This window comes from Anabrus simplex, chromosome 1, assembly GCF_040414725.1.
Source record: "Anabrus simplex isolate iqAnaSimp1 chromosome 1, ASM4041472v1, whole genome shotgun sequence".
Lineage (NCBI taxonomy): Eukaryota > Metazoa > Arthropoda > Insecta > Orthoptera > Tettigoniidae > Anabrus > Anabrus simplex.
In genome coordinates, this window is record NC_090265.1 from 14,995,764 (window position 1) to 15,139,942 (window position 144,179).

The following is a 144,179-nucleotide window of genomic DNA, read 5'->3' on the forward strand; positions in this document are numbered from 1 at the left end:
AAGGTAGTACTAGTTATAATGGATAAAACCAATTACCGTAAGTATCTAAAACGAAGGAATATTTAACAGCACATTTTCAATAATCAAAAATGAAACTACACAAAAAATTCAGAGACAATTATAACAGACCTTAAGGAATACATCCATTATTTTTAGAGATCAAGAAAAATCCTAACTTATAAGCATGAACCCAGATTTATCAAAGATTCATAAAGCTTATATTCCTATCCGGCCTGCACTGTAAGAGTTAAATCTGTGCCACAGAAGAGGAACAACAAGACACTTTTACTATATGTATATACCCAACCTTTAAAAGTGTGCATATGTACACTGAATGGCCAAAAGTCAAGGGAAGGGGTGTCCCATTAAAAAATGTGCCGTGTATGACTCCTGAACATTGCGGCTAGCTGCAGCGTACCTGAACAGTGTCACGGACACCAGTGTCATGACGACAGCAACATGTCGCAAGTTAACTGACTTTGAACGCGGGATGATCATCGGCCCACGGGTCATAGCATTGCAGAGATTATACGTTGATTCAGGTTTCCAAGGTAAGCAGTGAAAGTTAGAAAATTCCTTCTGTTCCGTATTGAACTGGGATTACAGTAAAGTGAAAATGGTTAAGTCCACCTTTTCCATACAATACAAGGTCAGCAGTGTCGACGGTGGGTCTTCAATAACGCAGAGGGAATGTTACCACCCGCGTAAACCGCCACAAGGGAAGACCACAGGTGTTTAACGAACGGACATCACATCACCTCTGCAGAACCACACTGGGTGCTCGACGGGCTACTGTGAGTCAGATCACAGCCCAGTTGAATGTTGGGAGTCCAGAATCCATTTCTACCAGGGCTATAAAGAGGCAACTGCACCGCATAGGCTTCATCAGCCGACGACTAACTCGTGTCCCTTTGCTCACACCTTGACACAGCTCAACAACGTGCATGGACCCGCGAACATCGGCAACGGACCGTGGAGCAGTGGTGGCGTGTGAGAGCGCGGTGTAAGCCCCATGAAGCTATGGACCCTGCGTGTCAACAAGGTAGTGTCCAAGAGGGAGTTGGCCAAGTTCTGATCAGCGTTCACATTGTTGCAATTTGGCCCCATTGTCCGGCTGAAGGGAATGTTGAAAGGTGCATGCTGTGTAGACATTCAGACCATCTGCATCCCTTTCTGGCCCTAGAGTAGCCTGATGGACATACAGTAGAACCTCGATAAATCGGAATTGGTTAATTCAAAATCTTGCCTATTTTGAAGCTCTCATTCTCAGAAACATGAAGTACGGTTTTGCATGTTATTTAAGTGGTTTAATTCGAAATACGGATAATTCGTAATTCGAAGAACAATGTCTAACCCATTAGTGAAATTCAGACTTTTAATTCAAAAATGCCTTTACATTTTAAGAAACTAGTCTTTTACAGAGTAATTTAAATTAAAAATGTATCCGCGTCATCCGGAACGTGCTGGGGTAGCTTTCCGTACTTGCACTCACTTCGGTGTACACAGCGTGCTTCATATTCGCTAAGTTCGAATAAAATTGTAATTTTTTTGTATTCAGCATTGTAAGGAACGCCACAATATCACGTACTTATAACAGGCAGAATCCGCGAACACTAGCAATGCCGACAATTGGTGAAAATGCGTGGCTACTATTATCAATTCATATGCACCGAACAATATCGTCAATGCCGATGAAAACGCATTTTTTAACGCCCGGCCCAAACAGAGTTATGGTTTTAAGGGAGAAAAGTGCCAGCCGGGATATCGTACAAGGATAGAGTCACTGAACTGTGTTCTAATGCAGACGGAAGCGAGATACTTCCTCCCCTCGTCATAGGAAAGTTCGATAAGCCACAATGTTTTAAGTGCGTCGATACTTTCCGTGCAAGTACAAGGCATTAAAAAAATGCAGACAGTACAGTAATCCAAAAGATAAAGCAGGGAAGCCAGCATAATTTATCCTCATCCTTGAATCGTGTGTTTTTCTGTTGTTGCGGGAGGTTATGTTTGCTAGTGATTTATCCAAGTGCATTATGCAAGTAATGTAAATGCTCCTTGTTGGATACATTTTGCAAATAATTTTATTTCATGGCGTTTGAAAGGTTTAAACTCTGAATCAGACTTAATTACATGCACTAATGGGTCATAGAATATTTTGTGATGCGGCAGGGTTTGGCATTTTTGAATTACGAGAGAAGTGCCATGGCGGAAAATCGTACAAAGGGTCACTGTACTGTGTTGTAATGCAGCTGGAAGCACAGGAAAGTTTGATAAGCCACAATGTTTTATGGGCATCGGGTACCGATACTTTCCATGCAAGTACAGGGCATCCAAAATTACTAGAGTATAGTAATCCAATGACTAAAGGACTTGCACAGGGGAGCCAGCATAGATTTCTCATCATCTTTGAACCATGTTTTTTTCTTTTGTTGCATGAGTTTATGTTTGTCAGTGAGTTATCCAAGTGGATTATTTGATATACTGTAAATGCGTCTTGTTGGATACATTTGGGAATATACTTTTTACATGGCATTTGAAAGCTTTAAATTGTGAATCAAGGTTAACTGCTTGCAGCAACAGGTAGTAGAATATTTCGTGACGCGGCAAGGTTTGGCATTTCTGAATTACTAATTGGCGGTTAATTCAAAATCACGTAATCTTAAGTCCGATTTTTGTCTCTCAATGACTTTGAATTAACGAGGTTTTACTGTACCATGTCACCATTCTCTGGTGGCATGCAGGAGGTTAGAGGAGCACTCCAGTGTAGTGATGGGCAACGCTCTCGCTCGAGACTCTCGAGACCGATCCTCCTGTAGCGCAAGCTGTGCGACGTACCAATAACTACGACTGTAAACTTGATAGTATATCATTGACAGTCATTGCGTGAAATAACGTTCTCATATGAAAACGTGTGAGCCAATACATTTTGTCAAAAGCCTGGAAAAGTACTACATGTTTAACTATGAACCCTTTAATACCATTAACGAAAGTGAAAACAGAATGTCAGTATCTTAAACTGTTCACGGCATATTTGGGGTGGACATCTTAGCTAAATAACCCTGCATAATTTGTGAATAACTGTAGATAGGATGTACACGTACTTGGATATTAGATGCGTGCATTATTCGAACTTGAGACGGGGGAGATGTTTTGCTACATATGCAACCCCTATTACACATGAGTGGAACGTGTAATCTAAAATGCCCGACTTTGATCCAATTCTTTCAACTGGGGAGATGGGCAACGCTCTCCAGACCGATTCTCGTGTGCTGCGAGCTGTGCGACGTCCCAATAACTACGAGTGTAAAGGGCTCACGCTCAGACATTTACACAGATCTGTCTGTACAGACCGTGTTTGTGCAGACAAGTCGTTGCGTGTAAATGAATCGCCGACCGTAATTTTGGTCTGTACTGCGGTCTGTGCAAAGTCTGGCGGAGTTTGAATTAACACAGACCACGCGCAGACAAGTCTGAGCGTGTAAAGCTTACGCAGACAACGCTGCAGACAGATAGCACAGTCCTTCGTCTGGGAGCGTGTATGTAGTGTTGTGCTGTAGCGTAGTGTTTGCTCTCAATACAGGAACAGCTATGAGTGAGTTTACTCGAGATTCGCGTAATTGTACCCGTACATTTATGATTGAATTCATAAAACTCTATAAATCATTGCCAAGTGTTTGGAAGATCAAGAGCAAAGAATACAGTGTCCGGAGTGAAAAAAAAAAACCCGGCATATGATGTATTAGTTTCTAAACTAACATTTCCTTATCACAACTTGTCCATCTGTCACGACATAAAACATTAAAATTAAGCCTACTAACTATTTACACCCAATCTTGAAATTGTATTTTAATTAATTAATTGATTCATTCATTCAGTCCTAGATGTTAACAGTGTTATATGATCTAGGACAACATGCATGCCTATCTTAACACTTCGTGAGTTCAATTAGTCCTTCATGTCACAATTCTGTACCTGATCCAGTTATACTACAATTACAACACACATTGTGAATGACTGCATGAATAGATAAATGAATGAATGAATGATTGCACGATTGAATTGTATTCATGCATATTTGCAATACCCAATAAATACCGTTACTGTTCTCTCCCTGTCACGGATAACTACCAGATGAAAAGAGAGCCCTTATTATTGATGGATGGATGAATAAATGAATGCACTCAACTTACAGCTACGGAACTCCAGCAGCTGAGGAAGGAACACGCAATCTATTTTACCTAAGCAAAATAATGCCTTTGAATTCTCACCTTTAAATATTCCTATCTTAGAACTTCATATATAGCACGGCTTGTTTCCGGAATGATGTGGCTTAACGATGAAGAAGACACTTTAACGTCCGAATAGCTTTTTCCCGTTGCCAGAAACCTCAATGTTACTACAAGTCTTTCTAAAGTGCTTATCGATTCTCTCATTACACCGTCTTCTCTCCTTATATACGGTGTGACATACTGCAACAGCACTAAGAATGTCTCTTCGTCCATTCTCAAGTAGTTAAACCAGTCATCTTTTTCCAATTTTAACTCCTTCAAAAGATCAACGTGCGAAAGCGAAACGTTTTGTAGAAGCCACTCTTTTGTCCACATTCTACATTGTGATTTCTTCCTCTTTTTAACTTCCGAAATAACAACACTAGACAGAAGTACCACTTTGTAAGTTAATTGACTTAATCTGGCCATGGTCAGGAAATACTACCTGCGCTCGTCTCGATTAGAAATACAGGACTGTGCGAAAGCTGTACAAATGGTCGGCACGTGTAAACGCAGCGTGGACAGTGCAGACAAGTCTGAACGTGTAAAGGGCCCTTAAGCTTGATAGTTATCAGCAGTTCTCATATGGAAACGTGTGTGACGATAAATTTTGTCAAAAGCCTAGATAAACACTGCATGTTGAACTGTGCCATTAACGAGAGTGAAGACTGGTCATGAGTTATTTCAGGCGGACTTCTTAGCTGAATAACCCGTACAATTTGTTAAGAACTTTGGATGCCTCACAATCGTTGTCGGCAGGGCAGCTTCTTGTGATTCAGACCGGGCCGGAGGTGTTGTGTGACGATTCCTCTTCATTGTCCGGCTCCATGGCTAAAAAGTTGGCGTGCTGGCCTTTGGTCACAGGGGTCCCAGGTTCGATTCCCGGCAGGGTCGGGAATTTTAACCATCATTAGTTAATTTGTCTGACACGGGGACTGGGTGTATGTGTCGTCTTTATCTTCATTTCATTCTCATCATGACGCGCAGGTCGCCTCAGGGAGTCAAATCGAACGACCCGCACCTGGCGAGGCGAACATGTCCTCGGACATTCCCGGAACTAAAAGCCATACGCCATTTCATTTCCTCTTCATTGATATGCGTTTGTAAGTGCCGTTTCATTCCAGAAGTATTTTACTCCTTTTGAACAAGCATTACAGCAGTGACATCTCTTCAAAATAACCGGCATGCACGACTTACGTTACGTTTCGTACATCGTCTTCACGGTGTTGCGTACGACTAGACACAATTTCACAATGCACCGTCATATATCGAAGTACCCAATTATGACGCGAACACTATAACATTGTAAGGAATTATTTCCTTCGTCACCAAAATATCTGTAAACACAGGCAGTGGTCATATGTTATTGAATGTGGGGTCTGATAACGATGTAGACCTACCTATCGATAGAACTGGAGCAAACTGAAGCATTTTAGATTACACACTCCACTCGTGCGTAATGGTGGTTACATATGCAGCAAGGCGCATCCTGCCTCGTCTCAAGTTCGAATAATGCACGCCTCTAGTATCCAGGTCCGTGTACCTACAGCAGCCGTCAGTTTCTGTACTTAAACCACTCATTCATGTACCTACCAGTGAATACAGTGCCAGAATGCGTGTCCTTTATAATGACGTTATACTGCCTCAAAATAGACCTCGGTAGAAATGAACGCCCTAGTCGCTTGTTGACACGTATTTAAGAAATGGAGAAGGCCCGTGGATGGCTACTCGCATACTCGGCACAAACAACATTCAGCTCCGACCATCTGTAGGCCTACGACACGCTGCTCGCCGCACAATGCGGGAACAACGCTCGCGAGAAATAGTGGCTGCGCTAGTCTCGAGACCTCGTCTCAGACTGCCTATCACTACTCCAGTGAAGTTACCCCTCCAGAACCCCCGATCTTAATCCAATAGAGCATTTAAGGAAAGCCGTTGATGCTGGTGTACACTACATGAACCCCACATTAACTACACTAGAGCTGGGAACGGAGCAGTTGCTCCTATGATTGCAATCGGTAGTGCGAGTGCAGCGCTCTCTCCGGTAGTCAACTGTTGCTTGGAAACCAATCGGTGGTTTCGGACGGCGAGCGGAGGACGGAGCAACAGTACTGAATGTGTGCTCGCTTGCACCTCCAGTAGTGGAGTGCAACGGATGTGCTAGCGACGTAGTAAATACTGCTTTATAAGTATGAAGGAGGCGAATATATGAAACATATACATTAGCATTTATCGTTAACGTTTAATAACATATATATATATTTCCGATAAAAGTCCATGCAAATAGAATATACCTTTTTCATTATATTACCTTTGAAGTGTAATGTATATGATAGACTACGTCCCAGCGGTGTTGGGGCCAACGCGCCCGCTTGTCGTCCGGCGGCCACGGGTTCGATTCCCAGCCGGGCCGGGTTTTTTAAATTGTAATGAATACTATCCCAGTCCTGGGGACTGGGTGTTTGTGACGTCCTTAATCTTCCTTTCCTCACACACAACATTCCACACTACCGCCATTCCAATTACACGCAGGTTCATAAAATATGGTGCCTGTAGGGGCAAAAGATCCACATGGGTCGACGCCTCGAACAATAGCATTTTGAAGAAAATAAGCAGTGTTGAAAAACGCGAGAAGCGGGACTCGATCCAGTGAACCAGCGCTTTCGTAGCTTGAACGCTAACCACTCGATCACCGCAGTTTCGTGTTCGTGAACCCAAAGCACCGGTACATATTCGACGCGAAGTTATCTTGCGATTTTCTCGAGAACGCCTTAGTAGTACGCCGTACTACTTGCACATTATGTTGTCCTAATGGACTACTAAATGTGTACAAAGTTGGAAGGTAGTCCGTGATTCGAACGTCATGGCCTCCCCTTGTAAGTGTATTGTACCTGTATTCAGTCTGTGCGTATTAAATTTGCGTCTATATTTCCTCTGCTTGTTGTGTTGTGTAGGTAATGCGAAGTATATTAGAAAATAATCGTGGTATTGGTTTGATATTTAATCCCGTTTTTAGATGGTATTCGTGTTTTAGAATATTTAAAGGCATTTAATAAATTTGTACAGAAATTTGTACCACAAATGCCACGAAGGCCGTCTGATGCATGGCATTTCTTTGAAATTACCGATGATAAACATCAGCAAATTGCTGTATTAAGCGAAACAGTTATGTTGTGAGAAAAGGGCATTGAATATACGGGTGAAATACCTTTACGTTGTCATGCCGCTACAGTACATTCACTCGGTAGTTTACTCGGTACAACCGGAAGATGACGTCACAACTGCACCGCTCCGTCCCAGCCACTAGCCAGCGCCCTACCGTCTGAACTACTCAGCCCGGTACAACATATAAACAATTCCAATCACTTCATTCTCGTCAGTAATAAATGAACTTTCTTTCTTTCTTAATCTGCTTACCCTGCAGGGTTGGTTTTTCCCTCTGACTCATCGAGGGATCCCACCTCTACCGCCTCAAGGGCAGTGTCCTGGAGCTTCAGACTCTGGGTCGGGGGATACAACTGGGGAGGATGACCAGTACCTCGCTAGGCGGCCTCACCTGCTATGCTGAACAGGGGCCTTAAGGGGGGATGGGAAGATCGGAAGGGAAGGAAGCGGTCGTGGCCTTAACTTAGGTATCATCCCGGCATTTGCCTGGAGGCGAACTGGGAAACCACGGAAAACCACGTCCAGGATGGCTGAGGTGGGAATCGAACCCACCTCTACTCAGTTGACCTCCCGAGGCTGAGCGGACCCCGTTCCAGCCATCGTACCACTTTTCACATTTCGTGGCAGACCCGGGAATCGAACCCGGGCCTCCGGGGGTGGCAGCTAATCCCACTAACCACTACACCACAGAGGCGGACGCAAACTGAATTTCAACAGATCAAAATCTGTTATTCACAGCGTAACAAAATAATAACGCAATCTTGAAACGACTGCAGCATTTGAATGACAAAACGTAGAAAGACACATGCATCTGTGGAATTGATACTGTAGCCTAAATTGTAATTCCACCCAAGATCACCATTACTACATTGCCTACATTAAAGTATTTGAATTTTCCGCCAGTGAATTCAATCGGTGGACTATCGGAGGTCTCCAGAGGTAGAGCGAAAACAATTGCTCCGCTCCGCTCCTACCGTTCTCAGCTCTAGGCAGTCTGTCTTCGTCTTAGCTATATCATGTTCCACAGTTTCATCTGAGATTGCATCGGTTCGTCATTGGACGTAGAGCTGGGAACGGATCAGTTGCTCCTATGATTGCAATCGGTAGTGCGAGTGCAGCGCTCCCTCCGGTGTTCTTTGGTAGTAAACTGTTGCTTGGAAACCAATCGCTGGTTCGGTCGGCGAGCGGAGGACGGAGGAACAGTATTGAATGCGTGCTCCCTTGCCGTTCCATCCGTGGTGCGCAACGGATGTGGTAGCGACATGGTAAATACTGCTTTATACGTATGACGAAGGCGAATATATGAAATATATACATTCTCATTTATCGTTCGTGTTTCATTTGTCGATTACTTTTGTATCAATTTGCTTTACGTCATGCCGTCTTATGGCGACGATGTGATAGGAACTATTAAGGAGGGCAATTTCTAGACGTGAAAATGGAAAACGACGTCTTCAGGGCTGCCGACAGTGGGGTCCGAACCCACTTTCAACCGGGAGATAGTGGGTTCGAATCCCACTGTCGGCAGCCCTGAAGTTGGTTTTCCGTGCTTTCCCATTTTCACACCAGGCATATGCTGGGGATGTACCTTAGTTAAGGCCACTGGCGCTTCCTTCCCACTCCCAGACCTTCCCTATCCCATCGTCGCCACGAGACCTATCTGTGTCGTTGCGACGTAAAACAAAACAAAAAAGTATCCCCGACCGAAAGTCTCACGCTCCAGGACACTGTCCTTGAGGCGGTATAGGTGGGATCCTCTCTGCAAACGAGGGAACACCCAACCCTGGAGGGTAAATTGATAGAAAGATTATTATTGTATTCCCATAACCACTTCTGTGGTTTTCTGCGAAGTTAAGGTGCCGGTATTTTGTCCCACAGGAGTTCTTTCATGTGCCGGTACACCTGCCGACATGCGACTCTCGTATGTCAGCATCTTCAAGTACCGCCGAGCAAAGTCGGAACTGAAACCGCAGACTTGAGCTCAGAAGGCCAGAGCTTTACCGTCTGAACTACTCAGCCCGGTACAGCATATAACCGATACCAATCAGTTCGTACTCTTCATTAAAAAATGAAATGACGTATGGCTTTTAGTGCCGGGAGTGTCCGAGGACACTCTTAGGCGACCTGCGCGCCGTGATGAGGATGACATGATTATGAAGACGACACATACACCCAGCTCCAGTACCAGCGAAATTAACCAATTAAAATTAAAATTCCCGATCCTGCCGGGAATCGAGCCTGGGACCCCTGCGACCAAAGGCCAGCACGGTAACCATTTAGTCATGAAGCCGGACGTTCTTTTCCGTAATAAATGAGCTACACTTATAACACAATGTAAGAGCATCGTATATAATACATGTTTACATGCACTGGAATATACTTATTGCTTAAACTGTTTTACTATTAATAATATTGTAAATGCATTTGCAATGGTATAATATGTGCCAATATTCGATCTACAGTATTCTAGCCACCTGCAACTATTGCGAACTGAATGTCAGCAGAACAAAATCTGTTGTTCATAGAGTAACAAATAATGCGGCGATCTTGAAACGACTACAACATTTGAATGACAAACGTGGGGGAACACATGCATCTGTGGAATTAGTAATGAAATTTAAATTGTAATTCCTCCTAAGATCACCGTTACAACATTGCCCACATTAAAGCATTTGAATTTTCCGCCCGTGAATTCAATCAGAGGACTACCGGAGGTCGAGCGAAAACAACTGCTCTGCTCCGCTCCGCTCCTACCGTTCCCAGCTCTAAACTACACAAGACCAACCGTGTATAGCAGTAAAAGATGCGTGGGTCTAGAGCCCTCCAGAACGATTCCAACACCTTGTAGAGTCGAAGCCTCGCCATACTGCTGCCGTTTTGAGGGCTCACGGAGGAGCAACTCGTTATTAACATCACATTCAGTGTCGTTCCACGACTTTTGGCCACTCATTGTATATCATGTATTAAATTTATTTCAATAAATTGGGAAATAGCAAGGTCTACTATGGTTGGTGCCATGTGGGTTCCCTTGGGGTGATATTGATCTGTGCCAGAAAACCAAATATATGCACGAACACACTTCTCAAATTAAAATTTACTACTCTCGTTCTTCTCTATGGCCAAAGAGCCGCTACACCAATTTGGGTAGGAACAGAAATAACTTCCTGCTTATTCGGGGTTCTCGCAAGGGTGATCCCTGCAGATACCCAAAACTGCAGTTATCTCGGGCGTGTAATTTTGGGCAGTCAGACTGCCTGCCTTTGCATCCCAGACTTGTACAAAAAAAAAAAAATTACTAGAAGGGATTTGATTTCCAAATTTTTTTTTGAGGAGAGTTATGAATCAAGTAGCAAATATTTAAGAATAGCTTAAATATTGTACTTAAGTGGTCCGCCTATTCAATACATACACAATTTATTACATCTAGAACAAGTTTATAAATATGTACACACTAGATGCACACTACATGTAGTACATGTTTAGAAACATGTACACCTACACTAGACGTAATAAATTATACAGTATATGTATTGAATAGGTGGACCTCTTGAAAATCATATTCAAGGTATCCTGAAATATTCGCCACTTGATTTTATAGTGAATACAGGGTTTTATCTAAAATGAAGCTGTTAAACTTGTTACATGTAAGAGAGTTATGGATGTCATGGTTTTTCCACTTTCCCTTTTTTTTGCTAGGGGCTTTACGTCGCACCTTCCCTTGTTTTACTCAAAGGGAGAGAGAATAGCTACCTTGAAAGGTCTCCTGTTACAGTGAGTATAAAAACGAAATTGACCGGTATGGTGCAAGGTCTTGTGCCACTTTACACTCAGGTGCACACGACAATGCTCCTCTTGCTATTGAATGCTCATTTGTTTAAATGTAGGACAGGTTTCCCTTCAAATCGTATACAGTAAAACATTCTTCCAGCACCTTGGAGGGTAACATTGGGCGAGTTTTTTTCTTCACTAAAGAAAGAGGAAATTTCTATTTTCTATTGGTGCATACATACCACTACGACCCTTAGACAACAGTGGTGGAAAGCCCGTTTACTGTCCACTACCTTTTCTTAGTATTAACATTAAAGGAAGGATTCAGATGGGAAACGTATCGCATGAGATTTGACCGATTATTCCTTTAAGGTTGACTCAAGGGGTGCAAAGAAACACATTATTATTATTATTTTTATTACTATACAAGTGGCACAGTACATCTCTATCATAGAGCATAAGCAGTGAGAAAGAACTCAGACCAAGGAAAAACAAACAAACACACACACACACACACACACACACACACACACACACACACACACACACACACAATGATACATACAACTATTATTATTTACATAAATGAACAAATAATTATCAGAATATTAATCTTAGTTTTTCTTTCTTTATTTAGTTCGGGCCAATCCCGACTGTACTGCAAAGCCAGGCCAACACATGACAGATGATGCAAGTCCCTAGCACTCCATCAATTTCAAAAAATAAGTTCAAAATTCTGACATATCACATGTAAAGCAGATAAGAACAGATTGTATAAAATGTTCCCTTGGTTTTTGCATCTGCCTTATGCCTAAACCTTTTTCAATCAACATGTTACATATATTTTACATCATTATGTACAATTTTTACATTCCTTTTTTCTGCCTTACGCTGTCTGCCCCTATGTTAGCCTGGTGTATTTCTCAGCTGTAACTTATGGTATCACTAACTAGAAGTTTTCTTAATACACTTCCCGTACGACTCGGAACATTGCCTAGCGATAAATTTACCGTTGTTAGGGTCCCAGGAACACAAAGCACTGACTACAATAGCCTCAATGTTTTCCTTGCGGTAATTGCTCTTCAGTGCACGTCAAAGGGGTTCGTATTTATTTATCTTCACGTCCCTGGCAGCGTTGAAGGCTCTCCTCCTGTTGTATCGAAGATGCTCAAGATCCTGCTCTTCTCGATAACAAGGTCTGACCGCAGATTGACGTTGGGGACAAGTGTGCTGGTACGCAGCAGCACAAGTAAGACTAGCGATGCTGCTGCATTATGGCCGAGTTTCTCGCGCAGTGACAGAGGATGTGGACCAGGGACTTAATGTATTGCCCAGACTCGGCAGTTGAGGTTTTTCCCCTCTCCTCCATGGTTTGCTGCCACTGAGGGGAAGAAGCTTCAGCCGGGCCTTGTGGACAAACCTCCAGTCGGGGAATGGTGTGTAAATCGCCACTTGTTATGAAGTGCGAGCTGATCTTACTCTATGGCTCTTCCTCCCCATGCCAGCCATTGCAGGTTGATGTCTCTTCTGGCGGTACACTATCTTCAAGGTTTCGAGAATGGTGAGTCGTATTAACGGTCTCAAGCACTTCTCAGCGACTATGATGTTTGGGGCACATTCTCAAACTTTTATAATACCTTCTCGAGGCTAGAAGCAATTCAAGCGATGGTTCAGGGGTCATTTGTAGTGGAAGGCATTGTTGATGACAACCAGGTTGCTCTCCTCCTCTAGCCTTGGAATGTCACATTCCTCCGCTGTACAGCTCCCATGTAATCTGAGTTGGCACTGGTTTGCAGGTTGACAGTCTTCTTGACTGCAGAGAGCAGGGTATTATCTAATGACTAACTCTCTCTTCATGAACTGTCTGGTTCTCATCATGAACAGGAGTGACAGATAAGAGAATGAGTGGATGGCATCCAGTCTCTGGCAGGGGGCAAGTTTGGCAGCCAGAATCTTCATCCTCTGCGGGCAGGGTGGCAAAGACAGATATAGAGTATTCCGTCATGAGGGTCACCTCAGGGTCCAGTTTCTTCCAGTGGCCATACGCGAGACTGTCACACCCTGGAGCAGTAATCTTCACCTTTCTAAATTTGGTAACCACTTCGAAGTGGGAGAAGAGTGCTGCTGAAACATTCGGGTGCTGCTTGTCCTTGTAAATGCCTAGATCACAGTCCAGTCTGGTCCACATGTGCTGAAAGTGGATGTCCACTGCAGGGAAGGGGATCTTGTAGCAGTCCCCAGGATGGATCGGACATCTTGTCGGTGGTTACACCTATAGAGGGACTGGATCCTTTGGGCATCATTGGGATCTACTGTGGTGGGGTGTTGGTTTCGTGGCTCCTCAGGTTGTTGTCCAGGGACACGTGGAGCCTTGTTTTCCTTGAGCCCAACATGCCTTTTACCGTCTGCAAGGATGTTCCCCAATACCTTCTCAAATTGCTCCAAGGTGTCTGATGTGACGTCTTGCTCCAGTAAAGCCTCCAGTGTTGGGAGGTGTTGGTGGATTTCCTCCTCCTCGTTTGATTGGAGGTATCCTGGCATGCCAGTTGGAGGCTTGGGGGGGGGGGGGGGGTCGGTCATCTTTGTCTCCGCCTTGTATCTCAGCAAGCTGACCTCCAGGAGTTTCAGCAGCTGCGTCAGCGATTGTGTACTTGGTGTTGATACATCCAAGTCTTGTAGGCAACAAGGGATCGGAGAGGGGGGGAGGGGGAGGAGAGAAACTGCTGTTGGTGGGGACGGAGATGTTTTATGGTTTCGGTGGGGGTGGTGTCCAGTGAGTGTACAGGACTAGGGAGGCAGATGATGCATCCGAGTTGGATTGGTTGGTGGGAGATTGGTCAGAGTTTGGATAGTTGTTATGAGTAATGATTATGGCTGTTGCTGCTGCTGGTGGTGGAGGTTGTGGTGGGGGGCAAAGAACTCCCATGGTGTGTAGCAGCTGCGACTGGCCTCTCTTAGTAGGTTGCCGAGTATAGCAGGTGGGCGACGTTTTTCCTGGAGTTCCCTTCTTTGCCTTAACCCGTGCACTGTAGTGTAGTTTATGAGTCCCTGGCAGTTAGAAAACCTCTAACCACATTCCTCACACTGGTGGTTGAGGCGTTGCATTTCCGTAGATGGTGTTTGTGTCACTGGTATGGTACACTAGTGGACTGAAGGGCGCTGTTTAGGTCCTGTTCACACTTGCTGCAGAAGTTCCTGGAGTACCAGACAGGGATGCCGTGCAGCACTTCCAGATGGCGTGAGAGAGTGCCTCATGTCCGTTCACAGGAGCATCCTGTACACGGCCCAGGACAATGTACCGTGCTTGGGATGGGGAAGTTCACGTATAGCGTGTTCCCATCTCTGGTTGGTTACTGCTTCGTAATGGTTTTCATGCATTATGGGACCAGAACAACGACTAATGATATGTTTAATACTACAAGTGTAATAGTAATATACACTAATCGCGGTTATGCTAATGAATGAAAATAATAACTGAAAATAGTCGAGTAGAAGAAATTGATGTACAATAGCAACAGAAATAAAGATGGGTATCTCCTGACTCATCAGATTGTGGCGAAAGGTGTAACGTCTAGAGGTTAAGCTAGCGTGTTCACAGAGCTTCCCACCCGAGAATGGTTTGTCCCCACAAACGAGTAGAGTGGTGGAACAGGGAGGGGTCATTAGTGGAATAGATCCCTCCCCATTGCTTATTGAACTACTGTTGGGAACCGAGGTGTAGCAGTAATTGGTTGAGTTACCCTTACAGGTTTACGGTTGAAGATATTGATGGCTGATTAGGTGGGTTCCGAGTCCTATTGTTTGTGAGCACGCCAGGTATAGTCTAATTTAACTTGGTGTAGTGTTGAGCTGAGTCAGGAGATCAACCTAGTTACCTACGTTCCAAGTTGCACGGGATTACAAAGTAGCGACAACTTAATGATTGTAAAGTCCGTACGTATACTTTAAGGTATTCCACCTTTACAATACCAAAAGTTTGTCTAATTATTTAAAATATGACGGGACATGTTTCGTCTTTTAGACATCAGCCGTAAAATATTCAAGAAAAAGCACAAAAAAGACAATGTGTTATTCTGTCCTTGTCTTTGTGCTTTTTTCTTGAATATTTTACGGCTGATGATGTCTAAAAGTTAGACAAAACATGTCCCGTCATATTTTAAATAATTAGACAATAAACTTTTGGTATTGTAAAGGTGGAATATTGACTTAACCTTAAACTTAATGATTATATACAGAAATTGTACAGTGTAACAATAGTACAAGGAATATAGTCTGATTACAGACCAACAACAATAATAATACATGTGGTAATGTTAGTGCCGGTTGGCAGTTATACTACTACTAATAATAATTAGATATACGAATAGAAATATCAAACTTGTAAAACCAGCTGCGATTGTTTCTCAGTAAAAAGCAGGAAGACAGGGTAGGGAGGAGGTGATGAGAGAAGGTAAATATAGTGTGTATTACAGAAGAGGTGTGAAGTCAGATTAAGTAGGAAAGGGAGACATAGGAGTCTGCATAAGTTGAATATTCTGGCACATGTCTGTTTATTACCGTATTTATGCGAATACGCATAGTTTAAAAAAAAATTGAGGTGCAGGTTTTCTTTCATCAATGTTGGCATTTATTTTTTCAAAATGAATCGTCTTAAAGTCACGGTGCAGGGGTTATTTGCATAAATACGGTATATGTATATTTCCACAACACTAAAATCAATGTATGTAGTAGGCCTATATGGATTTCTTGGTGACAGTTTAACCTCACAGCAATGTCAAACACATGCACTGAAAACACCCCTGTATCTTTGTATCACTCATGTATACTTTTGTGCGTTGTTATACATTCTTATGACAGTTTTTGTATGCTGTTAGAATACTTAGTATTATTTAGGGAGAATAATACTGGGCATTAGCAAGTGAATCAAGGCCTCGGATGGAGGTCCTTGATTCACAACCCGACCCAGGAAGCTGGAAACGAAGATGATGAATACTGGGCATTACTTAGGGCACAGAAAAAGGAATACACTACAAAATTAAGTGGAGGAGCTAGAAAGAGGAGAAGGGAGGTGAAGAGGGAGAAGAGAGAAATTAAAATAAATTAATAATAATAGATAGTGGGACACTAACACTAGCGTAGATGTCACTGTCGGGCGATACCAGTAGCCAGCACCGTCACCTAACTGAATAATTTGAACACTTCACTTGTGGCCTGACCCCAATATTGCACTAGAATACCACTTTACACTGACACTATCATAGTGGGGCCAGGCGCTTCACTTCACTGCTCGGTGTGGATATGGCAATCGCCAACCGCTAGGTACGCGTTTTAACACCCCGGCGAGTTGGACCTGGTTTTTGAAAACTCTTATTCCAATTTTTGCATTTATAGCACCTACTCCAACTTTAGCACTTATTCTGATTTTAGCGCTTGTATCATGTATACGTTTGGTATTACTTATTCCAATAGCTTATATACTAACACTCCAATTATGAGCCAGGTCACTGTGCCGGAGTGTTTCCTATCACTATATTTACAAAGGTGTGTATTAATAATAATAATAATAATAATAATAATAATTGTACAGTAAAATAGATTTAGGTGCATATGAATATAACATAGTAAAGAACAGACATAAATAAATAGGTTTTTATCATATATATACACAATATGTACAATCGCAGCCAGTTTGTAAATACCTAAGCGCACACACCCTCAGGTAAGAGGTAAGTGTCCTCAGTGACAATACAGTTAAAGAAATTTGGTGTCGCAACCGCCGTTTCGACAGAATCCTCTCTCTTGCAGCATTGAAACAGATGGCTTCCACCAGTGTCTCGGAATGACCGGTCCCGGGTTCTCATCTCAATCACTCTGCCCTGTCCATCCACTCATACACTGAGGAGTGGTTCGGGCCCCACTCAGACAGCTTTCCATGACCACTCAGCTAAGCTGAGCAGCGGATTGAACCCCGCTCATGCAGTCTCCCCAAAACTCAGCAAACGCACCAGCTAGACCGAGCTGTGGCTCCGACCCGCACGCACTCCACCGCCCGGCTCTGGCTCGTCCAGAGCACGGTTAGTCTATACTCACACACTCAGAGGAGTAGAAGAGTGCTTAAGTGTCAAACCTGAGGGTGAGACTCGATCGCGGCTCCACTCAGTCAAGCCAGGCAGACCGTAGGTGCGAGACCAGCACCTAAATAACTTGCACGCTACCACTTGCCCCTCGCCTGCAACCGGCTGGTCCCCTTTGGCACCGCGGGCTGCTCCAGCAGCTGCTGCCCTGCCTGGCATAACCTCAGCCACTGTTGTGCCTTGGCTGCTCGTGCAGCTGCTGCCCCTCCTAGGACTCCATGGGGATACTGCTGCTGGATTCCTTCTGGCTGTTCTTGATGCTATGGATGGAACTGGAGCACTGCTTATTGCTGGCCCCTGCCATGGCTCGAACAAGTGCCTTACCACCTGAAATGGATAGAAACCATTAAGAATGGATACAAGCCATTAATTTGACACAAGTATATTAAAGTTTTTTATTTAAATATTTCAATATTTACAAAGTATTGGCTATTACAAATAATACAGAAAAGGAAGAGTTCCTCAATGAACTGGAAACACATGTTGGAGAAAGGATCATGATAATGGGAGATCTGAATGCTCAAGTGGGAACTGACAGAATGGGATACGAGAGTGTTCTGGGCCCACATGGGTATGGTGATAGAAATGAAGATGGAGAGAAACTGGACTTTATCAGAAATAACCTGATAATAAAGAACACAAGGTTTATGAAGAAGAACAGACATAAGATCAGCCGATATAGTTGGGATGGACAGTATGGAACACTCATCGATTTTATAACAACAGACAGAATGGGGAAGATACGTCATGAATACGAAGATAATCCCCAGTGAAAGTATGGAAGGTTATCATAGATTATTAATTGTGCAATTAAAATAAGTAAAACTCCCTAAAACTGGACTGAAGAAGAAACCAAAGCTCAGGATTTTGGAATTGAATGAAGAGGATAAAAGAATGGCATTCCAAGATTGTATAAAAAGGAAGTTGCCTAACATGGAAATACGAAGTGGAGAAGAAAAGTGGGACAATTTAAGACACATTTGTGGAAGCAGCAATTTGAGGTATGCAGAAAAACAAAAGCAAAGATTAGGGGAAAGGAGACAATGGTGGACAGACAAAATAAAAAAAGAAATAAAAGAAAGGAACAAGCTGAAAAGGAAAAGCAAAAAAGTATCAGAGGGATGAGAGTAAGATAGGAAGGTTACATGTGGAATACAAAAGATTGAAACTACAAGTAAAGAGGGGTATCAAGGAAGAAAAAACGAGGAATGTTGGGGAGAGTTTACCAACAAAATTGAGCAAGATAGTCATGGAAACCAGAAACTATTACACGGAGAACAACATCGAAAAAGGAAAAATTAAAGGAAAAAAAGCAAGGCGTTAGAGAAGATGGATCCATAGTACATGACGAAAAGGGTCTTCAGAAGGTGATGGCAAAGTATTATGAAAAACTGTATAACGAGGATGACTTCTCGGAGGAAGGAGGTAAGAAAATGGAAATAATAGATGAAGAAAAAGAAGAGAACCTGATAACAAGGTTGGAACTTGAAACGGCAGTGAAAGAAATGACCAAAGCTAAATCAGGTCGGAAAGACGAATTCAATGCTGATATGATTAAGGCAGCAGGAAGCAGTGGACTACAGTGGCTATACCGAGCCCTCAATGCCATATGGAAGGATGAAAGGATACCTGAAGATTGGCAACAAGGAAGCCTTGTACCATTGATCATAAAAGGAAAGAGGAAGAAATGTGACAATTATAGAGGTATAATCCTATTATCATACGGGATAAAAATAATAGAGGAAGTCATAGACAAAAGACTGAGGGATATAATAGAAACAGATGAAGAACAATATGGCTTTAGAACGAACAGATCAACAGTAGACTTGATATTTACAGTGCAAACGATAATGGAAAAACATCTTGAAAGGAACGAGGAAATCATCTTCGTATTTTTGGATTTGGAAAAAGCTTACGATACAGTTAAGGAAAACATGTATGGGAATGCCTACTGAAAAGGAATGAACCAAAATCATTAATTAACAAGATGAAAATGTTGTATCATGAGAGTAAAAGCAGTGTACATGTGGGGAGTTGTGACTCAAACATTTTACAAAAAAAAAAAAGTCTCAAGCAAGGAAGTGCAGTCACCATTATTGTTTATTATACTGATGTATGAAAGTATACTTGTAAAACAGAGTATCAGTAGTGATGAAGTGAATGCTTTGGTTTTTGCAGATGTGGTGATTTGGGGAAAGGGAGAAAAGTACAAAGGAGACTGAACATTTGGAATGAAAATCAGGAGTTTGGAATGGTAATTAGTGAAAAGAAAACTGTAGTCATGCACTGTGGAAAAGAGAAAAAGAGAGGCCAAGTGAACATAGACGGAGAACGGTTAGAGAATGTAGAACAGTTTACATACCGTGTTTACCCGAATAATCCTCGCCATCGAATAATGCTCACACCCCCATTTTAGGAAGGCTCATTAAAAAAAAGAACTAAAATTCGTTCCATTGAAGGAGTAACGTAGGCATAAACAAGCATTTCGTATCACTCCGCGAGGTGCACATGGTCTTTATGCAAATATGAAGATATAAATTTACGGATATACAGTGAAACTCTGTTAAGAAGTTTTTCAAGGGACTGCAAAAAAAAAACTTAAGCAGGAAACTTCTTAAAAGGGGTAATGCCCAAAAACTTATTCTGTACTTTGAAATACATGTGAAACACACAGCCAACAGATTTCCTTGTTTGTGAACAATACCGAAATAGGCCGATATAAAAGAGCTGCTTACAGAAAGCCACAATATAAAAATTTGATTATCATGACAATATTTTTAGAGATAAAGTAAAATAATTGAACATACCATATTATAAATATATTTGATAAGAGAAGGGAACATATTAAGTTATATAAAAACGTTGCAAGGTTTGATTATTTTAGCAGGCAGAACCATGTCCTTCCACACTTCCCTTTCCTCCGAACTTACACACTCTGCTTCGCAACAAATTGTTTTGTAAGCGAAAACCAAAAACCCCATGGCACTACAGCCCTTGAAGGGCCTTGGCCTACCAAGCGACCGCTGCTCAGCCCGAAGTCCTGCAAATTACGAGGTGTTGTGTGGTCAGCACGACGAATCCTCTCGGCCGTTATTCTTGGCTTTCTAGACCGGGGCTGCTATCTGACTGTCAGATAGCTTCTCAATTCTAATCACGTAGGCTGAGTGGACCTCGAACCTGCCCCAGGTCCAGGTAAAAATCCCAGACCTGGCCGGGAATCGAACCCGGGGCCTCCGTGTAAGAGGCAGGCACGCTACCCCTACACCACGGGGCCGGCTCGATTTTTAAAGCATTCCAGTCATCCGCTCGACACGGTAAAAGGTACCCTTAATTTGCATGAGGCTTTCTCCTGCACAATAGTCCCACTGAAAGGTATGTTTAAACTTCGCTGCTGTTTAAACCATATTAGCAGAACTTGTTCTATTTCATCGTACTTTTCATATTTAACTTCCTTACAATTTGCTGAAGTATTCCCTGCAGAAGCAGAGATCTCTTCTTTCTTCGCTATAATACCGTTCAAAGTAGACGGCGGCATCCCCAGCTCCCTTGCCAAGGCAACATGAGAAAGTGTAGATGACGCCACTTTCCTCATAATCTCCACTTTGTCTTTTATTGTTAGTGCCATTCGCTTGATCTCATTCCTCTGAGTTGCGCTCATTTTCACTTAAAAAAAAAAAAAAAAAGCTTGTACGTTGATATTACAAGTACAACTAACTTCACCGACTCCTATTCATACTAATTACGACGCTACACTATGCTTGGCAATCCGTAGCTTAGGCTTACAAGAAGCAAAGACAAGATGTGTACTACAGTTTGTTAGCATGTGCTTTCTATCTTCCTCATACCCCTGACACCTGCTTCAAGGATAACAGCAGCAAATGGGAAATCTAGCAACTTACTCTTTTAGAGATTCTTAGAACCTAGGCCTAAATCGCTCCTGCATTCCTACTGGTTGTCACGGCAACGAGCGTAGTTTCTGGCTGTTTCACAAGTACCACATGGCCAAGCCAGTATTGAGTTTATTTTCCCACTTCAATCCTCTTCATGCTATAGGTAATGAAGAAAAGAAACACAGGTTCGAAGTTGCAGAAATTAGTGCATGGAAATGTATCTGGGGTATTACGTGGGAGAGATAAAGGCGCAGTAGCAACGCTAGCACATCTAAACGTAAACAGTTTCTTTCCCCGTGAGAATTTTATTTCATGTCTCCTCATCCTTGTGCTACGTTCTAATAATGCGATGTAATAATTACGAGTGACACGACAATAAAATGTTTAGCTCGTATAAAGGTAAAATTAAAAATAACTTTCAATTTTATGCCAACACGTGGTATTGCAATGCCTATGTGTGCCTCCCTCAACACCCAGTTGGCTATCAACATTCGTTCAACTTCGTAAACGATCGAGATCTTTCGGCCGGCTGTTTGGCGGCATGTGTATCAGCTGGCTGCTGGCAAATCGGCTGTTTCCTGCATAGAGTCGCGAAGTTGTTTTTATTCACCTCACTAATAAGACACTGAAAATCTTATCAGTTTAGTTCAAAAACGTAATTTCCTCTACGGCAAGGCCCATAAGTATTATTACAACAACGTAAGACTGAATGCCTGGAAGGAAATAAGCAAGGGAATGAAAAATCAGACAGGTTAGAATATTCAGTTTTGTGGTAGGTTAACAGTAATGTTGTGGACAAATGCACTTTACGGTTTTTAATTAATGTTTAGGCCACCTCGATTAATGACTGCACCCTGTCGCAGCCCGCACATTACTGCATTAAAGCTTTATCAAATCATCCATTGCGTACTTTATGTTTCTTACGTAGAATCCCGTTCGATTTTATTCCGCTAGATGGAACGGTGGAGTGGAAATTTTGACTGATGGGTTCGATTAGATTCCACAAGTCGAGAGTGAGCATCTGCTGTCTGTGTTGTCATAGCGTGACGTCATATGGCCATGGCAGGCCCGCACATGTTCCGTGACACCAGACACACACCGCGAGCGCGTGAACGGTCTAACACAGGGTGCAACTTGCGCGGAGACTGGAGGGTTCTAACCACGGGCTGCTTTAAGCGGACATTTTCTATCTCAAGGGGCTCTAAAATCTGAACTGTTTAAGCGGAAAATATATTTACAACAGAACACTTCAAACGGGAAAAATATACATATATCTTAATGCAACTGATCAAGGGACCAAGAATATCACACTTCTTAGGCGGGAAAACTTCTTATGCGGGAACTTCTTAACAGAGTTTCACTGCAGCTGCTTTGCCTGAGTTGATAAAAATACATTATCACTGCTATGAAATATATTTTAAATGAAAATGAGCAAGTAGGCCTACGATTTTTCATCCAGTTATATCTTTAATTCCAAAGAGATGACCTATATTTTTCGTGGGCTTAAAAGTCTGCTGAAAGTCTAAATTAATTTTTAACACCAAACCCCGAGATAGCGTTGAGGGAAATTTTCGAGATATTAAGGAAGGTGGCCAGTGGACAGGCCAGTTTCAATGCCGTAGGATATTCCCCGTTTTAATACAATATTGTACGCAGAACATTTTTATTGAAATTGAGGTCCGTCACTGGCTTATTCCTCTTAAGGTTTTTCCCTGGCGATCTGAACACTGCATTATTTTTATTTCCGCAGCTTGTTTTATCCTCTGTACTGTTTGCAGGCCGATCAAACACGTGAGTGCTGTCTTTTGAGGCGTGGCAACATTGCTTTCCTCACCTTCCCCGCCTATGAACTCCTGCTGCTGCATGCTTACAAAATACAAATATACTCTAAATACTATTTCCCTCGCCTGTCAATACAATACCTGTCTTTTTGCTCTTACTGGATCCATCGTACACACGCAAATAATTCCCTAAATTTGTTGATTATGATATTTACAAATAAAACTCCAAACATTCACTCGTGACTTGCACAAACAGGCACTTCTTACTGAAATGATTCTATTGGCTCTGCAGAAAAAACTTCAAACTACAAAGTGTACGAATGTTACTGCGCAACCCTCTTCAAACCGCCTTCCCGGCTGTGTTCTACTCTAGAAGCACTCTATGTCTAAAACACGTGGTCTCTTTTTACTGGACAGTAACATGACCGGTGGTGGATAACCCTTTTCGTGCAACGTAAACACTTGAAATAGACACACAGGCAAAATCTGATGTTAATTTTGCGATACTGTAAAACCTCATTAATTCGAAGTCTTTGTAATACAGAAATCGGACCTCCAATTACGTGATTTCAAATTAACAGCCATCTTGTAATACAGAAATGCTAAGCTTTGCCAATTTTCGCGGAATCTGCTTTTCCGCGTACTGTGTGCTACGTGATATTGTGACATCCCTTATAACGCTGAACGCAAAAGAGTTACGATTTCACTCTATTTTCAACTATGAAACACACTATAGACACACCGAAGCGAGTGAAAGTGCGGAAAGCTACCCCTGCACGTTCTGGAAGACGCGTTCTATTGGGACGCAGAGAAATTTTGAATTGAAATTACTCTGGAAAATACGGTACTATTAAAAAAAATGTAAAGTCAGTTTAGAATTAAAAGTCTGAATTATTTTCCGTTTAAATATGATACATAGGGACAGTTTTGTTCCATCTACGGTTGCAAAAAGCATAACTGTACACTCTGCATCGGAAAGTAGGTAAGCCAGGAGCATGTTGGCAATCTTGACGCAAATAAAACGCGCACCCCAATTTTGTGCCTCAAATTTTTTTAAAAGATATGCTGGGATTATTCGCGTAAATATGGTATTTGGGTAGCATTATTAATGGAAGTAATGAAATCAATAACAGACTAAGTAAAGGTGCAACATTTTACCATCAAGCCAGAAGCTTTTATGGGATGACAAAGTACCTAAGAGAACAAAATTAACATTATATAAGCAGTATTTCATACCATGCGGACTAGAACCACTCGTTACTAATAAGAGACAAGATAGTAAGATCCAAGCAGTAGAAATGAAACTTTTAAGAACATCGGATAAAATGACAAGAGGAAACAAATTCAAAAAATTAAAAATCAGAGAAGAGTTAAATATAGAACCATTAGTACAGAATATACAGAAAGCAAGACTGAGACGGTTCGGACATGTAAAAAGAATGGGAAAAGAACAGGTAGCAAGGTAATTGGAAAGGGAAGTTAAGGGAAAGAGACCAGTTGGAAGCCCGAGAGGAAGGTGGATGGATCAGATTTGGAAGGACATCAGAGAAGCTGGATAGGATGTGGTGGAAGTAGAGGAGCAGGAAAAGTGGAAATACAGAAGGGAGTGGAGAAGGCTTGTTAACCACACCCAGGCGACTGGAGTGGGACATTTCTGGCTGGCGGTGTTTGTAGAGACTAATGTCTTTCATGGTTTGGCTCAATATTTTATGAAGATTACAGTATTGAATGAAGAAACAATAATTGGGTTACATTCGCAGAACTCAGTCACTCATCCTGATAGTCAAAATGTGATAGTGTATATGTGAGGCTTTTGTGAGCGGTCAAATGTTCTACGACCCATTACAACCCTAACCCCCACCTTAAAGACCTAAAAGGGAGAGAGTAGGGAGTTGGTTTCTTGCCCGCTTGTTCATCCTGACCTTAAAAAACTAGTTACAGGTGCCTAGTTACAGGCTGATGATGGTCCACAGTGGACCGAAACTAGTACCTATTAATATCACTGTAATGTTTTTGTAAACCATCAAATGATTTTTTAGTATTGAGAAGGTGTAATATTAAAATTTTGTATTTACTTTAAGCATAGTCTTAACTCAATATGGAACCTAACAATGAAATGTACAATAAGCATAGTGTGCAAAACTTTACAACAGATGTGCTAGTTAGTACATTCAGAACACACTATCAAACCATTGTTCTGCTGTGCTCGCTCATCACCATCACTAGCACTGACACAGGCACTGTTGTGGTCACACATTCACACTAATCATTGCAATTGCCGTGTACTGCACCGCAGTTGCCAAGGTGTACTGGCGGCATCTTGTGACGTGCTCCACGTAGATGTCCCGTGATCACCTGATGGTGTCAGACACAGTTTCACCATAATCTTGGGAGTAGCTCCTTGCGATGCCTAGACAGTGAAGAGATTTTCTATTTGCACCGCCCCAAGTACCGAGTGAGTCCAATATAAAAACGTCCACCCTGACACTGTAGCCGGCGTCTCTCAGAAGTTTTGCTGTTGGCTCTTACTTAGTGATTTTAGCATCTTGAGCCTTGTGGAGCAATTAGTAGCCATCTTGAAATGCAATAGTAACATCTACGATGAGTAGGTACAGACTTCTTCACACTATTGACCACAAACAGGTCTGGATGTTGTGCCCATTTGTACTGGGCAATATTGCTGGATTCCTCGACCCCAATCAGCGCCTCACAACGGTCTTGCCGATTTTTCTGACATGCCCCAGTCTTGGCAGGTCAGGCCTTCACTAGTCTGTCCATAATCTTGTTTTGACATCATTGCATGGTTACAAGGTGGGGGCGGCAGTGGCTGAGCATGTAGGCCGTAGTTTCTTCCTGATGTCCACACTTAAGGCAACGGTAGTTGTTGGCCCCCTGGTGCAATCTTTTGCAACCATTAAAAGGGAGCAACCCTAGATGGGCTCCATGGATGAACTGCCAATCCGCAAACCTCGTGTACACCCCAGACCGGAGAAAGTGGTTGGAAAGCACAGCCCGGGACGAGGTTCACATAACCTTACCCTGGTTTGGTTTGCAGCTGAGCTTATGAAGGTAGTGCTCCAAGTAGTTCCCGAGTAGCTTGGCCATGTCATAGCGAGACTTCAGATTGGCAATGCCGAGATGGCTCCCGGGTTAGGTAGGTGCGATTCCAATCGTTGAAGTGGGTCAGCCCATCCCCAATGAAAGCCTAGGGTTCGAGCTTGGATCCGGTGAGTCGCAGATCTCGCGCAGGACCACAGTCTCCCTACATCCCCGAAGTGTCTGCCGGAAGGTGACCCGGAGACGTAAGTTGACATGTCCCTCGGAGGAGGGTCCCACTGGTTTCTCCACTTCACAGCAGTATGGAGGCCCTTGTGCGTTAGCGTAGTAATGGTCTGGTCAGGTGACATTAGCAGGCGGAAGCCATGGTTAATGGCTGCTAGGTTTGATACGTCTGCTAAGGATGGGAGTCCGCCACCTCGGATCACTGGGCAGTAAACTACCTCCAGACTGGCACGGTGAGGGAGACAGGGTGGCCTTTGCAGAGGTCTTGAACTTCCCGTCCAGTGTCTAGAAGAGGGTCTATCTGACCCGCGACGTCCTTGGAGTAAACTCTAGCTGAGGGTGTAAAAATGTACGGAGAGCGTCAAGCTTCTGCCAGGGAGCAGAAAAGATTTTCTGCGATGGCGTTGACCTCATCCTTAATCCTAGAATGGCGTCACTGGGCGTCTGACCAACTTTCAGCTTGTGGGGACCCCGATATTTTGGTATGGGTCACCTTCTTGGAGGACAGTAGAGATGTTGGTGGGGGCAGTCTTCTTTGGAAGGTGTAATGACGCACATTTCTGGGGCTTGAACCAAAGGCCTGGCCAGTTAGCCGTGCTACCCAATCACTCTAGCAAGGTGTTCACAGCCGCTGCTGACCTCGCGATGATATCGCCAGCAAATGCCAGTATGGATGCAGTGTTGCCTGCGATGGCGTAGCCATGGGTGCCGGTGATGGAAGTAGCGGAGCGCAGGACAACGCTGAAAAGGATGGGGAACAATGGGCAACCATGCCTCACTCCAGTATTGAATGGTATGGGGCGCATCTCCCCCCTTCGTGGATCATATCCTTGTGGGGCTTCTGTGTACAAGTCCTTAACGACGCTGACGAGGTAGGGACCTGCACTGATATTTTCCAGTTCCCTTAGGATGGTTGAGTAGGGCACGGATGAGAAAGCACTGGCTAAGTCAAGCCAACAGATAGGTACTTCTTTCCCCGATCTAGCGTCCACATGGATCTCTTGAAGGACGAAGTTATGATCGAGGAAGCCCTCATTCTCCATGAATCCCCTTCGAGCTTGGGAGATGTCATTGGCTGCTGCATTTCTTCCCAGCCTGGATGCGAGGATGGAGCAGTCCAATTTTTCCATTGTGTTAGAAAGGGCTGTGGGTCACCAGTTGGATAGGTAGTCCTGGTTCTCTTTCTTGCAGATTATGACAGTTCTACTAGCTTATTCCGGGATGACAGGATCCTTGAGAATCTTAGACGGATGTTGAAAATTGCTGCCAGAAGAATTCCACTTTAGTCTACCTGACGTCGGTGGTAGGAGACTGTCACTTCCAGGCGCAGTGCTCTGGATAATTTTGAAACAACTCCTTCTGGGCAGATGTCGTTTCTAAGTGGTGATGTCTTCAAACCTTGGCAAAATTGAAGTTGCTTCCGGAGTTTGATCTTACTGCATCCATTCCTGGACCTATGCAGTCCCACGAAGTGCGCCTTTAGCAATGGAGAAGGGGGATTCTTCATTGAGGATCTGCCTAATGGCGGTAAATACACTGGATCCTTGCAGCCTCATTGTGGTGGTTGGTTCCAATTAGGCCGTTCGGTCATTGATGGTCTCTGTTCGTTCCCAACTGTAGGTTTGGTTTTCATATTCTGAACAGCTTAGGTATGTCACCGCAGGTCCTTTTGAAATCCTCACATGGGCCGGTGCTTTGGAACACCGCTGGACAAGTTGCCTGAAACGGATTGAGCTTGGGGTGTCAGTGGTCCGATCGTCGTCATCTCTATTGAAATCAGTGTTCCGCTGGTTGGTAGCATCGTCTACTTCTGAGCAGTCTAAATATCACACCGAGGTCAATGAGGCTGCCATGGTCATCAGTGGTCGTTGGCGTAGTCTCGGTCAGTGGGTGTTGGGGTGTTGATGTAGTTGAGTCAAGTGGCGTCGCCGTAGTTGGCTGATAGGGCTCATTAAGTTAAAACGAAGTTTATTATATGCTCAACCTTTTCAGTACCTTACATTCATAAGAATGTCCGCCTCCGTAGTGTAACGGTTAGTGTTATTAGCTGCCGTCCTCGGAGGGCTGGTAAGTGGTTAAAATGGTACATGCAGCTCACCTCCATTGGAGGTGTGCCTGAAAAGAGCTGCACCACCTCGGAACAAGGACACGAGTTTGCATTTTGTCCGACCCGTCGGCTGAATGGTCGACGTATTGGCTTCCGGTTAAGAGGGTCCCGGGTTCGATTCCCGGCTGGGTCAGGGATCTTAACCTTCATTGGTTAATTCCAATGGCTCGGGGGCTGGGTGTTTGTGCTGTCGCCAACATCCCTGCAACTTGCACACCACACTAACACTATCCTCCACCACAATAACACACAGTTACCTACACATGGCAGATGCCGCCCACCCTCCTCGGAGGGTCTGCCTTACAAGGGCTGCACTCGGCTAGAAATAGCCACACAAAATTATTATTATAAGAATGCTTAAGATTTATACATTACTATCAATTGGGACATGTTTCACCCTTATTGTGGGCATCCTCAGCCAAATCCTTTTCCCCCAAATCACAGATTGTTGGGATCCCGATATTCTCATAATATATCTTAACACTTGATTGTAAGAATACTATGTGTTAACAAATACATTCTAGTCAAAACAAATTGTTATAATTAAGTGATGCTCCTGAAACAGTCATGAAATTGTTCATTGAATGTCTTGACACTTATTAAAATTTCTTTATAGTTAGGTATCGTTCTGTCTTTTTTAACAATTTTCTTAATAAGAAAAACTAAACACTTGTATACAATAAATAAATAAATAAATAAATAAATAAATAAATAAATAAATAAATAAATAAATAAATAAAACCACATAAGGGCACTTATCCAAGACCTTGGATGTGCCGCGCTGATCACCGAGAGCTGGCAGTTTGCTTCTGTAAATCTATTCGTCTGCGACTTCAAAATATTTATGGATCTTCATATGTTGTTCGATAGTGTTGTGACTTTGTACCTGACAGAGTGTAAAAACTGACCCATTTGACCGTTCTCCACTATTCATAAACATTGAGTGACTTTACTTATCATTGCGTGCACCGTACTATCTTTCATAATATTACGTACTGTTTTATTTTAAGTGACTCACAATTTCTACCCCCATCATCAATTTATATTTCATCTTATACCGATCCAGAGTTCACTTATTCTTTTTCATATGCATTGTTTTTCTTGTTTTTTATGTTTTGAACGGCTGACAATGACCTGGACTAGGGTCGAAACCGGTCCCATTTCTAATCACTATTAAATAAGAATGTAATCACTACATCCCTTTCTTTTATGTATTGAATAGGTTGAACCTCTTTTCAATTATTTAATTTTTAACGTTATTTAAGAACAGTCTTAAAAAGACAGAACAGTACCTAACAATTTTTTAAAAATAAGTGTCAAGGCATTCAATGAACGATTTCATGACTGTTTCAGGAGCATCACTTAATTATAATAATTTGTTTTGACTAGAATGTATTTGTTAACACACAGTATTCTTACAATCAAGTGTTAAGATATATTATGAGAATATCGGGATCCAGGCGATCTGTGATTTTGCGGAAAAGGATTTGGCTGAGGATGCCCACAATAAGGGTGAAACATGTCCCAATTGATAGTAATGTATAAATCTTAAGCATTATTATGAATATAATGTACTGCAAAGGTTGACCACATAATAAACTTAATTTCTTTTAACTTAATATATAAACACTTAATACAGACAAAACTTTAAATTTATTACATGTAACGTGATAGGGCTATCTCGGTGTTGAATGAAAAGTCTTGTCTGGGCAAGTAAGCTGGTCCAACATTGGTTCTGTGGCAGTCTCTGGCATGATGACACGGGTGGTGAACCACATCTGCACAGTCGGTGAGGGGTTCCTGCCTCTGTGTCGCTGGTATGGGCGGGTCTGTAGCTGATACTGGAAGTCAGAATTGCATGGAGAGTGGAAGTAACTCCCTCATCTGCTGGGGTGAGACAATGGGTAGGAGGATCTACGGGTGAAGGGATGCGGGATAAACCTATGAGGAGAGGTACCAAGCGTTGAGGATAACTCACCAGGCGGCGTTTCGCACCTTCATCAACATCGATCGGCGGGTCGGGGTGGTTGTGTACCCAGTGCTGTCTTTCTTGGCGTGTTTGTGCCTACTTTTATCAAAATGTAGGACACAGCACTCGAACACCACCACGTAGAGGCAGGATGTAACCCGGAGGTTACCCTCATATCCTTGGTGGTGAGGCGTTTGAAGACATTGTCTATGAGGACCGTCTGACTTTCTTCTTCACAGGTTTCACGAAGTCCTCCTCTCGGTTAAATGACCCCTGCGGTGTGGTACACACTGAACATGAACAGCTGTGCTGCTGGAACAGGCAAGACAAAAGGCGACATGAGTACGTCTGTCTCTCTGCTTCCCCGTACCAGCCACTCCCAAGCTCCCACTCAAGTCAGGACTTCTACCTCGTAACGTTCACACACCGCAGTCAACACAATGGAATTGTCCACACCAGGGACACACAGACCACTATGGGTTATGCCTGCTGCCAGACACTAGAGTATGGTGGTGTCACTCAAGCACAGCACCAGACACTCACTCAGGCACTCACACAATCACTTACTCAATCCCACACTCACTACCACTCAGAACGTCCCTCCTGCATTCGCAGTTCCACTCAATCCCACATCCTGATTCACAAACTTGCACTTCTCCTTACTCCCCTGACACATCCAGTATCGCTAGCAACCCCACTCTCGATCCGTTACTCTCTTCCACTCGCAACACCTATCCCACACTCGTGCTTGCAATCCCACATTTTCCACGCTCTTAATCCCACAACTGCTCCCGCTTCCCCACCCTTCTCCCACAGACTTGCAAACCACTCTTTCGCCCCCGCCCCCCCCCCCTTCATTCCCGTACTCATTACCACACCCAATCCCATACTTGCACCGCCCAAGTATGTGAGCCGTTTCAGGGTGAGACTATGCCACCAGGAGCATTGGTCGACTCGCCGGACCTTGATGAACGCGACTCTGGTCTCCAGCACTGTAGTGGCCGGGTCAACGCCTCGCTTCTGATGGTGTACAAGTCACGTTGGATCCCTTTCTATCGGACATTGGCGACCGAAACGATCCCTGATCCTTCCAGCTATTACAGATGTACCAAAAAAATTAAGCTGATAAAAACAGAGTAACTGTTTGATCAAAAATATTTCGGTTGCTTCAACCAAAGAGAATGAGCGTCATCTACTAAGCTTCTTTGACCCTAGATCAAAGACAGTTAAGAAGTTCAATTGCTAGCTGCAACGTTTAACTGCTGACAGATCTTATCACAATAAAGGATAGCTGACACCCTGTATTTATACATTGTATATACAGGCATTTACGGACTCTTAATTACTATTTACAATTTATACGTTTACAATATGTACAGAAGGTGGAGCCGTCAAGTTGGGCATATAGATTTGCTGATTCCACCGGAATGTGTCACAGTTGTACCATGAGCCTACCATTGCATAGTCTGATCACGATGCTATCGTTCTCAGGGTCCCATGATCCCAAGGCACCAACGATTGCCTCGACTGAGACCTCCCGGAATTGGTCGGAGTGCTTGACGGAGGGGCTAGTATTTCCTCTCCCTCACCAAGTCAGAGTGACGATACAGTTTCTTGTGACGTAGGATGAGCTCCAAACTCGCGTGCTGGTAGCCTGCCACCCTCATGATGTGGTCAATGATGCTGTTGTGCGCTGCTGCATGCTCGCCGAGTTGACCACGAAATGGCACAGCACGTGGGGCAGAGTCTCGACCTCCCGGTGGCACACTATACAATTCCAGATCAGATGTAAGGCTTTTCGAGCGTTTGCTCTATACGATTGATGTCTGGGGCATTTCTCCTCCACATCTTGGCCCCGTTTAGCGAAGTAGGTTGAGATGGGCACGATGGACGAACCACCAGTCAGAGAACCGGGTGCACTCTCTTGTTATGAAGTACGAGCTCATCCTGCCAGCCAGTGCTATGTACTCCATAACTTTCCCCTGGATCCTCTTCTATGCCATCTCTGAGTCCTTGGCAGAGAATGCCACTTTCTTCAGGATCATGAAGAGCTTTAGGCTTTTCTGTTTATTGATAACCTTATCTCTTGTTGTGACGGTGAGGTCACGAAGGCCCAGAAACTCCCCGATAGCTGGAGGCCAGGCAGACGGTCAAGTGTTGGAGTATAAGTTGGTGCAGGCGCGACACTCCCCTTTGATGTTGCCGGAGAGATAAGCTTCCATGTCCCCGGTCGATTCTCTTACCAGGCATCGGCTGACCGTTGTCAGCTCATCCAGGGCCATTTCTTGTACCCTAATATCCTTGGTGGTGAGGTGTTTGAAGGCATTGTCTATGAGGACCATCTGACTTTCTTCTGATAGAACAAGTACTCCACAGACATTGGCCGCTCTGCTCCCGCAGATACATTCATTGCTAGCATTTGCCGGTAGGTAGAGTGTCCCCTCAATCAGGGGTAAGATTCTCCATTGGCTTGCGGAGAACTGCCCGTATCCCATAGGGAATAGAGCAATGATAGGTAAAAGAATGACCGAAGGGCGTCCATCCTTTGCCACGGGGCTAATTTTGACATCAGACGTAATCCCCTTGATTTTTCACCTAGCGATGAGAGGTCCGGGATCACATTGTATCCCACCGGGCATCCAAGGAAGCAGGCGTCTTCATCCTCCAGGGCTTGGATCGGACTGTTAAGCTGACGTGGTCTTGAAGTGGTCCTCTATGGCTCGAGGAGAGATTGGACATCTCTCAGTGGGGCTGTCCATGATGAGTCGGACGGCCGCTCTTCTGTTCCACCGGTAGAGGCGCTGGATGACCTTCGCATCGTCAGGAATAATATGGATGTGGTTGATCCTGGTGGTCTGGGGTGACTTTTGCTTCCACAAGCTGAATATTCCACTGGAGTTCTTCAGGTGTTATTGAGATCAGCGTGATGTATTCTGCGTATGCCAGTAAATGGAGGTCCGAATGGTCCCCTTGCAATAGCCGCAAGATGGGGACGATGGCTATGTTGATCAGTAATCCATAATAGGACATCCCTGCTTGATCCCGGCGCCGATGGAAATGGGGTTGGTGGGTCCATCAGATGTCAGAACGCAGCTGATGTTATCCGCATACAGGTCCCGGACTTTATCACATAGCAGGATGCCGGCCCCCGCACACTCAAGTGCACGAAGGATTGCACTGTGAGGTACGGAGCCGAACATGTTGGTGAAGTCGAGCCATGCGACACAAGAGGTCTTCGTTGCTCTTCCATGTTTGGCACATGAGGGTCTCCTAGTTATAGTTGCGTTGTGGTAGAAATCCCTTCTGCATTGGGGAAAGAACTTCATGTTGGGTTCACCAACTTCTTCAGACACCATGTGTAGAGCCGACAAGGTGATGGGGCGCTTGTTCCTGATGTCTTCCTCATCCCCTTTTTTGTGGATGAGGACGGTTTTTGTTTCTTTCCAGGCAGAAGGGATTTTCCGGTGTCGCAGGCAGATGTTGAAGATGGACGTGATGATTTTTGCCTCGGGGATCCAGCTTCCTCCAGTGGACGTAGGTGATCCTGTCACACCCTGCTCTCAGCCTTCTGACGCTCGGTGGTTACCTCTAAGTGCGTGAAGGCCTCCATGGGGACGGGTGGTCTGTCCTAGACCACGTATATTGAGCTGTCACAGGGTGTGGCAGCTCACGTGGTCTTGAAATGGTCCTCTACGGTTTGGGGAGAGAGAGGACATCTCTCGCCTGGGCCGTCCATGATGAGTCGGACGGCTGCTCTTCTATTCCACCGGTAGAAGAGCTGGATGGCCTTCGCGTCATCGGGATTAATGTTCCTGGGTGTGGTAGATGGATTGGGGCGAGTACTTTCATTACTGTCGGTCCCCGGAGCTGGAACGTCGTGAGTTCCGAGCCCGATTGTCCTTCTGCCAACCCGGCAGATAGTTGATAGTTCTTTAAACCGGGCCCAGGACTTGTCGTTGACTTCCCCTTCCAACAGGTGGTGAAGAGCTGGCAGGTGTATGTGGAGCACTCCTTCCCCGTTTGGATGCAGGTACTCCCGTTGGTCCTCTGGTAGCACATCCTCAGTGGCTTCTGGCATGGCGTCTCCGACCGGAGGCTCTCCTGGTATAGAAGGAAGGGAAGAGTCGGAGGAGACATCGAGGTCATGGTGCCAGGAGGGAGTGTTTTGGTCCTCTGTGGTATTAGAGGGACCGGGTGAGGGTTCAGGGAGAGACTGGGGAGTGGCTGGTGATGGAGGGGGGGGGGGGAGGTAGAGAGTGAGACGACGATAGGCATTACTGTTTTGAGGGCGGGAGACGGGGATGGCTGGAGGGAGGCTACAGTGACGATGGTAGCTCTACTGCTGCTGGAAAAAGGGTTACTAGGTGAGGAGGAGGTTGTGGGAATGGAAGGGTTAGGGGAGGAGCGAGGGCTTGGTGTGCGTAGAGGCTGGGGGGAGGGGGTGCCTGCTGCTTGCCTTGGTGGTCTGGTAGCAGGTATCCGTCGTGGTGTTGGCAGCGAGAGTGGGGGTCTCTGCCCCTCCTGGTCGGCGCGGTGCTGTCGGAGGGCCTAGGTATAGTTAATGAGGCCTTTCCGTGTGGAGAAGTCAATGTTGCATTCAGAGCACTAATTTCTGAAGTGCTCCTCCGGCGACGACTCTGGGTCCCGAGGCAGGTTGCACCTGTGAGCTGTGGACGCTGGCCTATGTCCTCTTCACACTTGGTGCAGAAGTTCTGAGTATCGGATTCTGACCGAGTGGTGCCGCTCGATGGATCGTCGGGCGCTGGTCCACTCCAGGGCCTTGTAGACCGCCGGACATCCATCTTCAGGGCATCTTAGAGCAGCCGGGATGGGGAAATATACCATCAATGTGTCACCGTTACATGTGGGCTGTTGCCGCATTTTGTTATTTGTGAGGGGTTCACTGAAAGACTTAAGTTTTTGTTGTAATAAGTAATTAATAAATTAATTACTAGGTACGTTAGACTCCATTCACGGTTGTCCCATCCACATCAGTGTTGGTCCCCCTTATAGGTCCACTGGCAGGAGAACAGGATAGGTAGTCTGGTGGTGACGGTACCCTCACGGCTCTACCCACCCACTTATTTTGTCCCACTTACAGGCCTAATAAAATGAACGGAGTAAGGAGTGGAGGAGGTAGGTTGGTCCCGTCCCCCATTTTCTTTAGGGTTCCCCTTACTGGCCTATAGATGGAATAGTAGGATAGGTGGTGGTAGGTATTGGTAACCCTGACTAGAGCCGAATGTTCCTTTTGTGGCCGTATTTACGGCTTAAGAAAATGGAATTTTGAGCCCTCACACAAATACAGGGAAATACATCAATTGGGCGGCTTTGGCTCATGAAATGGGGACTTACACTAATTTTTCCACAATACAATACCGATATACAATGATTTTTACAGTAATAGTGTACAGAAGATATGTACAGCACATCGGAATATAGATTTACACGTTCAATAGTACACACTGTAAACCGCTGGCAGAAATTACAAGCAATAATAATAATAAAAATATTTATAGGACATCTATAGTTGACTGTGTGTTTATAACAGATAGAGACAAGATAAGCAATAGATATATAACAGGGTGATATTGAGATAGTCATGTTTAAAGTAGTAAATAGAATAGAATAATTATAAGAGTGTATCCCAAAAGTGATACTTATACTGCCAGTGGTATCTTATTTGCTATAGAGTAGAGTACTAAATATATACTTGATATAAATAGGAATAAATATATGGCACCAGCTGCGATTGGGGGGATACAAACAGTAATATCAGATGTAAGAGGGGGTTTGGCAGTACTGATAAAAATAGCAGTATTAATAATAATAGTTTGGCTTATTAGGGGCTGTAATATGGTTGATAGTACATAGTTGCAATAGTAATAATGCAGGGTGGGATGAACACTTTAGTTGCAACGGGGCAGGTGGGGCTTATAGACTGAAATTATAATATTCGTAGTAATAATAATAATAATAATAATAATAATATTAGTAATAGGAAAATACTAGCTACTGTTGTCCTTGTCAGTCGCTACCCGCGCCGGTACCGTCACCGAGCTATTTAATTTGCAATATGTTAGTCACCCCTGGCCCCAACAAATCACTCATAACTTATACAGTTATTAATGGGCCAGGTACGACACTTGAAACACTATCACTGCTCGGTGCAGGTTTTGGTATATATTGGCCGTTAGGCACGAGTTGCGTCACTCCAGCGATTTGGACCTGGTTACTCGACACACTTTGATATTTGTATACACAGCAACACTTTATATATTGGCCAAGTCCTTAGTGTTACATTCTTATTGCCGGAATGAGCTATCTAAAACTATATTTACACACGTGTAGCGATAATATTAATATCAGTAATAGTAGTATACGTACAAAAGTAGGATTGTATATGAATAATATCTGATATAATGTAATATAAGAATAGAAATAAATAAATAGTATTAAGGATAAATAGACTATTCGACTTACATATATACAATCGCAGCCGGTTCCTAAGCATGCGCGGACCACCTTCGCAGGCGCGGTGCTAGTGCTCTCACTCTCTCTTACTCACACACAGAAGGGGTAAGTGCTCTCTCTCTCTCTCTCTCTCTCTCTCTCTCTTGTGATAGTATATATATCACACCCCTGAATTATATGTAGAAGTTAGAGATATTATTGTCAGTATTCGATTTATTATTATTATTATTATTATTATTATTATTATTATTATTATCATCATTATTATTATGAGTATTTCATTTGTATATTTTGCCATTTATATTGGTAAGCTGGAAGATATCCACATATGTAGGTATGAGTAATTTGTTTTGCACGAGTGGGAAAACATTGCTTTAATAACTCTGGTAATTTGGTTGAGTCATGTGGATACCCCAGTGTTTGTTGTGATGCACTTGTGTCGGGATATTCAATGAGTCATGTATATATATCAGCCTGATGAGATGAGCTTGTTGTTGTACCAGGGAAATTCGATGATTCATGTAAAACTCCCGAGTGTTTATCTCTTGGGAGAAAGGAGAAGTTCAGGGCATGTCTTGACAAGAGGTTCACTCATGATTGGCTGGCAAGCACCAATCCAGACGTATCATCTGAGAGGAGGGTCATGTTGATGTCTATAAAGGTTGATCATACGGCGGCAACCAGGGACATTGTAAGGGTGATTGTAAAGGAACGAGAAGGAAGATAACTACAACCAGTGACACTGTATAAGAGAACTACAACTGACGCACTGTACGGGAAGGAAGTGGTGCTGATACACGATACTGGAGTGACACGGTTGCATTGGACTGGACCTCAAAAGTTCATGGAGTGTAGTCTTGTTATGTTCGTGGAAAGTGGCTGATTGTGGAGAGTGCTTGCGCATTAAGTATTGTAGCATTTGTGGCGGCCTAGCATATGTTGGTGAAAGCTATCTCAGACTTTCCATAATTTATGTTGAGGATCGACAGACGTGTGTATATATCTTTACAACAAGTGTTAAAATATGTGAACACAGTAGTACAAGGTACAGTATCTGTGAGATGTGATAACTGCCGATTATGAGAATCGGTAAGTCAAATTGATATAGACACAGTGAAGGGTATTTATTTTCATACATGTACATTGTTCATCGGACTATCTACAAATGGTAGCTTAGTTCTCGCTTGCGTTTACCCACGATTTCATTATTGTCGTCGTTAATATGGAGTCTTCCAGCAATATTTTATGTGTGTACTATATGTATAAAGTTGTATGTTGATGAGGTGCTCATGCACGGAATTTGTTCAGAATATAGTTAGCTATTTTAGAATCAGTGTTATTGATGAACCTAGGTGCAGTTCCTACCTAATTAGCCGTTTTCAGGAGGTTAGGTAAGGCCTGCAGCAGATGTACCAGTACGCAGCATTATGTACACGCTCTGGGATATAAAGTTTATCATGCTCTAGTTCTAAATTCGAGGGATCCAATCTGGTGAACTCTGGCGCCCATAGTACGGACATTTCGGTTAATTATGCTTATTAATTTTATTAAGTTTTTGAGTAATTCTATTTATATATTTTTATTCATGATTATATTTATTATTATCATCAAAAAGTTACACTCTCTCTCTCACACACACACACACACACAGTGGGGTGGGGTGGGGGTGGGGGCAAGTGCTCTCATTCTCTCTTACACACACACACTCAAACTCCCTCACACACAGCCGGTCTGCACCCGACTCAGCGAAGCCGAGTCGCGGTTCGAACACCAAACTCACACACCCACAGACACTCTATTCACACCCACATGCGGCCGCTATCCAGGGTTCGGCTGAGCCGGTCCCGAGTTCACAGCCCACTCACTCTGCCCTCGCCGACAACTCAGCTAAGCCGAGCAGCAGTCCGAGCCCCGCTCACGCGCTTCTGCAAACCACTGAGCTACGCCGAGCAGCGGTTCCAGCCCCGCTCACACTGCCGTCGCCGACCACTCAGCTACGCGGAGCAGCGGTTCGAGCCATGCTCACACCGCTTTCACCGACCACTCAGCTACGCTTAGCAGCGGTTCGAGCCATGCTCACACACACTACTCACCAGTCCGGCTAGTCCGGGCGGGTGAGCCTACACTCGCATCAGCTGGCCTCGTGTGGCTGCCGTTAAAGCGCTGTGGGGGAGCCGTCAGGGGTCGAACCCCAGGGTGAAACTCGTTTGCGGCTCCACTCAGTCCAGCTAGGCAGACCGTAGGTGGAAGGCCAGCACCTTGACAAACTTACAATCTAACACTTACCCCTGCCTGCTGCCGGCTGGTCCTCAGCGCTGGGACTCTAAGTCGGCCCCTCTGGAGCTGTGGGCTACTCCAGCAGCCTCCGCCCCGCCATGGCCGCCTCCGCTAAACCTTGGCTCCCTCTGCAACCATTGCCCCTCCTAGGGCTCGATGAGGACCCCGCTGCTGGGTTCCTGGTGGGCTGCTCCTGCTGCCACGGCCGGAACTTGAAGCGCTCCTTGCTGCTCCCTGCTGGTCCGCTCGGGGCTCAAACTCAGGACTCCTGGTCACCAGCTGTTACCATTGTAATGGAAAAGGAACCATTAAGCTGATAAGAACAGATTTTTTTATTGACAAAAGTTTAAAGAAAATTACAATAAATGGCAAAAATATAACACTACAATTCATGATATAAAAACTGGCATGAAAATGTCCAGAACTGTCTTTTTATAGCATGAACACAACACTACACTACACGAATCACTACACTGCTGTAGTCCTCATGATAGGGAAAGCAGTCTCTTTCTGCTCCACTGTCACAACCACGGCCTCATGTGACCTCACTACCCTGGTATTCACCTTGAGAGGCTGGGGGAAACCGTGGGAAAACCCCAGTCAGTATACTTGGTCACCTCCGTCGGACACAGGTGATATGCTCCACATAGATGTCACGCATGAAGCTAATTGTGTCCGACACATAATTTCTTGAATAGACTCAAATATCTCTTGCTACAGATGGAACGTAGCACTTCGTTACCTGGATCCCAAGATTCTAAAGACCCAACTAGGATGCCATCAACCTCTACCAATGCAAAACGAGCGCGAAGAGCCGTTGCCTAGGTCGAATACCTCTCTCTTTTAGCCTGTCTGGCTTCCTCGAATGCAGATTTTCTATTATCGAATGGAATTGATACATCTAGAATCAAGATTTTTTCCATCCTTAACAATAACCAGGTCTGGGCGTAGATTATCACTGAAGATGTTATACCTCGTAGTAGCTGCCCTTCTGACCCTCGCGACTACAGCATTATGTCTCTGCCGGTATAGTGTAGAGTACCTCATGCAATGGCTGGCTACATGAGGGAGGGTCTCATTCTCGTAACCGCATCTCCTACACCTCTTGTTGCCATCAGCTGTTGAACGGCGACTCCCAATGAGCGGTAGTTAAGTTTAGCCTAGCTCTGTGGATAAATCTCCAGTCTGCAAATCTGGTAAACAGACCCATTCTCAAGAAGTGGGAGCTTGAACTGTCAGCGGCTACACATTCAATTACTTTTCCTTGGTTGGGCAGGCTGATCAATCTATTAAGATGCTTTGACTGGAGGTTCATTCTGAGGGTCATAAGCACCTTATGACTTGTTTTTGTACAAGGTTTCTCCATTAATTGTTAAAGATGGGACGAAGTCTTCCAATTTCTAAGTATTCTGGTTTCTATTTGATGCCTTCAGAGCTCGAGTCCAGACAGATTGTAAAGGATTAGAATTCCGTCTGAACTCGCCCTCGTTGTGGCCGTTTAAGTAAGCCGAGATATCATGTTGATCAGCAGGTCTACCAATTCTATTTTGAACCAAGGTCTTAAGGTCATCCAAAGCAAGCTCAGCAGTGCATAGATCCGTAGATGTAAGGAGCTTGAACGCATTGTCGATCAGATGAAAGTGAGAGTCACTCTCTGTAACGGGCAAACCAACACATCCAGACTTCGTTGGGCCATATAAGTAGTCATTACTGGCCTCTTGAGACAGGTATAGAGTTTTCTTCACCTCGGCCCTAATGATGTTACCAAGTTTTGACCACTCGCCCTTTTGGTGTTGAGCGTTTCTCATGAGAAACCGGAGTGATGGATAGAAGAAGGCCTTCAAGGCATCGATCCTTTGCCAAGGAGCCAGTTTAGAGTGCAGGATCTTCTTAGCAGAAGATATTAGGTCAGCCAGTTCCCCGGTGTTGGATGAGATGTGAAATCCAACAGGTTTCCCCAGAAATTTTTCAAATTCTCAATCTTTTAAGGCCTTAAGTTCTTCATTTCCAATTTTAAAGATGGAGTTCCTTGTTCCTACTGGGGTCACACCAGAAAAATGTAGACTGAATGACTTCGAAGCCGTGAGATTAATGTTGATCTTAGATAAGTTGTCTACGACAATGATGTTATTTTGTAATTTTACCGGATCGTCTGATAAAAGAACAATGTCATCAGCATAGGCAAGAATCTGATCTGAATTCTCGCTCTGAATTGATATGGGGTCAATTACAAGGTCAATTACTCCGTCGATTTCCAAAAATAAGTTTAATATTCTGGTCGTGCGATGCACGACGTATCAGATATTAAGCTGATAACAACAGAGAGTGTATCTCGTTTCTTAGCTTATCAGCCCAATGATACTGTAGCCGGCTCGCCATTTATTGTTTTCTTTACATATACAATGTTTTTATGCCTTTACGTGATAAATGCCCTTTACAATATTTACAATATGTACAATACAATATATACAGGAGACCCTCGCGAGCGGCACCATCAGGGTTCAGTTCTGATCCGCCCTAAAGGCCGAGTTCAGGTGGGTCCTGATGGTGTCGCTCACGATGAGCTTTTTCATCAGCTTGCCGTATGAACGGCTACTAATTCGGCTGATGAACTTGTCGTTGCCTGTGTCCCACGAGCTTAGGGCGCCGACAACAGCTTCAATGTTTACTTCCCTATACCGATCGAGGAGGGCTCTTCAGTGGCTCGTACTTTGTCCTCTTCTGTTCACTGGCTTTGTCGAAGGCACGGCGGCGGTTCTCGAACGTAACAGCAACGTCAACGATGGGGCAGACGCCACTGTGGACTATCACCAGGTCCGGTCGAAGGTCAATGTTCGGCACGGGGCGCTGGTTCTTGAACGGCACAGAGTGTTTGTAGCCGCCTGCACGGGATATCCTCTCCACTATGGCGTTGTCTCGCTGCTGCATGGTGGCTGAGTGGACCATGCTGTGACACAAGACGAGGGGGAGAGAGTCTACCCACCGGCCGCAGACACGGCAGTTCTGCTCGAGCTGAGGGGCGTTGGGCCTCCAGGGCTTGGCTCCGTTCAGAGGGTGGAGGTTGAGACGGGCCTTGTGGATGAAGCGCCAGTTGTGAAGAAGTATGAGCTCACTCTACCCGCTGCCGCGACGCATTCCATTGCTTTGCCCCGGTTTGGTTTTCTCTGTAGTTCCTTTTCCCTCTCAGCTCGTCGAGCTTTCTTCAGGGTCTTCAGGAGAGTCAGCCTTTTGGTGGAGGCGACTGACTTCTCTCCTGAAGTTACCACGGGGCATCCATTTTCGAACTGCCATGTCGCAGCCATCCTGCTGGAGGCGCGTCGGGCTACGGTCCAAGGGTTTCGGTAGTGGTTAGTACCGCGCCTGTACTCGTCCTCGTTGCCAGATAGGTAGGCACCTCGGTCTACATCGGTGATGTCCCTATGCAGCCGCTTGCTGATGGCTGAGAGCTCTTCCTTCGCCATCCTCTTGACCATCCGATCCTTAGTCGTCAGAAGCTTGAAAGCTTCGCTCATCGGCGAGGTTTGGAATGCCACAAGTGCCGGCGTCACGGCTGCCGTCGATGTAATCATTTGTGGCATTTACTGGGAGCGAGAGCGTCTTCTTTAGGGTGGGTAGAAGGTGTTTGTCTACCCGCTCCCACTGGGTCTTAGTGAGCTGCCTGGTCCTTATGAGGAAGTGTAACGACGGATAGAAAGAGGATCGGAGGGCGTCCATTCGCTGCCACGGCGCTAGCTTGGCGGAAAGGATTTTCCTGCCGCGTTCGCAGATGTCATCCAGTGTGGCTTCGTCCGGTAGAATATTGTAGCCAACCGGGCGTCCAAGGAAGGTGACGTCCTCTTCATCCTCCAGGGCACGGATTGGGCCAGAGGTGAGTTGGAACTGGGTGTTACGTGTTCCAACTGGTCTGGCCCCGGAGAGGTGCATGGAGTGGCATTTCTTCCCATTGAGGTGAATGTTTAGTTTTGCCGCTTCCATCTCGGTGGTGTTGATCCTTTCCTGGAGGTCGTTGGGGGACGTCGCGATGAAGGTGATGTCATCTGCGTAGGCCAGCGCTCGTGGATCGTCGGCGTCTTGTTGGATGAGACGCACGATGGGGTCGATGGTGAGGTTAAAAAGCAGGCCGCTGGTTGGACAGCCCTGCTTTATGCCAGCCGCTACGGGGACGGAGTTGGTGGCTCCCCCTGCCGTGAGTACCACACTGGTGTTATGGTGGTACATGTCGCTGACCAGGTTGATGAGAGATTCGCCTGCACCCGCGGCTTCCAGTGCCCTGATGATGGCTAAGTGGGGCACGGAACCGAAGGCATTGGCGAAGTCTAGCCAGGCGACGCAGAATTACCTCCATTTTTCCTCGTTTTGGCCATGAGCACTTCCAGGATATAGTTGTGCTCATAGACCCCATCGTGCGGCATGAACCCCTTCCGGGCTGGAGACAGGACCTCATACTCCACTAGCCACATGGTGAGTCGCTTGGTGAGGCACCCTGTGTACAGTTTGTACAGGGTGTCCGAAAGCGTGATGGGCCGCCAGTTGGTGATGTCGGCCCTGTCGCCTCCTTTGTGTATGAGGACGGTCTTCGCCTGTCTTCAAACATCGGGGATCCTTCCATGGCGCAGACAAACATTGAGGATGGCAGTGATGAGGACGGCCTCGGGGTCCAGGATCTTCCAATGACCGTAGGTTAGTCGATCTGGGCCGGGGGCTGTGCTCTCAGCACGGTTGAGTTTTGTCGCCACCTCCAGGTGGGTGAAGGGGGTGATGGGGACTGGTCTGCTGTCGGCGACGTCCTCGTAGACTGCAGTGTCGCACGGAGAGGCAGTCCACAGTGTCCTGAAGTGCTCCTCCACTTCGGCGGGCGGGATGTTACAACGCTCTCCTTGGCCATCCAGGATGGCACGTACGGCCTGTCGTCTGTTGCGCCGGTAGAGGCGCTGAATGCCTCTTGCGTCACTGGGGTCCACGGGGTTTCGTTGCCCGTTGCCTTCTGCAGCAAGTCTGTCTTCTTTAAGGCCCACCAGGCGTCGTCCGTCGCTGCAGATTTGGGACAGTACGGTTTCGAACCTGTCCCATGTGGCTGGATTGAGCTCGGCAGCGAGGAGCTCTTGAATGGCCGGTAGGTGTTCATGTAATTCACCTTGGCCATTCGGCTGTAGATAGCCTGGCGGGTTGACCAGCGCCTCTTCTCCCTTGTTGGGGGGGCTACCAGGGACGTATTCTTCTCCTTCTTCCTAGTTGGGGGGTGTGACGTTGTTGGCGGCGTCTTCTGTGAGGGTGGATGGGGTGATATCCAGGTCATGGTGCCAGGACGGGGTATCGGGAGATGGTGGTGGGGTTGGTAGGTTTGTAGCGGATGTTGGAGTGTTGGGAAGAGAGGGGACTGTAATCAAAGATGTGGTGTTGGATGAGGTTGAGCTGTTGGAGGGGAATGAGTTTGGGGTGCTGGTGGTAGCAGGTGTAAGTGGGGAGGAGTGAGGTGGGGACCCGCTGTTGGTAGTTGCGGGCGAATCATCGAAGTTGAGGTTTACCCCTCCTCGCTCGTTCCCAGGTGGATGATGACGTCTCGGCTGTATGGCGGTGTTGTGGCGGCCCCCCTGGACTGCTTTGCGGCGCTGTAACTTGTTTGCATTCACATGATTTATTAGACCCCTCCTGGTCGTGAAGCGTTTGCCACACTCGTCACAGCGCTTGCAGTAGGCTGGTGAGGGGTCCAGGGAATGTCCAACTTGGACCGGGCATTTGTGGGTGGTAGGGCGCTGCTGAAGGTATTCTTCACACTTGCTGCAGAAATACCGCGGGTACTTCACTCGTATGCCATGTTTCATCTCCAGGTGCCGAACAATTGACCTCCTAGCACAAGTCCATTCGACCGCTGTGTATACCGCCCCGCACTCTACTTCTGGGCATTACAAAAAGTTCGGTATAGGGAAGTATACGATTAGGGTGTCCTCGTCACGTCTTTGTTGTTGCTTCATTTTTGGCTGGGTTTTGCGATGGTACAAGGAATGGTTGTGAGGCGAGTGAATTATTATGTTATGTGCATGGGCTGGCTCAGAAAAGGTATTGGAGCGCAGTCATATTTATATATTATCAACATGCACACAACGTGAAATGGATGATATTGAAAAAAAAAATTAATGATAAAATTTTAAATAATAAAAATGAAAGAAGTTAAGTAGAAAATAAAATAAAAAGGGCTTGTGCTGTGTGGCTAGATATTTATTCCTAGTTTTACAGGAAAATAACCTACTTCAAGAGCCCCCCGTCTACTAGTGTTGGACTTACAGGCTTACCCAGAGATGGAATGGGAAGTGGATGTTTTGGTAGGTTGGGGTTTAGGGGGCTATTTTCCTCACGCTGTATATGGGCGTGGTAGCTGAGCTAAGCTCTCCACATCACAGGTACACAGACAATTTTAAGTAGTACTAATAGTGAGATTGATAATAATAATATTTGTAATAATAATAATAATGGTGATGATGCAGAGTGATGTGAAGATGGGCCTGTGCTGTGTGGCGGTTTTAACCCTGTTTGAATCAGAGAGTGACTACTACCTTAGGTTCCCCCCGTCCCCTAATCTGGATGACTTATAGGCTTACCCAGAGTCGGAAGGAGGAGTGGAAGTTTTAGGTAGGTAGGTTGGCTGTAGGGGCTATGCTCTGCACGCTGTAAATGGGCGTGTTAACAAAGCTACGCTCTCCACATCACAGGTTTCGGCGAGGTGATGATGAGAGGGGGAGATTGTGTTGGGACACAGGCACGACAATTTTAAGTATATACAGGGGTTATGTACAACACATATGATAGACACAGCAAAAAACACCAATAAATATGTACAGTCAGTATACAGTAAGTATGTACAGGGCAACTGATACAAGAAGTATGTACAGGACAGCTTAGTAGACCATCACACATGAAGTAATTGTACACTGTGGGGACCACTGGCAGTTGTATAAGTAATATTAATATGAATGATAATAATAATAATTATAAGGATAATACAGATGTAGTGTTTGAAATTGCAGTGATAGTAATAGAGCAATAAGATTAACAAGTCATATACACAGGGTGATATGTGATTAAGAACAGTCCTTCAATAAATAAAGATATTAATATGAATAGTCATAGAGATACGGCAACAGTGGTAGGGATAGTGCCAGTGGTCACTTATCTGCTACTGGCATGGACCAGACTAGATAATAGCAATAAGAATATGTACATATCACCAGCTGCGATTGTGAGAGTGGGGGGAAAATGAACACTTAGTTTGAAGGGGCTGATAGTATGTAGTGTGTATAATAATAATAATAATAATAATAATAATAATAATAATCATAATGTTAACAGAAATAGTAATAATAATAATGATAGAACTGAAAATATGTTTTTACAGTCACTGTACAAACAGTCACTCCGGTGATTCGGATCTGGCTATTCGTCACACTTATTTGATTTTAGCACTTGATTTTTCCACTGATCTCACTTTTTTCACTTATCAGGTTTCACTTGTTTCACTTCAGATTTCACTTATACAGCCTAGATCCTCTTGTCACTCTCACTTTGCCGGAGTGATCTTTCTAAACCTATATTTACAAGTTGACCAGATAATAATAATAATAATAATAATAATAATAATAATAATAATAATAATAATAATAATAATAATAATAATATAGGTAGTGATGAATATTTAATTAATAATAATATATGTATATATATATATATATATATATATATATATATATGTGAATATAATCTGAATATAACAATATAATATAGTGGAATTTGATATAATATAATAAATTATTTACAATAAATAGCCTACTTTATACACTATATACAATCTCAGCCGGTCTCTAAGCATGCGCGGACCACCACCTACGCAGGCGCGGGATAAGTGCTCTCTCTCTCTCTCTCTCTCTGACACACACCTACATCCACACACACACACACACACACACACACACACTGCAGCCCGCCAAGGCAGCACTGAAAAATCGATACTTTGCTCTGGCGGGGCGGGGCCACACACACTAACACACACAACAGCGAGCCCCTGCTCGCCCCAGTCACGCAACCCGCCGAGCCGGGACTATAAAATCAATACTTTGGTCTGGCGGGGCCACACACACACAAAGAGGCAAGTGCTCGCAAACTCTCTCACACGCACCTACGCTCACTCAGCCGTTCTCCCCCCGACCCAGCGAAGCCGAGTCGCGGTTCGACCGCCGGACACACACACGGCTGTTTTCCCCCCGACTCAGCAAAGCCGAGTCGCGGTTCGAACCCCGCACACACACACACCCCCCCCAACCACGGGATTCACACACATTCACGGCATGCGGCCGCTCTCCACGGTGCGGCTAAGCCGGTACCGGTTTCGCAGCCCACTCACGCTGCCCTTGCAGACAACTCAGCTAAGCATTCCAAAAAGTTCGGTATAGGGAAGTATACGATTAGGGTGTCCTCGTCACGTCTTGGTTGTTGCTTCATATTTTGGCTGGGGTTTACGATGGTACAAGGAATGGTTGTGAGGCGAGTGAATTATAATGTTATGTGTATGGGCTGGCTCAGAAAAGGTATTGGAGCGCAGTCTTATTTATATAATATCAACATGCACATAACGTGAAATGGATGATAGTGAGAAAAAAAAAAAATTAAAGAAAATTTTAAATAATAAAAATGAAAGAAGTTAAGTAGAAAATAAAATAAAAAAGGCTTGTGCTGTGTGGCTAGATTGATTCCTAGTATTACAGGAAAATAGCCTCCTACTTCAAGAGCCCCCCGTCCACTAGTGTTGAACTTACTGGCTTACCCAAAGATGGAATGGGAAGTGGATATTTTTTGGTAGGTTGGGGTTTAGAGGGCTATTTTCCTCACGCTGTATATGGGCGTGGTAGCTGAGCTAAGCTCTCCACATCACAGGTGGTGGCGAGGTGTTCATGTGAGGGGGGGATTGTAATGTATTGGGACACAGGCACAATTGAAAGTATTTACAGGGGTCATGTACAGCACATATGACAGACACATTAAACAATTGTTAACAAAAAAACAGTTACACACTGTGGGACCACTGGCAGTAATATAAACAAATATATGTTGAATACTCTGGCACTTGTTCAAAAAATAAGTTGGATATTCTGGTACTTGTTCATTTTTACATGCTACACAATAATAATAATAATAATAAATTGTATTTTATCAATGTAAGAATTGAACTGTGTGTCCTTCTAAATTTGTTAGTCTGACTTCTAATTTAGGTACTATTATTTAGAAGGGAAGTTGATTTGAAGGAAAGACAAAGGAACCGGGTAATAAACAATTGGGATTAGAGTGTTACAGTGGTAACAATAATAGTTACAAAATTATGAATAGGGAGACAGCACTGGTAATAGGGATAGTGCCAGTGGTCAGCTATATACTATTGACATATACTTGACTAGCTACGTACACATACTGATAATACTAATAATAATAGGAATAAATACATCCCACCAGCTGCGATTGCGGAAATGGGGGGGAAATGAACACTTAATTTGCAAGGGGCTGGTAGAAATAGACACAAGCGATGTATGTGATAGTAATAATAATAATGAATTTATTGGTAATAATAATAGTAATAATGATAACACTGATAGTATAATATTGCTTCTATATTCATTAATAGTTGTAGCCCGCGGCCAGTACCGTCACCTTGCTACTCGTAAGAACACTGGGCTAGGCACCTGACTTCACTAATCACTGATATATATACACTAGGTCAGGCGCTACACACTTCACTTTCACTGCTCTGTGTGGGTCTGATGTTTGATGGCCGCTGGGTGCAAACTTAGTCACTCCGGCGATTCGGATCTGGCTATTTGTCGCACTTATTGATTTTTTTACACTGATTTCGCTTATAGATATTTACCCTGATTCACTTGTATGTGGGCCAGATCCTAGTGTCACTTTCACTTTGCTGGAGTGATCTTCCTAAACCTATATTTACAGACTGACTGGGTTCATAGAAATACTGATAGTAATAATAATATATTTATATTAATAGTGTGTATGTATAAACAATAAATATATATATATAAATAATCTGAATAATTAATAAAATGTAATCTGAGTAATAAAATGTATTATAATATAATATAATTATTTATAATAACTAGCCTACTTTATAAATTATATGCAGCTGGTCTCTAGCCATGCGCGGACCACCTTGGCAGGCGAGGGGCAAGCGCGCACACACCCACTCACTCTTATCGCCAACAACCGTTAGCCCCTGCTCGCACCAGCCACGCAACCCGCCTAGTCAGAGCGGAAAAATCAATACTTTTGCTCTGGCGGGGCAAGTCATGTAACCCGCCAAGCCTGACACACACACAGACCTGGGAAGTGCTATCACTCTTCCTTACACACACAAGGGTCAGGCACTCTCACTCACTCTTACACACAGACATACTCACACACAGAGAAGCCAAGTCGCGGTTTGAACCGCGGACACACACACACACACCGACACTCGATTCACGCACACATGCACATCATGCGGCTGCTTTCTACGGTTCGGCAAGCTGGTCCCGGGGTCGCAGCCCGCCACTCACACTGCCCTCGCTGACAACTCAGCTAAGCCAAGCAGCGGTTCGAGCCCCGCTCACGCCACTTTCGCCAACCACTCAGCTACGCCGACCAGTGGTTCCAGCCCCGCTCACACTGCCTTCGCCGACCACTCGGCTATGCCGACCAGCAGTTCGAGCCCGTACACACACACTACTCACCAGTCTGGCTAGTCCGGGCGTGAGCCTACACTCACACCTGCTGGCCTCGCGTGGCTGCCGTTAAAGCGCTGTGGGGGAGCCGTCAGGGGTCGAACCCCAGGGTGAAACCCGTTTGCGGCTCCACTCAGTCCAGCTAGGCAGACCGTAGGTGCAAGGCCAGCACCTTAACTAACTTGCACACTAGCACTTACCCCTGCCTGCTGCCCGCCTGGCTCCAGCAGCCTCCGCCTTGCCTTGGCCGCCTATGCAGCCGCTGCTCCGCCTTGGCTGCCCCTCCTAGGGCACGATGTGGACCCCCCTGCTGGGTTCCTCGATGGCTGCTCCTGCTGCCACGGCTGGAACTGGAGCGCTCCTTGCTGCTCGCCCAGGGACTAACTCGGGACTCCGGTCTCGAAATCTGCTCACCAGCTTTCACCACCTGAAATGGAGACAAATCATTAAGCTGATAAGAGCAGATAGCGTTACGACGCTTCACAGCGAGCTGAGATATTTAACGGCTGACTGATCTGGTCATCTTAATAAGGGATAGTCGGGCACCATTTATTTAAATTTTTTTTATGTACAGACATATATACACCTTATAACTAATTTTCATATTTACATTTTATACACTTGACAGCCATCCGGTGGGTCAGGCTCTCTGAGGAGCCGTTAAGTTGGACATGTAAATCTGTTGGCTCCACGGGATGGTGTCACTTACAATGAGCTTCTTCATGAGCCTACCATAGGATCGTGAGCACAGCTTGTTCACGATCATGTGTTCGGGGTCCCACGAGCCCAAGGCACAGACTACGATGGCCGCGATTGAGACCTCGCGAAATTGGTCAAGGAGTGCTCGACGGAGGGTCTCGTACTTCTGGGTTTTTCGCTCCCTCGCAGAATCGAATGCCTTCGGTCCATCATCGACCGTGACATCAATGATGGTAGCCATGCCGTTCCTCGCGATGACCAGATCCGGGCGGAGGTTGAGGTCCGGGTGAGTACGCTGGTTCTCGGTCAGAATCCGATGTTAATACGCAGCTGCCCTCTTGATCCGGTTGACGATGGCGTGTCGTCGTTGCATGGTCGCCGAGTTGACCATACAATGGCACAGCACGTGGGGCGGAGTCTCGACCTCTCGGTGGCACACACTGCAGTTGATATCGGGACCATTTCTCCTCCACATCTTGGCCCCGTTGAGTGGAAGGAGTTCAAGGCGGGCACGGTGGATGAACCGCCAATCAGAGAAACCTGTGTACTTTCCGGTGGTCATGAAGTGCGAGCTAGTCTTGCCAGCCATAGCAACGCACTCCATGACTTTTCCCCGATTCCTCTTCCTTACCAACTCGGTGTCCTTTCTCGAGCGTGCCACCTTCTTGAGGGTTTTTAGGAGCTCCAGGCTCCTCGCTTTGTTGATGACCTTGTCTCCAGAAGTTATAATGGGGTCACCGTCTACGAAGGCCCAAGTGACTCCCCGACGGCTAGAGGCTAGGCGGCCAAGGTCCAGGTGTTGGAGTAGAAATTGGTACCACCGCGATAGTCCCCCTCGTCGCCGGAGAGGTAAGCCCCTCTGTCCTCTTCGGTCGGGTCTCTGCCCAGGCGTCGGCCGACGGTCATCTCCAACTCATCCTGGGCCATTTCCTTCACCCTCACGTCCTTGGTGGTAAGGAGTTTGAAGGCATTGTCAATGAGGACCATCTGGCTCTCTTCTGACAGTACAGGGACTCCACACACACCGGCCGCTCTGCTGCCGTAGATGTACTCATTACTTGAGTTGGCCGGTAGGTATAGAGTGCTCTTGATGAGCGGCAGGATTGTCTTGTCGACAGTTCTCCACTGGGTGGCGGAGAACTGCCTGGTCCTCATTGCGAATGTTAGTGAGGGGTAGAAAAATGACCTCAGGGCGTCCATCCTCTGCCACGGGGACAGCTTTGATGACATCAGGCGCTGTCCCCTGGCTGATATCTCGTCCAGTGATGAGAGGTCCGGGATCACATTGTACCCTACCGGGCGTCCGAGGAAGCAGACATCTTCTTCATCCTCCAGGGCTGGGATCGGACCGTTGACAAGGTGAAACGCAGTGTCTCGTGATTCGACTGGTCTTCGTCCAGTCAGGTGGAGGGAGCGGCACTTCCCAGGGTTGAGTTTGATGGTGAGTCGTGCTGCTTCCGTTTCCACGAGCTGGATCTTCCTCTGGAGGTCCTCAGGTGTTCTTGAGATCAGGGTGATGTTGTCTGCATATGCCAGTACATGGGGCTCTTGAAGTTCCTTGCACCAGCCGCACGTTGGGGTCGATGGCAATGTTGAATAGCAGTCCACTGATAGCACATCCCTGCTTAATCCCGGCGCCGATGGAAATTGGGTTTGTGGGTCCATCGGACGTCAGGACGCTGCTTATATTGTCCTCATACAGGTCCCGGACTATCTCACATAGCTCGGCGCCGGCCCCTGCACATTCCAGTGCGCGGAGGATCACGCTGTGCGGTACGGAGCCGAACGCGTTGGCGAAATCCAACCAGGCGACACAGAGGTCGTTGCTGCTCTTACGAGTCTGGCACATGAGGGTCTCCAGGATGTAGTTGTGTTCCAAAACACCATCATGTGGCAGAAATCCCTTCTGCATTGGGGAGAGCACTTCTTCCTTGGATAGCCAATTTGTTAGGCGCTTTGTCAGACACCATGTATAGAGTGTCCGACAAGGTGATGGGGCGCCAGTTTCTGATGTCGTACTTGTCCTCTTTTTGTGGATAAGGACGATTTTGGTTTCCTTCCAGGCAGAAGGGATTTTTTTGTGTCACCGGCATGTGTTGAGGATGGGTGTGATGATCTTCGCCTCTGGATCCATCTTCCTCCAGTGGGCGTAGGTAATCCTGTCACGCCCTGGGGCCGTACTCTCGGCCTTCTGAAGCTTTGTGGTCACCTCCAGGTGTGTGAAGGCATCCGTGGGTCTGTCCTCAACCACGTATATTGAGCTGTCACAGGGTGCGGCAGCCCACGTGGTCTTGAAGTGGTCCTCTACGGCCTGGGGAGAGATGGGACATCTCTCAGCTGGGCCGTCCATGATGAGTCCGACGGCCGCTCTTCTATTTCGCCTGTAGAGGAGCTGGATGGCCTTCGCGTCGTCGGGATCGATGTTCCTGGTAGGTGGATTGGGGTGACCACTTTCCTCATTGTTGGTCCCCGGAGTTGGATCGTCACGAGTTCTGAGCCCGATTATCTTCCTGCCATCCTCGCAGATAGTAGCTAGCAGTTCTTCGAATCGGGCCCAGGACTCGTCGTTGACTTGTGATGGCGGAAGTGGAGCTCTCTGCCTCTACTGTTCGGCGCGGCGTTGGCGGAGCCGGTGGGCCTTTGTATGGTTGATTAGGCCTCTCTTTGTGGGGAAGTCAATACGGCTCTCAGGGCACTTATTCCTAAAGTGCTCCTTCGGGTACGATTCTGGGTCCAGAGGCAAGTTACATCGGTGAGCTGTGGGACGCTGGCCTATCTCCTCTTCGCACTTGGTGCAGAAGTTCTGGGTGTAACGGATTCTGACCGAGTGTTGCTGCTCGAGGGATCGTTGGGCGCTGGTCCACTCCAGGGCCTTGTAGACTGCCGGACATCCATATTCGAGGCATCTTAGAGCAGCCTGGATGGGGAAATACACCATCAGCGTGTCACAGTCACGTGTGGGTTGTTGCCGCATTTTGTATTGTGAGGGGTTTTTCCAAATGAATTTACAATTTTGGTTGCATTAAGCCGTTACTTTAATTGTGAAGTACGTTAGACTCCATTCTAATGACAGGGAACAGGAGTGGTAATCTGGTGGTGATGGTGTTTTCTTGGCTCTACCCACCCACTTATTGTGTCCCACTTACAGGCCGGGTGAGGATTCAGGGGGAGACGGGGGAATGACCGGTGATGGAGGGGGCGGTAGAGAGTGAGACGACGATAGGCATTACTGTTTCGGGGGCGGGAGGTGGGGATGGCTGGGGGGAGGCTACAGTGATGAGGGTATCGGTGCTACTGCTGGAAAAAGAGTTACTGGGTAAGGAGGAGGTTGTGGGGATGGAAGGGTTAGGGGAGGGGGATGGTGTGCGTAGTGGCTGGGAGGAGGGGGTGCCTGCTGGTTGCCTAGGTGGTCTGGTAGCGGGTCGTCGTGGTGGCGGCGGAGGTGGAGCCCTCTGCCCCTCCTGTTTGGCGTGACGGTGTCTTGGTCGGAGGGCCTGTGTGTGGTTGATTAGGCCTCTCTTTGTGGGGAAGTCAATACGACATTCGGGGCTCTTATTCCTGAAGTGCTCCTCCGGGGACGATTCTGGGTCCCGAGGCAAGTTACATCTGTGAGCTGTGGGACGCTGGCCTATCTCCTCTTTGCACTTGGTGCAGAAGTTCTGGGTGTACCGGATTCTGAGCGAGTGCTGCCGCTCGAGGGATCGTCGGGCGCTGGTCCACTCCAGGGCCTTGTAGACCGCCGGACATCCATCTTCTGGGCATCTCAAAGCAGCCGGGATGGGGAAATATACCATCAATGTGTCACAGTCACATGTGGGTTGTTGCCTCATTTTGGTAGTGTGAGGGGTTGGCCGAATGAATTTATGGTTTTAGATATAATAATTAGTTACTTTCTTAATCGTGAAGTACGTTTGACTCCATTCAGGGCTGTCCCACCCGCATATTTGTTGGTCCCCTTACAGGTCTATTGACAGGGAACAGGATTGGTTATCTGGTGGTGATGGTGTTTACTTGGCTCTACCCACCCACTTGTTATGTCCCACGTACAGGCCTAAGATATTGGAAGGAGTAAGGAGCGGAGGAGGTAGGTTGGTTCCATCCCCCCCTTTTCTTTTGGTCCCCTTACTGGCCTAGAGATGGAATAGGACTGGTGGTGGTAGGTTTAGGTAACCCTGACTGGAGCCTTAAGTTCCTCGTACGGCCGTAATTACGGCTTAAAGTGAAATGGAATTTAGGGCCCTCGCACAAATACACTAATATAAATGGGGCTCATTAAGTTTGGGGACTTACATAAATTTTCCAAGTTTTCCAACAATCCAATACAGAATACAAAGAGTTTTACAAGTAAAGTTTCCAAATGGTATGTACAATATGAATATACAAAGGATATATACAGGACAGATAAATAGGGCTTCACTCATGAAGCACTTGTACACTATTGGGACCACTGGCAGTGATTATAAACAATACTGGTAGTAATAATAGTTATAAATATAGTACAGTTATAGTGATTTGGATATGCAGTAATAGTAATAATGTAATATTAATAATAGGTCATATAAACAGGGTGATATGTGAGTAGTAACATTCCTTCAATAAAAAGTGGTATTAACGTTAATAGCCATACGACAATAGGGATAGTGCCAGTGGTCACTTATCTGCTACTGACATGGACTAGACTAGATAACAATAAGAATATGTATATATCACCAGCTGAGATTGTGGAAATGGGGGGAATTGAACACTTAATTGCAAGGGGCTGGTAGAAATAGTCATACGAGATGTATATTATAATAATAATAATGTTAATAGTGATAATATTTATGATAACACTGATAAGATAATATTGCTTTTATAGTCTCTGTTGGTTGTTACCCGCAGCCAGTACCGCCACCGAGCTCCTAGTTGTAACACTTAGCTAGCCACCTGACCTCACTGAATCACTGACATGTACACATGGTCAGGCACTGCACACTTCACTTTTGCTGCTCGGTGCGGGTCTGTTGAGTGATGGCCGCTGGGTACAATCAAAGTCACTCGGGCGATTTGGATCTGGCTATTCGTGGCACTTATTGATTTCTTCACTGTAGATTTTACACTTTTTTTACTTCACTTATTGATGAGCCAGATCCTAGTGTCACTCTCACTTTGCTGGAGTGATCTTCCTAAACCTATATTTACGCACTGACTGGATAATATTAATAAAGAACTAGTAGTAGCAATAGTAATAATGTATTAATATAGATAGTGGTGTATATATAATTAATATTTATATATGTATATGTGAAGGAGTATATTAAATATACTGCCGGGCTGAGTGGCTCAGACGGTTAAGGCGCTGGTCTTCTAACCCCAACTTGGCAGGTTCGATCCTGGCTCAGTCCGGTGGTATTTGAAGGTGCTCAAATACAACAGCCCCGTGTTGGTAGATTTACTGGCACGTAAAAGAACTACTGCGGGACTAAATTCCGGCACCTCGGCGTCTCCGAAGACCTTAAAAAGTAGTTAGTGGGACGTAAAACAAATAACATTATTATTATTATTAAAAGATATACTATGGTAAATTATGATATAAGAAATTATTTACAATAAATATCCTGCTTTATACATTATATACAGATCGCAACCGGTCTTTAGCTATGCACGGACCACCTTGGCAGGCGAGGGGCAAGCGCGCACCTACACGCACACACACACACTTGCTTACTTTTACTGCAAACAACCGTTAGCCCCTGCTCGCACCAGCCACGCAACCTGCCTAGTCAGAGCAGAAAAATCAATACTTTCGTTCTGGAGGGGCAAGTCACGCAACCCGCCGAACCACGCACACAAAGACACACGAGGGACAGGCGCTCTCACTCTCTCTTACACACAGACGTACACACACTCAGTCTCTCCCTCTCACACAGCTGATCTCCCCCCCCCCCCCCCCGACTCAGCGAAACCAAGTCGCGGTTTGACCCGCGGACACACACACACGCACAACATGCGGCTGCTGTCCACGGTTCGGCAAGCCGGTTTCGGGGTCACAGCCCACTCACACTGCTCTTGCCGACCACTCAGCTACGCCGAGCAGCGGTTCCAGCCCCGCTTACACTGCCTTCACCGACCACTCAGCTACGCCGAGCAGCGGTTCCAGCCCCACTCACACTGCAGTGGTTCGAGCCCGCACACACACTACCCACCAGTCCAGCTAGTCCGGGCAGGTAAGCCTACACTCACACCAGTTGGCCTCTCGTGGCTACCATTAAAGCACTAATGGAGCAGTCAAGGGTCAAACCTGAGGGTGAAACCCGTTCGCGGCTCCAATCAGTCCAGCTAGGCAGACCGTAGGTGCGAAGGCTAGCACCTTAAAAAACTTACGAACTAGGACTTACCCCTGCCTGCTGCCGTCTGGGCCTTAAAGAACGACCCCCCCCCCCCCTCAGGAGCCGTGGGCTCTATGGGATGGATCAACACTGAGCCAAGGCTGCTGAAGACATTTGTGGCAAACAGGATTGCAAAGATTCAAGAAGCCACTGATGCAACCACCTGGAAGCATGTCCCTGTGCTGCCGCTTGGTGATGGAGGCAGAGAGCTCTTCCTTGGCCATCCTCTTCAGCACCCGATCCTTTGTCGTCAGTAGCTTGAAGGCGTTGTCATGGCCAGGTCATGCTCATTGGCGTGGTTTGGAATGCCACAAGCGCCGGCGTCACGACTGCCGGGGATATAGTCGTTTGTGGCATTCACTGGGAGCGAGAGCGTCTTCTTAAGAATGGGTAGGAGGTGTTTGTCTACCCGCTCCCCCTGGGTCTTAGTGAGCTGCCTGGTCCTCATGAGGAACTGTAACGACGGGTAGAAAAAGGATCGGAGGGCGTCCATTCGCTGCCATGGCACTAGCTTGGCGGGAAGGATTTTCCCGCCACGTTCGCAGATGTCATCTAGTGTGGCTTCGTCCGGCAGAATGTTGTAGCCAACCGGACGACCCAGCAAGGTGACGTCTTCTTCGTCCTCCAAGGCACGGATTGGGCCACAAGAGAGCTGGAACAGGGTGTTGCGTGTTCCAACTGGTCTGGCCCCGGAGAGGTGCATGGAGCGGCATTTTCTTCTGTTGAGACGAATGTTCAATTTTGCCGCTTTCATCTCGGTGGCGTTAATCCGTTCCTGAAGGTCGTTGGGAGACGTTGCGATGATGGTGATGGTTCGACGGCGAGGCTGAAAAGCAGTCCGCTGATTGGACAGCCCTGCTTTATGCCAGCCCCTACGGGAACGGAGTTGGTGGCTCCCCCTGCCGTGAGTACCACACTGGTGTTTCAGTGGTACATGTCCTTGACCAGACTGAAGAGTGTTTCGCCCGCGCCTTCCAGTGCCCTGATGATGGCTGAGTGGGGCAAGGAACCGAAGGCATTGGCGAAGTTCAGCCAGGTGACACAGAGGTTACCCCCATTTTTCCTTGTTTGGGCCTTGAGCACTTCTAAGACATAGTCGTGCTAATAGACCCCATCGAGTGGCATGAACCCCTTCTGGGCCGGAGACAGTACTTCGTTCTCTACTATCCACGAGGTGAGCCACTTAGTGAGGCACTCTGTATATAGCTTATACAGAGTGTCTGAGAACGTAATGGGCCGCCAGTTGGTGATGTCGGCCCTTTCTCCTCCTTTGTGGATTAGTACGATTTTCGTTTGCCTCCAGGCGACGAGGATCCTTCCGTGGTGAAGACATACGTTGAGGATGGCCGTGATGAGGGTGGCCTCAGGGTCTAGGATCTTCCAGTTGCCGTACGTCAGTCGATCTGGGCCGGGGGCCGTGCTCTCAGCACGGTTGAGCTTCGTTGCTACCTCCAGGTGGGTGAGAGGGGTGGTGGGGACTGGTCTGCGGCCAGCGACGTCCTCGTAGATCGCAGTGTCGCGCGGAGAGTCAGAGTTCTGAAGTGCTCCTCCACTTCGGCGGGCGGGATGTTGCAGCACTCTCCTTGGCCGTCCAAGATGGTACGAATGGCCTGTCGTCTGTTACGCCGGTAGAGGAGCTGAATGCCTCTCGCGTTGCTGGGGTCCATGGGGTGCCGTCGCCTGTTGCCTCCTGCAGCAATTCGGTCTTCTTTAAGGCCCACCAGGCGTCGTCCGTCGCTGCAGATTTGGGACAGTAAGGTTTCGAACCTGTCCCATGTGGCCGGATTAACCTCGGCAGCGAGGAGCTCTTCGATGGCCGGAAGGTGCTGATGTATTTCACCTTGGCCATTCGGCTGTAAATAGCCTGGCTGGTTGACCGGCGCCTCTTCTTCCTCGTTGGGGGGGGGGTTACCAGAAATGTCGTCTTCCTCAAGATAGTTCGGGAGTGTGACATCATTGGCGGCGTCCTCTGTGAGGGAGGAGGGGGTTATATCCAGGTCATGGTGCCAGGGTGGGGGATCGGGAGATGGTGAGTTTGTGGCGGGTGTTGCAGGGGTGCTGGGAAGAGAGGGGACTGTTATTAGAGATGTGGTGTTGGAAGAGTTTGAGGTTGAGCTGTTGGAGGGGGATGAGTTTGGGGTGCTAGTGGTGGCGGATGTAAGTGGGGAGGAGTGAGGTGGGGACCCGCTGTGGGTGGTTGTAGGGGAAGCGTCGAAGACGAGATTAACCCCTCCTCGTTCGTTCCCTGGTGGATGGTGATGTAGTGACTGGATAGCGGTGTTGTGGCGCCCCCCTGGGCTGCTCTGGGGTGCTGCAATTTGTGGGCATTCACGTGGTTGATTAAGCCCCGCCTAGTTGTGAAGCGCTTGCCGCACTCCTCGCAGCTGTTGCAGTAGGCAGGTGAAGGGTCCGGGGAATGCCCCCCCTCGGACTGGACACTTGTGGGTGGTAGGGCGCTGTCGTAGATCGTCTTAGCACTTGCTACAGAAGTACCGCATGTATTTTACTCTGATTCCGTACTTCATCTCCAAGTGCCGAACTACTGATCTCTTGGCACAAGACCATTCGACAGCCGTGTATACAGCCTCGCATTCGACTTCTGGGCATTCCAAAAAGTTCGGTATAGGGAATTACACAATGAGTATCCTCATCTCTCGTCGGTTGTTGCTTCATTGTTTCGCTGGGGGGGTTGAGATGGTACAGGGAATGATGATGTGGCGAGTGAGTTATGATGCTATGTGCATGGACTGGCTCGTGAAGAGTAATTGAGCGCAGTCTCATTTATACAGTAGCAACATGCACATACTGTAGCTTGAAATGGAGGAAAATATATATAAATATTAATAATAATAATTTTAATAATAAAATAGATCATATTACTAGTGATGTAATGGGGCCTGTGCTGTGTGGCTAGAGATTAAACCCTGAATTGACAGGAAAATAGGCTCCTCCTTCAATGCCCCCCGTACCTGGTGTCCGACTTAAAGGCTTACCCAGAGATGTAATGGGAAGTGGATATTTTGGGTAGGTTGGGGTTTAGGGGGCTATTTTCCTCACGCTGTAAATGGGCGTGATCATTGTGCTAAGCTCTCCACATCACAGGTGGTGGCGAGATGATTATGAGAGGGGCGGATTGCAATATATTGGGAGACAGGCATGGGAATTTGCATATACAGTGAGTTGTACAATCTAAAAACATAGGGGGTATATACAGCACAGATGAGCACATTAACAAGTATACACTGTGGGACCACTGGCAAGTTTTTACAAGCAATACTGATAATATTGTTATAAAGATGGGGCAAAAATAAGTTGAATACTCTGGCACTTGTTCATTCCATTACTTGTAAAAATAAAACAGTTTTATTAATATAATAATAATAATAATAATAATAATAATAATAATAATAATAATAATAATAATAATAATAATAATAATAATAATATGCATCAATGTAAGAATTGCACTGTACGGCTTTGTATATTTGTTGGTCTGACTTCAATATAGTTATTAGTAATTGATAAAACAGGGTATCAGTCTTCAAAAGTGGTAATATTAATAGTTACAGAAATAGAGAGACAGTAATACGAATAGTGCCAGTGGTCGATTACATACTATTGACATTGACTAGAATATAAATGTAAGTATAAATAAATATGTGCACTTAATATAAATAAGATGTATAGCACCAGCTGCGATTGGGGGATTGCAAAGAGTAATCGGGTGTAAGAAGGGGTTTGGCAGTACTGATAATAATAGCAATATTAATAATAGTTTGGCTTATTAGGGGCTGTAATATGGTTGATAGTACATAGTTGCAATAGTAATAATGCGAGGTGGGATGAACACTTTAGTCGCAACGGGGCAGGTGGGGCTAACAGACTGAATTTATGGCATTCGTAATAATAATAATAATAATAATAATAATAATAGTGATAGGAAAACACTAGCTACTGTTGTCCTTGTCAGTCGCTACCCGCGGCCGGTACCGTCACCGAGCTATTTAATTTGCACTATGTTAGTCACCTGGCCCCATTGAATCACTCATAAACACACTAATGGGCCAGGCACTACACTTGAAACACTATCACTGCTCGGTGCGGGTTATGGTATATATTGGCCGCTAGGCAAGAGTTGCGTCACTCCGGCGATTTGGACCTGGTTACTCGACGCACTTTGGTATTTATATACACAGCAACGCTTTCTGTATTGGCCCGGAGTGAGCTACCCTAAACTATATTTACACACATGTAGCAATAATAATAATAATAATAATAATAATAATAATAATAATATTATTAGTATATGTACAAAAGTAGGCTTGTATATGAATAGTATCTGATATAATGTGGTATAATATAAGAATAGCAATAAATAAATAAATAAATAAATAGTATTTACGATAACTACACTATTCTATTTACATATATACAATCGCAGCCGGTCTCTAAGCATGCGCGGACCACCTCCGCAGGGATTTGGCAAGTGCTAGCCCTCTTACACACACACACACACACACACACACACACACACACACACACACACACACACAGCAGCGAGCCCCTGGTCGCCCCAGCCACGCAACCGCCAAGCCAGAGCTGAAAAATCAATACTTTGCTCTGGCGGGGCCACACACACACACACACACACACACACACACACACTCGCGCTCACACTCACTCGCTCCCTCCCTCTCACACAGCCGGTCTCCCCCCGACTCAGCAAATCCGAGTCGCAGTTCGAACCCCGAACTCACACACCCAAACACACCGGCACTCGATTCACACCCACGTGGTCGCTATCCAGGGTTTGGCAAGGCCGGTCCTGGGTTCGCAGCCCACTCACGCTGTCCTCGCCGACAACTCAGCGTAGCCAAGCAGCGGTTCGAGCCCCACACACGCCGCTTTCGCCAACCACTCAGGTACGCCGAGCAGCAGTTCCAGCACCGCTCACACTACCATTGGACAGTCGTGGTTCGAACCCCAAACTCGCACACCCACCCACCCACCCACCCACACACACACACACACACACACACACACACACACACACACCGACACTCGATTCACAAACACATGCGGCCGCTATCCAGGGTTTGGCAAGGCCTGACCGGGTTCGCAGCCCACTCACGCTGCCCTTGCCGACAACTCAGCGAAGCCGAGCAGCGGTTCGAGCCCCCCTCAAGCCGCTTTCGTCAACCACTCAGCTACGCCATGCAGCGGTTCCAGCCCCGCTCATACTGCCTTCACCGAACACCCAGCTACGCCGAGCAGCAGTTCCAGCCCGCACACACTGCCGTCACCGACCATTCAGCTACGCCGAGCAGCAGTTCCAGCCCGCACACACTGCCGTCACCGACCATTCAGCTACACCGAGCAGCAGTTCCAGCCCGCACACACACACACTACCCACCAGTCCGGGCGGGTGAGCCTACACTCACACCAGCTGGCCTCGCGTGGCTGCCGTTTAAGCGCTGGGAGCCGTCAGGGGTTGAACCCTGGGGTGAAACCCGTTCGCGGCCCCACTCAGTCCAGCTAGGCAGACCATAGGTGCAAAGGCCAGCACCTTAATTAACTTACAAACTAGCACTTACCCCTGCCTGCTGGTCCTTGGCGCAGGACCCTCCAGAGCCGTGGGCTGCTCCCTGCAGCCGTCCCATCCCAGCCACTCCCAGCAGCTGCCGCCTTCCTGGCAGCTCCGCCTTGGCGCCCGCTCCTAGGGCTTGATGGGGACACCACTGCTGGATCCCTGCTGGGCTATTTCTGCAGCCACGGGTGGAACTGGAGCGCTCCTCGCTGCTGGACCCAGGACTCGAGCTCCTATTCTGCCAGCTGTTATCACCTATAACGGAAAGAAACCATTAAGCTGATAAGAACAGATTAAAAATTTTTTATTGGATATTTCAATATATATATTTACAATGTTTAGTATTAATTAAGAAGTATAGCATTACAAAGCTGGTATTTTCTATTTGCAATTGTCCTTTCAGATAACGTTATTACACTAATATAGAAATATAAACTTCTGGTTCACAATTAAATAAAAATAATTCACACTTAATAATAGTAAGTGGGGTAGCCCAGAAGTAGGTGCTCATACTGAGTCACCATCATCATCATTCACGCAGCCATTCATCCGGGAGTGGCGTCAGTGTCGGTGCCGTGTGTCAGATGTATTGACTTGGAAGAGAGTAAGGCATCTGGATGAGATCCAACGTTCTCCCCAAACTTCCCTGTGATCCCCTCACAGGCCTAAGTGGGACCCACTCACGAGAGAGCCTAAGACAAGGTTGGTTGTACCCTTCCACAGCACTGGGCAGTTGGCCTGAACTGACTGGTTAAATCAGCGACACTGGTGTCACTCCCCATACATTAGCCCATTCGTACATATAATTCACAATAAAATATAGAATATTTACATAGAATAAGTAATATTGTCAATCATACGTACCTCTGTTGTATTCTGGTTCTCCTTCACTCTTGGATACATTCCCTCATTCACACTTCCACGCACCCACTTGCACACCCTGTAATAGGTACAATAATACTCAGCCACATGTAATAACTATAGGGGGCACTGCATACACACACTATCAGACAGTTGCGCATTGCGCTCCCACAAACACTCGGCAGTATTCCACAATCACTATCAATGGGTGCACTACACCGCAATCGCCCTAGACGTACCTGCGATGTCCTGTTAGATGTTCAACGTAAATATCTCTAGACCATCTGATGGTGTCGGACACACACAAGTTGGTAGTGTAGGGTCCTGGCGTTGGCTCTATCCGACGTGCCCACCACGAAAGCTTCCAACTTCACCTCGTAGCCTGCATCATGTAAGATTTAAGCGACTGGCTCTTATTTTGAGATGATCTGGTTACGAGCAGATTGCAGTGACTCATACCCGTCCTCAAAGGGTATGCTCACGTGTACGATGGTTACGGTTTTGTCGTCGTCGTGGCCGCCGCCGACTAGATCAAGCGGCAATTTCAGGATGTCTTGAGGAATATCATCTGGGCCTGATCCAACCAGGTCTTGAAAGGGGACTTGCTGGTTCTTCCTGCATATACACATTTGCGCGGGCACAGCCTTCACATGTCTCTCCAGGATCGCGTCGTCTCCCCTCTGGATAGTCGTGAGGTGTGGGCCGCAATGGCTAAGAACGTGTGCCATGGCCTCACTAGGATCTCCAAACTTGCAGCACCGACGGGTGTTCTTGCAGTTGTCAAATCCCCTACAGCCGCTGAGTGGAAACACCTCCGAGTCGGGCACGATGGATTAATTTCCAGTCCACGAACCTCTTGTATTGTCCAGTCTGCATGAAGTGATTCGATGGGACGCTCTGGTACGAGGTCCGCCAAATTTTGCCCCGGTCTGGTTTATGGCAAAGTTTGGCTCGGTAGTGCTCCATCAGGCAGCTGCGGAGGATTGTCATAATGCAATTCCTAGTTGGTGACACTGGTGTTCTTGTCCGGATGGAGTAGTTGGGGACCGGCATATGACCAGAGAGTTCCTACGTCTCCAGAGCACCAGTTGAATGGTTCCTCCATGGATCCGGAGAGGTAAATGGCCATGTTCCACAGTGTTGGATCCTTTCCGATCCTCCTCTTGACCGCTATCTTCAGAGCCTCTTGCGCCAGCTCAGCGACTCGCTCATCGGAGGAACTTTGCAACCTGATAGCTGCCAAGTCCAACATGTTCGCAAACGGTGGAAGTCCTGCACCACCCTGGCATGTCGCGAGGTACACCACCTCCGGGCTGGCACGTTGCGGAAGGTTGAGAGTGGCCTTCGCTCCGTTCCTGATTTTCCTATCAAGTTCAAAGAACATAGTCTTCTTCACTCTTGAAGTCAGAAATACAAGCCCCTCCAAGAGGCCGAGAAGCGATAGTGTCGCGATGCAAAAAGAGTTTGATAGTAGTCGAAAGGGGTGCCTAAGTGAGGTACGCACGCCGGCATACCCCGGAAAGAGTTACGACATTTCACAGCTAGCCGAGACGTTGAACTGCTGACTGAACTGATCACAATAATAAAGGATAGTCGGGCACCGTTCTGTACACTCTTAACTAATAATTACGCTTTCATTATTTACAATATATACAGTAGACTGATATCCAGTGTGTCAGGCTCTCCGTGGAGCTGTTACATTAGACATATAGATCTGTTGACTCCAAGGATGGTGTTGCCTACAATTAACTTCATGAGCCGAACATAGGATCGTGAGCACAGTTTGTTCATGATCATACCATTCTCAGGATCCCACAAGCCCAAAACACAGATCACAATGGCCTCGATTGAGACCTCCTGGAATTGATCAAGGTGTGCTCGATGGAGGGGCTGGTATTTCTGAATTTTCCGCTCCCTTGCAGAGTCAAATGCCTTGGGCCAATCGTCAAATGTGACCGACGTCGATGATGGCAGGGATGCCATTTCCTGCCATGATGAGATCCAATCGTGTTCGGTGGTTCTCGGTCAGAGTCCGGTGTTTGTATCCAGCAGTCCTATTGATGCGGTCAACGATACTGTTGTGCCGTTGCTGCTGGGTCACTGAATTGACCATACAATGTCACAGGACGTGGTCCAGAGTCTCGACATTTCGGTGGCACATACAATAGTTGATGTCGAGGCATTTCTCCTCCACATATTGGCCCTGTTCAGGGGAAGTAGGTTGAGGCGGGCTCGTTGAATGAAACGACAGTCAGAAAAATGGGTGAACTCTTCTGTTGTTATGAAGTGCGAGCTTGTCCTTCCAGCAACGCACTCCACAACTTATCCCCTTCCACACCATCTCAGTGTCCTTGGTAGTGTGCGAGACTTTCTTCAGGGTCTTTAGGAGCTTTAGGTGTTTTGCTCTGTTGATGATCTTATCTCCAGTTGATACAGTAGGGTCAGTATGCACAAAAGCCCATGTGTCTTCCCGATGGCTAGAGGCCAGACGGGCGACGGTCCGGAGTAGTAGTTGGTGTCACCGCGGAAGTTCCCCTCGTCGCCGGAGAGGTAAGCTCCCTTGTCCACGTCGGACGATTCTCTTCCCAGAAATTGGCTAATCCCGAGCCATTCCCTTTACCCTCATATCTTTGGTGGTCAGGGTTTTGAAGGTGTTGTCTATGAGGACCACCTGGCTTTCTTCTTATAGGAGATGGACTCCACAGGTACTGGGAGCTCTGCTCACGCAGATGTACTCATTGCTAGCATTTGCCAGTAAGTAGAGTGTGTTCTTAATCAGGGGTAAGATTTACTGTGCACAGTTCTCCATTGCTTGCGTTGAACTGCCTGGTGCTCATAGCGAATAGTGATCAGTAAAAGAATGACCGCAGGGCGTCCATCCTTTGCCATGCGGCTAATTTTGACATCATGCGTAATTCCGTTGCAGAGATTTCATCCAGCGATGAGGTGTCCGGGATCACATTGTACCCCAAATGGCATCCGGGGAAAAAGAAGTCATCTTCGTCCTACAGGGCTCTGATTGGACTTCTGGCGAGGTGAGACACAGAGTCTGCCGATCCGACCAGTCTTCTTCCAGTGAAGTGGAGGTACCGGCACTTCCCAGGTTTGAGTTTGATGGTGAGTCGTGTTGCTTCAGATTCCACAAGCCTTATATTCCACTGGAGTTTGTGAGGTGTTCTTGCGATGAGCGTGACACCCCCTGCGTATGACAGTACTTGGGTGCTTGGATGGTCCCCTTGCACTAGCCACACGATGACGTCGATGGTTATGTTGAACACCCTTGCTTGATCCCAGTGCTGATAGAGATGGGGTTGGTGGGTCCATCAGATGTCAGAACGCAGCTGATGTTGTCCGCATACAGGTCCCGGACTATATCACACACCTGTATGCCGGCTCCCACACACTCAAGTGTGCGGAGTGCTGTGCTGTGAGGTACCGAGCCGAGCCAGGCCACACAAAGGTCTTTGTTCTTCTTGCGTGTCTGACACACGAAGGTCTCCAATACGTAGTGTTCAAACACCCCGTTTGAACCCCCTCTGCATTGGGGAAAGCACGTCGTATTGTGTTATCCAACTCGTAAGGCGCTTAGACACCCTGTTTAGAGCTCTTACGGAGTGTGACAAGATGACATGGGCGCCAGTTCTTGACGTCGTTCTTATCCCCTTTCCTGTAGATAAGAACGGTTCTGGTTTGTTCCCACACAAAAGTGATTCTATGTCACAGGCAGATGTGCAGGATGAATGTGATGATCTTCTCCTCAGGGTCCAGTTTCTTCCAGTGGGCGTAGGTGATGCCCTGGAGCTGTGCTCTTGGCCTTCTGGAGTTTGGTGGTCAATCCAGATGTGTGAAGGCCTCCATGGGGATGGGTGGTCTGTCCTTGGAAGTAGTCCTCTTATGGTTTTGTGGACAGACAGGGCATCTCTCGGCAGGGCCGCTCATAAGTCTGACTGCCGCTATTCTGTTTCGCCGGTAGATGAGCTGGATGGCCTTCGCATCGTGAGAATCTATACTCCTCGTTGTGGTCAATCCTGGTGGCCTGGGGTGACCGGCCTCATTATTGTCATTTCGTGGGGCTGCAGCGTCGTACGTTTTGAGCCCGATAATTCTCCTGCCATCCTCTCCGATTGTGGACAGCAGTTCCTCGAATCGAGCCCAGGACTTGTCAATGACTTCCCCCTCCAACAGTTTGTGGAGGGCTGGCAGTTGGATATGAAGCTCTCCTTCCCTGTTCGGGTGTAAGAACTCCCGCTGGTCCTCTGGTAGCACCTCCTCGGAGGCTTCTGTCATGGAGTCTCCAACCACATGCTCTTCTGATGTGAGGGAAGAGTTGGAGGAAGCTTTGAGGTCATGGTGCCAGGAGGGAATGCTCCGGTCCTCTGGGGCATTAGAGGGACCGGGTGAGGTTTCAGTTGAAGACTGGGGGATGGCCGGAGGGCGAGGTGAGGTAGAGAGCAAGACGATCATAGACAAGCGACATAGGGTTACCTCCATTCTTCGTTTCAAACAACAATACTTCCAGGACGTAGTTGTGCTCGTAAACCCCATCGTGCGGCATGGATCCCTTCTGGACCAATGACAGGACTTCGTTGTCGACAGCTACGTGGTGAGACACCCTGTGTACAGCATTTAGAGGATGTCCGTTACCTTGAAGGGCTAACTGTTGGTGATGTCTGCCTTGTCAGCTCCCTTGTGGATGAGAATAGTCTTGGCCTGCCTCCAGTCGTCGCCGATCCTCTCATGTTGACTATGGCAGTGATGAGAGTGGCCTCCGGGTCCAGGGTCTTCCAGTGGCCATATGTTAGCCGGTCTGGCCCGGGGGCAGTGCTCTCAGCGCGGTTGAGCTTCGTGGCCACCTCCAGGTGGGTGAGGGGGTGGTGGTGACAGGTCTTGGGCTGGTGTCTCACGGAGAGACAGTCCATAAGGCCCTGAAGTACTCCTTTACTTCGGGAGGCAGGATTGCACAGCGCTCTCAGCGGCTGTCTGGAATAGTACGGACAGCCTGTCGTCTCTTACGCCACTAGAGGAGCTGGATGCCTCTTGCGTCGCATGGCTCTATGGGGGGGGGTCGTCGTCCGATGCCTTCTGCAGTAAGTCTACCTTCTTTCATACCCACCAGACGTTGTCCGTCGCTCCAGATCTGGGACAGTAGGGTCTCGCACTTATCCCATGTAGCAAGATTCACCTTGGCAGCGAGTAGGTGCTCAATGGCCGGTAGGTGTTGGTGGATTTCAACTTTGCCATTTGGTTGTAGGTAGCCTGGTGGGTTGGCCAGCGCCTCTTCTTCCTCGTTGCGGGGCTTCAAGGTGCGGCATCATCTTGGGGGGAGCTCAGGGGTATGACGTCATTGGCGGCGTTCGCTGTGATGGTGGAGGGGGTGAGGTCCAGATCATGGTGCCACTGGTTGTGGGTGGTGGTGGGGTTGCTGCTCGGCTCTGCATGCTAGGAAGATAGGGGACCATAATAAGAGATTTGGTTTTGAACAGTTAGAGGTGGAACTGTTGGAGGAGGAAGAGTTTGTGGTGCTATTAAGGGGAGATGACGGTGGTGAGGAAAGAGGTGGGGACTCTGCAGCAATTCCTGGCCATCCTCGAATGGAATAGTAACGTCGACAATAGTGATGGCCTTGTCAGTGCTGATCATGACAAGGTCGAGATGTTGTCAGTGATACCAACAGTGGTTATGGCTTGGTAGTCAAATGGAACTTGATTCTTCCTGGATGTCCCCGATTTTGCAGGCATAGCTTTGGTTAGGCGATCAAGAATAGCTTCGTGTCGCCTCTGGATGTTGACTAGGTAGGGCTGACAGTGGTGAGAACGTGGGCAGTTGTCTCCTTCGGGTCTCTACATTTCCAGCAGTGACGGTCCATGTTCTCTCGGTTGTATTTCCGGCAGCTGTTGATGGGGACCACTCCAAGTCTGGCACGATGAATGATCCTCCAATCAGCCAACCTCTCGTGTAGTGGAGGAAGTGGTTGGACGCCACGTTCTTACACGAGACCCGAAGTATCTTGCCCTGGTCGGGTTTCTGACCAATTTCAGGCGGTAGTGCTCAGTCAATTAGTTCCGGAGAAGGGCTGCTATATCTCGGTGCGATCCTTCGTCGGCGATGCTGGTGTTCAGTTCAGGGTAGGGCAGGTGGAGTTCCCATCTCTGAAGTGTTTCAGACCATCCCCATCTTATTCCCGCTATCATGGCCTGGAGCGGACGTGTAGGACCACAGTGTCCCAATGTCTCTGTTGAAGGTTCTTTCATAGACCCGGAGAGGTAGCCCACCATTTCCCTTGGTCTCAGATCTCTGAGGATCCTCTTCTGCACAGCAACTCCCAGTCCTCCCCATGTGAGCACAGCTATGCCTTCGTCAGGCAACGTTAGCAGCCTGAATCCATAATTGATGGCTCCTAGATCGTAGACGTCGGCCAGCGGTGGAAGTCCTGTGCATCGGGAGGTACACTATCTTAGTGCTGGCATGCTGAGGGAGATGAAGAGTAGCTTTGGCACCAGCCTTGATCTTCCTGTTGAGCTGTTTAAACAGGGTCTTCTTGACTCTCACACAGCAGAGCGTAAACTTGAGCTGCGGGACGAACGTTTGCAGAGCATCAAGCTTCTGCCACGGTGCCAAGAGACTCCCAAAAATGGCGTCAACCTCCTGCTCAATCCAAGCAATGGCATCATTCAACATCTGGTCCAATCTCAGTCCTGTTGGAACCCACAAGGTTTTGGTAGGGGTTCCCTCCCTGAGGAATCTTCATAGATCCCCCGGTGATATGGAACTCTTGAGACCGTTCCTCTTCCAAAGGTGAAGCGATGCGCACTTTTGCCCCTTAAACTGTAGGCCGAGCCAATTTGCATTGGTGCTAATTCTCTCCAGCATGTTCATCATGGCCTTTGAAGACTTGGCTACAAGTTCCATATCGTCAGCGAAGGCCAGGATTGATGTAGTGTTGCTTCTGATGCAGTATCGCTTGGTGGACATAGCCGTGTGGATGAGGTACTCCGTCACGTGGTTTAAGAGTATCAGTGAGAACGGACATCCTTGCCATACTCCCGAATTGGAGGGGATGGATCTTGTCTCTCCTGTAGTGGACCGAATCCTCATGGAGCTACTGGTGTACAGGTCCTGCACGATGTTGATGAACTGCGGGCCTGGTCCTATATCCTCAAGTGCCCTTAGGATGGTGGGAGTGGGGCACTGAGAAGGTGTTGGCGAGGTCAAGCCATGCAATTATGACCTTTACCAGTTCTCACATCCATGAAGATTTTCTGTAGCACTAAGTTGTGCTCGAGGCAGCCTTAAGTTGGCATGAATCCTTTCTGTGTTGGCGAGATGTCTCTCCATGCGGCGTTTACAAGCCTGGCACAGTACAACTCGCCTATGGTATTGGTCATCAATACCACCGCTTCTAAGATAAGTACGGTCTTACTCTCCTTCCACGATGACGGGACCAGAGAGAATCTCAAGCAGATGTTGAAGAATGAGGCTAAGAGGACTTCATTCTTGTCGACCTGCTTTCAATTTTCGTAGGCGAGCGAGTCAGGTCCTGGCGCCGTGTCTGGTGCCTTGGTGAGCTTTGCGGCAACCTCTTCCGGCCGGATCTCGTCGATGTGCTCCTCGAGTCTCGCCTCAGGCGTTTGTTCCATGTTGCAGCCGCCCCTGGTTTGGTGAACTCCCGAGTTGCAATTCCAGTTTTTCGTTCGAAGACGAAATGAAAGGAGATTCCTGCCTCACTGCTTTTCGTCGGTCCACACGGTAGAGCTTTTGGATTCTGGCCCCTTCCGTGGGGTCGAATTGCTCCTCCCCTCTTCATCGGCGGTTGAAGGAGTGGTTTCGAGTCAATTGCTCGCTCTCTCCATACGTCGCCACGTTCTCAGCAGCATTACGTTCATCTCTCTTGCTTCGGCCGGCCTCTATGAGTTCCTAGCACTTCCCATGACGGAATGCTCTTCAGCTTTTCCAGTCACTCAGAGCCATCTGCTTGGCTGGAAGCGGGATCTCTGCAGGTTGTGGCTGTGTCTCAATCTCTACCATTGACGCTGCCAGATTCATCCGAAATCTGGGACATGCTCGTTCTCTTCGTCCTCGTGGTATGGCTGGCTGGTGGGGCTCAATCGGCGGTGCATTGTGGTGGCGTTGGGCTCTCCAGCGTTGATAGTGGTCAAGGTAGAAGTAGATTCCTGGGAGGTTGTGGCCCGAGCCTCATCCAGGGTGGAGCAGTCTGTGCCTCAAACACGTTTCTGGGCGGAGTCCATGGGCGAATCATCAATCCGGGTGGTGTTCTGGGAGGTTGACTGGCTCCTTCTCGCACGGAGAATAGCCTGAGGGTGGCTGTGAGTGGATGGGTCTCTTGGGGTAAGAAGTGAAGGTGTACGGATGTTTGAGGGAGTCTATGGGATAGATTGTTGGGGAGGGGTATGAGGCGTAGCATGATGTTCGGTGGTGTCGCCGTGGAAGGTAAGGCAACACCTTGCTAGCACATCAGATGTAACGGGCTCTCCAGGATGCTTCAACTCCCAGTGCTTATTTGCCTGCTTCTTGGCATATCTATGCCTTATACTGTGAAATTGCAGGTTGCAGCACTCAAACACCACATCACGTTCCTCCCCATGCCACATGGAACTTCTTGACGTGCTGAACCAGGTCATTATAACACTTGAAGCTTTCTGAGGCACAGTGCAGGACAGACATGGTCAATTCGCCGTGGTATGCGGCAGTAGAATGTGCAGCTGGGTTCCGACGAACATTTCTGCACCTGCAAATGGCAAGAACACAACAGCATCGACATTCAAACTCAGGGGAGGAGCAGGGGTAGAATCACAGTGGCCACGCTTGCCACACAGGCAGGAGGATGCCTGCGCACCGGCCGCGTCCGAGCACTCACCCAAGTCTGAATTCAAAATCATCCCACCACCGTTCACATTATCCGTATATACAACCCTCTTTTAAACTATAGCACTCATCCACTCTAACCACTCGGCTACAATGGAAGAACCAACACACTACCCATAGCACCAGGTGCTAACTCTATTGCTTACACCCTCAGAACATGTTGCAAAGTTTGGGCTAGGAAGACTTGGAAGAAAGGAGACGAGCTGCATGACAAAGTGGTATGTTACATGGTTATGTTCGGAGCTGTCAGTGGAGAGATGGTGTGGAATGACATCAGTAGACGAATAAGTTTGAGTGGTGTCTTTAAAAGTAGGAAAGATCACAATATGAAGATAAAGTTGGAATTCAAGGACATATTGGGGCAAATATTTGTTTATAGGAAGGGCAGTTAGGGATTGGAATAACTGACCAAGAGAGGTCTTCAATAAATTTCCAACTTCTTTGCAATCATTTAAGAAAAGGCTAGGAAAACAACAGATAGGGAATATGCCACCTGGGGACTGCCCTAAATGCATATCAGCATTGATTGATTGAACACAATTTCACACTATCCGACACATGAAATCTCAAACACTCAATCGGACAATTTCGCACAATCCCACACTCACTCACTGATAACACTTGTAACAGATCTACCAGTTTCACACTATCCCACTACCAATCCCACATACAAATTTACACTGACTCTCTCCCGCACTTGTACTAGCTATCCCGCACTCACACTTCCACACTAACACTCCGGTACTCCCTTATACTCTCACATTAACCCACTCTCTCACTCTTCCCCTCCCACACCAATCAGCCACGTGAGCCGCCAAGGGTGAGACCCTGTTGCACAGCCAAGGGCTGCCACAGCGGTCCTTCAGCACGGGCCTCAATGTCTTGAGACCTGCAACGGCCGAATCACTGATGGCCTCAGTAGCAGGCGAGGTCGGACTTCCTTCTCACTACTGTAATGTTAAACATGTGTACAGTCACCTTCTGTGTATCTTAATAATAATAATAAAATGTTATTTATGTATGTAAGTAATAAATATGAGTGTTTGTGGTTGTATTTCTCGGTCTCCACTCTTTCTCACTGCTCCTGCTCTGAAGCTCTTGAGTGTATGTTACCAAATAACAATAACAATACTACTACTACTACTACTAATCGTCATCATAATAGAAGAAAACATTTCTCTGTGAGGGCCGTATGTGTAATGTTTTGCTTGCAGGGGAAGACAAAATTGTCAAAACACTAGTCCTAATAGGAATAGTCAGTAAAAAGGGAGGGAGAGATTTTTACGACTTGAAGAGTAACCTCCGCTCTGCTGCATTACAAGAAAAGGAGCTTGCCAGAACTTACTGTAGTAACAGGAGTATACCCTCACACCGTACAGCTCAAGCACATTGTGCGGAAGTTTCAGCAAAACAAGGGAAAGTGTAAAAATTACATCTTTATTTCTCTTCTCTAAACAATTACAAAAACTGAACCGTTTAGGATTTGAATCCCTTCGTCACAATTTGTTTGTTTCGTTTACTAAAAAGTCCGGGATACCGCGAATGCAATCCCGACTACCAAAAATTACGCTTTTGAGATATCCACATTTGCGGTATTCGCACAGGTCAACCCAAGCGAATTGCAATGCAAGGGCCACACCATGGGGGAACCGCCTTGTTGATCACAGTAACCCCTAAGCCATGCAAGTATGATCAGAAACCGTATACGTCTCGCCAAACCGAAAAGGGGCCGCTAATCGGCAGGGGGAGCCTACAGACTGTGCTCTATGCCCTATTTAACCAATAGTCAAATGCGGCGACTTCCCGCGGACGAAGACCACTACCCAGCAATCTTGGCTAAAACTACTCGCCGCCATATCAAAGTAGACACTCGTTTTACAGCTACCTCTGAGCATGGCATCAGATGGGCCCAGGCAATAAACCTCGCCGCCCAGTCCTCAGCTTCTGCAAACCGCCAACAGAGCGCGCGTTTATGACAGTCAAATGGGGCAGGCTCCTTTATTCTTCTCCCCAGCAGATGGTTCCTTACGCAACTCTCCGACGCCATCCTACCCATACCTGTACTACTACTCTGCACTATGCGATGCCATGTGACCTTGAGACTATTGCTCAACTACCACCCCTAGAGCCTCCACAAGTCCAAGACCAAGCGAAGCGAACCACAAGTTTCCCACCAATTTTTACCTTCGCAACGTCCTTCCGGTGTATGCTGGCGTGAGTACCTCGACTAGGCACCCCTTTCGACTACTATCAAACGCTTTTTGTGTCGCGACGTTATCTCCTCGCCAGCCAGCGCCTCCTAGCGAACAATCACCAGCCAGCGAAAATCTCCAGGCAGAGCGACCTAGCGGGACCATAGGAACCACTACGCCTCTCAGGACTGGTAAGCTGCCTAGTTTCTCTCTCTCCGTCCAGCGAGGCCCCTACACCATACGCTGGTGCGGCACCCCAGTGGAGCGTAAAAATGCGTTCAGACAGGTGGACTAATCGACTACTCAAGGGGCGTCACGCCAGCAATGTTTGGTTTAGGGGCCTACGAAGGGCAGCTAGAGGTGTCTCCCGGTCCTACTAGGTGCACCAAAGGACCCTCAGGTGTGCCAACACGCTTAAACTCTCTCTGTGCGTGTGCTGTGTGTGAACTGTGTACTGGACAATATTTCCATAATGTCTTCTGCCAGTGGTACCACCTTCACCACCACCACCACCATCTCCCAGGCCAGGAAGGACCAACCGTTATACAGCCAAGCTCAAACCACAGCCATTTGCTCAAACAACAAGGCCTATCCACCCTCCAGTCATCAACTACCATTAACCCCAGTCCCAGACCGCGTTTTCTTCCCATGCCGTCCCCAAACGGCCCAACCCCAGCCCCATGGGAAACATCGATGAACAGCCGCGAACAATGATGCGAGGGAGCAACCACCAAATTGTAACATCGATCGCATCAATCCCCCTCCCAATACTGCATCTAACTCCGATTTCTCCCCCCTCTCCGGAGCCCGCTGACCCATTAACAACCCTCGGCCTCTTCAAAAATCTCCTTCTGGAACGCATACTTTCCTCATCGAAAAACCTTCTCCAGAATACAAACCCCCTCCAAAAATATTCAAAGAACTGATGAAATTCAATTTCAGCAGGCAAGAAATAGCTGACATACGCCCTACTAATCGAGTCGTTATAAAAGTAAATGGGGAGGACGCCGCACGACGGCTCAGGAGCTTTGTAGGATCAGCCCAATTTGGGTCAACCAAACCCCTGCACACCCAACGTACACTCAAAAACCCACCCCCACCACCCCGTCACAGCTTATTTAGTTGTGTGGTGCGTGGGGTGGACCCCAACATATCGGACAACGCCATCGTCGAGGAGTTGAATGCGGAGGCATTCCAGTACGGAAAGCCTTTCGCATAAGGAATAACTTGGGGCCCACCTTCATGGTAAGGATACTCCTTCCCACACCCCAGAATGTGGATACGGTACTGGGAAAAGGGGTATGTATCTACAGACACCACCATTGGGTGGAGCCCTCCCGTGCTCCAGGACCCCAACTCATCAGGTGTGGGCGGTGTCTAACCTACAAAAACCATGACACGGCCCACTGCACCGCCGGAGTTTATTTTTCGTCAATGGCGGTATCTCGCAGCAAGGAAAGGTGAATCAGTAGGCAATCAGACATTGTAGGAGAGTTTCTTTTCATAACATATTTGGAATGTTATCGTTCAATACTGCATATACTGTACAATTGAATTGATAATTCAATAAAATGAGTACCGTAAAACATGTTATTGTTTTAGTAATACAGTATAGCCTTCCTCTTTGTTTTAGTTCATTTTCAAAGTTATTCTGTATTATCCGACATTTTCGGTGATCTGACGTACTCCAGGTCCCCTTTAGGTCGGATAATTGAGACACTACTGTAGTAAACAAACAGAACATAGCACACCTCAAAAGACCAACAAATCACAAGCCTAACTCCACCCCTACAATAGCCACTTCCCTACCCCTCCACCCATACCCCTCTCCACAGCTAACATAAGTCCCAGACGCAATCGCAGTAGTACACAGCAAGCTCTCAAACAATGCTACACGACCTCCACAACAACAGCAAGTACCCTTTTCACCTCCATACACACCTCAGGCATTCCTTCATATGCACACTGTATTTATACTAGCTTATCTTTAGAGATAACAGCAATATCTACAACACGAATACAGATGAGAGACAGGTTGCTACCAACAACTCCTTTAATCAAATTTTTAAAACTCAACACTTTGCAGTCTGCCATAAAACTTACAGAAGTAATCGACGGATGAATCAAAACAGTACTTGAAAATTTTTAGAACAAGGCTTTTCACCACAAATTAACATGGCATATATTAGTCAAATAGAATATTCTCTAAGAATACTTTATGCAACTAAATTAACATAGACATAGAAGTGCAAGAACTATAAGGAAGCTTGAAGAAGGAACTCCACACAACACAAACTCAAATTTTAACAAGTGTTTTTAACATAATATATGCTCCCTGTATCTTAGTGTGTTTAAACTTATCAAGTGTTTTATACTGTGCTTTATGTATTTTAATATGTTGAATGTGCTCAATATGTTTAATGTACACTTAATAAGTTTTAGCTTACTGTAGCCTTCACTGCCACATTGAAAATAGATACTATTTTAACCCCACATAGACAAAACATTACTACAATTTATTTTATTTTTAACCCCATTAGATATCCGGATGCTCTAATCATAATAACATATTTGTGACATATGTCTAATGGCTACAATATTGTAATATACCAGCTGATGATGGCCATGGAAGGCCGAAACTGGTACTGATGTGAATCTGTTTATAATATATAAAGTATTGATAGGTGGAACACATTTCTAATCTACGAAAAGACCTGGTTGTAGTAAAAGATAAAAAAAGCCTTTCTTCTGGACATTTCGATTCCATTTGAGAATAGGAAGTCCGCCTTCAATGATGCCCGACAGGCCAAAAGAGAGAAATACGCAACCTTGCCGACGGCTCTTCGTGTACGATTTACATCTGTAGAGGTGGACTCTATTTTAGTTGGTTCATTGGGATCTTGGGACCCAGCTAATGATACAGTACTACGTTCCATCTGTAGTAAGAAATATCTCAAATTATTCAAGAAACTGTGCGTCTAACACAATTAGCTTCACGTGCGACATCTATATGGAGCACATCACTGGTGTTCGACAGAGATGACCAAGTGCCCTGGCTGGTGACAGTAGAGCAGATATAGACTGCTTTCCCGATTGTACGGACTACAGCATTGTAGTGACTTATGTAGTGTTGTGTGTATTATTGTGCTCACGTATATGAAAAGACAATTCTGGACAATGTTATGCCAGTTACCTATTCGTGAATTCATATGTCACTATGGTAATTTCCTTTACACATTATTTAATAAAAAATATTACCCTTATCAGCTTAATGGTTTCTCTCCATTACATGTGAAAAAAGCTGGCAGATCAGGAGCTCGAAGTCTGACAGATCCAGCAGCGAGCAGCACTCCAGTTCCAGCCATTGCAGCATGAGTAGCCCAGCAGGTATCCAGCAGCGAGATCCCCATTGAGCCGTAGGAGAATCAGCGGCTGCAGTGCAGCCAAGGCGTTGCGACGGCTGCTGGGAGCGGCCGGGACGGGGTGGCTGCATAGAGGAGCCCGCGGCTCCTGAGGGGGGGCGGGTCGTTCTTCGAGGCCCAGACGGCAGCAGGCAAGGGTAAGTGCTAGTTCTAAGTTTTTTAAGGTGCTAGCCTTCGCACCTACGGTGGTCTGCCTAGCTGGACTGAGTGGAGCCGTGAACGGGTTTCACCCTCAGGTTTGACCCTTGACTGCTCCATTAGTGCTTTAATGGTAGCCACGAGAGGCCAATTGGTGTGAGTGTAGGCTTACCTGCCCGGACTAGCTGGACTGGTGGGTAGCGTGTGTGCGGGCTCGAACCACTGCACGGCGTAGCTAAGTGGTCGGTGAAGGCAGTGTGAGCGGGGCTCGAACCGCTGCTCGGCGTAGCTGAGTGGTTGGCGAAAGTGGCGGTCGAACCGCTGCTCGGCCTAGCTGAGTGGTCGGCGAGAGCAGTGTGAGTGGGCTGTGACCCCGAAACCGGCTTGCCGAACCGTGGACAGCAGCCGCATGTTGTGCGTGTGTGAAGCGGGTGTTTGTGTGTGTGTCCGCGGGTCAAACCGCGACTTGGCTTCGCTGAGTCGGGAGGGAGATCAGCTGTGTGAGAGGGAGAGACAGTGTGTGTACGTCTGTGTGTAAGAGAGAGTGACAGCGCCTGCCCCTCGTGTGTCTTTGTGTGCGTGGTTCGTCAGGTTGCGTGACTTGCCCCTCGCCTGCCAAGGTGGTCCGCGCATGGCTAAAGACCGGCTGCGAACTGTATATAATGTATAAAGCAGGATATTTATTGTAAATAATTTATTATATTATATTATAGGCTATGTATTGTAAATAATTTCTTATATTATATTATATCAATTTACCATAGTATATCTTTTAATAATAATAATAATAATAATAATAATGTTAATTGTTTTACGTCCCTCTAACTACTTTTTAAGGTCTTCGGAGACGCCGAGGTGCCGGAATTTAGTCCCGCAGGAGTTCTTTTACGTGCCAGTAAATCTACCGACACGGGGCTGTCGTATTTGAGCACCATCAAATACCACCGGACTGAGCCAGGATCGAACCTGCCAAGTTGGGGTTAGAAGGCCAGCGCCTTAACCGCCTGAGCCACTCAGCCCGGCAGTATATTTAATATACTCCTTCACATATACATATATAAATATTAATTATATATACACCACTATCTATATTAATACATTATTACTATTACTACTACTAGTTCTCTATTAATACTATCCAGTCAGTGCGTAAATATAGGTTTAGGAAGATCACTCCAGCAAAGTGAGAGTGACACTAGGATCTGGCTCATCAATAAGTGAAGTGAAATAAGTGTAAAATCTACAGTGAAAAAATCAATAAGTGCCACGAACAGCCAGATCCGAATCGCCGGAGTGACTGATTGTACCCACCGGCCATCACTCATCAGACCCGCACCGAGCAGTAAAAGTGAAGTGTGCAGCGCCTGACCAAGTGTATATTTGTCAGTGATTCAGTGAGGTCAGGTGGCTAGCTAAGTGTTACAACTAGGAGCTCGGTGGCGGTACTGGCCGCGGCTAACAACCAACAGAGACTGTAAAAGCAATATTATCTTATCAGTGTTATCATAAATATTATTATCACTATTAACATTATTATTATTATTATTATTATATACATCTCGTATGACTATTTCTACCAGCCCCTTGCAATTAAGTGTTCAATTCCCCACATTTCCACAATCTCAGCTGGTGATATATACATATTCTTACTGTTATCTAGTCTAGTCCATGTCAGTAGCAGATAAGTGACCACTGGCACTATCCCTATTGTCGTATGGCTATTAATGTTAATACCACTTTTTATTGAAGGAATGTTACTATTCACATATCACCCTGTTTATATGACCTATTATTACTACCAGTATTGTTTATAATCACTGCCAGTGGTTCCAATAGTGTACAAGTGCTTCATGAGTGAAGCCCTATTTATCTGTCCTGTATATATCCTTTGTATATTCACATTGTACATACCATTTGGAAACTTTACTTGTAACACTCTTTGTATTCTGTATTGGATTGTTGGAAAACTTGGAAAATTTATGGTGTATTTGTGTGAGGGCCCAAAATTCCATTTCACTTTAAGCCGTAATTACGGCCGTACGAGGAACTTTAGGCTCCGGTCAGGGTTACCTAAACCTACCACCACCAGTCCTATTCCATCTCTAGGCCAGTAAGGGGACCAAAAGAAAAGGGGGGGATGGAACCAACCTACCTCCTCCGCTCCTTACTCCTTCCAATATCCTAGGCCTGTACGTGGGACATAACAAGTGGGTGGGTAGAGCCAAGTAAACACCATCACCACCAGATAACCAATCCTGTTCCCTGTCAATAGACCTGTAAGGGGACCAACAAATATGCGGGTGGGACAGCCCTGAATGGAGTCAAACGTACTTCATGATTAAGAAAGTAACTAATTATTATATCTAAAACCATAAATTCATTCAGCCAACCCCTCACACTACCAAAATGCGGCAACAACCCACATGTGACTGTGACACATTGATGGTATATTTCCCCATCTCGGCTGCTTTGAGATGCCCAGAAGATGGATGTCCGGCGGTCTACAAGGCCCTGGAGTGGACCAGCGCCCGACGATCCCTCGAGCGGCAGCACTCTGTCAGAATCCGGTACACCCAGAACTTCTGCACCAAGTGCGAAGAGGAGATAGGCCAGCGTCCCACAGCTCACAGATGTAACTTGCCTCGGGACCCAGAATCGTCCCCGGAGGAGCACTTCAGGAATAAGTGCCCCAAATGTCGTATTGACTTCCCCACAAAGAGAGAACCACACAAAGGCCCACCGACCAAGACAACGCCGCGCCGAACAGGAGGGGCAGAGAGCTCCACCTCCGCCGCCACCACGACGACCCGCTATGAGACCACCTAGGCAAGCAGCAGGCACCCCCTCCCCCCAGCCACTACGCACACCACCCCCCTCCCCCCAGCCACTACGCACACCACCCCCCTCCCCTAACCCTTCCATCCCCACAACCTCCTCCTTACAAAGTAACTTTTTCCAGCAGTAGCACCGACACCCTCATCACTGTAGCCTCCCCCCAGCCATCCCCACCTCCCGCCCCCGAAACAGTAATGCCTATCGTCATCTCGCTCTCTACCCCCCCTCCATCACCGGTCACTCCCCAGTCTCCCCCTGAATCCTCACCCGGCCTGTAAGTGGGACACAATAAGTGGGTGGGTAGAGCCAAGAAAACACCATCACCACCAGATTACCACTCCTGTTCCCTGTCATTAGACCTTTAAGTGGGACCAATAATTTTGCGGGTGGGACGGCCCTGAATGGAGTCTAACGTACTTCACAATTAAAGTAACGGCTTAATGCAACCAAAATTGTAAATTCAAAAATTGTAAATTCATTTGGAAAAACCCCTCACAATACAAAATGCGGCAACAACCTACACGTGACTGTGACACGCTGATGGTGTATTTCCCCATCCAGGCTGCTCTAAGATGCCTCGAATATGGATGTCCGGCGGTCTACAAGGCCCTGGAGTGGACCAGCGCCCAACGATCCTTCAAGCAGCAACACTCAGTCAGAATCCGTTACACCCAGAACTTCTGCACCAAGTGTGAAGAGGAGATAGGCCAGCGTCCCAAAGCTCACAGATGTAACTTGCCTCGGGACCCAGAATCGTCCCCGGAGGAGCACTTCAGGAATAAGTGCCCTGAGAGCCGTATTGACTTCCCCACAAAGAGAGGCCTAATCAACCATACCAAGGCCCACCGTATCCGACAACGCCGCGCCGAACAGGAGAGGCGGAGAGCTCCACTTCCGCCGCCATCACAAGTCAACGACGAGACTTGGGCCCGATTCGAAGAACTGCTAGCTACTATCTGCGAGGAAGGCAGGAAGATAATCGGGCTCAGAACTCGTGACGATCCAACTCCGGGGACCAACAATGAGGAAAGTGGTCACCCCAATCTACCTACCAGAAACATCGATCCCGACGAGGCGAAGGCCATCCAGCTCCTCTACAGGCGAAATAGAAGAGCGGCCGTCCAACTCATCATGGACGGCCCAGCTGAGAGATGTCCCATCTCTCCCCAGGCCGTAGAGGACCACTTCAAGACAACGTGGGCTGCCACACCCTGTGACAGCTCAATATACGTGGTCGAGGACAGACCCACGGATGCCTTCACACACCTGGAGGTGACCACAAAGCTTCAGAAGGCCGAGAGTACGGCCCCAGGGCGTGACAGGATTACCTACGCCCACTGGAGGAAGCCGGATCCCGAGGTGAAGATCATCACACCCATCCTCAACATATGCAGGCGACACAGGAAAATCCCTTCTGCCTGGAAGGAAACCAAAACCGTCCTTATCCACAAAAAGGGGGACCTTGTCGGACACTCTGTACAAGCTCTATACAGGGTGTCTGACAAAGCGCCTAACAAATTGGCTATCCAAGGAAGAAGTGCTCTCCCCAATGCAGAAAGGATTTCTGCTACATGATGGTGTTTTCGAACACAACTACATCCTGGAAACCCTCATGTGCCAGACCCGGAAGAGCAACGACCACCTCTGTGTCGCCTGGCTAGATTTCGCCAACGCGTTCGGCTCCGTACCGCACAGCGTGATCCTCCGCGCACTGGAATGTGCAGGGGCCGGCGCCCAGCTATGTGAGATAGTTCGGGACCTGTATGAGGACAATATAAGCAGCGCCCTGACGTCCGATGGACCCACAAACCCAAGAGAACGTCCAAACCATTACTGCTGCGATCCAGGCTCTCGCGGATCGCTTCAAAGATGAGGAGGCACGCATGGATACTTTTTTAGACGACGATCTTCACGACAACGACAGAGGTACGGACGACCCGGACCCAGTACCCCCAGCGCAGACCATCCCATGGCGACAACTTCAGCCGGCGACCTACGACAAGGGCCTCCCAACTCCGCCCGATCCAAAGGTCTACCAGATCGCAACTGACTTACGGGAACAGCTCACTATCATCCCTACTGGACGCGATCACCACGATGCGGCAACCACCCTCTGGGCGCTCTCCGCTTGGCCCAGACTCGACGCAGTGCAGAAGAAATACTTCTTCAACAGGGCCAACTTACTATACCTGGCCCTGGCCTAGGGGTGGGACGTGGCAGTTCAGGTAGACCGGGCAACAGGCGACCAGGTCGCCGTGCTACCAGAAGGCTTCACGTATACACCGACTCACCGCCAGCCCGCGGTGCCACCACTTCTCGGCAAGGACGAGGACGCGGACGTCGCGGGGCGGCGAGCAAGGCAGCAGCAAAGACGTAACGCCGCTTCTGAGTGCAGGGTATCGTCGGACCTCGCCCAGACGGCCCCTGCGTCAGACCACTCTGCACGGACTCCAGAGGTCCCTCACGGACCTCCCTCAGGACTTTAACACCTGATGTCTTGTGACTTCTATGTATTCTCATTGTTTATGATTTATATCTTTGTTTAATTTTGGCTTTTGTATGTATCTTCGCTTGTTAAGAATATGTATTCTGTAATTGTTTGGGAACTTCTTCCCCACGTCTGTATGTACTTCTTTTAGCATAATAATAAAGTAGCACGGAGGGAGGGCACCCTTCTGGGACTCCCTCGCTGCCTCTCTCGCGGCTAACGCCCGTGCTGCCTTCTCGTACAAGCGAGAACCCGATTGCCTATATAAGGCCGGGTCCCAGGCAGCTTGGGGTCAGTTGGTCGTGAGAGAGGTAATCTAGTAAATTTGTAAATATAGGTCTAGAAAGATCACTCCGGCAAAGTGAGAGTGACACTAGGATCTGGTTTTTATAAGTGATATAGGTAAAGCAAGTGAAATCTGACAAGTGTAAATAAATGAAATCAGTGGAAAATTAAGTGCCAAAAGCAAATAAGTGCGACGAACAGCCAGATCCGAATCGCCGGAGTGACTTCGGGTGTACAGTGATTGCAAAAGCAACATATTCTCAGTGCTACTATTATTATTATTATTATTAGTATTTCTATCAACATTACTATTAATATATACATTTTGTACCATCAGACCCTTGCAAACCAAGTGTTCATTTCCCCCCCATTCTCACAATCGCAGCTGGTAATATTTACATATCCTTATTGTTATCATCTAGTCTAGTCCATGCCCGTAGCAGATAAGTGTGTAACCGTACGTATGTACGATCCGAGTTTTTAGGTTAGGAAATTTTCGTATATAGTTTGTTAGGTTAAAATCATGTAATTTTGTTTATTATAATGTATAAACGTAATATTATAAGAAGAATGTATAGTTAGGGAATATTGCATATGTTCATCATTATATTTTGTATAAATTTCCGTTTGGGTAAGAGTCCGTAAATATGGCCTAGCCGTAAGGATTGTGCAACTGGGAAAACTGCGACTATATCGGGAAGGACGGTTGAAGTCAGTTGGATGTGTTGCAACAAGTGGCTTGAAAACACGGGGTACGGCAGGTTGTATCGGTTGAAGAAATGGAGTGAATCAATGTGGACATACATGAGTGGACGGTCTATGTCACATCATATACTCGATAGCCAATGCGAGGGCTTTGTTTTGAGCGAGGTTTGTGTTGACAGAGTGACGCGGGAAGAAGTGCCGGTGTGAGCGTTGCTACCACTAAACTTTTCAGGACGCGATTACCACGTGTAGCAAGCCTATATAAGCATGTACGCGTGTGCGGCAAGTCATTCTGATTCGAACTCTAATGCTGTTTCTGATTGTGTTTCTGTCTCTGATTCTGTGTGTTTCTCACTCGGACCGGCGCGCGGGAGCTACTTTGCGCATAGTCCTAGGCAATGTTGTATTGTTCTTGAGTATCGTTTTCGGAGTGAGCACGCTATATGTTGCTGATGCTAATGAGTTTCTGGCGGCTGTTAGGTCAAAGACGCTACTTAAGTGTTTATTTGTAACTCCAACTCTGTATAATAAGTTGGACTACAATTCTTCTACGAGATTATGTACAGTGGATGTGGTGATGCGTACAGAATCGAGATTCGGTAGTGGATGTGTGTTTGAGCACAGAGCTGATTCTTGGTCGAGGAAATCGTCGGCCGAGTATCCACTTTCAGTTGCAGAAACCTGAGGCGTTACACCAATCTGTGCGGCACTCGAGAAGAACTCAAGACGTCGATGAAGTGTGTAAATAAGGTTAGGGATGCTCTTCATAAAGAAGGTTGCATCTGTACGTAGAGAAAGTCGTCGTACTTTTCTCTACCAGAATACGATTTTTGTTCTATAACAGTAGTGAGTGTAGTGGGACTCTTACCTGGAGGTATGTTAAGAAATGTATATATAGTATCAACAATTTTATTGATGGTTTGTAGTGTGTATATTTGCCTTTGTAAATGACAAACGAGTAGGTCTCGTCAAGTAATGATTTGGTTGTTGTTAGTAGTGTGTATATTGCCTTTGTAAACGACAAACGAGTAGGTCTCGTCAAGTAATGATTTGGTTGTTGTTAGTAGTGTGTATATTGCCTTTGTAAACGACAAACGAGTAGGTCTCGTGAAGTAATGATTTGGTTGTTGTTAGTGGTGTGTATATTTGCTTTTGTAAACGACAAGCGAGTAGGTCTCGTGAGGTAATGATTAATGTTGATCGTAGTTGTTTGTACGTTGCCTTTGCGGACGGCAATCAGGAGGGGGTCTCTTTAAGTGATGATTATTGTGGTATTTATTATATTTTTGTTTATTATTTTGGGAGTAAAGTTCTGGTATCAAACTTGCAGTAAATCTTTTTATCAGTGGAGTGAGGATGAACCTGGCATGCTACCTTCATCTAATTTCAGGGGTAAACAGGTATGGTTATGAAGTAAGTTTGGAGCTTCGTCAGCCTGATGACCGTCGCCTTGGGAGAGGGAGTTACTCATTGCTCTATATAGTTATATATTCCTGTAATTGTTTTACAGGTGGCGCCCATTGTCTTGGTATTTATACTTATTTCACTCCGTTCATTAATTATATATATTTTTATTATTTATTGGTAGTCTTCAAATAGTTACAATTGGCGCCGCCAACGTGAGGCAGAATGATATCCAGACTTGCTATATAACCTTGGTAGGCACATTTGGTCCAGTGTTTTAGTGAGCTTGTGTCAGGAGTTATGTATCGGTGTTGTCATGTTTTGAGTTCTATGTTTTATCAGTGGAATATGAATAATAGTAAGAGTAATAGTAGTGTAATGAATTTGAGAAGGAGAAAAGTGCATAAAGGAAGTATGTCAGTTAATGATGAGGAGAGCAGTTGTGGCACAAGCACACAAAGTTTGATGAAAGTAGTTTTCAGAGTGATAATATGTCTATGGAAAAAGTGTATGGAATTGTAATGGGGGGTGAAGGGGAAGGTAGTGATCAAAATCAAAGTAGCATGGGGGGTAATAATGAGTTTATGAAGTTAGTATTGGAGCAGTTGGCCAAATTGATTGACCAAGGGAATAATTTAAGTAGTCAAATTAGTAATCAGGGGAAGGAATTAAGTGATAAAATTAGTAATGTAGGGGAGGAGGTAAGTAATTTAATTGATAAGCATTGCACGGCAGCTAATGATTGGGGTAGTAGTGTGGAGAAAGGAATTGATAATGTAGGGAGGGAAGGTGATGATTTGAGGGATTTTGGGGGTAAGGGGTGTGAAGAAAAGGAGGAGGATTTGTCGGAGGACCTACTATGTGCTAAAAGTGATGGTGATAACACTGTGGTAATTGATGCTCTTTGGGAAGTTGCAGAAATTGAAAAGGAAGTTAGTTGTAAAGGTGATGAAGATTATTTTGTGGAGGAGGAGTCTTTGAGGAAGACATATCATGTTGTAGAGGATGGTGTAATTGAGGAGATTAATGTTACGTCGATAATGTGTCTGAGTAGTGATGATTTTGAGATTAATGAAACTTCCGTTAAGAGGGTCAAGAGCAACAGTGTTGATGGCATGAATGATGTGCGAGTGGGAACAGCGATGAAAGATATGGAAGTGGGAGAATTTAATAGTAATGGTCGGGATCTCGAGTTCAGCGATAGTAGTGATTTCAGGAAGAGAGAGAGTGTGAGTGAAGGAAAGTGTGAGAAGGGTTGTGTGAATGAGATTGAGGTGATTGAAGCTGGTATGTCCGATAAGGATGAGTGGAGGAAAAGTGTTGATGCTGTGGGTGAAATTCTTTGTGAAGTGGAGGTTAGGTCACATTTTGTGCATAATGAGAATCATAAGAGTGGTTGTGAATATTATGGGGATTCAGGGTTTGAAGATTTTATGAGGAGTAATTGTGTTGGAAAGCTTTTTGGTATTTGGAGAAAGTTCAAAGAAATTGAGAGTGACAATGTGTATGAGAGAACAGGAGGTCGATTCAAACGTATGTTGAGTGGAATATCTGATGCTGAAGATTGTACGAATGATTTCATTGAAGTGTGGAAGAGTATTGATGAAAGAGGTGCGATTGTGGTGTGTTTTCAGAACAGGAGGGATGTTTGGATTGTGAAATGTATATGTGTTCCGAATGTAAGTCTGTGTAAGTTGTGTGTGAAAGAATGGGAAGAGTTTTTGTGTGAGATTGACAACCAGGGTAGATCTACCCTCAGCAGAAGTAGTATCTTCAATGGTGATTGATTTAGCAAGGCAGAATTTAAGGAAGTCAGCTGATAGGAGAATGATGCAGCAGGGGAGGCATCATGGAGATAGTTTTGAAGTAGGGGAGGAGGTGTTACTAAAGGTTCCACACATTTCATCTGCAGACAACGAAGGAATTCATAAGTTTTTTTCAATTGTATCAGGGACCTTACACAGTAGGTAAGAAAGTTGGCAAATGTGCTTATCACCTGTTGAATAACAAAGGTGACATGATTGGTACACACAATATTCACAATCTTAAGAGGTATGTAAGGTGAAGTATTGTAAGTTCAGATGTTTTGTGTATGTCAAGAAGAATATGTGAATTTTCTTTAAATCCTGAGTGACTTTGACAGGCTGTGTAGGCTGCTGTACTGAAAAGACTGATTTGCTCAGATGTATTGTATATAATCTTCACAAATCAAGGGGAGGTATTGTAACCGTACGTATGTACGATCCCCGAGTTTTTAGGTTAGGAAATTTTCGTATATAGTTTGTTAGGTTAAAATCATGTAATTTTGTTTATTTATAATGTATAAACGTAATATTATAAGAAGAATGTATAGTTAGGGAATATTGCATATGTTCATCATTATATTTTGTATAAATTTCCGTTTGGGTAAGAGTCCGTAAATATGGCCTAGCCGTAAGGATTGTGCAACTGGGAAAACTGCGACTATATCAGGAAGGACGGTTGAAGTCAGTTGGATGTGTTGCAACAAGTGGCTTGAAAACACGGGGTACGGCAGGTTGTATCGGTTGAAGAAATGGAGTGAATCAATGTGGACATACATGAGTGGACGGTCTATGTCACATCATATACTCGATAGCCAATGCGAGGGCTTTGTTTTGAGCGAGGTTTGTGTTGACAGAGTGACGCGGGAAGAAGTGCCGGTGTGAGCGTTGCTACCACTAAACTTTTCAGGACGCGATTACCACGTGTAGCAAGCCTATATAAGCATGTACGCGTGTGCGGCAAGTCATTCTGATTCGAACTCTAATGCTGTTTCTGATTGTGTTTCTGTCTCTGATTCTGTGTGTTTCTCACTCGGACCGGCGCGCGGGAGCTACTTTGCGCATAGTCCTAGGCAATGTTGTATTGTTCTTGAGTATCGTTTTCGGAGTGAGCACGCTATATGTTGCTGATGCTAATGAGTTTCTGGCGGCTGTTAGGTCAAAGACGCTACTTAAGTGTTTATTTGTAACTCCAACTCTGTATAATAAGTTGGACTACAATTCTTCTACGAGATTATGTACAGTGGATGTGGTGATGCGTACAGAATCGAGATTCGGTAGTGGATGTGTGTTTGAGCACAGAGCTGATTCTTGGTCGAGGAAATCGTCGGCCGAGTATCCACTTTCAGTTGCAGAAACCTGAGGCGTTACACCAATCTGTGCGGCACTCGAGAAGAACTCAAGACGTCGATGAAGTGTGTAAATAAGGTTAGGGATGCTCTTCGTAAAGAAGGTTGCATCCGTACGTAGAGAAAGTCATCGTACTTTTCTCTACCAGAATACGATTTTTGTTCTATAACAGTAGTGAGTGTAGTGGGACTCTTACCTGGAGGTATGTTAAGAAATGTATATATAGTATCAACAATTTTATTGATTGTTTGTAGTGTGTATATTTGCCTTTGTAAATGACAAACGAGTAGGTCTCGTCAAGTAATGATTTGGTTGTTGTTAGTAGTGTGTATATTGCCTTTGTAAACGACAAACGAGTAGGTCTCGTCAAGTAATGATTTGGTTGTTGTTAGTGGTGTGTATATTTGCTTTTGTAAACGACAAGCGAGTAGGTCTCGTGAGGTAATGATTAATGTTGATCGTAGTTGTTTGTACGTTGCCTTTGCGGACGGCAATCAGGAGGGGGTCTCTTTAAGTGATGATTATTGTGGTATTTATTATATTTTTGTTTATTATTTTGGGAGTAAAGTTCTGGTATCAAACTTGCAGTAAATCTTTTTATCAGTGGAGTGAGGATGAACCTGGCATGCTACCTTCATCTAATTTCAGGGGTAAACAGGTATGGTTATGAAGTAAGTTTGGAGCTTCGTCAGCCTGATGACCGTCGCCTTGGGAGAGGGAGTTACTCATTGCTCTATATAGTTATATATTCCTGTAATTGTTTTACAGGTGGCGCCCATTGTCTTGGTATTTATACTTATTTCACTCCGTTCATTAATTATATATATTTTTATTATTTATTGGTAGTCTTCAAATAGTTACAAGTGACCACTGGTACTATCCCTACCACTATTGCCATATCTCTATTAATATCCCTAATTATTGAAGGACTGTAATTAATCTCATATCACCCTGTATTTATAACTTATTGATATTATTGCTCTATCGCTATCACTGCAACACTACATCTGTAATATCCGTATTTTTATTATTGTTAATATTACTTATACAACTACCAGTGGTCCCCATAGTGTGCAATTGCTTCACATGCGAAGCCCTACTATCTGTCCTGTAAATATTTCTTGTGTCTCATAGTGTACACCTCTTTAAATGTGCTATAGTTTTGTACTGTATATAACCCTTGTATATATATCAAATTGTCGTGCCTGTGTCCCAACACCCTACAAGCCCCCCCTCTCATCATCACCTCGCAATTACCTGTGATGTGGAGAGCGTAACATTGCTAACACGCCCATTTACAGCGTGCAGAGAGTGGCCCCTACGACCAGCCTACCTACCTAAACTTCCACTCCTTCTTCCGACTCTGGGTAAGCCTATAAGTCATCCAGATTAGGGGACGGGGGGAACCTAAGGTAGTAGTCACTCTCTGAATCAAATAGGGACAAACAGCCACACAGCATAGGCCCATCCTCGAACCATTTTATATCATAAACTAGCTATTATTATTATTACCAGTATTACCCCAATTGTAATAAACATACCCTGAATACCTGTGATGTGGAGAGCTTAGCTCAGTGAACACGCCCATATACAGCGTGAGGAAAATAGCCCCCTGAACCACAACCTATCCAAAATATTCACTTCCCAATCCATCTCTGGGTAAGCCTTTAAGTTCAAACTATAGTGGACGGGGGACTCTTGACGTAGGAGGTTATTTTCCTGTAATACTAGGATAAATATCTAGCCACACAGCACAGACCCTTTTTAAACCATCTTTAGAATTTTTGGGAAAATTATTTTTTATTATTATTATTATTATTATTATTATTATTATTATTATTATTATTATTATTGACTACTTTTTTTAATTATTATTATATTATTCCACTTCACTTTCATCCATTCCACGTTATGTGCATGTTGATATTGTATAAATAAGACTGCGCTCCAATACCTTTTATGAGCCAGCCAATGCACATAACATAATAATCCACTCGCCTCACAATCATTCCTTGAACCATAGCAAACCCCAGATAAATTATGAAGCAACAGCCACAACGTGATGAGGACACATTAATCGTATACTTCCCTATACCGAACTTTTTGGAATGTCCGGAAGTCGAGTGCGGGGCTGTATACACAGCTGTCGAGTGGACTTGCGCCAGGAGATCGATTGTTCGGCACCTGGAAATGAAACATGGCATTAGAGTGATATATACACGATACTTCTGCAGCAAGTGTGAAGAAGACCTTCAGCAGCGCCCTACCACCCACAAGTGTCCGGTCCAAGGTGGTCATTCCCCGGACCCCTCACCAGCCTACTGCGACGAGTGTGGCGAACGTTTTACGACCAGGAGGGGTCTAATAAACCATGTCAACGCCCACAAGTTGCAGCGCCGCAAAGCAGCCCAGGGGGGCCGCCACAACACCGCCATTCAGCCGAGACGTCGCCATCCACCAGGGAACGAGCGAGGAGGGGTAAACCTCAATTTAGATGATTCGCCCGCAACTACCATCAGCGGGTCCCCACCTCACTCCTCCCCACTTACATCTGCCACCACCAGCACCCCTAACTCATCCCCCTCCAACAGCTCAACCTCATCCAACTCCACATCTCTAATTACAGTTCCTTCTCTTCCCAACACTCCAACTACACCCGCCACAAGCCCCCCAACCCCACCACCATCTCCCGATACCCCGTCCTGGCACCATGACCTGGATATCACCCCATCCACCCTCACAGAAGACGCCGCCAACGACGTCACACCCCCAACTCAGGAGAAGAAGACGTCCCTGGTAGCCCCCCCAACGAGGAAGAAGAGGCGCTGCTCAACCCGCCAGGCTATCTACAACCGAATGGCCAAGGTGAACTACACCAACACCTACCGGCCATTCAAGAGTTCCTCGCTGCCGAGGTCAATCCGGCCACATGGGAAAGGTTTGAAACCGTACTGTCCCAAATCTGCAGCGACGGACGACGCCTGGTGGGCCTCAAAGAAGACAAACTTGCTGCAGAAGGCAATGGGCGACGAAACCCCGTGGACCCAAGTGACGCAAGAGGCATTCAGCTCCTCTACCGGCGTAACAGATGACAGGCCGTACGTACCATCCTGGACGGCCAAGGAGAGCGCTGTAACATCCCGCCCGCCGAAGTGGAGGAGCACTTCAGGACACTGTGGACTGCCTCTCGGTGCGACACTGCAGTCGACGAGGACGTCGCCGACCGCCGACCAGTCCCCACCACCCCCTTCACCCACCTGGAGGTGGCGACTAAACTCAACCGTGCTGAGAGCACGGCCCCCGGCCCAAATCGACTAACATACGGTCATTGGAAGATCCTGGACCCTGAGGCCGTCATCACTGCCATCCTCAACGTTTGACTGCGCCATGGAAGGATCCCCGATGTCTGGAGACAAACGAAGACCGTCCTCATACATAAAGGAGGCGAAAGGGCCGACATCACCAACTGGCGGCCCATCACGCTTTCGGACAGCCTGTACAAACTGTACACAGGGTGTCTCACCAAACGACTCACCATGTGGCTGGTGGAGTATGAGGTTCTGTCTCCAGCCCAGATGGGGTCTATGAGCACAACTATGTCCTGGAAGTGCTCATGGCCAAAACGAGGAAGAATGGAGGTAACCTCTGCGTCGCCTGGCTAGACTTCGCCAACGCCTTCGGTTCCGTGCCCCACTCAGCCATCATCAGGGCACTGGAAGCCGCGGGTGCAGGCGAATCTCTCGTCAACCTGGTCAGCGACATGTACCACCGTAACACCAGTGTGGTACTCACGGCAGGGGGAGCCACCAACTCCGTCCCCGTAGCGGCTGGCATAAAGCAGGGCTGTCCCATCAGCGGCCTGCTTTTTAACCTCGCCATCGACCCCATCGTGCGCCTCATCCAACAAGACGCCGACGACCCACGAGCGCTGGCTTACGCAGATGACATCATCATCGCGACGTCCCCCAACGACCTTCAGGACAGGATCAACACTACCAAGCTGGAAGCGGCAAAACTGAACATTCACCTCAATGGGAAGAAATGCCGCTCCATGCACCTCTCCGGGGCCAGACCAGTTGGAACACGTAACACCCAGTTCCAACTCACCTCTGGCCCAATCCGTGCCCTGGAGGATGAAGAGGACGTCACCTTCCTTGGACGCCCGGTTGGGTATAACATCCTACCGGACGAAGCTACAATCGATGACATCTGCGACCGTGGCGGGAAAATCCTTTCCGCCAAGCTAGCGCCATGGCAACGCCTGGACGCCCTCCGGTCCTTTTTCTATCCGTCGCTGCAGTTCCTGATGAGGACTAGGCAGCTCACGAAAACGCAATGGGAGCGGGTAGATAAACATCTCCTACCCACTCTAAAGTCGACGTTATCGCTCCCAGTGAATGCCACAAACGACTATATCTACGGCAGCCGTGATGCCGGCGCTTGTGGCATTCCCAACCTTGCCGATGAGCATGACCTGGTCCTCATCGACAACGCGTTCAAGCTGCTGACAACAAAGGATCGGGTGGTCAAGAGGATGGCCAAGCAAGAGTTGACCGACACCATCACTAAGCGGCTGCACAGGGAGGTCACCGACGAAGATCGAGGTGGCTACCTATCTGGGAAGAACGAGGACGAGTACCGGCGTGGCACCAACCAGTACCGCAATCCTTGGACTGTAGCCCGGCTCGCCTCCAGCAGAATGGCCGTAACGTGGCGGTTTGAAAACGAATGCCCATTGGTAACTTCGGGAGAGAAGTCAGTCGCCTCCACCAAACGACTGACTCTCCTGAAGACCCTCAAGAAAGCTCGACGCGCTGAGAGGGAAACAGAATGACAGCGAAAGCCGAACCAGGGCAAAGTCATGGAATGCGTCGCGTTAGCGGGTAGTGAGCTCCCACTTCATCACCACCGGAGAATTTACCCGCTTCGTTGACTGGCGTTTCGTGCACAAGGCCCGGCTCAACCTCCACCTTCTGAACAGTGCCAAGCCCTGGAGAGCCAACGCCCCTCAGCGGGAGCAAAACTGCCGTGTCTGCGGCCAGTGGGTAGAATCTCTCCCCCACGTCTTGTACCACTGCATGATACACTCAGCCACCATGCAGCAGCGGCACAACGCTATAGTGGAGAGATTGTCCCGTGCAGCCGCCTACAAACAAACACTCAGTGCCATACAAAAACCAGCGTCCCGTGCCGAACATCGACCTGCCACCAGTCCTGGTTTTAGTCCGCAGTGGCGTCTCCACCACCATTGACGTCACTGTGCCCTTCGACAACCGCCGACGCGCCTTCGATGAAGCTAGAGGCCAAGAAGACCAAATATGAGCCCCTACGAAGAGCGCTACTCGACCGGTATAGGGAAGTTAACATAGAGGCTGTCGTTGTCGGAGCCCTAGGCTCCTGGGACACAGGCAACGACAAGTTCATCAGTCGCATTAGCAGCCGCTCCTACGGCAAACTGATGAAAAAGCTCATCGTGAGCGACACCATCAGATACAGTAGGGACATTTACATGACCCACCTGAACTCCGCCCCTAGGGCGGATCAGAACTGAACCCTGATGGTGCCGCTCGCGATGGGCTTCTGTATATATTGTATTGTACTGTAAATATTGTAAAGGGTATTATCAATGTAAGTGTATAACAACATCGTACATATGTAAGGATCCAATAAATGGCGAGCCGGCTTCGGAAAATTATGCTGATAAGCTAAGAAATGATGACACAATCTGTTCTTATCAGCTTAATATCTGATACGTCGTGCATCGCACGACCAGAATATTAAACTTATTTTTGGAAATCGACGGAGTGCTAGGGGCTTGCTCCACCTCTGTCACGGGTTGGCCCGGCATTGCAGTACAGTCGGGATCGGCCCACCCTAAAAGAAAAAAGCAAAAATAAGTTCAATATTCTGGTACTTGTTCATTTTATTACTTGTTTATTAAAATGTTGTATAATAATAATAATAATAATAATAATAATAATATGTATCGATGTAAGATATGTACTGTGGCCTATGTCTTTGTTTATTTCCTTGTATGTTTGTTGGTCTGACTTCTTTCTCACTACTGTAATGTTAAACACGTGTTCTGTGTACCCTAATTATTATAATGTTATGTATGTATGTATGTAATAATAAAATATGTATGTTTGTGGTTGTTTTTCACTGTCACCACTCCTGCCCTCAAGCTCTTGTGGGTAAGTTACCAAATAATAATAATAATAATAATAATAATAATAATAATAACAATAATAATAAGAAACTCTTGTAATGGTCGCGGACATAGGTTCTTACTTATTTATGCATGTATGTATGTATGTCTCTCTGTGTGTGTGTGAGAGAGAGACAGACGTTTACCTTGCAGGGGAAGACAAAATAGTCAAAACACTCGTCCCAATCGGAATAGTCAGTAAAGTGGGAGGGAGGATGTATTTCTTTCTTTCTTTTTCTTTTTTTTAATTTTTTTTTTTAAGGGTAACCCCCGCATCTTAGTGTGCTTTCTACTTGATCTTGGTGTTATTTCATAGTTTCCAGGGAGTATATGTGTAGTTTTAAGTGTTCTTTATTGCGTTTAGTGTTATCTTGTGTGTGCGTGGTGGTTTTATTTATTTTTTAAGGGTGTAAATTGGTTAATTTTTCTTGCCCTAAGTTCGCCATATTGTTTGTTTACATTTAATTCCATAGATAACTTGCGTTGCTTGGGAACTCGCTTGCCCTAAGAACGCCTCATTTTGTTTTACTTTCAGATACCATGGAAACTATGAACTAGATGGTGCACTAAAGCAGTTGCTTAGTTACCTTGCAGCCGGACCATTAAGGCAGCCATTGCCTTGCCTGGTAGTGCACTCCACCCGCACGAGGTTGCCTGGTAACGGCCTTCCACTTTGATTCCTCAGCTACATCATGTTGTGGTCTGTTATGTATCGTTCCTTTTCGTTATAATTTCTTTAATTCTTCTATTTGATGTTGTGGTCTGTTATGTATCGTTCCTTTTCGTTATAATTTCTTTAATTCTTCTATTTGATGAGTGATTTTCAGGATCATGTCAATGATGCTGACCCAGATGACATCCCTCTTCCTGTGCGGCGCCGGGAGACTACTTTGATTGTCCGCCATCCACCTGCGGACTTTTTTGACTGTACTGAGCTTAATTGCAGGTCCACGTGTGCTAGGGTGGGCTCATCAGTTGGTACCTAGCACACCTACCAATACGCTGGCTAGTGCATACCGTGGAGGCCACTGCGTAGGCTAACTGGAGCCACCGGCAGTGCCAATGCACTAAGAGACTTTGTCTCATCACTAAAAATTTGATGCCTAAAAATTTGAGGGCGAAACGCTGGCAACCAAGAATGAGCTAGCTGGAAAATTTATAATGTCCAATAACGGACCATTTATATTGGTATTATAAATTTGCTCATTCAGGACAAATATTTCAGATTCCCTATGGGAATCAACATCTATATCATCTGATGGCCAAGCAGGCATCAAATTTTTAGTGATGAGACAAAGTCTCTTAGTGCATTGGCACTGCCGGTGGCTCCAGTTAGCCTACGCAGTGGCCTCCACGGTATGCACTAGCCAGCGTATTGGTAGGTGTGCTAGGTACCAACTGATGAGCCCACCCTAGCACACGAGGGCGAAACGCTGGCAACCAAGAATGAGCTAGCTGGAAAATTTATAATGTCCAATAACGGACCATTTATATTGGTATTATAAATTTGCTCATTCAGGACAAATATTTCAGATTCCCTATGGGAATCAACATCTATATCATCTGAAGGCAGTGTGAGCGGGGCTCGAACCGCTGCTCGGCGTAGCTGAGTGGTCGGTGAAGGCAGTGTGAGCGGGGCTGAAACCGCTGCTCGGCGTAGCTGAGTGGTCGGCGAAAGCAGTGTGAGTGGCCCGCCCGCCCGGACTAGCCGGACTGATGGGTAGTGTCTGGGTGCGGGCTCGAACCGCTACTCGGCATAGCTGAGTGGTTGGCGAAAGCGGCGTGAGTGGGGCTCGATCCGCGACTCGGCTTAGCTGAGTTGTTGGCAAGGGCAGTGTGAGTGGGCTGCGACCCCGGGACCGGCTTGCCGATCCGTGGACAGTAGCCGCATGTTGTGCGTGTGTGAATAGGGTGTCAGTGTGTGTGTGTGTGCGGGGATCGAACCGCGACTTGGCTTCGCTGAGTCGGGGGGGAAACCAGCTGTGTGTGTGTGTGTGTGTGAGTCTGGTGTTCGAACCGCGGTTCGGCCTCGCTGAGTCGGGGGGAGAACGGCCAAGTGAGTGCATGTTCGTGTAAGAGAGAGTGCGAGCACTTGCCCTTTGTGTGTGAGTGTGCGTGTGTGTGGCCCCGCCCCGCCAGAGCAAAGTATTGATTTTCCAGTGCTGCCTTGGCGGGCTGCAGTGTGTGTGTGTCTGTGTGTGTGTGTGAGTGAGTGTGAGAGTGAGAGAGAGCACTTACCCCGCGCCTGCGTAGGTGGTGGTCCGCGCATGCTTAGAGACCGGCTGAGATTGTATATATGTACATAAAATAGTCTATTTACTACCTATTTAATTATATATTATATTACATGATATATTATATTAAATTATATTAAACCAAATCACAAATTATTTATATATAAAATATAATTGTACACACTGCAACACTAATGATATTACTATTACTATTATCACTAATATTACTGCCACCATAAACCTGTAAATATTGTGTTAAGAAGCTCACTCCGGCAAGGTGAAAGAAACGCTCAGGACCTGGCCAATACTAAATGTTAATCATATTATATAAAGAATAGTGCGACGTGTATCCAGGTCCAAATCGCCGGAGTGACACCATTCGTACCTAGCGGCCAACGTTCACCAACATCCGCACCGAGCAGTGATAGTGTCAGTGCCTTTGTAGTGTAGTGCCTGGTCCAATAATTAGTATAAATATCAGTGAATAAGTGGGGCCAGGGCACTAACATTGTGCAAGTTAAATAGCTCAGTGATGGTACCGGCTGCAGGTAACGATAAGATAAGACAAACAGTGGCTCACATATAATAATTATTAGTCTTCTCCCTATTATACCTATTATTATTAATAGTATTATTATTATTATTATTATTATTACTTTTATTACTGCTACTGCCATTACTACTATTAACATTATTAAGCCCCGTTGTGACTAATCTGTTCATCCCACCCCGCATTATTCTTATCGCAATATGTACTATCACCATATCAGATCCCCTAACTAGCTAAACCACTGTTATTATTATTACTATTCTCAATAGCATCTTCAACACTGTTAAAACCCCTCTAACGTCCAACGTTACTGTTGCATCCCCCCCAATCGCAGCTGGTGGCATATATCTATTACTATTTGTATCAAGTATTTATATCTAGTATTCTAGTCCATATATCTGGTTACAAACGAATAAGAAACCACTGGCAGTATAAGTTTTATCCTAAGTATTACACTCCAACATTTGATATTTATTGATTAGCTAATTGTCTTGGAAATCTTAATTATTTTTTTTTTTTGTAAACTGTCAATTATATAACTATCACAATAGCCAACTGTCCTTGAAAAAGTTAATTTTTTCTTTCTTGATTATTATTAATACTTTTTATTTTTTTATTTTTTTAAACTAATCGAACTATCACAATATCACTCTGTCAAGATATTTATTGATTAGTCAACTGTCTTTGAAACCTTAATTATTTTTTGTAAATTGCCAATTATCTAACTATCACGATATAAACCAACAGAAACTATCAATGTCCTATAAATATTAACTTAACTATTGTTATTGCTTGTAGTTTTTGCCAGTGGTTCACAGTGTACACTTCTCCTGTAAAATTCTAGTGTGCAATTGCATCTTGCTCCATTGAGCTTGTACATATATTTTTGTAAACTAACTGTACATATTTCTTGTATACTAATTGTGTATATCCAGTGTATGCTCAAATTGTATCCTGTGCATATTCACCTTGTATTGCATTGTAAAAAATTTAATGCAAATCCCCAAAAATTCATGAGCCGAAGCCGCCCCCCATGCAAAATATTGTAATTGTGTGAGGGCTACAAAGTTCTAATTTTTAAACCGTAATTACGGCAAAACTGGAAACGTTCCGCTCCAGCCAGGGTTACCTAAACCTACCACCACCAATCCCCGTTCTCCATCTCTAGGCCAGTAAGGGGACCAAAAGGAAAAAGGGGGGTACGATACCAACCTACCTCCTCCGCTCCTCACTCCTTCCAACTTCTTAGGCCTGTAAGAGGGACATAATATGTGGGTGGGTAGAGTCAAGTAAATACCATTACCACCGAGTACCAATCCCGTTCCCTACCATTAGACCTATAAGTGGGACCCATAATTATGCGGGTGGGAGAACCCTGAGTGGAAACTAACGATCCCAAGAATTAAGAAAGTAATTGTAACAAAACCGAAATACCATTCGGCCAACCCCTCACACGACCCAAAAAATGCGGCAACAACCCACTCGTGACTGTGACACGCTGATGGTCTATTTCCCCATCCCGGCTGCTTTGAGATGCCCAGAAGATGGATGTTCGGCGGTATACAAGGCCCTGGAGTGGACCAGCGCCCGACGATCCCTCGAGCAGCAGCACTCGGTCAGAATCCGGTACACCCAGAACTTCTGCACCAAGTGCGAAGAGGAGATAGGTCAACGTCCGTCAGCTCATAGATGTGACTTGCCTCGGGACCCAGAATCGTCCCCGGAGGAACACTTCAGAAACAAGTGTCCCGAATGTCGAATTGACTTCCCCACAAAGAGGGGCCTTATCAATCACACTAAGGCCCATCGACTAAGACAACGCCGCGCCGACCAGGAGGGGCAGAGAGCTCCACTTCCGCCGCCACGACGACGACCCGCTACCAGACCACCTAGGCAAGCAGCAGGCACCCCCTCCCCCCAACCACTACGCACACCATCCCCCTCCCCTCGCCCCTCCCCTAACCCTTCCATCCCCACAACCTCCTCCTTACCCAGCAACTCCTTCTCCAGCAGTAGCACCGATACCCTCATAACTGTAGCCTCCCCCCAGCCATCCCCACCTCCCGCCCCCGCAATAGTAATGCCTATCGTTGTCTCACTCTCTACCCCACCTCCATCACCAACCACTCCCCAGTCTCCCCCTGAATCATCACCCGGTCCCTCTAACACCACAGAGGACCAAAGCACTCCCTCCTGGCACCATGACCTTGACGTCTCCTTCACTGACTCTTCCCTCCCACCAACACCGGAAGAGCCAGCGGTCGGGGACGCCACGCCGGGAGCCACCGAGGATGTGCTACAGGAAGACCAGCGGGAGTACCTGCAGCCAAATGAGGAAGGAGAGCTCCATAAACACCTGGCAGCTCTCCACACCATCCTAGAAGGGGAAGTCAACGACGAGTCCTGGGCCCGGTTCGAAGAACTACTAGCCACCATCTGCGAGGACGGCAGAAGGATAATCGGGCTCAGAACTCGTGACGTTCCAGCTCCGGGGACCAACAGCGATGAAAGTGGTCACCCCACTCCACCCACCAGGAACATCAACATCGACGACGCGAAGGACATCCAGCTCCTCTACAGGCGAAATAGAAAAGCGGCCGTCCGACTCATCATGGACGGCCCGGCTGAGAGATGCCCAATCTCTCCCCAAGCCGTAGAGGACCACTTTAAGACCACGTGGGCTGCCACACCCTGTGACAGCTCAATATACGTGGTCGAGGACAGACCACCAGTCCCCATGGATGCCTTCACGCACCTGGAGGTGACCACGAAACTGCAAAAAGCCGAAAGTACGGCCCCAGGGCGTGACAGGATCACCTACGCCCACTGGAGGAAGTTGGATCCCGAGGCAAAACTCATCACGCCCATCCTCAACATCTGCCAGCGACACAGAAGAATCCCTTCTGCCTGGAAGGAAACCAAAACCGTCCTTATCCACAAGAAGGGAGATAAGGACGACATCCGGAACTGGCGCCCCATCACCTTGTCGGACACTCTGTACAAGCTCTATACAGGGTGTCTGACAAAGCGCCTAACTACCTGGTTATCCAAGGAAGAAGTGCTCTCCCCAATGCAGAAGGGATTTCTGCCACATGATGGTGTTTTCGAACATAACTACATCTTGGAAACCCTCATGTGCCAGACCCGGAAGAGCAACGACGACCTCTGTGTCGCCTGGCTAGATTTCGCCAACGCGTTCGGCTCCGTACCGCACAGCGCGATCATCCGCGCACTGGAGTGTGCCGGGGCCGGCGCCCAGCTATGTGAGATAGTCCGGAACCTATATGAGGACAATATAAGCAGCGTCCTGACGTCTGATGGACCCACAAACCCAATTTCCATCGGCGCCGGGATTAAGCAAGGTTGTCCCATCAGCGGTCTACTATTCAACATCGCCATCGACCCCATCGTCCGGCTAGTGCAGGGGGAACTTCAAGAGCCCCATGTACTAGCGTACGCAGACGACATCACCCTCATCTCCAGAACACCTGATTACCTCCAGAGGAAGATCCAGCTTGTGGAAGCGGAAGCGGCACGACTCACCATCAATCTCATCCCTGGGAAGTGCCGCTCCCTCCACCTGACTGGACGAAGACCGGTCGGATCGCGGGACACGGTGTTTCACCTTGCCAACGGTCCGATCCCAGCCCTGGAGGATGAAGAAGATGTCCGCTTCCTCGGACGCCCGGTGGGGTACAACGTGATCCCGGACCTATCATCACTCGACGAAATATCAGCCAGGGGGCAGCGCTTGTTGTCATCCAAGCTGTCCCCGTGGCAGAGGATAGACGCCCTGAGGTCATTCTTCTACCCCTCGCTGCTCTTCGCAATGAGGACCAGGCAGTTCTCCGCCACCCCGTGGAGAACTGTCGACAAGACAATCCTGCCGCTCATCAAGGGCACTCTATACCTACCAGCCAATGCAAGTAACGAGTACATCTACGGCAGCAGAGCGGCCGGTGCGTGTGGAGTGCCTGTGTTGTCAGAAGAGAGCCAGATGGTCCTCATTGACGACGCCTTCAAGCTCCTGACCACCAAGGACGAGAGGGTGAAGGAAATGGCCCGGGATGAGCTGGAGATGACAGTCGGCCGATGCCTGGGCAGAGACCCGACCGAAGAGGACAGAGGAGCCTACCTCTCCGGCGACAACGAGGGAGACTTTCGCGGCGGTACAACTACTATTCAAACACATGGACCGTCGCCCGCCTAGCCTCTAGCCGTCGGGGAGTAACTTGGGCCTTCGCAGATGGTGACCCCACTATTACCACAGGAGACAAGGTCATCAACAAGGCGAAGCGCCTTAAGCTCCTCAAAACACTGAAGAAGGTGGCACGCTCACGCAAGGACATCGAGATGGCACGGAAGAGAAATCAGGGAAAAGTCATGGAGTGCGTTGCTATGGCAGGCAAGACTAGCTCGCACTTCATGACCAGCGGAGAATACACCCGATTCTCTGATTGGCGGTTTATCCACCGAGCCCGCCTAAACCTCCTTCCGCTCAACGGGGCCAAGATGTGGAGAAGGAATGGCCCCGACATCAACTGCAGAGTGTGCCACCGAGCGGTCGAGACTCTGCCCCACGTGTTGTGCCATTGTATGGTCAACTCGGCGACCATGCAACAACGGCACAACGCCATCGTCGACAGGATCAAGAGGACAGCAGCCTATCAACACCGGATTCTGTCCGAGAATCAGCGTACAAGACCGGACCTCAAACTGCGCCCGGATCTCGCCATCGCAAGGAACGGTATCGCTACCATCATCGACGTCACGGTCACGTTCGACGATAGGCCCAAGGCATTCGATTCTGCGAGGGAGCGGAAAATTCAGAAATATGAGCCCCTCCGTCGAGCACTCCTCGACGAATTCCGCGAGGTCTCAATCGAGGCCATCGTGGTCGGTGCCTTGGGCTCGTGGGACCCTGAGAACGATAGGATCGTGAGCAAGCTGTGCTCACGATCCTACGGTCGGCTCATGAAGAAGTTAATTGTAAGCGACACCATCCGGTGGAGTCAACAAATCTATATGTCCAACCTAACGGCTCCCCAGAGGGCCTGACACACCGGATGGCTGTCAAGTGTATAAATTGTAAATATATCACTGTAAATATTAGTTTTAAGAGTGTATATATGTCTGTAATATAAAAAGTTGACAATAAATGGTGCCCGACTATCCCTTATTAAGATGACCAGATCAGTCAGCAGTTAAACGTCTCAGCTAGCTGTGAAACGTCGTAACGCTATCTGTTCTTATCAGCTTAATGCTTATCAGCTTAACGCTTCTCGGCCTCTTGGCTAAGATCAAAGTGTAGGAGGCCGTGAAGATCTTGTGTAGTTTTATGCTGTGATCTTAGTGTGCTTTCTACGTGATCTTGGTGTTATTTCATAGTTTCCAGGGAGTATTTGTGTAGTTTTAAGTGTTATTTATTGCGTTTAGTGTTATCTTGTGTGTGCGTGGTGGTTATATTTATTTTTTAAGGGTGTAAATTGGTTAATTTTTCTTGCCCTAAGTCCGCCATATTGTTTGTTTACATTTAATTCCATAGATAACTTGCGTTGCTTGGGAACTCGCTTGTCCTAAGAACCCCTCATTTTGTTTTACTTTCAGATACCATGGAAACTATGAACTAGATGGTGCACTAAAGGTGTTGCTTAGTTACCTAGCAGCCGGACCATTAAGGCAGCCATTGCCTTGCCTGGTCGTGCACTCCACCCGCACGAGGTTGCCTGGTAACGGCCTTCCACTTTGATTCCTCAGCTACATCATGTTGTGGTCTGTTAAGTATCGTTCCTTTGCGTTATAATTTCTTTAATTCTTATATTTGATGAGTGATTTTCAGGATCATGACAATGATGCTGACCCAGATGGTGACATCCTTCTTCCTCTGCGGCGCCGGGAGACTACTTTGATTGTCCGCCATCCACCTGCGGACTTTTTTTTGACTGTACTGAGCTTAATTGCAGGTCCACGTTCAAGGCCAAGGACTGGACGGCTACACGGAGGTCGTTGGAGAGGCACCTGGAGCGGAACCACGGCATCCGTATCACTTCTACCGTTAATATTTGTTGCAAATGTAGTAGTGAGTTAGGCCTCCGTCCTACAAGTCATTCGTGTAGTTCTTCTACTCCGCAGGCATTACGGCGTGCACGTGAAAGTGCTACCATCTTCGCGTATGCCTGCAAGGAGTGTGAGAAGACGTTCCCGACCACCGGGGGACTTCGGAACCATCTGCAGTGGCACCGGGACCAGCAGTTGTGCAGTCAGAACGACGTGGTCCTCCCTAAGCCGGCGACGAGAAAGACAAGGAGAACAAGAGGTGGTGGTGGTCAGGTACCAGATCGGGTTGACGATCCAGCTGTGCCCGCACCGGTGATGGCGGATCGGGTTGATGATCCAGCTGTGCCCGCACCGGTGGTTGCTGTACGGGTTGATGATCCAGCTGTGCCCGCACCGGTGATGGCGGATCGGGTTGATGATCCTGCTGTGCCCGCACCTGTGGTTCCTTACCGGGTTGATGATCCCGCTGTGCCCGCACCGAGACAGGCTGTAGTCCCTGCTGTGCCTGCTACGGAACGGGTTGTAGTTCGAGCTGTGCCCGCACCAATCCCGAGCCCATCAAATCTTGTAGACATCGGGTCGGGCGACGTTCCTGTGGCTCAGCCTCCACAGAAGGGCTGTGTTGGTGACAGCCACCCGGTGCCGACAATGTCTGGGCCGGCCACGGCTCCCTCAGTTGACTCCATCATTGGTCACGATGATGATCTGATTTTGAATATTACTCCTGATATTGACTTTATGATCAGTAACTCAGATAATTCCATCTCCTCTGAGACTGATTCTATGATGAGGGAGTTGCGTGGTACACCTCCCGAGTCCCCGACTCTCCAATCTTCTTGTGCCACCGAGGAGAACGCCTTTCCTCGAGAGGGTTTTGGCCCTTTGGTTGATATTGACATTGTTCAAGATCCCGTCGGTGACGATCAGCCAGGCCAGGAAGATAACGCTATTATTGATGTGGATGACAAGTCACCTCTCCATGTCCATGTTCCGGCATTAGATGTTATACTTCGGGAAGGAATCTCGCATACCAACTGGCAGAGATTCGAAGGGATTCTGTGTAAAGTCACCGAGGATGCTCAAAATATAGTTAAAATCCCTGTCCACCAAGGCGACTCATCTCAGAAGAAAAAAGACCCCGACGATCCGAAGTATATTCAATCTTCATACAGGAACAATAGGAGGAAAGCCGTGCGGCTTATCCTCGGAGATGACGGGCGGAGGTGTAACATTGATAATGAGACTGTAACTGATTACTTTAAGAAAACTGCAGAAAGGAAAACAAGCGACTTATCATATTTTAATTCTCGACCATCAGAGGACAACCCTTGCGTGAATACTTCTAGGATCACGCCTGCTGAAGTGCAAAGTCGCCTTCAAAGATGTGAAAATACAGCTCCGGGGGACGATCGTCTTACTTACAAGCATTGGAAGATGGTTGATCCTGCCTGTACACTGCTGGCACGTATCTTTAACATCTGTATGAAATACGAGAAGATCCCCAGTGACTGGAAGAAATCAGTTACAATTTTAATATACAAGAAAGGCGATCCGCAAGATATTTCCAATTGGCGTCCAATTGCCATCATGCGGACTATCTATAAACTATACTCAGGTGTACTAGCTAAAAGATTAACCACCTGGATGATCGATAATAAAATCTTAGCACCGGCACAAAAAGGTTTTATGCCTCACGACGGTGTTTTCGAGCATAACTTCAAGCTCAGGACCAAATTTGACAAACCAAGATGTGAGAAAGGCCAGTTTTTAGCTGCTTGGCTTGACTTCTCCAATGCCTTTGGCTCCGTGCCGCATGACGCGATCTTTGCGGCTCTTGATAGATATGGTGCTGGTGCTAAAGCAAAGAAGATCATTAAGGACATGTATACAGGCTCTTCTACCTGTATACAAACAGAAAATGGGGTAACGGACAGCATTTCCATTGAATGTGGTGTTAGGCAAGGTTGTCCAATGAGTGGACTTCTATTCAACCTTGTAATTGATCCCATAATTAGATCAATCCAAGGCGAGAATTCAGACCACCAGATTCTCACCTATGCTGATGACATTGTTCTATTGTCTGATGACCCGACTAACCTTCAAAATAATATCAATGTCGACGACAATCTGTCAAAGAAAATTAACATCAAGCTTAAGGCTTCAAAATCGTTCAGCCTTCATCTGTCTGGTGTAACCCCAGTTGGCACTAGGGACTCCATATTTAGAATTGGAAATGAAGAAGTAAAGGCTTTAAAAGATGGAGAATTTGAGAAATTTCTGGGGAAACCTGTTGGATTTCACATCTCTTCCAACACCAAGGAACTAGCTGATCTAATTTCTACTGCTCAGAAGATCCTGCACTCAAAGCTAGCTCCTTGGCAAAGGATCGATGCCTTGAAGGCTTTTTTCTACCCATCTCTTCAGTTTATCATGAGGAACGCCCAACACCATAAGGGTGAGTGGTCTAAACTGGATAACATCATTAAGGCTGAAGTTAAGAAGACTCTTTACCTGCCACAAGAAGCCAGTAATGACTACTTATATGGTCCAACTAGTTCTGGTTGTGTTGGTTTGCCTGTTGCTGAGAGTGACTCTGATTTCCATCTGATTGACAATGCGTTCAAGCTCCTTACTTCTACTGATTTATGCACCGCTGAGCTTGCTTTAGAGGACCTGAAGACCTTGGTTCAGAAGAGGATTGGTAGACCAGCTGACCAAGAGGACATTGCGGCGTACCTTAATGGCCATAATGAGGGCGAGTTCAGACGGAACTCTAATCCATTACAATCTGTCTGGACTCAAGCTCGCAAGGCATCGGTTAGAAACCAGACAACTTGGAAAATGGAAGATTTTATGCCATCTATTACAATTAATGAGAAAACCTTGTACAGAAACGATCGTCATAAGGTGCTGAAGACTCTCAGAATAAACCTCCAGTCCAAGCACTTTAATAGACTGATCAATCTGCCCAACCAAGGAAAAGTTATTGATTGTGTAGCCGCTGATTCTTCAAGCTCACACTTTTTGAGAACCGGTCTGTATACCAGATTTGCAGATTGGAGATTCATTCATCGAGCCAGGCTAAATCTATTACCGCTCAATGGGAGTCGCCGTACAACACCTAATGGCAACAAGAGGTGTAGGAGATGCGGTTACGAGAATGAGACCCTCCCTCATGTAGCCAACCATTGCATGAGGTACTCTGCACTATACCAGCAGAGACATAATGCTGTAGTCGCGAGGGTCAAAAGGGCAGCTGCTACGACGTTCAACATATTTAGTGAAAACCAGGTCGTTCAGGACAATCTACGACCTGACCTGGTTATAGTAAAGAATGGTAAAGCTCTGATCTTGGATATTTCTATACCATTTGAGAACAGGAAGTCTGCCTTCGAAGATGCCCGACGGGCCAAAAGAGACAAGTACGCGATCTTGGCGACGGCTCTTCGATCACGTTTTACATCTGTTGAGGTGGAGGCTATATTAGTTGGGTCATTGGGATCTTGGGACCCAGCTAATGATAAGGTGCTACGCTCCATCTGTAGCAAAAAATATCTTAATCTCTTCAACAAACTCTGCGTGTCGGACGTTATTAGCTTCACACGTGACATCTATGTGGAGCACATCACCGGTGTCCGACAGAGGTGACTAAGTACCCTGACTGGGGTTTTCCCACGGTTTCCCTCAGCCTCTCAAGGTGAATACCGGGGTAGTAAGGTCACATGAGGCCGTGGTTGTGACAGTGTAGCAGAAAGAGACTGCTTACCCGAATTTGACAGACTACAGCAGTGTAGTGAGTTCGTAGTGCTTTCGTAGTGAAGTGTAGTGTAGTGTAGTGCTCATAATATGAAAGAACAGTTCTGGACATTTTTATGCCAGTTTTTATATTATGAAACTGTAGTGATTTTTATTATTTTATATTGTAAATTTCCTTTAAACATTTGTAAATAAAAAATATCTGTTCTTATCAGCTTAATTTTGCCCTGGCAATTTCGTAAAAACCAGGTTTTTGCCTTTCGAGCTGAATTAATAAGCTGGTAAGTTCAGCGCTCGCCTTGATTGCTAAGAACGATTAGCGATCTAACGTGTGGTTCGCCTGCCAATGATCTGGCCACTGCGGGCTTAGTGATGACCTAGCCCGCGCTTATCAAGGTCCAGTGAGGCGGCCAAGGCTCCTGGTGGTACAGGGTTTCACCCTAGGCTGCCCACATAGTTTAGTGGAGTGCGAGTGAGTGTGTGTGTGAGTGCGGGAGTGGTAGGGGGAGTGAGAGGTGAGTGAGTGTGAGTGTGACTGAGGGCTCCTAGGCGGCCCAGGTGGTCCAGTGGTACACCGGCCCGGGTAGTTTAGGGGACTGAGTGGAAGTAGTTGGGCACGAGTATGGGAGTGGCAGGGGGAGTGGAAGGTGTGTGAATCCGGGTGCGAGCAAGTGTCCTAGGCGGCTCGGGTGGTCCAGTGGCGCGACGGCCCGGGTGGCTTAGGGGACCGAGTTGAGTGTGTGCATGGGAGCGAGAGCGAGTGTGTGTCTGAGTGTAATTGAGGACCCTTAGGCGGTCCGGGTGGTATAGTGGCGTGCCGGCCCGGGTGGCTTAGGGGTGCGAGTGCTAGTGAGTGTGCACGAGCGTGAGAGGCTGCGAGTCCGAGGTCGTGCGAAGGACCCGGCGCCCCGTGTGGTCTAGTGGCTTCGGTAGGGTGCGAGTGCGAGCGTGCGTGTGGTGTGTACGGAGCGACTGCTGAGTGTGCGGTATGATGGACAGCATGAGGAGCCTTGAGGACGAACTGGGTGAGGGCCTGGATGTGAGCGGTGCAGGGATGGTCCCCAGTCTGCGTGGCAGGCCTAGCCACCATACCTCCACCCCGGTGCCTCACCCAGACATGGACCCGGATGCTGCTGTATTTGTACCTGTTGCAGGTGTAGAACAGCGCATTGGCTCAAGGATCGTCTTCCAGCTCCCATACACCACCACCAGATGGCTCTGTCGAGCATGCACTGCGCCGCAGAAGACGTTTAAGCGCCAGGAGGATCTCATCAAACACACCAAGAGGTTCCACCTGGCGCGAGGATGCACTCTGGAGGTGGTCTTTGAATGCTGTGGCCTGCAGTTCTCTACATCTACCAACCGATATGCCAAGAAGCAGGCCAACAAACACTGGGGGGAGAAACACCCGGACCAGTCTATTGACTGTCGCACAGGGGAGGTGTCGCCTCACCATCTACGGCGACACCGAGAGAACTTACGCAACGCCTGGCCCCTCTCCTCGACGTTCGATTCCATCTTCTCCACCAGCTATCCGTGCGTCCCCACGTCCTGCCCCGCCAGTCCCTTCCACCTCTACACCACTACCCCCAGGCAGACCACGGCCAATGAGAGCTCCTACCAACCCCCCAGCACCGACCTCCGCCAACCGCCGCCAGAGTGAGTCGCCACTAGAGGTAGACCAGCCGCAACGCCGAGAGGAACGTCGCCCCACCACCTGCAGCGACGCAGTGATTCAGCGTGAGTTGCCTGACCACCCTCCTGAGAAGTTATCTCCTGTAGGCAACCACTCTTGTATCCTGTTTACCCAGGCTCCTCCCCCGGCTATCCCTGCCTCTGTCCGACCGACACCCTCAGGCATCTCACCGGAAACAGCAGCGCGGTCGGATCCTCCTGGCGGAAACAACATGGAAGCCGCGACGTCCACCCCCGGCAAAGACTACCTACACGATGGAGACCCAGGGACCCCACCGCCGGACACCACCCGGAGGAAGCTAAATAAATGAATGAATGAATGAATGAATGAATGGACTGTCGACCGGCACTTCAGCCCGGAGACCCGCAACGCTTCAACACCGAGCGAGCCCCACCGACACGACGACGCCACCATTATGATGACGACGACGACGACAACGACTGGCAGTAATCTCGGCTTCCGAGGAGAAGAACTTGGCACCCCCGACGCCGTTGACCATGATCCCGCCACCACGACTACTGAGCGAGACAACGACGCCTCCATGACTGGCAACCACCAGCTAAGCCAGTTCCAGTCAGAAAGGCTGGACAGATTCAACGGGATCAGCAACTGGGAGGAGTTTGAGATAGCCTGCGAGGACCTCGTTGCAGCCGTTCGTAGCGCAACCACTAAACCTGCTACCGCTGCGGACGCGCGAAATGATGGGAATCAACGGCCGAATCGAAACCAAACGAATCACCAACGTCGAAGAGCAGTGCCACAGTTTGACCCCGAGGAAGCTGCAAGAATACAGCGTCTCTACCGGCAAGACCGAAGGAAAGCCATGAGAAAAATCCTCGACCAGGAGTCTCCCTTCTGTGCGGCCCCCAAAGAAGAGCTAGAGTCGCACTTCGTGGGAGTTCACCGGGCCAGGGATGGCTGCAATGATGAGGCACCAGCGGCTGTACCAACTCTGCCAAAACTAGAAGACTCCATCACCATGAATGACATCACCCCGGAGGAAGTCATGTCGAAACTATCCAAGGCACCCAACACCGCACCTGGGCCAGATGCCATCACCTACTCCAACTGGCGCCAGATGGATAAGAATGGAGTCCTCCTAGCCGCTGTGTACAACATCTGCCTCAAGTACTCGAAGGTCCCGTCGTCCTGGAAACAGAGCAAGACCGTCCTCATATTCAAGAAGGGGAACCAGGACGACCTGTCAAATTGGAGGCCTATAGCGTTGTCCAACACCATCGGCAAGCTTTATTGCGCCATCCTCGCTCTCAGGCTGGGGAGAATTGCGGCTGAGAACAACATCATCTCCCCAGCCCAGAAGGGATTCATGCCGGTCGAGGGTTGCATGGAGCATAACTTCGTGTTGCAAGAGATCCTCGTGGATGCTCGACGTAACGGGAAGGAAGTCACAGTCGCCTGGCTGGACCTGGCCAATGCCTTCTCGTCAGTACCACACACCACCATCCTGAAGGCACTGAAGGATATCAACGTCGGCCCACATCTGCTGGATATTGTGAAAGACCTTTACACCGACAGCACCACGAGGATCAGATCCACTTCGGGGGAGACCGACCCCATACCGTTCAACGCCGGAGTCAGACAGGGGTGCCCACTGTCACCCATTCTTTTCAACATTGTGATGGAGTACCTCTTGCGTACAGCACCTTCCACCGAGGGATACACCATCAGGGGACATACTACCTCCATTCTGGCCTTCGCCGATGACATCACTCTTGTGGCTAAGTCGGCGGAGAGCATGAACATCCTGCTAGACAGGGTTGGCACTACGGCGAGGTGGCTTGGCCTGCAGTTCAAGCCGCAGAAATGTGCGTCCCTCCACAACCGCAAGAAGAAGGCTGCCAACACCGAGTTCCTCATCAACGGGGGAGCCATGAGGGTCCTCCACGACGGCGACCCTTACCAACATCTGTAACCGTACGTATGTACGATCCCTGAGTTTTTAGGTTAGGAAATTTTCGTTTTTAGTTTGTAAGGTTAAAATCATGTAATTTTGTTTATTTATAATGTATAAACGTAATATTATAAGAAGAATGTATAGTCAGGGAATATTGCATATGTTCATCATTATATTTTGTATAAATTTCCGTTTGGGTAAGAGTCTGTAAATATGGCCTAGCCGTAAGGATTGTGCAACCGGGAAAACTGCGACTATATCGGGAAGGACGGTTGAAGTCAGTTGGATGTGTTGCAACAGGTGGCTTGAAAACACGGGGTACGGCAGGTTGTATCGGTTGAAGAATTGGAGTGAATCAATGTGGACATACATGAGTGGACGGTCTACGTCACATCATATACTCGATAGGCAATGCGAGGGCTTTGTTTTGAGCGAGGTTTATGTTGACAGAGTGACGCGGGAAGAAGTGCCGGTGTGAGCGTTGCTACCACTAAACTTTTCAGGACGCGATTACAACGTGTAGCAAGGACATATAAGTGGGTACGCGTGTGCGGCGAGTCATTCTGATTCTGATTCTCACTGTGTTTCTGACTCTGATGCTGATACTGTGTGTTTCTCATTTGTACTGGCCTGCGGGAGCGACGTATTTGCGCAGTTTGCTATACGATCTGCTATTGTACGTGAGTATCTGTTACGGAGTGACCATGGTATAATCTCAACGACTTACCGGCTTTGCAGTGGACTTTCTGTAAAAGAAAGTGTTTGTTTGGAACTTGTCACCCGAGTATCCAGCTTCAGTTGGTGGAGAATTTTGCTGTTTGCTTGCCTCCGGACATGTAACGCTTTCTGTCCAGCCAGCAATTGTAAAGAATTCAAGACGACGAAGTGTAAATAAGGTTAGGGATGCTGTTAGTAAAGAAGGTTGCATCCATATGTAGAGAAATAGTCGTCGTACTTTTCTCTACCAGATTAGGATTCACGGTAACAGTGGAGTGCAGTGGGGCTCTTACCTGGAGGTATGTTAAAAGTATAATGATGTTCGATTTTTAGTGATGATTTTAATGATGTGTAATTTGCCTTTGTAGACGGCCAACGAGTAAATCTAGTGAAGAGATGATTTTGTTGGGTAGTATTGTGTATATTAGCTCTATGTAAAGGCCAGCACTAAGTGGGTTGCATTAGTGTTGATTTTGTTGGTGTTTGTCACATATTAGTTCTTATTCGATGTTCTATTTTTATTGGTGACTTTAATGATGTGTAATTTGCCTTTGTAGACGGCAAACGAATAAATCTCGTGAAGAGATGATTTTGTTGGGTAGTATTGTGTATATTAGCTCTATGTAAACAGCAAGCACTAAGTGGGTTGCATAAGTGTTTATTTTTGTTGGTGTTTGTCACATATTAGTTCTTATTCTGGGAGTAAAGTCATAGAATCAAACTAAGTTAGTCTTTTGTCAGTGGAGTGAGGGTGAACCTGGCATGTTACCCAAATTTAATTTCAGGGGTTATATAGCAACAGGTAAGGTTACAAAGCAAGTCTGGAGCCTCGTCAGCCTGATGACCGTCGCCTTGGGAGAGGGAGTGGCTCGTTGCCCTACATAATTAAATATTCCTGCAATTGTTTTGCAGGTGGCGCCCATTATCCTTGTTATTTACACTTAGTTGAGTCAACGTTTATCTGTTCAGTATTTCAATAGCTTGCGGTAGTTACACATCTTGGGGTACCCACCGGCCTGCATGTGGACCAGACGCCAAACGACACCATCCTGCGGCTTGAAAAGGAAGTGGACGCCATCCTGGAGAGCCTCTTGGCGCCGTGGCAAAAGCTCGACGCTCTGCGGACATTCATCCATCCGCAACTCGAGTTCACGCTGCGGACGTCAAGAGTGAAGAAGACCTTGTTCTTCGAACTCGACCGCAAGATCAGGAATGGGGCCAAAGCCACACTGAATCTTCCCCAGCGTGCCAGCCCGGAGGTGGTATACCTCCCGACGTGCCAAGGAGGTGCAGGTCTTCCTCCGCTCGCGGACTTATCAGCAATTAATCACGTATTTAGGCTGTTAAGTTCCGCTGATGTACGCATTGCCGAGCTTGCGCAAGAGGGTTTGAGACTGGCGGTAAAGAAGAGGATTGAAACAGATCCTACTCAGAGGGAGATGGCCACCTACCTCTCTGGGTCCATGGAGGAGCCATTCAACAGGGACTCTGGGGACGTAGGAACCCTGTGGTCATAAGCCAGATCCGCCACTCGACGACTCCAGGCACGCATCCCGGGACTCCAGTGGGGTTGGGCAGAAACCCTGAAGAGATGGGAGCTCCATCTTCCCCATCCAGAAAAGAACGCCAGCGTCGCTGATCAAGAATCGCGCCGTAATATGTCTGCATTACTCCGTAGTTGTCTGACAGAGCACTACCGAGCGAAACTCTGCCGGAAACCCGACCAGGGCAAAATATGGCGAACCTCGTTTCAGAACGTCGCATCGAACCATTTTCTTCAGGCTGGACGATACACGAGGTTCGCCGATTGGAAATTCGTCCATCGTGCCCGGCTCGGAGTGCTCCCCCTTAACGGATGCAGACGCTTCGACGACGGCAGAAATGATCGACGGTGCCGCAAGTGTGGAGATCCCAATGAGACCACGGCACATGTAATCAACCACTGCCGCCCACACCTTGCGGCGATCCAGAGGAGGCATGCCGCAATCTTGGAGAGGCTTGTGAAGGCTGTCCCAGGAAGGATGGGTGTGTGTAGGAAGAACCAGCAAGTCCCTCTCCAAGAACTGGTCGGATCAAGCCCAGGCGACATCCCTCAAGACATCGTCACGCTGAGGCCTGATCTAGTCGTCGTCGGCCACAATGACAGCAAATCCATCACAATCGTGGATGTGACCATACCATTTGAGGACGGGTATGAGTCCCTGCAGTAAGCTTGCAACCTCAAGTTGATCAAGTACGAGCCAGTTGCCAAGATCTTACGAGATGCAGGCTACGCTGTCAAACTGGAAGCTTTCGTGGTGGGCTCGCTCGGTACGTGGGATGGAGCAAACTCGAGAACTCTGCAGTACCTGGGTATCTCCAGGAGGTACTCAAAGGTTATGGCCAACTTGTGTGTGTCCGACGCCATAAAATGGTCTAGAGACATCTACGTCGAGCACCTAACTGGGCATCGCCAGTACATCTAAGGCGGCTGCAGTGCAATGCACCGAGTGTTAGTGACAGAGTGACCATGACCGGAGTGATAGTGAGTGTCAGTGATAGTGTCAAGCTCAATACCGTGTGCCTGTGTGAGTGCAATGCGCAACTGTTGATTGTGTTGTATGCAGTGCACCCTATTCTTATTCAGTGTAGCTGTGTATTATTGTGATATTATAGGGGGTACATGCGGGTGAATGGACGTGTGAATGAGTGCGTGAGTGGGTGCAGAATCGGAGAATGAAAGTGCATCATAAGAATTGGATTGTAATTGAGTGTAATTGAGTGATAGTATTAATTATCTAGTGTTAACCTATTATATATTATTGTGGTTTATACGGGTGAATGGGCTTATGACTGGCGAGTGACGCCAAGGTCGCTGATCCGAACATTAATGCAGGCCAACAGCCTAGTGCGCTGGAAGTGTCCAACCAACCCTGTCTAGGTATCAGTGGGCGGGCCCTCCTCCTAACCTCAATCCTAATTAGGCCTTTAAGGGGATCACAGGGAAGCGGGAGGGAGAACGTTGGACCACTTCCAGACGCCTTCAACTCCTCACAGTCAGCTCACCTGACAGACAGTAGCGACTCTGGCTCCACTCCGAATAAATGTTAGCATGCGTACTGGTGAGTGAGAGTGTAAATGTGGTGAGCGCCTAGTTCGGGGTCTCCCCAGCTATCACTATTAACTGTAAATATTACTATCTTGAAATACGAACCACATGTATGTATATACTAGTTGCTATATTTACTATACACAAATGCCAGCAAGAGACTTTATATCAAAAGACAACTACTTGCATACGCCAGCCCTAATTTAGTAATTGTATATAGTAGGACTTCTGTTTGTAATGCCAGCTAATTTTGATATTGTAACACTCTGATATTGTAAATAACTACATCTATTGTACACTATTGAAATATTCAATAAAGAAAAAATTAATCTGTTCTTATCAGCTTAATATCTGATACGTCGTGCATCGCACGACCAGAATATTAAACTTATTTTTGGAAATCGACGGATTGCTAGGGGCTTGCTCCACCTCTGTCACGGGTTGGCCCGGCATTGCAGTACAGTCGGGATCGGCCCACCCTAAAAGAAAAAAGCAAAAATAAGTTCAATATTCTGGTACTTGTTCATTTTATTACTTGTTTATTAAAATGTTGTATTATAATAATAATAATAATAATAATAATAATAATAATAATAATAATAATAATAATAATAATATTATTATGTATCGATGTAAGATATGTACTGTGGCCTATGTCTTTGTTTATTTCCTTGTATGTTTGTTGGTCTGACTTTTTTCTCACTACTGTAATGTTAAACACGTATTCTGTGTACCCTAATTATTATGTTATGTATATATGTATGTATGTATGTAATAATAAAATATGTATGTTTGTGGTTGTTTTTCATTGTCACCACTCCTGCCCTCAAGCTCTTGTGGGTAAGTCACCAAATAATAATAATAATAATAATAATAATAATAATAATAATTATTATAATAATAAGAAGAAGCTCTTGTAATGGTCGCGGACATAGGTTCATACTTATTTATGCATGTATGTCTGTCTCTCCGTCTCTCTCTCTCTGTGTGTGTGTGTGTGTGTGTGAGAGAGAGAGAGAGAGAGAAACGTTTACCTTGCAGGGGAAGACAAAATAGTCAAAACACTCGTCCCTATCGGAATAGTCAGTAAAGTGGGAGGGAGGATGTATTTCTTTCTTTCTTTTTTTTTTTTTTTTTTTAAGGGTAACCCCCGCTCTGCTACGTTATGAGAAAGGACCTTTCCGTAACTTAGCAACAGGAGTATACCCTCATGCACCGTACAGCTCAAGGACATTGTTCGGAAGTTTCAGCAAAACAAAGGAAAGTGTAAAAATCACAAGCTTTATTTCTCTTCACTAAACAATTACCAAAACGAACCCCTTCGTCACAAATTTTTGTTTTTTTACTAAAAAGTCCGGGACAGCGCGAACGCAGTCCCGACTACCAAAAATTACGCGCCCGAGATACCCACATTTGGGGTATTCGCAGGGGTCAACCCAAGCGAAGTGCAATGCAAGGGCCTCACCCTGGGGGAACCGCCTTGTTGATCACGGTAACCCCTACGCCAGGTAAGTATGACGAGCCCCGTATCGTATCGTATATCAGTTATGTTCACTCTTTCCCCAGAAGGGGGAAAGCGGGCCACCAGCTCAACAAAGGAGCTCTTCAGCCGGAGAATAAAAAGAATACACGCGAAAGAGCAACATGGGAAGGCATGTTTCGTACACGCCAGGAAGAGGAAGGTACATAATGAGAATGGTTGGCGCAGGGGAAAAACGCGACCACAAGAGGCACCCCAGGGAGAGACCCGCATCCCACCCCGAGAGGGCAAAACCCCCACTAGACCCCGTTTATTGAAAATATCAGAAAATACAATACATACAATATACATAAGGCGAACAGTATCCAAGAATGGGCAATGAAAGAATGCAGAGAAAGTGTCCGTAGAGTACTATTTGCAAAGAGTAAGAGTGTCCATCTTGCTGGATAAAGAAAACATTGGTACACCAAACACAGCAAAATAAATTAATATGATCAGTAACATGAAAAGAGAAAATACAAGAGGGTACAGTATATCAAGAAGATATCTGCACAAGTGTGAGGAGTCATTATAAAGTCTGTGCCGATGAACAAGAAAAGAGAACACAAACAAGGAAATACATGAGATACGACGAACAACACAAATTAGTTACGAGAATAACGAAAAACGAAAAGCACTAGTGAAGAGAGAAATTCGAGAAAAGGAACACAAACACTATATTGCACAACACAAACTTTGTCGAGCGCATATGGCGCTATTGTCGAAGTGTGGCAAAAGTATGCGCGACCTGAGCCAGGAGCAATGAACTCTTCCTAAACTTAAAGGAGATAGCTTAGTCGAAAGTAGGTCGCGAGGTTCGAAGGGAGTGGATATTAAAGAGGAGCAGGTGGAAAAAGGTGAGCAGTGTGCGGGGTTCGAGTATTATTCAGAATAGAGGTAGCGAGAGGAGAGAGGGAAAGTGCTTCAGTAATAATAGGGTGACGGAAAAGATGACCAGTTTGAAGATATTTAAGGCGGAGAAAATGAAGATGAGTGAGAATATGAGGAAAGTCATAGTACGGTAAAAAGTGAGCGGAAGGGGTGTCGTAAGGAAGACGATACGCAATACGAATGGCATGTCTATCAAGGCGAGAGAGGCGAGCATAATCGGTAGGATGGGCTGTAATCCAGGTTAAGGAGGCATATGTTAATAAGGGGCGGATGAAGGTTTTATAGAGGGTTAGAATATGATGAGGTTTCAGGCCCCATGTGGAGCCAGTTAAGGTACGAAGGGCGCGAAAACGATATAAGGCTTTACGGTGGATCGAAGCTAAATGATAGGACCATTTAAAATTATTTTGAAATTGGATGCCGAGATAGGTAAGGAGTTTAGTCTCTACAAGAGCATTATAGAGGGTAATATGAAGGCGATGACTAACAGGACGGAGACGGGCTTTAGAGCGGAAAGTGAGGAATTGGGTTTTAGTGGTATTAACGGTGAGGTGCCAGGAGTTAAGCCAGGCTTCAAGGGCGGTGAAATAAGTTTGTATCTTACGGGAAAGGGACCGAAAAGTTGGTGCAAAAGCAAGGATTGCAAGGTCGTCAGCGTACTGATACAGCCGTAGAGGGGGATCAGGATGGGGTATATCATAAGTATAAAGAATATAGAGGAGAGGGGAGAGAGGGGAACCCTGAGCTACACCAGACAGGATAGGGAAGACATAGGAGTAAGAACCCTGAATAGAAATCATGGCAGTGCGGCATTGAAGATAGTTATAAAGTAGGCGAAGAATAGTAATTGGGAGAGGAAGATGAGATAATTTATAGTAAAGGCCAGCATGCCAAACAGAATCAAAGGCTTTATCAACATCTAAGCAAATGAAGGCAGCCGGGCGATGAGTACGGAGATAAGTGTCCAGAGAGGCAGTGATATGAAAGAGATGATCATGAGTAGAAAAGTGGGATCGGAAGCCAGCTTGAGAAGTAGGAATGAGATGGAGTGAGTGGAGGTAGCGGGAGATGCGCTGACTAAGGATACCTTCAAAAATCTTGGAGAGAACTGAGAGGAGAGAAATAGGACGGTAGGAACGAGGGTCGGAGAGGGGTTTATGAGGTTTAGGAAAAAGAAGGATGATGGCTTGGCCCCAGTGGGCAGGAAAGAAGCCAGTATAGAGCAAAGTATTATAGATGGTACAAAGATGATAAATAAGAAGTAAAGGAGCTTCACGAATGTGACGATAAGTAATGCGATCGGAACCAGGAGCAGTATTACGTTTATGGCGGACGTAAGTGAGGATTTCATGGGGGGAGATAGGCTTATTTAAAGGGTGGGAATAATCAACGGTACAATAATGAGAGAATGACGGTTGAAGATGAGGATGGGAAGGATCGTTATGGTGAAGAATAGTAGGTTCATCAGGATGTTGATAGTGTGGGGGGTGAGAGGGGGAAAAAACAGTAGAAAAATAGTCCGCGAAAGCATCTGCCTTTTCTTTGGGTGTAGAAGGAGGAGTAGAAGCAGTAAGTATGGGATAGGTTGGGGAGGGAGTGCCAGTTTTAGTAAGTCTACGGAAAGTCGTCCAGAATTTATGTGAGTCATGTGTGGCAGTTAAGTTGTTACAAGCGTCAGTCCAATGTTTCTTCTTGATGGCTTTGATATAGGAACGGGCATGACGAAGGGTGCGTCTGTGAGCAAGGAGGGTGGTCGGATCACGAGTACGAATATAAGAATGGTAATAATCATGAGCCAGTCGAAGGAGGGAGAGAGCTTTAGGAGGGATAGGAGGTTTGGTGGGATGATAGGAATGACGAGGGATATGGAGATGGTCAGCAGTTTGTAGGGCGTGTTCGACCTGAGTAATGAGAGCATTAAGAGATGCGAGAGTAGTGGGAGAGGATGAAGCAGGAAGGAGGTTCGTAATAGTGGTGCGGTAATTAGCCCAGTTTGTTTGAGAATAACGGCGGGTGGGAGGGGGACGAGGAGGGGAAGTAGGAGTCAAATAGGAGACAGAAGGAATAGTAAGTAAAGCGGGGAGATGATCTGAATCAATCAGAAGAAGTTTATCGATGGTCAAATAGGGGGAGAGGGAGGGGGAAAGGAGTAAGGCATCAGGGGTGGAATTGGAAATAGGACGAGTGGGAAAAGGAAAAGGAACTTGTATAGCCCGGATGTCGTTAACTAAGCGAGTGAAAGTTTGATTTTGGGTGACATTATACGAAGAGATATTAATATCGGCAATCAGAATATAGGTGGAAAATTTAGAATCAAGATACGTAATAAAGTCGACTGGAGGAGGGGTGCGAGGCGGTAAATAGAGGGTAGCAATAGCAAGAGAGGATCCATTAGCAAGAAAAGTTTCAAGAATAAGATATTCGAAAGGAATAGTAGTAAAAGTATAAGAGTGCAAACGGCTGGTGACATGGCGTTTAAGACCGATAGCTACACCGCCACGGGCCTCGCCGATACGGTCGGCGCGGTAGAAACGGTATTTCGGAAAACGGGGATGGTGATGGGGTGTGAGAAAAGTTTCATTAAGAACAAAGACATCCGGGTCATACAAAGACAAGGAAAGGTTCAAGAGGTCTCCATGGGCTGGTAGTGAACAGATATTAGCATAGTATAGACGTAACGTTTAACTCATAAAGGGGGAAGCAGCAAGGGGAAAAAATGCAAAATGCATCTTCGTCCCCGAATATGCTACGTCAACATGAGTATTAAACACCAGCCGGGAGGCCAATTGAACCTGTTGGAGGATAAAAGGACGGTGGAAAGGAAGGACATTTTGAAGTAACATAGTAATGAACCGGATGAGATTTTCCAGGTGGAAGGTAGGAGATGGAAAGGAGGCGTGGGTGGGAAGATCCTGGGAAATCACTGGAGTGACAGTTTCGGGATGGGCGGGGTCGGGAGCTGGACGGGATTTACATTTATAGGAAAAGGAAGGGTGCGATTGGGAACAATTGACACACTTAGGATGAGACTTATTAGGGCAGTTATTAGTCAAGTGCTCCTGGCTACTACAGATGGCGCATACCTGTGCTGACGGACATGATGTTCCAGCGTGGTCGTAGCGCTGACAGCGTCCACAACGGATCTTCTGCGGGGGTGCCAGGCGAGACGGTTCCACACGGTGACGGATGCCGTAGATAATAACACCATCACGCAGGAAGGCGTCCAAGGTGGTGACATCCTGGGAGACAATCCTGATGAGAGTGGTCGGTCCTTGAGCATTCTTGATACGAACCACCCGATAAATCTGGTGGTTGGCCGAAAGTAGTTGGTCAGTAATTTCTGCATCCGACCAGTCTCTCGATACCCGATAAGCCACCACAGAATGGAAGGGTGGCGAGCGGGATGATGATGCAGGAGTACGTACAGGAGGTCGAAGAGTAATGTCCGTGACAGTTGCACCTTCGCCAAAGTAAGTCAATCCAACTTTGTTTTTAAAATCAGTGATGAAGGCATGAGTTGTCTTGATATTGATAGAGCCATCTCTGGTCGGTTGTAGTTCCAGGTTATAGTAAGACAAGTTTGGCATGTACACACTGAGCATATGATGAACGTTCCGTGGAGTTAATTTAGCGGGTTCCTTACTCGTAAGCTTGGTGAGATAGAAAGCAGGCGGTGGCTGAGGTGAAGTAACCACACTGCGCTGGCGGATGGTGGGAGCCAGTGCCGGATTTTTCGCAGCTTGAGCATAACTACGAGACGTGGCCGGCGAATAGTGCGCAGGGGTTGACGGAAGTGGTGCTGGTAGAGACTGTTGTCCATTAGCGGCGTCCTGTAGGTTTAAGCGGCTAATTCCGGAAACCTGAGTGCGAGTAGGGCTGGGGGATGTAAGTGTGGATCCAGACGAACCGGAGCCAGCCAGTTGACCGCACAATTTCTTACGATCTTCCTCAGATTCCGGAGAGAGGGGACGACCCACTTTGATGTTCTCAGCGTCCATATTGGGCGAGCCCGGCGGAGGGATAGCAGAGGCCATCGAAGCGTCGCGACGAGAACGGAGATCAATCACAACAGTGGAGAAAGAACTCGAACCTTCTTGAAGCAAGAATTGAGAAACCACTCGAAACTGCTCGAAACTTCTAGAAATACCAAATACGTTACATAGAAACATCCACGAGCCGACAATATATAGGAGGACGAGCCCCGGTTATACGACTTGCCAAACCAATAAGGGGCCGCATATCGACAGGGGGAGCCTACAGCCTCTCCTCTATGCCCCATTTTACCAACGGTCAAAAGCGGCGACTTCCCTCGGACGAACACCACTACCCTGCACTTTCGGTTCAAACTACTCGCAGCCCTCTCCATCTCGACACTCGGTTCACTGCTACCCCTGAGTATGGCGTCAAATGGGCCTAGGCAACGGACCACGCCGTCCGCACCTCTGCTTCCTCAAACCGCCAACAGAGCGCGCGTGTGTCACAGTCAAATGGGACAGGCTCCTTTCTTCTTCTCCTCAGCAGATGGCTCCTCACGCAACTCTCGGACGCCATTCTACCCTTACCTGTACTACTACTCCGCACTATGCGATGCCGTGTGACCTTGGGACTATTGCTCAACTACCACCACTAGCGCCTCCACAAGCCCAAGACGATACAAAGAGTACTACAAGTTTCCCGCCAATTTCTACTTTCGCAACGTCCTTCCGGGGTATGATGGCGTGTGTACCTCGCCTAGGCACCCCTTTGGACTACTATCAAACGCTTTTTGCGTCGCGACGCTATCGCTTCTCGGCCTCTTGGCTAAGATCAAAGTGTAGGAGGCCGTGAAGATCTTGTGTAGTTTTGTGCAGTGATCTTAGTGTGCTTTCTACGTGATCTTGTTTTTATTTCATAGTTTCCAGGGAGTATTTGTGTAGATTTAAGTGTCCTTTATTGCGTTTAGTGTTATCTTGTGTGTGCGTGGTGGTTTTATTTAATTTTTAAGGGTTTAAATTGGTTAATTTTCTTGCCCTAAGTCCGCCATATTGTTTGTTTACATTATATTCCATAGATTACTTGCGTTGCTTGGGAACTCGCTTGCCCTAAGTACCCCTCATTTTGTTTTACTTTCAGATACCATGGAAACTATGAAGTAGATGGTGCACTAAAGGAGTTGCTTTAGTTACCTAGCAGCCGGCCTTTCAAGGCAGCCATTGCCTTGACTAGTGCGTGCTGCCCACCTGCACGAGGTTGCTTGGTAACGGCCTTCGGCTTTGAATTTTTAACTACATGATGCTGTGGTCTGTAATGTATCGTTCTTTTTCAATATAATTTTAATTTCTTTTACTTTATGAGTGATTTCCAGGATCGTGCTATTGATGATGACCCAGATGATGACATTCTTCTTCCTGTGCGGCGCCGGGAAGCTACCCTGATTGTCCGCCATCCACCTGCGGACTTTTTTGACTGTACTGAATTTAATTGCAGGTCCACGTTCAAAGCCAAGGACTGGACGGCCACACGGAGGTCCCTGGAGAGGCATTTGGAGCGGAACCACGGCATCCGTATCACTTCTACAATTAATATTTGTTGTAAATGTAGTAGTGAGTTAGGCCTTCGTCCTACAAGTCACTCGTGTAGATCTTCTACTCCACAGGCATTACGGCGTGCACGTGAAAGTGTTACCATCTTCGCCTATGCCTGTAAGGAGTGTGAGAAGACGTTCCCGACCACCGGGGGACTTCGGAACCATCTGCAGTGGCACCGGGACCAGCAGTTACGCAGTCAGAATGAGGTGGCCCTCCCGAAGCCGGCAACGAGGAAAACAAGGAGAACGAGAGGTGGTGGTGGCCAAGCTCCAGATCGGGTTGATGATCCAGCTGTGCCCGCACCGGTGATGGCAGATCGGGTTGATGATCCTGCTGTGCCCGCACCGGTGGTTGCTGTACGGGTTGACGATCCAGCTGTGCCCGCACCGGTGGTTGCAGTACGGGTTGATGATCCTGCTGTGCCCGCACCGGTGACTCCTGATCGGGTTGATGATCCAGCTGAGCCCGCACCGAGGACAGAGGAACGGGTAGACGATCCAGCTGTGCCCGCACCGGAACAGGCTGTGGTCCCTGCTGTGCCTGCTACGGAACGGGCTGTAGTTCGAGCTGTGCCCGCACCAATCCCGAGCCCATCCAATCTTGTGGACATCGGGTCGGGCGACGTTCCTGTGGCTCTGCCTCCACAGAAGGGCTGTGTTGGAGACAGCCACCCGGTGCCGACAATGTCTGGGCCGGCCACGGCTCCCTCAGTTGACTCCATTATTGGCCATGATGATGATCTTATTTTGAATACCACTCCTGATATTGACTTTATGATCAGTAACTCAGATAATTCCATCTCCTCTGGGACTGATTTAATGATGAGGGAGTTGCGTGGTACACCTCCCGAGTCCCTGACTCTCCAATCTTCCTGTGTCACCGAGGAGAACGCCTTGCCTCGAGAGGGTTTAGACCCTTTGGTTGATATTGAGATTGTTCAAGATCCCATCGGTGACGATCAGCCAGGCCAGGAAGATATTGCTATTATTGATGTGGATGATAAGTCACCTCTCCATATCCATGTTCCGGCGTTAGATGCTATACTTCGGGAAGGAATCTCCCATACCAACTGGCAGAGATTCGAAGGGATTCTATGTAAAGTCACCGCGGATGCTCAAAATATTGTTAACATCCCTGTTCACCAAGGCGACTCATCTCAGAAGAAAAAGGACCCCGACGACCCGAAGTATATTCAATCTTTATACAGGAACAATAGAAGGAAAGCCGTGCGGCTTATCCTCGGAGAGGACGGGCGGAGGTGTAACATCGATAACGAGATTGTGACTGCCCACTTCAAGAAAACTGCTGAAAGTAAAAGGAGCGACTTATCAGACTTTAATTCTCGGCCACCAGAGAATACTCCTTGCGTGAACACCTCTAGGATCACGCCTATAGAAGTTCAAAGTCGTCTCCAAAAATGTGAAAACACAGCTCCAGGGGACGACCGTCTAACTTATAAACACTGGAAGATGGTTGATCCAGCCTGTACACTGCTGGCTCGAATTTTTAACATCTGCATGAAATATGAAAAGATCCCCAGCGACTGGAAGAAATCAGTCACAATCTTAATTTATAAGAAAGGCGATCCGCAGGACATTACCAACTGGCGTCCTATTGCCATCATGCGGACTATTTATAAACTATATTCAGGTGTTTTAGCTAAGAGGATTACCACCTGGATGATGGATAATAAAATTCTAGCGCCAGCGCAGAAGGGTTTTCTGCCACATGACGGAGTTTTTGAGCATAACTTCACGCTCAAAACAAAATTTGATAAAGCAAGATGTGAGAAAGGACAGTTCTTGGCAGCTTGGCTGGACTTCTCAAATGCATTTGGCTCCGTGCCGCACGACGCTATCTTTGCGGCGCTTGACAGAAGTGGTGCTGGCGCTAAATTGAAGAAGATAATTAAGGATATGTATACGGGCTCTTCCACCCGTGTACAGACTTGCAATGGGGTCACAGAAAATATTTCCATCGAGTGTGGTGTAAGACAAGGTTGCCCAATGAGCGGTCTTCTCTTCAACCTTGTGATTGACCCCATTATAAGAAGTATTCAGAGCGAGAACTCAGAACACCAGATTCTCGCTTATGCTGATGACATTGTCCTTTTGTCAGACGATCCGACGAAACTGCAAGATAATATTATTGTCTTCGATACTTTATCCAAGAAAATTAACATCAAACTAAAAGCATCGAAGTCCTTCAGTTTACATCTGTCTGGAGAGACCCCAGTTGGAACGAGAAATTCTGTGTTTAAAATAGGAGATGAAGAAATTAGAGCACTTCAAGATGGTGAGTTTGAAAAGTTCCTGGGGAAACCGGTTGGATTCCACATCTCATCCAACACCAAGGAGCTTGCTGATGTCATCTTAATTGCACAGAAGTTACTACAATCTAAGCTAGCTCCTTGGCAACGAATTGATGCCTTGAAGGCCTTTTTCTATCCTTCATTACAATTTATAATGAGAAATGCACAACACAATAAGGGTGAGTGGTCGAAACTTGACAGTTTTATTAAGGCCGAAGTAAAGAAGACCTTATACTTATCTCAAGAGGCCTCTAACGACTACCTCTATGGCCCTACTAAGTCAGGATGCATTGGGTTGCCTGTAGCAGAAAATGATTCCGACTTCCATCTCATCGACAATGCTTTTAAGCTGTTAACCTCTACTGATCGGTGCACTGCTGAGCTTGCACTAGAGGACCTCAAGATCTTGGTCCAGAAGAGGATTGGAAGACCAACTAGAGATGATGATCTTTCTGCGTACTTGAATGGCAACAATGAAGGTGAGTTCAGACGGAACTCTAATCCTCTTCAATCCGTCTGGACTCAAGCTAGAAAGGCATCGGCGAGAAACCAAGTCACATGGAAAATGGAGGACTTCGTTCCAAGCATTAAAATCAATGATAAGACCTTGTACGGTAATGACCGTCATAAGGTGCTGAAGACCCTCAGAACAAACCTTCAGTCGAAGCACCTTAATAGACTGGTCAATTTGCCCAATCAAGGAAAAGTTATGGATTGCGTAGCCGCTGACTCATCCAGCTCCCACTTCTTGAGGACCGGTCTGTACACCAGATTTGCAGACTGGAGATTTATCCACCGAGCTAGGCTAAACCTTCTACCGCTCAATGGGAGTCGCCGATCTACATCTGATGGCAACAAGAAGTGTAGGAGATGCGGTTACGAAAATGAAACCCTGCCTCATGTAGCCAATCATTGCATGAGATACTCTGCACTCTATCAGCAGAGACACAATGCTGTAGTCAACAGGGTTAAAAGGGCAGCCGCTACAAGGTTCAATATCTTCAGTGAGAACCAGGTGGTACACGACAACTTGCGACCAGACCTGGTTATTGTCAAAAACGGAAAAGCTCTCATTTTGGATATATCAATCCCATTTGATAATAGAAGATCTGCTTTTGAAGATGCCAGACAGGCCAAAAGAGAGAAATACGCTACCTTGGCGACGGCTCTTCGTGCTCGTTTCGAATCGGTGGAGATTGATGCCATCTTAGTTGGGTCTTTGGGATCTTGGGACCCAGCTAATGACAAAGTGCTGCGTTCCATCTGCAGCAAAAGATATCTGAATCTCTTCAAGAAACTATGTGTGTCGGACACAATTAGCTTCACTCGCGACATCTATGTGGAGCACATCACCGGTGTCCGACAGAGATGACCAAGTACCCTGACTGGGGTTTTCCCACGGTTTCCCTCAGCCTCTCAAGGTGAATACCGGGGTAGTAAGGTCACATGAGGCCGTGGTTGTGACAGTGAGGCAGAAAGAGACTGCTTTACCGATTATGACGGACTACAGCGATGTAGTGAGTTTGTAGTGTGTGTAGTGAAGTGCAGTATAGTGTAGTGATCATAATATAAAAGAACAGTCCTGGACATTTTTATGCCAGTTTTTATATTATGGAATTGTTGTGTAGTTTGTTATTTTCTTTGTAAATTTTCTTAAAACATTGTTTAATAAAAAAATTTCTGTTCTTATCAGCTTAATGGTTTGTTTCTTTTACAGGAGCTGAAGCTGAAGAACGGATCTCGAGTCCGGAGACACCAAGTTCGAGTCCCGGTGTGAGCAGCGAGGAGCGCTCCAAGTCGGCAGTGGCAGCAGGAGCAGCCAGCGAGGGACCCAGCAGCGGGGTCCACATCGATCCCCAGGAGGGGCAGCGGCTGCAGGGCAGCCAAGGCGGAGCGGCGGCTGCAGAGGCAGCCAAGGCGGAGCGGCGGCTGCACAGGCAGCCAAGGCGAGGCGGCGGCTGCTGGAGCAGCCAAGGCGAGGCGGAGGCTGCTGGAGCAGCCCACGACTTCGGAGGGGCCGACTCCGACTCCCGGCGCCGAGGACCAGCCGGCAGCAGGCAGGGGTAAGTGTTAGTTTGTAAGTTAGTTAGGTGCTGGCCTTGCACCTACGGTCTGCCTAGCTGGACTGAGTGGAGCCGCGAACGGGTTTCACCCTGGGGTTCGACCCCTGACGGCTCCCCTACAGCGCTTTAACGGCAGCCACGCGAGGCCAGCAAGTGTGAGTGTAGGCTCACCGGCCCGGACTAGCCGGACTGGTGGGTAGTGTGTGTGTGCGGGCTCGAACCGCTGCTCGGCATAGCCGAGTGGTCGGCGAAGGCAGTGTGAGCGGGGCTCGAACCGCTGCTCGGCGTAGCTGAGTGGTCGGTGAAGGCAGTGTGAGCGGGGCTCGAACCGCTGCTCGGCGTAGCTGAGTGGTCGGCGAAGGCAGTGTGAGTGTGGCTGGAACCGCTGCTCGGCGTAGCTGAGTGGTAGGTGAAGGCAGTGTGAGCGGGCTGAAACCGCTGCTCGGCGTAGCTGAGTGGTCGGCGAAAGCAGTGTGAGTGGCTCGCCCGCCCGGACTAGCCGGACTGGTGGGTAGTGTGTGTGCGGGCTCGAACCGCTGCTCGGCATAGCCGAGTGGTCGGCGAAGGCAGTGTGAGCGGGGCTGAAACCGCTGCTCGGCGTAGCTGAGTGGTCGGCGAAAGCGGCGTGCGTGAGGCTCGAACCGCGACTCGGCTTAGCTGAGTTGTCGGCGCGGGCAGTGTGAGTGGGCTGTGACCCCGGTGCGTGTGTGTGTATCTGTGTAAATCTGGTGTCGGTACGTGTGTGTGAATCTAGTGTCGGTACGTGTGTGTCCCCGTTTCGAACCACGACTTGGCTTCGCTGAGTCGGGGGGAGATCAGCTGTGTGAGTGAGAGCGCTTGGCCCTTGTGTATGTGTGTGTGCGAGGCTCGGCGGATCACGTGACTTGCCCTGCCGGAGCGAAAGTATTGATTTTCTGCTCTGACCAGGCGGGTTGCGTGGCTGGTGCGAGCAGGGGCTAACGGTTGTTTGTGACTAGAGAGTGTGTGTGTGTGTGTGTGTGTGTGTGTGTGTGTGTGTGCGCTTACCCCCTGCCTGCCAAGGTGGTCCGCACATGGCTAAAGACCGGCTGCGATCTGTATATAGTGTATAAAGTAGGCTATTTATTGTAAATTATTTATTATATTATAGTTATTTATTTATCATATTATATCATATTCTAGTAGATTATATCGCTCTGTCCAGATTATATTCATATATATATACATATAAATACTATTAATTATATAACCATCATTATCTATATTAATACTATTCATTTTATTACTATTGCAATTGTCAGTTCTACTATTATTATTATTATTATTATTATCTAGTCAACTTGTAAATATTATTATTATTATTACTATCATTATTATTATTACCTAGTCAACTAGTAAATATAGGGCTAGAAAGATCACTCCGGTAAAGTGAGAGTGACACTAGGATCTGGCCCTCATAAGTGGAATAAGCAAAACAAGTGAAATTAGACAAGTGTAAAAAGTGGAATCAGTGAAGTGTCAAGTGCTAAAAGCAAAAAAGTGTGTTGAATCGCCAGATCCGAATCACCGGAGTGACTTTGTTTGTACAGTGATTATTAAAGCAACATATTTTTAGTGCTATAACTATTATTATTATTATTATTATTATTAATATTGCTATTAATATTACTATTATTATTACTATTAACGCATACATTCTGTTCTATCAGTCCCTTGCAAACCAGGTGTTCACTCTCCCCCCATTTTCACAATCGCAGCTGGTGATATTAACATATTTCTATTACTATTATCTAGTCTAGTCCATGCCCGTAGCCGATAAGTGACCACTGGTACTATCCCTACCACTATTACCGTATCTCTATGACTATTGTTATTAATATCCCTAGTTATTGAAGGACTGTAACTCATGACATATCACCCTGTTTATATGACCTATTAATTTTATTGCTCTATCACTATCACTGCAAACACTACATCTGTAATATCCGTATTTTACTATTATTATTATTATTATTATTATTACTATTACTTATACAACTACCAGTGGTCCCCATAGTGTGCAATTAATTAATGTGTGAAGGGCCACACAGCTGTCCTGTACATACTTTTTGTTTTTTGTTTTTGTTTTTTGTATCAGTTGCATACTCGCTGTCCATATCCATTGTACATTCATTGTATATTGTATATTCATTGTATATTGTAAAAAAATTTATGTAAGTCCCCAAAATTCATGAGCCAAAGCCGCCCCCCATGTATGTTATTGTATTTGTGTGAGGGCCCAAAATTCCATTTTTCCTTTATTTTAAACCGTAATTACGGTCATACGAGGAGCGTTCGGCTCCAGTCAGGGTTACCTAAACCTACCACCACCAGTCCTTCTATTCCATCTATAGGCCAGTAAGGGGACCAAAAGAAAACAGGGGGGGACGATACCAACCTACCTCCTCCGCTCCTTACTCCTCCCAATATCTTAGGCCTGTAAGTGGGACATAATAAGTGGGTGGGTAGAGTCAATAAACACCATCACCACCCGTTAACCAATCCTGTTCCCTGTCAATAGACCTGTAAGGGGACCAAAAATATGCGGGTGGGACAGCCCTGAATGGAGTCAAACGTACTTCACGAATTAAAATAATAACTAATTGTTGTATTTAAAAACCATAAATTCATTTGGCCAACCCCTCACACGACCCAAAAAGAAAAATGCGGCAACAGCCCACTCGTGACGGTGACACGCTGATGGTCTATTTCCCCATCCCGGCTGCATTGAGATGCCCAGAAGATGGATGTTCGGCGGTTTACAAGGCCCTGGAGTGGACCAGCGCCCGACGATCCCTCGAGCGGCACCTCGAGCAGCAGCACTCGGTCAGAATCCGGTACACCCAGAACTTCTGCACCAAGTGCGAAGAGGAGATAGGCCAACGTCCGTCAGCTCATAGATGTGACTTGCCTCGGGACCCAGAATCGTCCCCGGAGGAACGCTTCAGAAACAAGTGTCCCGAATGTCGAATTGACTTCCCCACAAAGAGGGGCCTTATCAATCACACTAAGGCCCATCGACTAAGACAACGCCGCGCCGAACAGGAGGGGCAGAGAGCTCCACTTCCGCCGCCACCACGACGACCCGCTACCAGACCACCTAGGCAAGCAGCAGGCACCCCCTCCCCCCAGCCACTACGCACACCATCCCCCTCCCCTCGCCCCTCCCCTCACCCTTCCATCCCCACAACCTCCTCCCTACCCAGTAACTCCTTCTCCAGCAGTAGCACTGATACCCTCATCACGGTAGCCTCCCCCCAGCCATCCCCACCTCCCGCCTCCAATACAGTAATGCCTATAGTCGTCTCTCTCTCTACCCCCCCTCCATCACCAACCACTCCCCAGTCCTCACCCGGTCCCTCTATCACCACAGAGGACCAAAGCACTCCCTCCTGGCACCATGACCTCGACGTCTCCTTCACTGACTCTTCCCTCCCACCAACACCGGAAGAGCCTGCGGTCGGGGACGCCACGCCGGGAGCCACCGAGGATGTGCTACAAGAGGACCAGCGGGAGTACCTGCAGCCAAATGGAGAAGGAGAGCTACATAAACACCTGCCAGCTCTCCACACCCTCCTAGAAGGGGAAGTCAATGACGAGTCCTGGGCCCGGTTTGAAGAACTACTAGCCACCATCTGTGACGACGGCAGAAGGATAATCGGGCTCAAAACTCGTGACGCTCCAGCTCCGGGGACCAACAGCGACGAAAGTGGTCACCCCAATCCACCCAACAGAAACATCGATATTGACGACGCGAAGGACATCCAGCTCCTCTACAGGCGAAACAGAAGAGCGGCCGTCCGTCTCATCATGGACGGCCCGGCTGAGAGATGCCCAATCTCTCCCCAAGCCGTAGAGGACCACTTTAAGGCCACGTGGGCTGCCACACCCTGTGACAGCTCAATATACGTGGTCGAGGACAGACCACCAGTCCCAATGGATGCCTTCACACACCTGGAGGTGACCACGAAGCTACAAAAAGCTGAAAGTACGGCCCCAGGGCGTGACAGAATCACGTACGCCCACTGGAGGAAGATGGATCCCGAGGCAAAAATCATCACGCCCATCCTCAACATCTGCCAGCGACACAGAAGAATCCCTTCTGCCTGGAAGGAAACCAAGACCGTCCTTATCCACAAGAAGGGAGATAAGGACGACATCCGGAACTGGCGCCCCATCACCTTGTCGGACACTCTGTACAAGCTCTATACAGGGTGTCTGACAAAGCGCCTAACGACTTGGTTATCCAAGGAAGAAGTGCTCTCCCCAATGCAGAAGGGATTTCTGCCACATGATGGTGTTTTCGAACATAACTACATCTTGGAAACCCTCATGTGCCAGACCCGGAAGAGCAACGACGACCTCTGTGTCGCTTGGCTAGATTTCGCCAACGCGTTCGGCTCCGTACCGCACAGCGCAATCATCCGCGCACTGGAGATAGTCCGGGACCTATATGAGGACAACATAAGCAGCGTCCTGACGTCTGATGGAACCACATATGTATATACTAGTTACAATATTTATTCTATACAAATGCCAGCAAGGGACTATATATCGAAGGACTATTACTTGCAAACGCCAGCCTTAATTTACTAATTGTATATAGTAGGACTCCTGTTTGAAATACCAGCCAACTCTAATATTCTGTTCTTATCAGCTTAATGCTGTTATAGGCACCTTAATGGGGGCTTCGTGCCGGTGTTGTCGAACGGAACTATGCTTTGACTTGGCCTAGAGCGGGTACAAGCCATGGGCGAAGTTTGTCATCGGTTCGGTATCCATTGCGTGTTACCGGATTTGACAAACCAAGGGGGCATGGCCACCCCAGGGCCATATACCAGCCCCGATGACGCCTATGTCGCTGATACCCCAGGCCAGAACTTATTTTTGACTGGGGTGACCAATCGGCATAGTGGATGACATCTTCGCTCTTGGTTGAACAGACCGAGCAAATATTTTTGATGAAACACGTTAACTCTGTTCTTATCAGCTTAATTTTGTGTCCCTGAAAAAGCAGGAAAAGCAGGGCTTTCGCTTTTTAAGCTGAATATTGGGCTGGTAAGGGCAGCGCTCGCTTGGGTCGCTAGGAACGACTAGTGATCATAAGTGTGGTTCGCCTGCCACCAGGAGCGAGTCAGTGATCCGGCCACTGCAGGTTCAGTGACGATTGAACACTGCGCTTATCAAGGTCCGGTGAGACGGCCAAGGCTCCTGGTGGTTGAGGGTCTCACCCTAAGGCTGCCCACGTAGCTTAGTGGTGTGAATGTGTGTGAGTGCGTGTGCGGGTGAGTGTGTGAGCGGGAGTGAAGTGAATCTAGGTGCAAGTGAGGCTCCTAGGCGGCCTGGGTGGTACAGTGGTGTGCCGGCCCGGGTGGTTTAGGGGTAGAGTCCGATTGATTGTACGAGTAGAGCGCTAGCACGAGTGAGGACACAACAGCCTCAGGGAGCGTGGGCGAGTGATTGCTGAGCGTGTGGGATAGTGTGGTGTCGTGTGGGATTGATTGTGACCGAAACGTGTGTACCTGAGAGTGTGTGGGATAGTGTGGGATTGTGTGGGGTTGCGTGGGATTGATTGTATCTGAACGTGTGTGTACCTGAGAGTTCCTACGTTAGCCCCTAGTGTGTGGGATAGTGTGGGATAGTGTGGGCTTGCGTGGGATTGATTGCGACTGCTTCAGCGAGTGCTTGAGTGCCCCTACGTGCGACCTCTGAGAGTGTGGGAAACCTGACTTGAGTGGGATTGAGCCCAATTAACTCGGCGAGTGCACGAGTGTGCCTGATTGTTACCCCTGAGTGTGTGGGACGGTGTGGGATAGGTGGGATTGTGTGGGATGTAACTTGTAGAGTGTGAATTCAGTGGAGTGAGCGAAAGGACCTGAGATGAATGACGGTATGAGTGGCAGCCACGATTGGGGCGTCCTCTCGGGTGTGACAGGAGCGGGGGCGCTCCCCAGCCAACCTGACGGGCTTAGCCTCCTGAATACCACCCTGGACGCCGCCCTTTCGACGCTGGACCCCGATGCTGCTGCTTTTCTCCCTGTTCCAGGTGGCGAACAGCGAACTGGAACCCAGCTATTCATCGAGCTGCCCCTCACAAGTACCAGATGGTTGTGCCCGGCATGCACTGCGCCACAGAAGACATTCCGGCGTTATGAGGACTTCGTTACACATCTCAAGAAGCTCCACATAGAAAAGGGGTGCGGCCTAGAGGTAGTCTTTGAATGCTGCGGTGAGCAATACTCTACCCTCGTGCACAGATATGCCAAGAAAATCGCCAGGAAGCACTGGGGAGATAAGCATCCTGAAGAAGCATTCGAGGAAGAAAAAGATGGTAGATGTCGCCTCGTCATCCACGGTGACAACTTGAGACAATTCACGACACTTGGCCCCCCTCCCAGGCACTTGGTCCCATCGACCCCGCTGTCTGTCCGTCTCTCACCTGATCCTACCCCGGCAATCCCGACCAGCGTCTCACCTCGACCCCCAGGTGTAGAATCTTCAGCGACCTCCCCAGCGCGTGCAACTGCCGGCCTTCAACCCGCAGCAACTCCCTCAGCACGCCCTGACACAGCTCACCCCCTTCGCCGCAAGAAAACTACCCCTCCAGCGATCGTGACCTTCTCCACACGGGACCAGCCCTCCATCTCAACTGGTAATTCGCTTGACAAGCATCCTGTGGAAGTACCTGGAGACACAATGGATGCCAGACGCTGCCCGGTCACCCAGAACGTCTACTCTCAGGAAACCACGACATCTGGCCACTCTCCCGGACACTCGATCCCGTCCACTCTGCCATCTGTCCGTCTCTCACCCGATCCTGCCCCGACTGTCCCGTCCAGTACCTCACCGCACCCCCCAGGTGTTGAGCCTCGCCAATCCCTGAGGTTATCGGTGACGACTTCAAAGCGAGCAGCTCCCAGCCGACAGCCTGACGAAGATGAACCTGCACGTGTTGGCCCGGCCCGCAATAGTCGCCGCAAAAAAGGAACCCCAGCGATGAACGAGACCCACCCCGGGCGGCTCCAGCCCCCCATCCCAGCTGGACTACTGGACGAAGCAACAACGCCGAGCGAGCCCCACCGACCTACGACGACAACATCGACACCGACCTACGACGACACTCGTTGAGACCACCTGCGACCAAGAAGACTACTGTGGCACCCCGAACGCCTCGCCACCTTGCGTTATGCCTGGCCCCTCTTCCCGGAGTTCACTCCCTCCTCTCCCATCGCCAATCCCTCCATCCCCCAATCCCGCCCCGCTCGTCCCAACCACTACTCAACCCCTACCCCCAGGCACTGAACATCCTTCCACCTCCAGCCAGAACAACACACGTCACCCAGGGCAACACCAACTTAGCCCGTTTCAGGAAGAATGGCTGGAGAAATTCCGCGCGATCAACGATTGGGAGTCCTTCGAAGAAGCTTGTGGAGACCTAACCGAAGCTGTCCGTGGCATCACTGCTAAACAACAAGCTGCCACGAGCGAGCAGAGGCACAACGGCGACCAGCAGCGGATTCGAGATCCCTCGTTCAACCGACGCCCCCGTAGAGGGGTGCCACAGTTCGACGCCCAGGAAGCAAGCAAGATCCAACGACTGTACCGAGTAGACCGGAGGAAAGCTATGAGGCAAATCCTCAAGCAAGAATCCCCCTTCTGCACCGCCACCCATGAAGAGCTGGAGGAGCACTTCCTGGGAGTCCACAGAACCAGAGATGGTTGCAACACGGAGCCACCTCAGGCAACAGCGAAACTCCCGAGCCTAGAGGATCCCTACACCATTGACGACGTCCTTCCCGAGGAAGTTGCCAGGAAACTATCAAAAGCACCGAAGACCGCACCTGGACCTGACTCCCTAACTTACTCTAACTGGAGTCAGGTGGACAAGAATGGGACCCTCTTAGCTACAATCTTCAACGTCTGCCTGAGGTTCTCTAGAGTTCCAGCATCGTGGAAGGAGAGCCGCACCGTCTTGATCTTCAAGAAGGGCAATAGAAGCGACCTGTCCAAATGGCGGCCCATCGCGCTCTCCAACACAATTGGCAAGTTGTTCTGCTCCATCCTGGCCTCGCGACTTGGCTCACTTGCTGCGGAGAACAAGATCATCTCTCCACAACAGAAGGGGTTCATGCCGTCCGAGGGTTGCCTCGAACACAACTTCATCCTTCAGGAAATCCTGGTAGATGCTAGGAGGACAGGGAAAGAAGCCGTCTTAGTTTGGCTTGAACTCGCCAATGCATTTGGTTCAGTGCCTCACGCAACAATCTTCAAGGCACTTCAAGACGTCAATGCTGGATCCCATATCATCAACATCATCAGGGATCTATACACCGGCAGCACTACCAGGATTCGGTCTACCTCGGGAGATACTCGGCCCATTCCATTCAATGCAGGAGTACGGCAAGGATGCCCCCTCTCGCCGATACTCTTAAATATCGTAATGGAGTACCTCATCCGCACCGTCACCTCCACCAGCGACACCCATGGTTACGTCATCAGGGACTACACGGCATCGGTACTGGCCTTCGCTGACGATATAGCGCTAATAGCTAAGTCTGAAGCGCACATGAAGACCATGCTGAGGAACATCGAGGACACTGCGCGCTGGCTCTGACTCAACTTCAAACCGCAGAAATGTGCGTCACTCCATCTGAAGAAGAGAGCTGCCCTCCCTACACAGTTCTCCATCGCCGGGGGAACCATGACCGTTCTGCGTGATGGGGACCCCTACCAACACCTTGGGGTCCCCACAGGTCTTAGAGTGGACCAGACACCGAGTGAAGCCATCAAGCGGTTGGAAGAAGAGGTCGACACCATCCTTGATAGCCTTTTTGCGCCCTGGCAGAAGCTGGAAGCTGTGCGTACTTTTATAGTTCCCCAGCTCGAGTTTACGCTAAGGTCCGCCCGCGTCAAGAAGACCCTCCTGGAGAACTTGGACAAAAAGATCAAGGCCGGCGCAAAGTCCATCATGAACCTCCCTCAGCGTGCCAGTCCTGAAATTGTGTTCCTGCCGACGCGACAGGGTGGTGCTGGATTGCCACCGCTAGCTGACATCGCTGACTTGGCAGCAGTAAACCATGTTTTCAGGCTGCTGAGCTCTTCTGATGACACCATCGCAAGCCTGGCACTGAGCGGACCCCATTCAGTGGTCAGAAAGAAGACTCTGCGAGAGCCATCGTCGAGGGACGTCACTTCATATCTCTCGGGTTCCATGGATGAACCCTTCAACCGGGACTCGGTAGACGTGGGTACAATCTGGTCCCACGCGCGATCAACCACTCGCCGACTCCAAGCCAGAATACCTGGCCTCCGCTGGGGATGGGCCGAGTCATTGAAGAGGTGGGAGCTCCACCTTCCCCACCCAGTTAACACAACGAGTGTCGCCGACGAAGAATCGCGTCATCGGATCGCAGGACTCCTCCGTAGCTGCTTGACTGAGCATTACAGGGAAAAGCTCGCAAGGAAACCAGATCAAGGAAAAGTCATGCGAACCTCATCCAACAATCTGTCCTCGAACCACTTCGTCCAGACTGGAAGATACACAAGGTTCGCTGACTGGCGCTTTATACATCGTGCGCGCCTGGGAGTCCTCCCGCTCAACGGCTGCCGGAGGTTCAACAGTGGAAACAATGACCGTCGTTGTAGACGCTGTGGGAACTTTGACGAAACGACGGCCCATGTTCTGAATCACTGCCATCCGCACCTCGTCACAATGCAGAGACGCCATGATGCGATTCTCGAGAGGCTTGCTAAGGCTGTTCCTGCCAGATCAGGCACCTGCAGGAGGAACCAGCAAGTCCCTTACGAGGAGCTAATTGGGCCGGAGTCTGCCAACATCTCTGAAGACATCCGCACAATGAGGCCCGACCTAGTCGTCGTAAATGAAGCGTCAAAGACAATAGCCATCGTCGACGTGACTGTTGCATTTCAGGACGGCTACCAGTCTCTACAGAGGGCTCGAGACCTCAAGATTGCCAAATACGAGCCCTCTGCTAAGCTACTCCGCGATGCTGGCTACAACGTCAAACTCGACGCACTCGTCATGGGCTCGCTCGGCACCTGGGACAGCGCCAACTCAAGGACTCTCCACTGCCTGGGAATCTCTGACACCTACGGCAAACTGATGTCCAAGCTGTGTGTCTCCGACACAATAAGGTGGTCCAGAGACATCTACGTGGAGCACGTTACGAACCACCGCCAATACATCTAAGGCGGCTGTGGTGCAGTGCCTCTGTGAAGTGTAAATGTGTGTTGTGTTGTGAATGCAGTGTGATACTAGGCATTAACGTTACTGTGAGCGCATTGCGCAACTGCGGTGAAGATTTCTCTGAATGAAGTTCCTGTATGTAGTGCGTGTATTGATATTAAATATGGCTGTGTATTATTGTAACTATTATAGGGTGTACGTTGTGAGCGTGTGCTTGTGTGTGTGCCTGTGCGTATGAATATCAACCTTGTATATGTGCGGCCGAATGATTGAATGGACGGGAGAGTGAGTGAATGCTTGCTTGAACCCCCTGTTATTACCCCAAGATGCCTGATCATGCATGTTTGAGGCTAAGTTAATAGAACAACTTCTAGTTCTGTATACTATTAGGTATATCTCTGTTATAACCAATATTTTATTGTGCATTATATGGGTGCTAGGTCGTGTGATTGTGGGGTGTAGCATGCCATGAGCCACTTGATAGGATAGCTAGGCCTGCTACCCAGCTCTGGAAGCGCCCCATTCAATATTAGGCTAATCAAAACGGGTGGGATCCACTCAACCTTACCCTATCCCTCTAGGCCTTTAAGGGGTCCTTCGGGTAGGACGGGGAGGGAACTTATGGGACTACTTCCAGCAGCTAGCCAGTTAACTTGTAATGTCACCTGCAGCCCGGCCATGGTATAGCTACCACCCAAGTGTGATTGAGCTGAGAAACTGCACGCGCGCTTGAGACGAATGCCTAGTTCAGGGTGAAACCCCACTATATATTTTTTCTCTCTTTGTACATACAAATATATTTTTATATATTAATGCGGCCACACCAAGAAGACATAGACTTTGAACTGATAACGGCCAGTAATGACAAACTCTATCTATACTTAAACTACGCTTGAATTGTAAATTTTACTATTTGTGAATAAAACACTTTAATCTGTTCTTATCAGCTTAATGGTTCCTTTCTTTTTCAGGAGCTGCTTCTGACTCGGGTGAATGCTCGGGTGTGGCCGGTGCGGGGGCGTCCCCCAGCCTGTCTGGCAGGCTTAGCCACCGAGCTTCTACCCCTATTCCCCCCCCCCCCCCCCCGGGTCTGAATGCCGACGCTACTGTATTTCTACCTGTTGCAGGCGCGGAATCATTCGTCAGCACCCAGCTGCACATCCGGCTGCCCTATACTTCGGGGAAATGGTCATGCCCGTCCTGCACTACACCGCAAAAGACCTTCAAACGCTACGAGGACCTGGTGAAGCATGTAAAGAAATTCCATGTGGTGCCGGGAGGATCCTTAGATGTGATATTCGAATGTTGCGACCAGACGTTCCGAACATCTGAGAACAGATACGCCAAGAAATTGGTGAACAAGCACTGGGAGGCAGAGCACCCAGAGGAACCCATAACTTCAGATGCTCCAACGAGATGCCGCCTCACCATCCACGGCGACACCAGCGAGAACCAAGCGACGCCTGGTACCCCTCCTCGCAGAAGCCTCCTGTCTACTCTAAGAAGGATCCTCACACCCCCACGTCCTTCCCAGCGAGTCCTTACCACAACTGGTCCACCACCCCCAGGATCACCTGCGACTAACGAAGACCCAGTCAACCTTCCAGTGCAACCAGCACCCACTGTCAACCTACGAGAGGTGCCAACGGTGAATGACAACGCAACCCGCCGCCGAGATGTAGGCCGCCCTACCACCTGCGGCGGCACTGAACGCTAACCGGCGACGCCTGGATCCCCTCTCCCAAGTGCATCCTTCCCCCACAGTCACTCTACAGTCCTTCCGTACCTTTCCTCAACCCCGATAGTCCCAACCACAGCCTCCCCAACACCTCCAGGCTCTGCACTATCGGAAGAGAAACAGGACGACCTGCCCGAGCACCACATCCCTACGGAGCGGGACATCAACAGAACACCGTACGATCCTGCCGGAGGAAGTGCCCGAGGTACGGAAGACCAAATCCAGGACGAGTCGCGGAACACCACCGGCCAACCCAGAACCAACACCGACGACGCCATGAGCTATACACCGACACCACCGAGTGAGCCCCACCGAACTGAACCCTCGACGACCACGAGGACAAAGACGACGACCAGAGCGCCCCTGAATGACGAAAATTCTAGCGGCCCCCAAGGAGAAGCAATTGAGCCCCAACACGCTCCGGACACCGAAGACGGCGCCTTACCAGCAGCTGGCAACCGAGAACTCGGCCAGTTCCAGACTGAATGGCTGGAAAGAATTAGATCTATAGATGAGTGGGAGGTTTTCGAGAGAACCTGCGCCGAACTCACTGAAGCCGTTCGTAGAAAGGTAGATGATCAACGAACATCTACGAACGCGCAGAAGAGGGTCGAGGACCCAAACAGGCGACCTCGAAACCGACCACCCCAGCGCCGACGTCGAGGGACCCCTCAATACGACGCCGAGGAGGCCGCTAGAATTCAGAAACTGTACCGCGTGGATCGGAGGAAGGCAATGAGGCAGATCCTCCAGCAAGAATCCCCCTTCTGTTCGGCCCCCAAAGAAGAGCTGGAAACGCACTTCGAGGGAGTCCACCGGGCCAGGGATGGATGTACGACCGACCCAGCAACAGAGATCCCGAGACTACCGACAATTGAGGACCCCGTCAGCATCGATGAAATCACCCCAGAGGAAGTCGCTGCTCGACTCATGAAGGCTCCGAACACCGCACCGGGACCTGACTCCCTGTCATACAACAACTGGAGGCAGGTCGATAGGAACGGAGTCCTCGCCGCAGTATTCAACGTCTGCCTTCGGTTTTCTCGGGTACCATCGTCCTGGAAGTAGAGCCGAACTGTACTCATCTTCAAGAAGGGTAATCAGGACGATCTCTCCAACTGGCGACCGATAGCTCTCTCCAACACCATCGGGAAAGTCTACTGCGCCATTCTTGCTGCCAGGCTGGGAAAACTCGCGGCGGGGAACAACATCATCTCCCCGCAACAGAAGGGGTTCATGCCTACGGAGGGCTGCCTGGAACACAACTTTGTCCTTCAGGAGATCTTGGTGGACGCCAGACGCTCCGGAAGAGAGGTGGTGATCGTCTGGCTAGATCTAGCCAACGCCTTTGGTTCTGTACCCCACTCTACCATCCTGCGGGCTCTACAGGACATCCAGGCAGGTCCTCACTTCTACGAGATCATAAAGGACCTCTACACGGACAGCTCCACCAGAATCCGATCCACCGCGGGAGACACAAAGCCCATCCCCTTCAACGCAGGAGTGCGGCAGGGCTGCCCACTTTCTCCACTACTATTCAATCTAGTCATGGAGTACCTCCTGCGAACGGCTACGGCGACCTGCGACACCGACGGCTATAGCGTCATTGGCCACGCTACCTCCATCTTAGCATTCGCAGACGACATTGCCCTAGTGGCAAAGTCAGAAGCTAGCATGAAGAGGCTACTTGAGAAGATGGGCAGCACGGCGAACTGGCTGGGCCTGCGGTTCAAGCCGCAAAAATGCGCGTCTCTACACGTCAGGAAGAAGACTACTCTCAACACTGAGTATTGTATCTCCGGGGGACCGATGAAGATTCTCCGTGATGGTGAGCCCTATCAACACCTTGGGGTGCCCACGGGAATGAGAGTGGACAAGACGCCTAACGACGCCATTGAGCGAATTGAACGGGAGGTCGACGCCATCTTCGACAGCCTCCTAGCTCCGTGGCAGATGCTGGACGCTGTGCGGACGTTCTCTGTCCCACAGCTAGAGTTTACCCTGCGGACTTCGAGGGTGAAGAAGACTACGTTTAAGAGACTGGACCAGAAGATCAAGTCCGGCGCCAAAGCTGCCCTGAACCTCCCACAACGTGCTAGCGCGGAAGTGGTTTATCTCCCGATGCGCCAAGGGGGCGCAGGTCTTCCTCCGCTGGCTGACATTTCGGATCTTGCAGTCATCAACCATGGCTTCAGACTGCTGACCTCACCGGATGCCAGCATAGCATCACTGGCGCAGGAGGGACTACGAGTCGCCGTGAAGAAGAGGATCCTTCGGGATCCGACACCGTGGGACATGGCCACATATCTCTCCAGGTCCATGGAACAACCATTTGGCAGGGACTCGGGAGACGTAGGGACACTGTGGTCTCACGTCAGCTCGGCGACAAGAAGACTCCAAGCTAGAACACCGGGCATCCGATGGGGATGGGATGAGACGCTACGGAGGTGGGAACTCCACCTACCCCACCCAGAGCTCAATGAAAGCACCGCTGATCTGGGATCGCGCCGTGACATGGCGAAACTTCTACGCAACTGCTTAACGGAGCACTACAAGCACCAACTCCTCAACAAACCTGACCAGGGCAAGGTCTTCCTCGCTTCCTCCCGGAATATACCGTCAAACCACTTTCTCCAGTCCGGGAGGTACACCAGGTTTGCCGACTGGTGGTTTATACACCGAGCACGACTGGGAGTGCTCCCTCCCAACGGTTGCAGAAGATGGAATACTGGGAACAACGACCGTCGTTGCTGCAAGTGTGGCAATCCTGAAGAGACGACGGCCCACGTTCTCAACCATTGTTACCCACACCTCGTCACCATCCAGAGGCGGCACGACGCGATCCTAGACCGCCTTGCCAACGCAGTTCCGAGTAGATCAGGGGCGCTCAGGAAAAACCAACGGGTTCCCTTCGAACAACTCATAGGGGCTACAGCAGCACAAACCCTCAGTGAGGAAATGAAATCCCTGCGGCCAGATCTCGTCGTCATCAACAACAGCAACAAGGCAATCACGATCGTCGACGCCACCATCCCCTTCGAGGATGGTTACGAATCCCTGCAGAAGGCTCGCAATGCCAAGATATCTAAATATGAGCCAACTGCAGACATTCTCCGAGGCGCTGGCTACAATGTCAACCTGGACGCATTCGTGGTGGGCTCACTCGGGACTTGGGACAATGCCAACGTGAACGTCCTCCGCCGCCTGGGCATCGCCAAAAGCTATGGTAAAGTCATGGCCAACCTGTGTACCTCGGACGCCATCAGGTGGTCGAGAGACCTCTACATTGAACACATCACAGGCTATCGCCAGTACATCTAGGAGACTGCGGTGTAGTGCAGGTTCCCGAGTGCGAGTGCTAAGTGTTAGTGAACTGTGAGTGATAGTGAGTGCCTGGGTGACTATTGACAGTGTACAGTGTTCAGTGAATGTGTTTGTATATATTCCCATAATTTTATTTATTGTAGCTGTGTATCAATGTAAATATTGTAGGTGCGTGCATGTGAGAGTGATTGAGGACAAGTGTGGTGCGGATCAGTGAGAGAATCTAAGAACGAATGAGAGAGTGTCAGACCTGGCTGCATGGACCGAATAAATGTCTGCGTGCAAGTTCGTTAATTTTGTAATGTTCACCAGCGTTAATCTAATTTGTAACTCTACTATTTCTATTGTGCATTATAGGTATGTGTGGGATAATGAATGAGGGATGGCATCGGTGTCGTGACCATGTCCCAGCAGATCAGGCCGTCTGTCAGTGCTCTTGAAGTGTCCAACTAACCGGTATTAGGTAACTTGTGGGCGGGACCCTCCTCCTAACCCTCTCCCACTAGGCCTGTAAGGGGATCACGGGGTATGCGGGGGGGAGAACGTTGGACCACTTCCAGTAGCCTCTTAGCTAGTCCCCACCACCGTACATGTGCTCCTTAAGACACCGATGCTACCCCAGAATGAATGATAGTGAATGGCCACGAGTGAAAGTGACGAGCGCCTAGTTCCGGGGTAACCCCAATTATCTACTGTATATACTTAATATACTAAATTGCGAACCACTCATTAAGTGTAAGGAAAACTTACTATATACAATACCAGCAAACTACGGACATTCGAATTGAACATGGCTAATGGACACCAGCATTGTACTATTCGTACTATATTGTACATATTTCTAAATACTTAATGTAAACTACCAGCCTGTAACTTGTATATAACCTTGTGAACTTTTAATGTATTTTGAAAATATTTAATAAAAAAACATTAATCTGTTCTTATCAGCTTAATGGTTCCTTTCTTTTTCAGGAGCTGAAGCTGGTGAACGGATCTCGAGTCCGGAGTCCCGAAGTTCGAGTCCCGGTGTGAGCACCAAGGAGCGCTCCAAGTTCCGGCAGTGGCAACAGGAGCGGCCAGCGAGGGACCCAGCAGCGGGTCCACATCGAGCCCCAGGAGGGGCAGCGGCTGCAGGGCAGCCAAGGCGGAGCGGCGGCTGCAGAGGCAGCCAAGGCGAGGCGGAGGCTGCTGGAGCAGCCCACGACTCCGGAGGGGCTGACTCCGACTCCCGGCGCTGAGGACCAGCCGGCAGCAGGCAGGGGTAAGTGTTAGTTTATAAGTTAGTTAAGGTGCTGGCCTTGCACCTACGGTCTGCCTAGCTGGACTGAGTGGAGCCGCAAACGGGTTTCACCCTGGGGTTCGACCCCTGACGGCTCTCCTACAGCGCTTTAACGGCAGCCACGCGAGGCCAGCAGGTGTGAGTGTAGGCTCG

At 47.6% G+C, this 144,179-nt stretch overlaps 4 non-coding genes and 1 pseudogene across 4 annotated transcripts; 2 read left to right on the plus strand and 3 right to left on the minus strand.

Moving 5' to 3' along the window:
- Window positions 1-41,297: 41,297 nt before the first annotated feature.
- LOC137497173 (U2 spliceosomal RNA) lies at window positions 41,298-41,477 on the minus strand (annotated as a pseudogene).
- Window positions 41,478-73,795: 32,318 nt separating this feature from the next.
- Window positions 73,796-73,957, minus strand: LOC136859073 (U1 spliceosomal RNA). Its single transcript, XR_010858830.1, has one exon. It is a non-coding gene; the product is annotated as a U1 spliceosomal RNA (small nuclear RNA).
- Window positions 73,958-94,577: 20,620 nt separating this feature from the next.
- Window positions 94,578-94,766, plus strand: LOC136859203 (U2 spliceosomal RNA). Its single transcript, XR_010858922.1, has one exon. It is a non-coding gene; the product is annotated as a U2 spliceosomal RNA (small nuclear RNA).
- A 20,627-nt stretch (window positions 94,767-115,393) lies between these two features.
- LOC137497170 (U2 spliceosomal RNA) lies at window positions 115,394-115,592 on the plus strand. The gene has a single exon (XR_011017709.1). It is a non-coding gene; the product is annotated as a U2 spliceosomal RNA (small nuclear RNA).
- Window positions 115,593-116,463: 871 nt separating this feature from the next.
- On the minus strand, window positions 116,464-116,625 carry LOC137497150 (U1 spliceosomal RNA). The gene has a single exon (XR_011017686.1). It is a non-coding gene; the product is annotated as a U1 spliceosomal RNA (small nuclear RNA).
- Between the last annotated feature and the right edge of the window lie 27,554 nt (window positions 116,626-144,179).